At 45.8% G+C, this 132,360-nt stretch overlaps 1 protein-coding gene across 1 annotated transcript; it reads left to right on the top strand.

Moving 5' to 3' along the window:
• The first annotated feature begins 32,517 nt into the window (after positions 1-32,517).
• Positions 32,518-131,940, top strand: slc38a11 (solute carrier family 38 member 11). Its single transcript, XM_078552314.1, has 11 exons — positions 32,518-32,619; positions 58,498-58,572; positions 58,709-58,843; positions 60,714-60,779; positions 73,783-73,889; positions 77,255-77,334; positions 109,597-109,667; positions 118,551-118,712; positions 121,074-121,186; positions 128,323-128,454; positions 131,350-131,940. Exons 2-11 carry the CDS (start codon positions 58,512-58,514, stop codon positions 131,638-131,640), a joined length of 1,218 nt encoding a protein of 405 aa, XP_078408440.1. The 5' UTR covers positions 32,518-32,619; positions 58,498-58,511; the 3' UTR covers positions 131,641-131,940.
• Positions 131,941-132,360: the final 420 nt, after the last annotated feature.

Here is a 132,360-nt window from a genome sequence, read left to right as displayed (position 1 = left end):
TCCCTAAAGGCACATGATAGAAGTCATGTTTAAGGTAAAAAATAGGGAGAGGAATTTAATGCAGCCTGTAAGAGGGGAAAATGTGGGGAGCAGGGGGGATTTAATTAGATGAGACTCAAAATCTCCATTTCCCGATGGTGGGTTGAGATGTAGAGATTAAGTCAGCGATATTGCAGTGGTCATTTAAAGGTGGCGTTCACCAGTTGCATTTGCCTATTTCGATCTGAGGTGAGAGGTTGTTCAAGTGGAAATCTGCGGCACAGGAGATGGGATAGGCAGCTTGGATGGAGTGGCAGAAGGAGCAAAGGAAATTTGTGGGTGGTGGGGGGTTGCGTCAGGGGCACCTATAGTGACCAGAGGTCTTCAAGGAAGGGGGTGGTTGGGGTTAGGCCATGAAGGGGGAAAAAAGGGATTTGAGGAAGGGAGTGGGTGAGGTCAAGGTGTGGAAATGTGCAATAAAAAAGACTGTCATCTTGGGTGTGGTTGGGGGGAAGTAGTCAGGAAATGCCAAATGAAGAACCTAAAGGATGGATTCTGTACTGCCCAATGTTGTGTCCTGAGTGTTGAAATGAGGAAGCTGTCTATCATGGGGAAGGACCACAGATACAGGCAGGTGTTCAATGCAGTACGAGGGCAGGTCCAGTCAGTGGTAGGGATAATGCAAGGTCTCAGAGGGATAGTCAAGGGATTGTAATGACATGTCGGGGATCCAAGGTCAGAGGAGGAATGTCAACAGTGAAGTGGGGTAAGGTCAATGGGAGAGATGGCATGTCCACTGTCACTGTCACTGACTCAAGGAAGATGGTGAGAGGCTTGAGGGTGACAGACAGTAGGCACACAGTGTGTTCGGAGGGCCAATGAGGATGGGCTCAAACTCGAAATTGACAGAGGGAGGGTGGATAGTGATGAGTTCCAATAGTGGGGGTGATTCTGGTTCTGTTGTTGGTCTTTTCTCCAAATTCACTTTCAGCTGCAAGGGGTCCAGGCCTAAGTGGGAGGAGGCCAATGGAGGAGGGGGAGGACAGTGGGAGGAGTTTTGGCTATGGCCCGTGGAAGGATTAGAAAGAAAACAAAAAACTGCGGATGCTGGAAATCCAAAACAAAAACAGAAATACCTGGAAAAACTCAGCAGGTCTGGCAGCATCGGCGGAGAAGAGCAAAGTTGACGTTTCGAGTCCTCATGACCCTTCAACAGAACTAAGTAGATATAGGAAAGGGGTGAAATATAAGCTGGTTTAAGGGGGGTGGGAAGAAGAGTGGGGGGGGTGCGTTCAGAGTGTGGTGTGTCTGACCACAGGGTGCTTCTTAGTTTATATGGACTGTGTATTTACTGTGAACGTTAAAGTATAAGATAGCTTTTGTAACTTGTGTTATCCTTACAAATCTAAAAGTATAGGTGTGGGGAAAGGATTATTGTAATATATTTAATCTTTTCTTGTTGAATAAGTGTTTTATTCTTTTGATAAAAGTTCATTAGCTGACTCTGATGACTCTGTTCAGTGGCCACTCTCCACGTATTTAGACAATAAAATAATAGTTAGGATCCATCAAGCTGGGTTCCACTCTGGGATCAGGCTTGTCCAGGGGTAACCTCTGCTGGGGATTGTAACACAGGAGCCAGCAGAAAGAGGAGAGGCCAGAAGATGACTTGTCCAGCAGTACCTCCAGCCCAAAGAAGACTGAGAACATTGAGGAGGAAGAAGATGCACCTATAGAGCCATCACAGCAATCACCTGTACCCTCCAACGGCTCAGAGACACACACCTTAGTGGCTATTGAATCTAGTTTAGGCAGGGTCTCGCATTCTGGTGGTCACTGCACAGGCACATGTCCACAGTAGTAAGAGGCAGGTCAGCCAAACCTACCAGCACTCGGAGGACTGCTGGGAAAGAGGCATCTGCGACGAGCGAGTTGGAAGATGAGGCTCTGGGATCGGCCCTGCACAAGATGCTGGAGGTGCAGCCAGAGGCGGGGGAACATCAGGCGGAGGTGGTGGAGACCCTCAACAGAGTGGCACATGTGGTGGAGGAGTCCGTCCACCTGCTCTCTGATAAAGTGGCACTGACATATGTGTGCATTGAGGTCTCCATGGGGAGGGTGGCGAATGCCATGGAGAACCCTGCTCAGCAGAATACCAAGTTTCTGTCGGAGATGTGCGCAGACCTGCACACCATTATGCGCCATAGATGAGACCTTGCTGTGACTAAGCGAGTGGGGGACAGGTCATCTCGACCTCTCTCCTGGTACCCCTTCTCCTCAAGGAGTCAGGCAGGGACCCTTGGACACCCAAAGCGGGGAGGAGCAGCTTTTGGGCACCCCTGGGACCTCCAATAAGGACTTTCTGAGGGTGTCTGACCCTTCGGAAACCCCCTCACCTATGACCCCTTCAGCTTCATCCTCTGTGACCATAAAGGGAGCAGCTGCCCCACAGCAGGACAGCCAAAGTAAGCCAGGACCCTCCAAGCCTCGGTCTCTAGATGATGCCCGCCAAGGTCATCCAAGACAACAGAGCAAACTGGTCAGCAAGCTTCCTCCACCCTGCTGCTGATGTCAGGGGAGCACATAGGAGAAGTGGCAGGAAATGAACGATTAAGAAATTATGATTTCACATGTAGTCGCACAGGGGCACTATAATTGTTAATGTTCTTACAATTATGTAAATAGACTACTCTTGCATTTTAATGAGGTTTGATGAGGTTTAATTGTGATTTGGAGTCATTAAGCCTGTGCGCAACCTGTCCTCCCGTCCTTGCCCCCCCATCTTCAGAGGGACACCCCAGGCTGGTACTATGTCCCCCTGCATCAGGCATATGCAGGGAGGCAAGGATTTTTGCCAAGTCCCTTATGAGCCATGTGCAAGAAGCCTCCCATGCACACTGAGCCTTTGCCCTTCATGCGCGCATCTGTTGAAATGCCTTAGTATTGTGAGTACAATGTGCTGGGGTTCCCCTTCACTTGTCTAGTTGAGTTGACCTGCCGATTCACCCGATGACCCAACTCCCATTTAGCACCTCGAGATCTCCACCTCGAGGTCTAGATAGTTGTAAGCGGCCATGACTTTAGAGGTAGAGTCCACAACCTTCCAACCTCTCCCCGTGGCCCACACCCTCCCCCACAACCAATGACCCTCTTGGTCTGACCTTTGACCTCCCCACAGTAATCCTACAACCCTCCCAGATCAACCTCCATCTGTGCAGGTGAATGTCGAAGTCCTCTACCTTCCTGAGGAGCAACCCCCTCATCATCCTGCCAAACCCCGGAATTTTACTTCCATGTCCCCTCCAACAACCCTCAGCGTCCCTTCAACCATCATCACAGGATACACACCCTCCCACCCTACCAGCTCCCACTGCCCCCTTTAACCCCCACCATCCATTAGGAGCAACAATTACCCCAGTATGCCCCCAGGGCTCATCAGTTGACGCAAAGTACCCATCCCTCTGAGCCCCTTTCCCCTCTTCGCCCCAGGCATGTTCACACATGCACACTCCACCATGCCCATTCATACTTGCACATCCCCCCACGCCCGTTCACACATGCACACCCTCCCCATGCCCATTCATAACTGAACACTCCCCCCACACCCGTTCACAACTGCTCACTCCCCCCACAGCCTGTCACACCTGCACACTCCCCCCATGCCTGTTCACACATGCACACTCCCCCGTGCCCGTTCACACATACACACCCTCCCCATGCCCAGTCATAACTGAACACTCCCCCCACAGCCTGTCACACCTGCTCACTCCCCCCACAGCCTGTCACACCTGCACACTCCCCCCACAGCTGTTCACACCTGCACACCCCCCACACCTGTTCACACCTGCACACTCCCCCTGCGCCTGTTCACACCTGCACACCCCCCCACACTTGTTCACACCTTCACACTCCCCCCACGCCTGTTCACACATGCACACTCCCCCGTTCCTGTTCACACCTGCACACTCCCTCGTGCCTGCTCACACCTGCACACTCCCCCACTCCCGTTCACACCTGCACACCCCCCCTTGCTTGTTCACACCTGCCACACTCCCCCCACGCCCGTTCATACCTGCACAGTCCCCCACTCCTGTTCACACCTGCACACACCCCCACGCCCGTTCAAAACTGCACACTCCCCCCATGCCCGTTAACACCTGCACACTCCCCCATGCCCGGTTCATACCTGCACACAACTCCCACACCCGTTCACACCTGCACACATCCCCGTGCCTATTCACACCTGCACACGCCCCCATGCCTGTTCACACCCGCACACTCCCCCCACACCTGTTCACAACTGCTCACTCCCCCGCGCCCATTCACACCTGCACACTCCCCCCATGCCCGTTCACACCTGCACACTCCCCCCATGCCCATTCACACCTGCTCATTCCCCCCACACCTGTTCACACTTGCACACTCCCCTGTGCTTGTTCACACCTGCACACTCCACTGTGCCTGTTCACACCTGCATACTCCCCCCCACTCACGTTCATACCTGCACACTCCCCCCACTCCCATTCACACCTGCACACTCCCCTGTGCCTCTTCACACCTGCACACACATTCACTCACATTCACAACTGCACACTCCCCACACCCGTTAACACCTGCACACACCCCCAACGCCCATTCACACCTGCACACACCCCCACGACCTTTCATAGCTGCACACACCCCCCACGCCCGTTCACACCTGCACACTCCCCCTTGCTCGTTCATACATACACACTCCCCCACTCCCGTTCACACCTGCACACTCCCCTGTGCATGTTCACGCCTGCACACACCCCCATGCCTGTTCACACTTGCAAACACCCCCCATGCCTGTTCACACCTGCACACTCCCCCTTGCTTGTTCATACATGCACACTCCCCCACTGCCGTTCATACCTGCACACTCCCCTGTGCATGTTCACACATGCACACATCCCCACTCACGTTCACACCTGCACACTCCCCCATACCTGTTAACACCTGCACACTCCCCCACGCCCGTTCACACCTGCACACTCCCCGCACACCTGTTCACACCCACACACTCCCCCCGTGCCTGTTCACACCTGGACACTCCACCGTGCCTGTTCACACCTGGATACTCCCCCCACTCCCATTCACACCTGCACACTCCCCCTTGCTCATTCACACCTGCACATTCCCCCCACACCCGTTCATACCTGCACACTCCCCTGTGCCTCTTCACACCTGCACACACATTCACTCACATTCACAACTGCACACTCCCCACACCCGTTAACACCTGCATACACCCCCAACGCCCATTCACACCTGCACACACCCCCACGACCGTTCATAGCTGCACACACCCCCCACGCCCGTTCACACCTGCACACTCCCCCTTGCTCATTCATACATACACACTCCCCCACTCCCGTTCACACCTGCACACTCCCCTGTGCATGTTCACAACTGCACACTCCCGCATACCTGTTAACACCTGCACACTCCCCCTTGCTCGTTCATAAATACACACTCCCCCCATGCCCGTTAACACCTGCACACTCCCCCATGCCCGTTCACACCTGTACACACCTCCGTGCCTGTTCACACCTGCACACCCCCATGCCTGTTCACACTTGCAAACACCCCCCATGCCTGTTCACACCTGCACACTCCCCCTTGCTTGTTCATACATGCACACTCCCCCACTCCCGTTCATACCTGCACACTCCCCTGTGCATGTTCACACCTGCACACATCCCCACTCACGTTCACACCTGCACACTCCCCCATGCCCGTTAACATCTGCACACTCCCCCACGCCCGTTCACACCTGCACACACCCACCCATGCCCATTCACACCTGCACACTCCCCCCACACCTGTTCACACCCGCACACTCCCCCCGTGCCTGTTCACACCTGGACACTCCACCGTGCCTGTTCACACCTGGATACTCCCCCCACTCCCGTTCACACCTGCACACTCCCCCTTGCTCATTCACACCTGCACATTCCCCCCACACCCGTTCATACCTGCACACTCCCCTGTGCCTATTCACACCTGCACACACCCCCCGTGCCTGTTCACACCAGCACACTCCACCGTGCCCGAACACACCTGCGTACTCCCCCCACTCCTGATCACACCTACACACTCCCCCTTGCTCATTCACACCTGCACACACCCCCACTCACGTTCACACCTGCACACTCCCCCACGCCCGTTCATAACTGCACAATCCCCACATGCCTGTTAATACCTGCACATTCCCCAACGCCCATTCATACCTACACACATGCCCCACGCCCGTTCACACCTGCACACTGCCCCTTGCTCATTCATACATGCACACTTCCCCAATCAGATTCACACCTGAACACTCCCCTGTGCCTGTTCACACATGCACACACCCCCACACACGATCACACGTGCACATTCCCCCACTCCTGTTCACACCTGCATACTCACCCACTCCCGTTCACACCTGCACACTCCCCTGTGCCTGTTCACACCTGCATACCAGCACACTTCCCCCACACCCGTTCACAACTGTTCACTCCCCCCCATGCCCGTTCACACCTGCATACCACCCGACACCTGTTCACACCTGCACCCTCCCCTCACGCCTGTTCATGCATGCACACTCCCCCATGCCTGTTCACACATGTACACTCCACCGTGCCTGTTCACACCTGCATGCTCTCCCACTCCCATTCACACCTGCACATTCCCCCTTGCTGATTCACACCTGCACCTTCTCCCCACGCCTGTTCATATCTGCACACGCCCCTGTGCATGTTCACACCTGCACACACCCACACTCACGTTCACACCTGCACACTGCCCCACGTCCGTTCATACCTGCACACTCCGTTCACACCTGCACACAGCACTGCGCCTGTTCACACCTGCACACACCTCCACTCACATTCACACCTGCATACACCCCCACGCCCGTTCATAACTGCACACTCCCCCCATGCCCATTAACACCTGCACACACACCCCGCGCCCATTCACTCCTGCACACACCCCCGTGCCTGTTTACACCTGCACAAACACCCATGCCCGTTCACACTTTCACACACCCCTGTGCCTGTATAAACCTGCGCACTCCCCCATGCCCGTTCACACCTGCACACTCCCCGACTCCCATTCACACCTGCACACTCACCACACGCCCGTTCATACCTGCACACTCCCTCACTCCTGTTCACACCTGCACACTCCCCCTTGCTCATTCACACCTGCACATTTCCCCCATGCCTGTTCATACCTGCACACTCCCCCATGCCTGTTCATACCTGCACACTCCCCCGTGCCTGTTCACACCTGCATACTCCCCCACTCCCGTACACACCTGCACACTCCCCCATGCCCGTTCATACCTGCACACACCCCCATAGCTGTTCACACCTGCACACATCCCCATAGCTGTTCACACCTGCACATGCCCCCATGCCTGTTCACACCTGCACACTCCGCCACACCCGTTCACACCTGCACAGTCCCCCACTCCCGTTCACTCCTGCACACTCCCCACAGGCCCCTTCATACCTGCACACTCCCCCCTGCTCATTCACATCTGCACATTCCCCAATGCCCATTCATACCTACACACACGCCCCACGCCCGTTCACACCTGCACACTTCCCCTTGCTCATTCATACATGCACACTTCCCCAATCCTGTTCACACCTGCACACTCCCCTGTGCCTGTTCACACATACACACACCCCCACACACGATCACATGTGCACATTCCCCCACTCCTGTTCACACCTGCACACTCCACCGTGCCTGTTCACACCTGCATACTCCCCCACTCCCGTTCACACCTGCACACTCCCCTGTGCCTGTTCACACTTGCACACACCTCCACTCACGTTCACACCTGCACACTCCCCCATGCCCGTTCATACCTGCACACACCCCCCACACCCGTTCACACCTGTACACACCCCCGTGTCTGTTCAAACCTGCACACACCGCCATGCCTGTTCACACCTGCACACACCCCCGTGCCCGTTCATACCTGCACACTTCCTCCACACCCGTTCACAACTGCTCACCCCCCCACGCTCGTTCACACCTGCACACTCCCCCCACGCCCGTTCACAGCTGCACACGCCCCCCTATGCCAATTCACACCTGCACACTCCCCCCACACCTGCACACTCCCCCCAAACCTGTTCACACCTGCACACTCCCCCATGCCTGGTTCACACCTGCACACTCCACCGTGCCTGTTCACACCTGCATACTCCACCCACTCCCGTTCACACCTGCACACTCCCCCTTGCTCACTCACGCCTGCACCATCCCTCCACGCCTGTGCATTCCTGCACAAGCCCCTGGGCCTGTTCACACCTACACACACCCACACTCACGGTCATACCTGCACACTCCCCCATGCCCGTTCATACCTGCAGACTCCCGTTCACACCTGCGCACTCCCCGCGCCTGTTCACACCTGCACACACCTCCACTCACGTTCACACCTGCACACTCCCCCACGCCCGTTCATAACTGCACACACCCCACATGCCCATTAACGCCTGCACACACACCCCACGCCCATTCACACCTGCACACACCCCCGTATCTGCTTACACCTGCACAAATCCCCGTGCCCGTTCACTCCTGCACCCAGCCCTGTGCGTGTTTAAACCTACACACTCCCCCATGCCCGTTTATACCTGCACATACCCCCTACACTCGTTCACACCTTCACACACCCCCATACCTGTTCACACCTGCACACGCCCCCATGCCAGTTCACACCTGCACACTTCCCCCACGCCTGTTCACACTTGCACACTCCCCCATGCCTGTTCACACCTGCACACTACATCGTGCCTGTTCACACCTGCACAACCCCACTCATGTTCACACCTGCACACTCCCCCAGACCCGTTCACAACTGCACACTCCCCGACTCCCGTTCACGCCTGCACAATCCCCACACGCCCGTTCATACCTGCACACTCCCTCACTCCTGTTCACACCTGCACACTCCCCCTTGCTCATTCACACCAGCACATTCCCCCATGCCTGTTCATACCTGCACACTCCCCCGTGCCTGTTCACACTTGCACACTCCCCCACAACTGTCCACACCTGCACACTCCCCCCACACCTGTTCATACTTGCACACTCCCCCGTGCCTGTTCACAGCTGCATACTCCCCCCACTCCTGTACACACCTGCACACTCCCCCTTGCTCATTCACACCTGCACATTCCCCCTATGGCCGTTCATACCTGCATACTCACCTGTGCCTGTTCACACCTGCACACTCCCCCCGTGCCTGTTCACACCTGCATACACCCCCCACTCCCGTTCACACTTACACACTCCCCCTTGCTCATTCACACCTGCACATTCCCCCTATGGCCGTTCATACCTCCATACTCACCTGTGCCTGTTCACACCTGCACACTCCCCCCCTGCCTGTTCACACCTGCATACACCCCCCACTCCCGTTCACACTTACACACTCCCCCTTGCTCATTCACACCTGCGCATTCCCACCACACCCGTTCACACTTGCACACTCACCTGTGCCTGTTCACACCTGCACACTCCCCCCATGCCTGTTCACACCGGCACACTCCACCGTGCCTGTTCACACCTGCACACTCCCCCCATGCCTGTTCACACCTGCACACTCACCTGTGCCTGTTCACACCTGCACACTCCCCCCATGCCTGTTCACCCCTGTATACACCCCCGTGCCTGTTCACACCTGCACACGCCCCCATGCCTCTTCACACCTGCAGGCACCCCCGTGCCTGTACATACCAGCACACTTCCCCCACACCCGTTCACAACTGTTCACTCCCCCCATGCCCGTTCACACCTGCATACCACCCGACACCTGTTCACACCTGCACCCTCCCCTCACGCCTGTTCATGCATACACACTCCCCCGTGCCTGTTCACACCTGTACACTCCACCGTGCCTGTTCACACCTGCATGCTCTCCCACTCCCGTTCACACCTGCACATTCCCCCTTGCTGATTCACACCTGCACCTTCTCCCCACGCCTGTTCATATCTGCACACGCCCCTGTGCATGTTCACACCTGCACACACCCACACTCACGTTCACACCTGCACACTGCCCCACGCCCGTTCATACCTGCACACTCCATTCACACCTGCACACAGCCCTGCGCCTGTTCACACCTGCACACACCTCCACTCACATTCACACCTGCATACACCCCCACGCCCGTTCATAACTGCACACTCCCCCCATGCCCGTTAACACCTGCACACACACCCCGCGCCCATTCACTCCTGCACACACCCCCGTGCCTGTTTACACCTGCACAAACACCCATGCCCGTTCACACCTTCACACACCCCTGTGCCTGTATAAACTTGCACACTCCCCCATGCCCGTTCATACTTGCACACTCCCCCATAGCCGTTCACACCTGCACATGCCCCCATGCCTGTTCACACCTGCACACTCCCCCCATGTCTGTTCACACTTGCACACTCCCCCATGCCTGTTCACACCTGCACACTACATCGTGCCTGTTCACACCTGCACAACCCCACTCACGTTCACGCCTGCACACTTCCCCAGACCCGTTCACACCTGCACACTCCCCGACTCCCGTTCATACCTGCACACTCCCTCACTCCTGTTCACACCTGCACATTCCCCCTTGCTCATTCACACCTGCAAATTCCCCCATGCCTGTTCATACCTGCACACTCCCCCGTGCCTGTTCACACCTGCACACTCCCCCCACGCCTGTTCATACTTGCACACTCCCCCATGCCTGTTCACACCTGCACACTACATCGTTCCTGTTCACACCTGCACAATCCCACTCACGTTCACACCTGCACACTCCCCACACGCCCCTTCATACCTGCACACTCCCCCTTGCTCATTCACATCTGCACATTCCCCAATGCCCATTCATACCTACACAAATGCCCCACGCCCGTTCACACCTGCACACTGCCCCTTGCTCATTCATACATGCACACTTCCCCAAACCCGTTCACACCTGCACACTCCCCTGTGCCTGTTCACACATGCACACCCCCACACACGATCACACGTGCACATTCCCCCACTCCTGTTCACACCTGCACACTCCACCACGCCTGTTCACACCTGCATACTCCCCCACTCCCGTTCACACCTGCACACTACCCTGTGCCTGTTCACACCTGCACACACCTCCACTCACGTTCACACCTACACACTCCCCTATGCCCGTTCATACCTGCACACACCCCCCACACCCGTTCACACCTGTACACACCGCCATTCCTGTTCACACCTGAACACACCCCCGTGCCCGTTCATACCTGCACACTTCCCCCACACCCGTTCACAACTGCTCACCCCCCCACGCCCGTTCACACCTGCACACTCCCCCCACACCCGTTCACAGCTGCACACGCACCCCTATGCCAATTCACATCTGCACACTCCCCCCACACCTGTTAACACCTGCACATTCACCCCAAACCTGTTCACACCTGCACACTCCCCCCATGCCTGTTCACACATGCACACTCCCCCATGCCTGGTTCACACCTGCACACTCCACCGTGCCTGTTCACACCTACATACTCCACCCACTCCCGTTCACACCTGCACACTCCCCCTTGCTCATTCACGCCTGAACCTTCCCCCCACGCCTGTTCATATCGGCACAAGCCCCTGTGACTGTTCACACCTGCACACACCCACACTCACATTTACACCTGCACACTCCCCCACGCCCGTTCATACCTGCAGACTCCCGTTCATACCTGCGCACTCCCCTGCGCCTGTTCACACCTGCACACACCTCCACTCATGTTCACACCTGCACACTCCCCCACGCCCGTTCATAACTGCACACTCCCCACATGCCCATTAACGCCTGCACACAAACCCCACGCCCATTCACACCTGCACACACCCCCATATCTGTTTACACCTGCACAAATCCCCATGCCCGTTCATACTTGCACATACCCGCCATGCTCGTTCACACCTTCACACACCCCCATACCTGTTCACACCTGCACACGCCCCCATGCCTGTTGACACCTGCACACTCCCCTCACGCCTGTTCACACTTGCACACTCCCCCATGCCTGTTCACACCTGCACACTACATCGTGCCTGTTCACACCTGCACAACCCCACTCACGTTCACACCTGCAAACTCCCCCAGACCCGTTCACACCTGCACACTCCCCACACGCCCGTTCACACCTGCACACTCCCCCTTGTTCATTCACACCTGCACATTCCCCCATGCCTGTTCATACCTGCACACTCCCCCGTGCCTGTTCACACCTGCACACTCCCCCCACACCTGTTCACACCTGCAGACTCCCCCCACGCCTGTTCATACTTGCAAACTCCCCCGTGCCTGTTCACACCTGCATACTCCCACCACTCCCGTACACACCTGCACACTCCCCCTTGCTCATTCACACCTGCACATTCCCCCTATGCCTGTTCATACCTGCATACTCACCTGTGCCTGTTCACACCTGCACACTCCCCCCGTGCCTGTTCACACCTGCATACTCCCACCACTCCCGTACACACCTGCACACTCCCCCTTGCTCATTCACACCTGCACATTCCCCCTATGCCTGTTCATACCTGCATACTCACCTGTGCCTGTTCACACCTGCACACTCCCCCCGTGCCTGTTCACACCTGCATACTCCCCCACTCCCGTACACACCTGCACACTCCCCCTTGCTCATTCACACCTGCACATTCCCCCTACGCCTGTTCATACCTGCATACTCACCTGTGCCTGTTCACACCTGCACACTCCCCCCCGTGCCTGTTCACACCTGCATACTCCCCCCACTCCCGTACACACCTGCACAATCCCCCTTGCTCATTCACACCTGCGCATTCCCACCACACCCATTCACACCTGCACACTCACCTGTGCCTGTTCACACCTGCACATTCCCCCCATGCCTGTTCACACCGGCACACTCCACCGTGCCTGATCACACCGGCACACTCCACCGTGCCTGATCACACCTGCACACTCCCCCAACTCCTGTTTGCACCTGCACACTCCCCTGTGCCTGTTCACACCTGCATACTCCCCCCACTCCCGTTCACACCTGCACACACACCCCGTGCCCATTCACTCCTGCACACACCCCCGTGCCTGTTTACACCTGCACAAATACCGATGACCGTTCACACCTGCACACACCCCAGTGCCTGTATAAACCTGCACACTCCCCCATGCCTGTTCATACCTGCACACTCCCCCATAGCTGTTCACACCTGCACACGCCCCCATGCCTGTTCACACCTGCACACTCCCCCATGCCTGTTCACACCTGCACACTCCCCCACTCCCGTTCACTCCTGCACACTCCCCTCACGCCCCATCATACCTGCACACTCCCTCACTCCCGTTCACAACTGCTCACTACCCCCACGCCCATTCACACCTGCACACTCCCCCCAATCCTGTTCACAGCTGCACACGCCCCCCTATGCCCCTTCACACCTGCACACAACCCCCTCACGTGTTCACACCTGCACCCTCACCCCACGCCTGTTCACGCATGCACACTCCACCGTGCATGTTCACACCTGCATACTCACCCCACTTCTGTTCACGCCTGCACACACCTCCACTCACGTTCACACCTGCATACTCCGCCACGCCCGTTCATAACTGCACACTCCCCCCATGCCCGTTAACACCTGCACACACACCCCGCGCCCATTCACACCTGCACACACCCCCGTGCCTGTTTACACCTGCACACACCCGTGTGCCCGTTCACACCTGCACACACCCGCGTGCTGTTTACACCTGCACACACCCGTGTGCCCGTTCACAGCTGCACACACCCGTGTGCCCGTTTACACCTGCACACTCCCCCATCTCCATTCACACCTGCACACTCCCCCCATGCCTGTTAACACCTGCAGACACACCCCGTGCCCACTCATACCTGCACACACCCCCGTGCCTGTTTACACCTGCACACACCCGCGTGCCCGTTTACACCTGCACACTCTCCCATGCCCATTCACACCTGCACACACCCCCATAGCTGTTCACACCTACACACTCCCCCGTGCCCATTCACACCTGCACACTCCACCGTGCCTGTTCACACCTGCACACACTCCCACTCACGTGCACACCTGCACACTCCCCACACCCGTTCACACCCGCACACTCCCCCACACCCATTCACACCTGCACACTCCCCACACGCCCGTTCATACCTGCACACCCTCTCACTCCCATTCACACCTGCACACTCCCCCGTGCCTGTTCACACCTGCACACTCCCCCCACACCTGTTCACACCTGCACACTCCCCCCACGCCTGTTCATACTTGCACACTCCCCCGTGCCTGTTCACACCTGCATACTCCCCCCACTCCCGTACACATCTGCACACTCCCCCTTGCTCATTCACACCTGCACATTCCCACCACACCCGTTCACACCTGCACACTCACCTGTGCCTGTTCACACCTGCAAACTCCCCCCACTCCCGTTCACACCTACACACTCCCCCTTGCTCATTCACACCTGCGCATTCCCACCACACCCGTTCACACATGCACACTCACCTGTGCCTGTTCACACCTGCACACTCCCCCCATGCATGGTCACACCGGCACACTCCACCATGCCTGTCCACACCTGCATACTCCCCCGACGCCTGTTCACACCTGCATACTCCCCCAACTCCCGTACACATCTGCACACTCCCCCTTGCTCATTCACACCTGCACATTCCCACCACACCCGTTCACACCTGCACACTCACCTGTGCCTGTTCACACCTGCACACTCCCCCATGTCTGTTCACACCTGCATACTCCCCGCACTCCCGTTCACACCTACACACTCCCCCTTGCTCATTCACACCTGCGCATTCCCACTACAACTGTTCACACCTGCACACTCACCTGTGCCTGTTCACACCTGCACACTCCCCCCATGCCTGTTCACACCGGCACACTCCACCGTGCCTGTTCACACCTGCATACTCCCCCCATGCCTGTTCACACCTGCATACTCCCCCCAACTCCCGTACATACCTGCACACTCCCCCTTGCTCATTCACACCTGCACATTCCCCCTACGCCTGTTCATACCTGCATACTGACCTGTGCCTGTTCACACCTGCACACTCCCCCCTGTGCCTGTTCACACCTGCATACTCCCCCCACTCCCGTACACACCTGCACACTCCCCCTTGCTCATTCACACCTGCGCATTCCAACCACACCCATTCACACCTGCACACTCACCTGTGCCTGTTCACACCTGCACATTCCCCCCATGCCTGTTCACACCGGCACACTCCACCGTGCCTGATCACACCTGCACACTCCCCCCACTCCTGTTCGCACCTGCACACTCCCCTGTGCCTGTTCACACCTGCATACTCCCCCCACTCCCATTCACACCTGCACACACACCCCGTGCCCATTCACTCCTGCACACACCCCCGTGCCTGTTTACACCTGCACAAATACCGATGCCCGTTCACACCTGCACACATCCCGTGCCTGTATAAACCTGCACACTCCCCCATGCCCGTTCATACCTGCACACTCCCCCTTAGCTGTTCACACCTGCACACGCCCCCATGCCTGTTCACACCTGCACACTCCCCCATGCCTGTTCACACCTGCACACTCTCCCAGACCCGTTCACACCTGCACACTCCCCACACGCCCGTTCATACCTGCACACTCCCCCTTGTTCATTCACACCTGCACATTCCCGCATGCCTGTTCATACCTGCACACTCCCCCGTGCCTGTTCACACCTGCACACTCCCCCCACACCTGTTCACACCTGCACACTCCCCCCACGCCTGTTAATACTTGCACACTCCCCCGTGCCTGTTCACACCTGCATACTGCCCCCACCCCCGTACACACCTGCACACTCCCCCTTGCTCATTCACACCTGCACATTCCCCCTACGCCCGTTCATACCTGCATACTCACCTGTGCCTGTTCACACCTGCACACTCCCCCCGTGCCTGTTCACACCTGCATACTCCCCCCACACCCGTTCACATCTACACACTCCCCCTTGCTCATTCACACCTGCGCATTCCCACCACACCCGTTCACACATGCACACTCACCTGTGCCTGTTCACACCTGCACACTCCCCCCATGCCTGTTCACACCGGCACACTCCACCATGCCTGTTCACACCTGCATACTCCCCCCACGCCTGTTCACACCTGCATACTCCCCCCACTCCCGTACACACCTGCACACTCCCCCTTGCTCATTCACACCTGCACATTCCCCCTACGCCTGTTCATACCTGCATACTCACCTGTGCCTGTTCGCACCTGCACACTCCCCCCTGTGCCTGTTCACACCTGCATACTCCCCCCACACCCGTACACACCTGCACTCTCCCCCTTGCTCATTCACACCTGCGCATTCCCACCACACCCATTCACACCTGCACACTCACCTGTGCTTGTTCACACCTGCACATTCCCCCCATGCCTGTTCACACCGGCACACTCCACCGTGCCTGATCACACCTGCACACTCCCCTGTGCCTGTTCACACCTGCATACTCCCCCCACTCCCGTTCACACCTGCACACACACCCCGTGCCCATTCACTCCTGCACACACCCCCGTGCCTGTTTACACCTGCACAAATACCGATGACCGTTCACACCTGCACACACCCCAGTGCCTGTATAAACCTGCACACTCCCCCATGCCTGTTCATACCTGCACACTCCCCCATAGCTGTTCACACCTGCACACGCCCCCATGCCTGTTCACACCTGCACACTCCCCCATGCCTGTTCACACCTGCACAATCCCCCACTCCCGTTCACTCGTGCACACTCCCCTCACGCCCCATCATACCTGCACACTCCCTCACTCCTGCTCACTCCCCCCACGCCCATTCACACCTGCACACTCCCCCCAATCCTGTTCACAGCTGCACACGCCCCCCTATGCCCCTTCACACCTGCACACAACCCCCTCACGTGTTCACACCTGCACCCTCACCCCACGCCTGTTCACGCATGCACACTCCACCGTGCAGGTTCACACCTGCATACTCACCTCACTTCTGTTCACACCTGCACACACCTCCACTCACGTTCACACCTGCATACTCCCCCACGCCCGTTCATAACTGCACACTCCCCCCATGCCCGTTAACACCTGCACACACACCCCGCGCCCATTCACACCTGCACACACCACCGTGCCTGTTTACACCTGCACACACCCGTGTGCCCGTTCACAGCTGCACACACCCGTGTGCCCGTTTACACCTGCACACTCCCCCATGCCCATTCACACCAGCACACTCTCCCCATGCCTGTTAACACCTGCAGACACACCCCGCGCCCACTCACACCTGCACACACCCCCGTGCCTGTTTACACCTGCACACACCCGCGTGCCCGTTCACAGCTGCACACACCCGCGTGCCTGTTTACACCTGCACACTCCCCCATGCCCATTCATACCTGCACATACCCCCATGCCCATTCACACCTGCACACACCCCCGTAGCTGTTCACACCTACACACTCCCCCGTGCCCATTCACACCTGCACACTCCACCGTGCCTGTTCACACCTGCACACACCCCCACTCACATGCACACCTGCACACTCCCCACACCCGTTCACACCTGCACACCCCCCCACACCCGTTCACACCTGCACACTCCCCCACCCCCGTTCACACCTGCACACTCCCCACACGCCCGTTCATACCTGCACACTCCCTCACTCCCATTCACACCTGCACACTCTCCCTTGCTCATTCACACCTGCACATTCCCCCCACGCCTGTTCATACCTGAACACTCCCCCATGCCTGTTCACACCTGCACACTCCCCCCACACCTGTTCACACCTGCACAGTCCCACGCCTGTTCATACTTGCACACTCCCCCGTGCCTGTTCACACCTGCATACTCCCCCCACTCCCGTACACATCTGCACACTCCCCCTTGCTCATTCACACCTGCACATTCCCCCTATGCCCGTTCATACCTGCATACTCACCTGTGCCTGTTCACACCTGCACACTCCCCCCGTGCCTGTTCACAACTGCATACTCCCCCCACTCCCGTTCACACCTACACACTCCCCCTTGCTCATTCACACCTGCGCATTCCCACCACACCCGTTCACACCTGCACACTCACCTGTGCCTGTTCACAACTGCACACTCCCCCCATGCGTGGTCACACCGGCACACGCCACTGTGCCTGTTCACACCTGCATACTCCCCCCACGCCTGTTCACACCTGCATACTCCCCCAACTCCCTTACACATCTGCACACTCCCCCTTGCTCATTCACACCTGCACATTCCCACCACACCCGTTCACACCTGCACACTCACCTGTGCCTGTTCACACCTGCACACTCCCCCCATGCCTGTTCACACCGGCACACTCCACCGTGCCTGATCACACCTGCACACTCCCCCCACTCCTGTTCGCACCTGCACACTCCCGTGCCTGTTCACACCTGCATACTCCCCCCACTCCCGTTCACACCTGCACACACCCTCATGCCCGTTCATACCTACACACACCCCCCACACCGATTCACACCTGCACACACCCCCATGCCCATTCATACCTGCACACTCCCCCCACTCCCGTTCACACCTGCACACACCCCCATGCCCGTTCATACCTGCACACACCCCCCACACCCATTCACACCTGTATACACCCCCGTGCCTGTTCACACCTGCACACGCCCCCATGCCTGTTCACACCTGCAGGTACCCCCATGCCCGTACATACCAGCACACTTCCCCCACACCCGTTCACTACTGTTCACTCCCCCAACGCCCGTTCACACCTGCACACTCCCCCCAACGCCCGTTCACACCTGCACCCTCCCCCCACGCCTGTTCATGCATGCACATTCCCTCATGCCTGTTCACACCTGTACACTCCACCGTCCCTGTTCACACCTGCATGCTCCCCCAACTCCCGTTCACACCTGCACACTCCCCCTTGCTGATTCACACCTGCACCTTCCTCCCACGCCTGTTCATATCTGCACACGTCCCTGTGCCTGTTCACACCTGCACACACCCACACTCACGCTCACACCTGCACACTGTCCCACGCCCGTTCATACCTGCACACTCCGTTCACACCTGCACACACCCCTGCGCCTGTTCACACCTGCATACACCCCCACGCCTGTTCATAACTGCACACTCCCCCAATGCCTGTTAACACCTGCACACACACCCCGTGCCCATTCACTCCTGCACACACACCCCACGCCCATTCACTCCTGCACACACCCCCGTGCCTGTTTACACCTGCACACTCCCCCATGCCCTTTCATACCTGCACACTCCCCCATAGCTGTTCACACCTGCACACCCCCATGCCTGTTCACACCTGCACACTCCTCCATAGCTGTTCACACCTGCACACGCCCCCATGCCTGTTCATACCTGCACACTCCCTCACTCCCGTTCACAACTGCTCACTCCCCCCACGCCCATTCACACCTGCACACTCCCCCCAATCCTGTTCACAGCTGCACACGCCCCCCTATGCCCCTTCACACCTGCACACAACCCCCTCACCTGTTCACACCTGCACCCTCACCCCACACCTGTTCACGCATGCACACTCCACCGTGCATGTTCACACCTGCATACTCACCCCACTTCTGTTCACACCTGCACACACCTCCTCTCACGTTCACACCTGCATACTCCCCCACGCCCGTTCATAACTGAACACTCCCCCCATGCCCGTTAACACCTGCACACACACCCCGCGCCCATTCACACCTGCACTCACCCCCGTGCCTGTTTACACCTGCACACACCCCCGTACCCGTTTACACCTGCACACACCCCCATGCCCATTCATACCTGCACACTCCCCCATGCCCATTCACACCTGCACACTCCCCCATGCCCATTCATACCTGCACATACCCCCATGCCCGTTCACACCTGCACAAACCCCTGTAGCTGTTCACACCTACACACTCCCCCGTGCCCATTCACACCTGCACACTCCACCGTGCCTGTTCACACCTGCACATACCCCCATTCACGTGCACACCTGCACACTCCCCACACCCGTTCACACCCGCACACTCCCCCACACCCGTTCACACCTGCACACTCCCCCACTCCCGTTCACACCTGCACACTCCCCACACGCCTGTTCATACCTGCACACTCCCTCACTCCCATTCACACGTGCACACTCCCCCTTGCTTATTCACACCTGCACATTCCCCCCACGCCTGTTCATACCTGCACACTCCCCCGTGCCTGTTCACACCTGCACACTCCCCCCACACCTGTTCACACCTGCACACATCCCCGTGCCCATTCACACCTGCACACACCCCCCACAATTGTTCACAACTGTTCACTCCCCCCACGCCCGTTCACACCTGCACACTCCCCCCACGCCTGTTCACACCTGCACATGCCCTCCTTGCCCGTTCACACCTGCACACTCCCCCATGTCTGTTCACACTTGCACACTCCGCCGTGCCTGTTCACACCTGCATACTCCCCCCACTCCCATTCACACCTGCACACTCCCCCTTGCTCATTCACACCAGCACATTCCCCCCTCACCCGTTCATGCCTGCACACTCACCTGTGCCTGTTCACACCTGCACACTCCTCCCACTCCCGTTCACACCTGCACACTCCCCCCACTCCCGTTCACACCTGCACACTCCCCCACGCCCATTCACACCTGCACACTCCCCTGTGCCTGTTCACACCTGCACACTCCCCCCACTCCCGTTCACACCTGCACACTCCCCCCACTCCCGTTCACACCTGCACACTCCCCCACGCCCGTTCACACCTGCACACTCCCCTGTGCCTGTTCACACCTACACACTCCCCTGTGCATCTTCACACCTTCACACACCTCCACTCATGTTCATACCTGCACACTCTCCCACGCCCGTTCACACCTGCACACTCCCCCACGCCCATTCACACCTGCACACTCCCCCACGCCCGTTCACACCTGCATGCTCCCCCACGCCCATTCATAACTGCACACTACCCCCACCCCTGTTAACACCTGTACACTCCCCCATGCCCATTCACACCAGCACATTCCCCCCACGCCTGTTCATATCTGCACATGCCCCTGTGCCTATTCACACCTGCGCACACCTCCACTCACGTTCATACCTGCACACTCCCCCCACGCCCATTCACACCTGCACACTCCCCCCACACCCGTTAACACCTGCACACTCCCCCACGCCTATTCACACCTGCACTCACCCCCGGGCTTGTTCACACCTTCCCACACACCCGTGCCTGTTCACACTTGCACACTCCCCTGTGCCCGTTCATACCTGCACACTTCACAATGCCCATTCACACCTGCACACTACCCCACGCCCGTTTACACCTGTACATCCCCCATGCCCGTTCACACCTGCACACTCCCCCGTGCCTGTTCACACCTGCACACTCCTCCATGCCAGTTCACACCTGCACACTCCCCCGACTCGCATTCACACCTGCACACTCCCCCTTGCTCGTTCACACCTGCACACTGCCCCCCCGCCCGTTCATACCTACACACTCCCCCACTCCCGTTCACACCTGCACACTCCCCTGAGCCTGTTCACACCTGCACACACCCTCACTCACATTCACACCTGCACACACCCCCGTAGCTGTTCACACCTGCACACGCCCCCATGCCTGTTCACACCTGCACACACCCCCGTGCCCATTCATACCTGCACACACCCCCGTGCTCGTTCAAACCTGCACACTCCCCCACACCCATTCACAACTGCTCACTCCCCCCATGCCCGTTCACACCTGCACACTCCCCCCACACCCGTTCACAACTGCACACGCCCCCTTGCCCGTTCACACCTGCACACTCCCCCCATGCCTGTTCACACTTGCACACTCCCCTGTGCCTGTTCACACCTGCACTTTCCACCGTGCCTGTTCACACGTGCACACTCCCCCACTCCTGTTCACACCTGCACACTCCCCCCTGCTCATTCATACCTGCACATTCCCCCCACGCCCGTTCATACCTGCTCACTCCCCGGTGCCTGTTTACACCTGCTCACACCCCCACTCACGTTCACACCTGCACACTCCCCCACATCCGTTCACACCTGCACACTCCCCCACACCCGTTCACACCTGCACACTCCCCGTGCCCGTTCACACCTGCACACTCCCCTTTGTCCGTTCACGCCTGCACACTCCCCCACACCCGTTCACACCTGTACACTCCCCCACGCCCATTCACACCTGCACACACCCCTGTGCCCGTTCACACCTACAGCCTCCCCTGTGCCCATTCACACTTGCACATTCCCACCACGCCCGTTCATACCTGCTCACTCCCCTGTGCCTGTTCACACCAGCACACACCCCCACTCAGTTCACAACTGCACACTCCCCCACACCTGTTCACACCTGCACACTCCCCCATTCCTGTTCACACCTGCACACTCCCCGTGCCCGTTCACACCTGCACACTCCCCTGTGCCCGTTCACAGCTGCACACTCCCCCGCACCCGTTCACACCTGTACACTCCCCCACGCCCATTCACACTTGCACACACCCCCGTGCCCATTCACACCCACACACTCCCCTGTGCCCATTCACACCTACACACACCCTCGTGCCCATTCACACCTGCACACTCCCCTGTGCCTGTTTACACCTGCACACCACCCCCTCATCCTGCCTACATTCCATCATGGCCCTTTCCACCCTCCTGCTCCATAAACCACCTCACCCATTCCACACACCCCAGCAACATCTCTCTCTTGCCCCAGCCACCCCTGCCTCCTGCAAGGCCTTCACACCCACCCCAACTCTTCATTCCTCTCCTCCCTGTCTAATCCCTCCCAAGCACAGACCATCACTGCCAAACATTTCTTCATTCAGCTGACCATCTGCAGTGTGAAGACCTACATCCTGGAATCTCCTGCAGGGCGAAGATCCAACTGGTTGATTCTCTTGATTCTCCATCAATTCTGCTGCACGAGGTGCTCTAGGGTCCATGGTCATTGGAGGCCTCCATCTTCCAGTCTCCGCATGTTACCACACTGGTCTGGACTTGTTCCGGACCCGATGTGTTATTCTGCCGATGGCACGGACGGTTGGGGGTGGGTGGGGGGGGTGGGGGGTGTGGTGGGAGACAATTCCGGTTGGGGCTTCATCTGCATCCCATAAAGGGAGGCAAAATGGCTTCACGCTGGCCCCTGGTGGGAATGGCGACCTGCCATGAGAGGTGGGGGTGCACATTCCTGCCAGCATTTCACGCTGATGGGAAACTGATTTTTCAGCTCCTGCCACACTGCCCCCATACCTGCCATTACACCCACTGCTGTTGGAACTGGAAAATCCCAGCCAGTATTCCTACTGAGAGTAATCTCAGACAATCTCCTTGACAATGCATATATGGGGTGGGTGGGGGGTGGCAAATGAGCCTGCATGTTCAACGTGCCCCATAGACTGGCGAGAATTATCAAGGATTGGCTGTTTTTTCTCCCCACGGGTGCTGCCGGGCCTGCTGAATTTTTCCAGCACTGTTTATATTTCAAGTTTCTTCATTTGGACTTTATTGGACCTGAAAAATAAAATGTGTATGTTGTTACAGTTAAAAAAAAAATAGACTGGCGAGTATGACACTGGCCACTAATATGCATATCCAATAAAGAAAGACTGGATGCAAACACATATCATTTCCTCCACAATAAAGGAAATGTCCTTAACTCCCCTGTAGGCATCAGTGCGATGCCAATCAGGGCCAGTGCAACCACTAAGTGAACTGGGCAGACGCCGGACGTGGCAAGATTTGGGGTTTTGTGGGGGGAGGGGGGTGACTGACAAAAAACTGCCGGCTTTTAAACAGTCAGAAGAGAAAGCCGACCGGAAGCCCATGAAGCTCAGTCCCATAACTCATCATCAGCAACCAAGGGGGAAAAAAACAACTCCCATTAACACGAGGCATTGCCATGCGGTGACATCACATCCAGCGCAGCGCCGCCCAATGCAATTCAAACCTCCTTAAACCAAAAGGAAGCCAGGAGGACTCCGGTTAACTGGGATCTTGGCAGGCTGTGATGGGATTGGTGGGGTGTGAATTGAATTGAGGGATCAGCAGCCGGCAGCAAGTGTTAGTCCGACTGCGATGGGTGTGAGTGGGGGATTCAGACCACAACTTCTGACCGGGTCAATGATTTGTTTTTAAGGTTCACTGCAAATGTTCTCGCATTATTTCTATTAACGTTGTGACTGAAAGTTAAACAGCAGAGCTTTAACCCCCAGCCGGCTGCCTGCTTGTGCTTGTTCACACAGCAGGGAGTTGGAGTTCCTAACGTGAAGTCAGCCGTCTATTACTTATTTAAATAATTTAAATCCCAGAGGATCAATTTCACTTCACAACCAGAATTTTCCGAAGTGTTGAAAGTTGATATTTCTCCAGTACAAAGTTTATCTGTGCCATGTTGTAATATTGCTTATATATTTTACAGTTAATCTCAGTGAGGACACAGCCAAAACCTCCCGGTAGGCTTTCGGAAACAAAACATCTATTTCGGTGAGATGGGGTGCAGTAAAGGGAACAAACTCGTGCTTAATTATGTGCTTTAACATTTGCCTGCCAAACCAGTAAATGCGTTTTCCCACCTGTTCGTATGAAATTCATGTACTGCTGTGTGTAATCTATTCGTCACAATGTCTGCTTTCTCGCACATGAGTATTTAGAATCATAGAAAGTTTACAGCACAGAAAGAGGCCACTTGGCCCATTGTGCCTGTGCCAGCAGAAAAACAAGCCAGCCAGCCTAATTTCACTTTCCAGCATTTGGGCCATAGCCCTGCAGGTTACAGCACTTGAGGTGCATAATCCGGGCACCTTTTAAATGAGTTGAGGGTTTCTGCCTCGATTACCCTTTCAGGCAGTCAGTTCCAGACCCCTACCACCCTCTGGGTGAAAACATTTTTCCTCATCTGCCCTCTAATCTTTCTACCAATCACTTTAAATCTATGTCCTGTCACTGATCTATCTGCTGAAGTAAATAGGCTCTTCCTATCCACTCTATCCAGGCCCCTAACAATTTTGTACATCTCAATTAAATCTCCCCTCAGCCTCCTCTGTTCAAAGAAGAAGAATAACCCCAGCCTATCCAATCTTTCCTCATTGCTGCAATTTTGCAATCCTGGCAGCATCTTTGTGAACCTCCTCTATGTTGTCTCTAATGCAATTACATCATTTCTGTAATGAGGTGACCAGGACTGCACACAGTACTCAAGTACTAATATTTTATATAGTTCCAGCATTACCTCCTTGCTCTTATAGTCTATGTATTGGCTAATAAAGGAAACCTTCTTAACCATCTTATCGACCTGTCCTGTTACCTTCAGATATCTGTGGACATTCACCCCAATGTCTCTCATTTCCTCCATACCTCTCAGTATCCCCCCATTTATTATGTAATCCTTTCCCTTGTTTCACCTCCCCAAATGCATCACCTCACAGTTCTCTAGGTTGAATTTCATTTGCCAGTTTTCTGCCCACCTAAAGAATCCATCAATGTCTTCCTGCGGTCTACAGCAATCCTCCTTGCTATTTACAGCACAGCCAATTTTTGTGTCTCTGCAAACTATGTATATATAAAAACAACTCAATAAAATGACTGGATATTTGGTCTATGTGCAATTACATAATTAAAAATTTGATGTGTAAGTTTATATAACTGATTGCAAAAGGTTGAGTGCTAGGGCTGCCATGCTGCCAACATCATTCACAAACATTACATGAGACACTGGACTAGAAGGCATGTTGGTGCAAGGTACTGATAAAAGCAGTGTTCAGTGTTATTCAGTGTAGGCAGTTTGTTTCTTTGGGTGGTTTTCTGGTAACATTTAACTTTGCAATATGTATAATACTTGTTATCATTTCAATTTTATTTAAATGGCTTGAATAAGGTTAGAAGTGGGGATGTTTGCTGATGATTGCACAATGTTCAGCACCATTTGCAACTCCTCAGATACTGAAGCAGTCCATGTCCAAATGCAGCAAGACCTGGACAAAATCCAGGCTTGGGCTGACAAGTGGCAAGTAACATTCGCGCCACACAAGTGTCAGGCAATGACAATCTCCAACAAGTGAGAATCCAAACATCGCCCCTTGATGTTCAATGGCATTACCATCACTGAATTCCCCACTATCAACATCCTGGAGGTTAGCATTGACCAGAAACTGAACTGGACTAGCCATATAAACATTGTGGCTACAAGAGCAGGTCAGAGGCTAGGAATCGTGTGACGAGTAACTCACCTCCTGACTCCCCAAAGCCTGTCCACTATCTACAAGGCACAAGTCAGGAGTGTGATGGAATACTCCCCACTTGCCTGGATGAGTGCAGCTCCCATAACACTTGAGAAGCTTGACACCATCCAGGACAAACCAGCCCACTTGATTGGCATGACATCCACAAACATTCACTCCCTTCACCACAGACACACAGTAGCAGCAGTGTGTACCATCTACAAGATGCACTGCAGAAATTCACCCAAGGCTCCTTCGACAGCACTTTCCAAACCCATGACCACTGCCATCTAGGAGGACAAGGGCAGCAGATAGATGGGAACACCACCACCTGGAAGTTCCCCTCCAAGTCACTCCCCATCCTGACTTGGAAATATATCGCTGTTCCTTCACTATCACTGGATCAAAATCCTGGAACTCCCTCCCTAACAGCACTGTGGGTGTACCTACACCACATAGGCTGCAGCGGTTCAAGAAGGCAGCTTACCACCACCTTCTCAAGGGCAACTAGGGATGGGCAATAAATGCTGGCCCAGCCAGTGAAGCCCACATCCTGTGAATGAATTAAAAACTATGTTCAAATCCTTTTGCCTTTTAAAACTATTATTCTATTTCCATCCTTCCTTTCCTGTCCTAAGGCCTTGAATGTGTGGTTGAGCTCCAGATCCATGCCCTTCACTTCCAAACTCCCCATTAGAGCCTCATGAATCACGATCCTGCCTCAAATGTCCCTAACTAAAATCACGACCAACATTCTCTATGACAAAGTGCATTACCTCTCTTCATTACAGCCTTTGACATGATTGACCACATTATCCTTCTCCAACATCCTCTCCTCCATTGTGCAACGAAGTGAGACTGCCTTGCTTTGTTCTACACTTACCTGCATAGACCATCAATGATTTGTTTTCCCAGCCCAGCACCAGCATCTTGGAAGTCTCGCAAGGATCTGCCTTTAGCCCATCCTCTTACTCATCTACTTGCTGCCCCTTTGCAATATTGTCTGAAGACATGGGATCAGCTTTCAGATGAACAGTGATGACACCCAACCCTACATCAAGACCATTTATCTTAAAATCTCCAATGCCCCTGTGCTGCCAAGTTGCTTATCTGATACTCAGTCTTGGGTGAGCCACAATTTCTTGCGTTGAACACTGGGGAGCCCAAAGCCATTATCTTTATAAACTCCATATCCTTGACGTGACTTGATTCCCTGTCCCTGGCCAATGTCTTGTTCAGCCCTAAACTCGATTTTGAACCTATACTCTGCCAGTAACAAATACTCAGCAAATGGGCACTAATGTCAGCAGTATAGTATACCCATTACACATTTGCTTTCTTAAGAGTTTTTTGTGCAAGTACTAATATATTCAAGACATTTGCCAGCCCATTAATCTTATTAAAATGAACAAATTAGGTAGATATGAGGGGCATACTAACATCATTCATTCAATGCATTAATTTCACTCAAAAGGAATAAGCAAAAGGAATAAAGGCACCTGTCTGAATGCCAGAAATTTAATTTTAAATCTATTGCTTTCCATTTTATTTTCAGATGCTAGGTTTTGTTGTTCTGAGGTAGCATTCAGTGCTCATAGCCCGCTGGTTTGATATCAGAGACCCAGTAAGAGAAAGAGACAGTTGTCCAGCAGCTTAGGTTGTATACAAGATATACCATCAAGTTCCATTGGTACATTACACAGTAGGTCTAATATATTAGGCGTAACTGCCCAGTGATTATAATGGAAATGTGCCTAATGAGGCTGAGGTGTAGCAATAACTCACAATCTGCTCCCCCACTATTGCCCAGGAACACATCAATACTCTCTCGAACCAAAATCAGCATTCACAGTAATGACCCAGATTGAATAGTTCCACATCCCAACATTCCACCTGGCTTTCACTCTCCCAATGTGATGTTCCCAAAGTCTGCAATTTGCCTCCACTACTTTGAAAACCAAGGCAGACCCTCCCCAATACTGCTACACTATACTACTCCACTGCTCCTGTCCCCCAAAACTCATGTTCTCCTCCAATTGCTGTCACACCACTGGATCACCCTCCCAACATGTGCAAACCATAACACTCCTCCGTCCCCACAACATCTTGCAATGTCTTTCTTACCAACTTCCTTCAGATCCTGGACTTTAAAAAAGGTAAGACCTAAAATTGATTACATATCTAAACAAATTAATATTTACAATTGCTACAAAATGTGGACTTAATTACATAGTTTGTGTCAAAAATACTACATAATACTAGCAATAAAATATAAATATATTACTATCCAATCACCATAAATAAGTCATGTTGATGATACATTGTATATCACATTGACCAAAACTAAATCCTCTAACTAACTATGCAGAAGACCAGGAGAGAGCTAAATAAAATTCAAAAAATTCCTTTGCATTACTTGCAGTTAAATAGCAACTAATGTTTATATAACCAGAATTTCTTCATAACATGTGCTTTATTGTATTTTGCAATATCCTAAAAATTTGTGTCTATATTAAGGTTAAAGTTGTTGGCAAATGTACAGTAATAGGCACTCATGTCAGATGTATAGCACATCCATTACAAAATTCCTATCTAAAGATTTTTACTACCAATACATATAAACATATGTAGGAGTAAGATTGGTCATGTGGCCACTCAAGCCTGCTCCACTTTCAGTCATATTGTGGCTCATCTTCTACATAAACGCTACAACTGATCTTATCTCACATTCCTTGATACTTTTAGTGCCCCAAAATTGATTAATTTCATTCCTGAATGTACTCAATGGCTGAACATCCACAGTAATCTGAGGAAGAGAATTCCAAAGATTCACAATCCTCATGTCAGTCCTAAGTGGCTGAACCCTTATTGTGTGACTCATAGTTCAAGATGTTCCACCTAGGAGAAACAGCCTCTCAGCATTTACTGGCACACTCAAAACATCTGACAGCCATTAATCTCACTGAAACTGACAAATTAGGTAGGCATGGGTATCATGCTAATGCATTGTTTATTCCATGTATTAATTTCACTCAAATGAAGTAAACATCACTGGAGGACACCTGTCTGAATGCAGGAAATTTCATTTAAAAATGAGTGACTGCTAATTTTATTTCCATATTTTAGGTTTTGCTGCACTATGGGGAAATATTTGGTTCTCCACTTCCAGTGCCTTGACATCAGATACCCAGCATGTATAAGATGCGGTTGCCCAGGAAGTAAGGGGGTATGCAAGATTTGCTGCCAAGTTTCACTGGCATGGTATACCAGTGGGTCTACCTTTTCAGACACTGCTGCCTGATAATAATCATGGAGATGTGCCTAAGGAGCTGGAGGTACAGCAGGTAGGTACAGATGTACCATCTCTTTTAGGATGCGCTCCAGATAACAAAATACATCCATATGGCACTTTCGAGAACCATCAAAGCCCATGTGGTATTCAGTTTTTCTAGGTCTTGCCTTTTCTAGGACAGAACTGGGGATATTTGCACAGTCAGGCATATTTCTGTGGAAGATGCATTAAAGGTATGTTCTTCATCTGGGGTATTAAATTCAGTTCTTTTGCCACTGACCAATGACTGCAATGTGAGAAGATATCACAATTCTATAAAACTGCTGGTTTTCCTAGATTCTATAGTGATCATTGACTGCGTCCATGTTACCATTCCAGCTCCAAACTGAAGAATCCTAATGTTCACAACCCCAGTGTAGAATGATCAAATCAATATCTATTTCCTTGAAAGTTCTCATGAGGTTTTCCTTTTAAGGTGATCTGTACCATCCCTATTTGATGGGGGTGGGGGGAATAAAGAATGGAAGCATAGCATCAGGGAGGCCAATGTTATTCCATGGAGCCACAACAATCATGCATACACACAGCAAATGTTGGGAATACACAGCAGGTCTGGCAGCATCTGTGGAGAGAGAAACAAGTTTCAGATCATGAATTATGCATATAGCATGACCTGAAAAAGGCATATGCACAAGAAAACTGCTGCTACGATGATAATTATGAAACATGCTATTCAGATTTTGAAGCAACATCTCAGATGTAGATCAATTGGGAACATCTTGCCTTATACAGCAATCCCAAAATACACTGTCATCTGCTGCAAGATCCCTAACTTTACACAACGAAAGACCTCAGCATGCAGGTGGTGTAGGGAGTCAGAGATGAAGGATTAGCATCATTAACAGCAATGCAAGAAGAAAAGAAGGTGCACCAGGTATTAATTCTAGATGTTCTGATGAAGAGTCATGTTAAACTTGAAACGTTAACTCTGTTTCTCTCTCCACAGATGCTGCCAGATTTGCTGAGTTCTTCCCGCAATTTCTGTTTTTACTTTACATTAATTCTAGACATCTTTCAAATAGCGCCACATTTAATCACATCTGCCGGAAACTAGGAGCAATCATTTTGCCCCTTTCTTCAAGTTCTTCAAATTCTGGTTATTGCAGCCTTATCCTGGGTGCCAGTTATATTGTAACCAATAATAAATAAGCTTTCGGCACAAATTTCAAATTAAATGCAGTGTAAGTAGCTGTCTAGTGTGAATGCTGGCAGTTTTTCACTTGGCGCTTGTGTTTAGCTTCAGATATATGACACTAAACCTATCACTCAATCTAACTGATTTCTAGGTGAAAAGATCAAGTGTGGTTGATGGGGTTCACTGGCAGATTGCTGATATTCAGGTGGCTTTAAATCTCTTGGAGCTGGGCATTAATGGGAAGTCCTGCCATGCCAGTCAGCACATTGTAGTTTAAAAACAAAAAGCTAAAAGCTACTGCGGATGCTGGAAATCCAAAACAAAAACAGAATTACCTGGAAAAACTCAGCAGGTCTGGCAGCATCAGCGGAGAAGAAATCAGTTAACGTTTCGAGCCTTCATGCCCTTCGGCAGAACTGAAGCATAGTTAGAAGAAGGGAGAAATATAAATTGGTTTAAGGTGGGTGGGGGTGGGGGGTGGGGGAGAGAGAGACATTGAGGGTGTGGTGATTGTGGAGATGAGCAGATAATCAAAAGATGTCACAGACAAAAGGGTCAAAGAGGTGTCGAAGGTGGTGACATTTGTCTGAGAAAAGTGCTAATTAAGAATGGAAGACAGGATATTCAAAGTACAGCTCTAGTGGGGGTGGGGTGGAAAGACTAACAAGATTTTAGTTTAGATTTAAAAATAATGGATAATTGTAGTTTATATGTAGCTTCCAATTCTGACCGAAACCGTTAAGAAATAATAACGCCATGAACAGAAATATAACTCCGTTTTCACATTGATAATTTGGAAACGGCTCCTGATACTAGAAATTGTCCAACTCCAAAGCATAGATACGTCTAGCGCTGTTAACCGAAAAGTAAATTTGGATGGAAAAATACGACAATGTTTCTAGCAGAGTTCACAAGTGAGGGAGGTGGGGTTAACTTCATTATCAGTGTTCTTATATTGTAGTGGAGTTAACCTCTGTGTTTAAAAGAAACATTGTTCCCACAGTATAAGTTTGGACGCTACTTTGTGAAAGAGAAAAATTGTACTGCTCGCTCTCTTGGAATAATGAAGTTAATAATTTTACATTGTATCCCTCACTTGGATCCGGGTGGCAGGGTCCGTTTAGAGGGGGCGGGTAAGGGAGGAGCTAAATTTCCTTATAAGGCTTTCATCCCGGCGTCCGTAAAACGCCTCGAACACAGCGGTATAGCACGGCAGCTTCAACCACACAACCTTTTAAAGTAAAAAAACTCCAAGTATTCTTTCTTATCTTCATGAAGGCACTCAACATGGAAGATGGAAACCAAGAGATGCAAGAAACCTACGGCGAGGTAAGGGGAAAATTGTCATTTTAAACACCCAATATTTGCATCTGCTATAAATACCACATAATACTGCTATGTTGATCAGTGGTGCTGGATTGAAACAAACATTTACGGAGAAAAACTTAATCTGTTAGCGCAGAATCGAACGCTTTCGCAACTATTAATCCACAATTCAGAGACAAGTAAAATGTGAAGCATTGAGTAAAATGTGAAATGCAATATTGAATAGCCTCAACCAATTGAAATGCCAGTGTTCTGGAAAGTGTAATTCTGGTTTGTTTGCTAAAACATGAAAATGGGTGTGTAGAAACTGAAATGATTGGAATTCATGAATTCATCTTTTTGGTTATTAATGAATTTTGCGCACCGGCTTTTCGTAGGTGGTCGATGTGGATGATAAAAGAACGTTGGTTTTCAAGGAGAACGCGACAGAAGGGGAGAAAAGCAACCTTTCATCAGCCAGCTTCAATTTCATAAACTCTATCATAGGCTCGGGGATCATTGGTAAACACGCCTGTTATTTATTTTAGTTCTACATTCATTAAAAGCCATTCATCCAAACAGCTAACAGAGAACAGAGTATATACCTTTAGCCTGGAGTCGTCATCGGCGCCAGGAGTTTGATGCTGAGCAAACAATGCTCGAAAATTCCAAAATCAATAATTTATACCTTGTTTTTGTAAAAAAAAATCCAAGCGCTTTGAAGTGAGTGTTGAAAAGGTTTCAGTGGATTGATGCGCAGAGACAGAATGAGAAGTTGTCTAAGAGATCTAAAAACCTACGTCATATGAATATTCAGTGAGACAGCAATTTTGCCATAGTTTCCCTAATGAAGGCATACATTAACAGTAGACAGCGGAGGGTTGTCGAAGTATAAACACTTGTTAGCAAAATTAAAACCCATGGGAGCAAGAGGGCAGTGACTAGCATGGATACAAAATTGGCTAAGGGACAGAAATGAGAAAGTTGTGGTTAACGGTTGTTTTTCCCACTGGTGCTCAGCTTACACTACTTATGATAATGAACAGACCTTGCTAAGGTCTGACAACAGGGCCTGGCATCCAATTGTCTTGGAACCCATTGGATCAAGTCCCTGCTCTGCTGAGACCCTGTAGTCCTCTGTGTGCAACGCCCACCCATCATAAAAAAAAGTCATTTTCCACTCTCTTCTAAGAAAAAACATACAATGATGTTCCCCAGAGGCCAGTATTAAGACCATTGTTCTTTTGATATATAATGACGACCTGGATTTGGGTATACAGGATAAATCCAAAGTTTGCCATTGTTATGAAAATTCAGAAATGTAATAAACAATGAGGAAGATTGTAACAGACCTCAGGAAGTCATAGGCAGACTGGTAAAATGGGTCGATGCATGGCAGATCAAATTTAATGCAGAGAAATGTAAAGTGATACATTTTGGTAAGAATAACAGAATATTGAGGAATATATTAACTAAATGATGCAATTTCAAAAAGGGTGTGGGAGCTTAGAAACCAAGGGGTGTATGTACACAAATCTTTAAAGGTGGAAGAACAAGTTGAGAATGATGTTTAAAAAAGGCAGATGGGCTCCTTGGCTCCTTGACTGAAGTGTGACCTCAACAGAGCACTGGGAGTTTGGTAAGTTGAGCGAACCTTAAATCTGTTTCTAAATATCTAATATTGTTTAGCATTTAACATTTAACTGCAAGTACTGTTTAAATTATAAATCTCATCCAGGGGTCCAAGCAGAGAGATAGAAGCTATCCATTGGGGTGCAGCTGAAGACAGTTAATTAAGGAAGCTAGCTTGAACTATTTTTTCTGTACCTGGGCTCAGCTAGTGCCTTTATTTTCAGTGCATCTAAATATTTCTGAATGCAACCGAGCACTGGACTGTGACCTCAACTTAGCGCTGGGAGTTTGGTGAATTGAGGGAGGTGCTCTTTTGCTTTTTCTAACTTGTTCACCCTGTAGGAACTAGTTCTTGCTCGACTACAGGGAAAGAAGCTAGCTATTTGGTGAGTATCTAGTAAGCATCTGGTGAGTGGTTAAAGTCAATTCTATTCCTAACGTTTAAAATTTTAAGATTAATAGAATAAAATAAATAATTGAATAAAATAATTAAGTAGTTGATTAAAACACATAAAGATGGCAGGACAGGTGATGTGTCATGGCATAACAGTGTGATCCAGGGAAAACTCATCTGCAGTAAGTGTCTGCAGCTTGAGCTCAGAGTCATTGAGTCATTACCAGACCAGGTAAGGACAGCATATTTCCTTCCCTAAAGGACATTAGTGAACCAGATGGGTTTTTATAACAATCAACAATGGTTTTCATCAGGCTTCCAATTCCAGATTTTTATTGAATTCAAATTTTACCATCTGCCATGGTGAGATTTGAACCCAGTTCCCCAAGGCATTACCCTGGGTTACTAGAATACCAGTCTAGTGACAATACCACTATGCCACTGCCTCTCCAGCACAGGATTAGAGATAGGATTAGAAATTAGTGCTTGGCTCAGAGACAGGTGTGGGAGAAGTAGGTTCCGGTTTGTGGGGCACTGGCATCAGTACTGGGGAAAGTGGGAACTGTACCGTTGGGACTGTTTACACCTGAACCATGCTGTGATCAGCGTTCTAAAGAGCTGCATAACTAGGGAAGTAGAGAGAACTTTAAACTAAACAAGGTAGGGTGGGGGCGGTGAGGGATCAAGCTTGGGTAGATGAACCAAGTCAAGGCAGGAGAGTAAAATAGTAATCTGGGAAACGAGGTTCAGAGAATGGCAGGAAGGAACAGAGAGAAAAATCATAAGAATACACCAACAGTCAAGGCTAAATATTACAAAGAGAACAAGAAGACAAAATTAAAGGCTCTGTACTTGTGCATAGCATTCATAACAAAGTAAATGAGTTGAAAGCACATATTGAAGTAAATAAATGTGACCTAATAGCCATTATGGAGATATGTTTGCAGGATGAGAAGGATTGGGTCCTGAATATTTTCAGGGGTAAATGACATTCAAGAAGAATAGGAAGCTAGGTAAAGGTGGAGGAGTAACATTGTTAATCAAGAATGGCATTGGCGCAACAGTTAGAGATGGCCTTGGTTCAGGAGATCAGGATGTAGAATTAGTTTGGGTGGAGATGAGGAATAGTAGGGGAAAGAAGTCACTAATGGGAGTGGTCTACAGGCCCCCTAACAGCAACCACAATGTAGGACAAAGTATGCAAGAAGAAATATTAGGGCTTGTAATAAAGGGATGGCAATAATAATGGCTGATTTTAATCTACATATAAATTGGAAAAATCAGATTGGCAGTAGTAGCCTAGATGAGGAGTTCATAGAATACTTTCAAGATAGTTTCTTAGAGCAGCACATCCTGGAACCAACCAGAAAGCAGATTATATTAGACTTAGTATTGTGTAATGTGACAGGGTTAATTAATGACCTCAGACTGAAGGCACCCCTAGGTAGCAGTGACCACAATATGATTGAATTTTACATCCTGTTTGAAAGGGAGAAGAGTGGGTCTAGGACTAATATTTTAACCTAAATAAGGGCAACCAAGTGGGCATGAAAGCTGAGCTAGCTCAAGTGAACTGAGATACTCGGCTAGAGGATAGATCAATAGAGAAGCTGTGGCAGGCATTTAAGGGGATATTTCAGAATATTCAGAACAAGTACATTCCTACTATAAAGAAAAATTCTAAGGAGAGGACCAACCATCTGTGGTTAACTAAAGAAGTTAAGGAAAGCATCAAACTTAAGGAAAGAGTATATAACTGCGCAAAGATGAGTGGCAGGTCAGATGAATGGTCAGAATATAAAGAACGGCAGAGAATGGCTAAAAGGTTAATCAGGAGAAAGAAATTAGAGTATGAGAGGAAGCTAGTTAGAAATGTAAAAAACGAGAGCAAGAGTTCCTACAGGTATTTAAAAAGGAAAAGAGTAAGTAAAGTGAGTGTTGGTCCTCTAGAGAGTGACAATGGGGTTTTAATAGTAGATAATAAGGAAATGGCGGATGAAATGAGCAAATATTTTGCTTTTGTCTTCACTGTGGAAGATATAAAAAAACATTCCAGTAATACCTGTAAATCAGGAGGTGGAAGAGACAGAGGAACTTGGTGAAATTACAATCATTAGGGAAGTGGTTCTGAGCAAACCGATGGAGCTGCGGGCTGACAACTCTTCAGGTCCTTATGGACTTCATCCTAGGGTCTTAAAAAAGATGGCAGATGAGGTAGTAGATGCATTGGTGTTATTTTTCCAAAATTCGCTAGTTTCTGGAAAGGTTCCATCTGACTGTTAAGTAGCAAATATAACCTTTCTATTCAAGAACGAAAGGAGGCAGAAAATAGGAAACTATAGGCCATTTAGCTTTACATTTGTCATGGGGAAGGTGTTAGAATTGATCATTAAGGAGATTATAGCTGTGTGCTTGGAAAAACTCAAGGTAATCAAGAAGAGTCAACATGGTTTTGTGAAAGAGAAATCATGTTTAACCAATTTATTGGTGTTCTTTGAAGGAGTACCATGCGTTGTGGAGAAAGGGGAACCTGTAAACATACTGTACTTGGATTTGCAGAACTTATTTGATAAGGTGCCACATCAAAGGTCATTGCGGAAAGTAAAAGCTCATGGTGTAGCGGGTAACATATATAAAAGATTGGTTGGCTGACAGGAAACAGAGTGCGCATAAATGGGTCTTTTTCTGATTAGTAGGATGTGATGAGTGGAGTTCCGCAGGCGTCTTGTGCTGGGGCCTTAACTTTTTACAGTTTATATCAATGACTTAGATAAGGGAAGTGAAGGCATGGTAGCTAAATTTGCAGATGACACAAAGGTAGTTAGGAAAGTATGTTGTGAAGAGGACATAAGGAGGTTGCAGGCGGATAAAGATAGGTTGAGTGAGTGGGCAAAAATCTAACACATGGCGTATAATGTAGGAAAATGTAAAGTTGTTCACTTTGGCAGGAAGAATATAAAAGCAGAGTATTACTTAAATGGAGAACAGCTGCAGAATTCCAAGATGCAGAGAGATCAATGTGTCCTAGTGCATGAGTCACAAGAAGTTAATATGCAGTACAGTAAGTAATTAAGAAGGCTAATGGAATGCTATCCTTTATTAGGAGAGGAATTGAACATTAAAGTAAGGATATTATGCTTCAGTTATACAGGGCATTGGTGAGACCACATCTCGAGTACTGTGTGCAGTTTTGATCTTCTTATTTAAGGAAGGATGTAAATGTGCTGGAGGTGGTTCAGAGGAGGTTTACTAGATTGATTCCTGGAATGAGCAGGGTGTCTTATGAGGAAGGGTTGTACAGACTGGCTTGTTTCCACTGAAGTTTAGAAGAGTGAGGCGTAACTTGGTTGAAGTATATAAGATCCTGAATGCTCTCAACAAGGTGGGCGTGGGAAGGATGTTTCCGCTTGTGGGTGAGTCCAGAACTTGGGGGCATTGGTTTAAAATTAGGGGTCGCTCTTTTAGGGCAGAGTTGAGGTGATTTTTTTTTCTCACAGAGGGTTGTGCAACTCTGGAATTCTATGCCTCCAGAAGGCAGTGGAGGCGGGGTCATTGAATATTTTTAAGGCAGAGGTAGATTGATTCTTGTTATGCAAGGGAATCAAAAGTTATTGGGGGTAGATGGGAATGTGAAATTTGAAACACAAATCAGATGCTCATAAGGAGAACTTTGCAGGGTCGACAGGACTGGGTTTGCTGTTGTTGTTTCCAGTGCCTAGTTCAATGCCAGGTGGTCCGTCCAGTTTCATTCCTTTTTGTGGACTTTGTAGCTGTTTTGATACACCTGTGTGGCTTGCTATGCCCTTTCAGAGGGCAGTTAAGAGTCAACCACATTGCTGTGCATCTGGAGTCACATGGAGGCCAGACCAGGTAAGGACCTAAAGGGCATTCCTTCCTTAAAGTGAACCAGATAGTTTTTTGCAACAATGACATTGGTTTTATGGTAACTATTCCTTAAACTAGCTTTTTAATTCCAGATTTAACTGAATTTAAATTCTACCAGCCGCAGTGGTGGGATTCAAACCCGTGTCCTCAGAGCATTAGCCTGGGCCCCTGGATTACTAGTCTGGTGATGTTAGCACTATGCCATCAACTCGCCCTGTTGGAAGGAATAAATATTTGAACTTCTGCATGGGATGCCAATCAAGCAGACTGATTTTTACATTGCAGGCAGTAGAGTGGTTTTTGAAAGTCAAGAAGTAAGTCACACATTACAAAATACCCTGCCTCTGAACTGCTCTAGTAGCCATGGTATTTATATGGCTGGTCCAGTTGAATTTTTGATCAATAGTGACAGCCAGGATGTTGATGGTGGGGGATTCAATGGTGGTAATACCATTGAATGTCAAAGGGTAGTTGTTAGGCTCTTTCTTTTTGGAGATGCTTATTGCCTAGCAGTTCTGTGGCGTGAATGTTAGTTGTCACCTTTCAGCCCAATTCTGAATGCTCATCAGGTCTTACTGCATATGGGCATAGACTGCTTCAGTGCCTGAAGAATTTTGAATGGAAATCATCAGTGAACAGCCTCACCACTGTCCTTATGGTGGAGAGAACATTATTGAAGCAGCAGAAGGTTGTTGGGCCTAGGATGCTGCCCTGAGGAAATCCTGCAGTGATGTCTTGGGGCTAAGATGTTTGGTATCTAGCAACAACACCCATCTTCCTTTGTGTCAGGTATGAGTCCAGTCAGTGGAAAGTTTTTCCTTGGTCCTCAACTACTTTTACAGAGGTCACTGGTGTCACATTTGGTTGAATTGTGCCTTGATGTTAATTGCAGTCCTCCTAAATGCATCTCTAGAATTCAGCTCTTGTGTTAATATTTGGACCAAAGCCTTAATGAGGCCTGGTACTGCATGAACTTGGTGGAACCTAAGCTGAGAATCAATGACTGAGATGAGGAGAAATTTCTTTACCCAGAGAATGGTGAGCCTGTGGAATTCGCTACCACAGAAAGTAGTTGAGGCCAAAACATTGTATGTTTTCAAGAAGGAGTTAGATATAGCTCTTGGGGCGATAGGGATCAAAGGATATAGGAAGAAAGCGGGAGCAGGCTATTGAGTTGGATGATCAGCCATGATCATAATGAATGGCGGAGCAGGCTCGAAGGGCCGAATGGACTACTGCTCCTATTTTCTGTGTTTCTATGATTCTAGGTTATTGGTAAGTGCTTAATAACACTGTTGATAACCCCTTCCATTACTTTGTTGATGATTGAGACTGTAACCCAGAAGGAAATTCCAGTAATACTTGTACCAGTTAGATCCAGTACTGAACTGGAGAATGGAAAACAGTTCTGAACTAGTGTTCCACTAGAAAGTGCCAGTAATACTGGTTATGGTGTCAGTAAAAATGATCATGGTGTCAGTAATACTGGTTATGGCACCAGTAATACTGGTAGACCAGTAGGAACTGCCAGTATTACTGGTGATATTACTAATGCCGGTCCAAACTGATTATGTTTCCAGTTTATCTGGTGGCCTTCATTGCTGGTGCAATTATAAGTGTTGCGTATATGTTTATTCATTATATTTATTGCTGGTACAGGCTCGAGTGAGCTTAAACTGATATCAAAAACTGGAAATACGCAGTTCCTTTCCAATGTGTATTTGTGTGGATGGAGGTGCTCAAGATTAATAAGTGTGATTCTGCAGATTTGGGGTTCCAGACAAAAAACTAGGAGTAAAAGTTTGCATAAAAACTGTGCTAATTTTATAGTGAAAAATGTTAACCATACAAAATTGAAATTCGGAATTGACCCCGGGCAAAATAACTCTGAATAAAGGCTTCAGTCAAAGCTGCATGAATTTTATTGCTGAAAAAAAGGGAACAAATATAAATAACTGCACATCACCACTACACTACACTGATTTCAGGCTGTGATACTGCAGATGGGGAAGGAAGAGGAAAAACATAAGCGTCGGCTCATTGAAGTCGTTAAAGTCACAACTGAAGTCACAATTAAAATAGCAGCAACATCTATCGCAGGGAGAGATGAGACGTTGAAACAGAAGTAGATCAGAAATGTGGACATCTGCCTTTGACAGTGCTCATCTTCCTGGGTGAGAGCAGGGGTTTTGCTGCGTGATGTGTGCCAGTGTTTATGAAGCGTGGACACACGCGACCATATATACAGCTGCCTCTGAGCACGTCAGACCCCCATACAGCAGTAGCAGGGACTTAACAAATGAGGAGTTTGTCCTCTGGCCTGTGACGTTTGCCCACTGCTGCTCTCTGATCTTCAAAGCACCCTGCAAGGGAAAAAAATGAACATATCAGTAGCCAGCGTGCAAGATCTGTAAATATAGACTAAATTACTGTACATATACAGACTCTGAATGAATGCAGATGATGATATATATCATTACCTGTGACATCCATCACTTTTAAAGGTGTGAACCGGCACTGATTTTACCTGGAGTATTGAAATAATCATTCATTACCTTCCCATCCATTGGAGTGTAATGCCCTCCGTACGTGCACGCCTCCCCGACTGTCAAAATCGATGCGGGTGGGGCTTCAATCTGCGAAGGTCTGGGTGGGGTTCTCACTCCGAGACGCATGGTCCCAGACTGCAAAGTCTTCACATGAGACTGCTATGGTCCTTGTGCTGCAACAGAAAGCAAGAAAAATAGTTAATCTTATTTGATTCATCTGCATTAAGATAGCTGTGCCATGTGACATATGGGTTGCCATTAAATAAACAAATATATTACTCTGCATGAAGGTAGTGAGGAAATTGATCCTGAAGTCTGCGATTGAACCTCAATAGTTCCTCCAACATCTCCTGGAGGCCTCGATTAATCACAGAAACCTCCTTCACCTTCTGCTGGAGGGCTGCCTTCTCTGCCTCCAGCTACTGAATGGTCAGCAGCTCCTCCTGGTGCTGGGTGCATTCAGTGACAGCCTCCAGCTGCATTGGGGCCTGGGAAGTGCTAGCTTTTTTTGTCCTTACCGCTAGCTGCTGATGCATCAAGCTCCTCAGCCGCTTGCGTTGGGCGGCATCCATTTGGGCATTCTTATCCTTCTGTCAGGAGAAAGAAATTACATGTTAACAAGGCTGTTGGTATTTTCGACATGAGCAGGCATCCAAGTTCCAAGCATCATTCTCACATAATTGTCCATGCAGGTCTGTGAGAATACAATATTAACCAACACGATGAAAAACAATGAGTAGACAGCTGGTGGAGAACATGTACCCTAGCAACAATAGATTTTCCAATGCCCACTTCACTTGAATGGTCGTGAGGGGAACATTGTCGGCACTGCTGTCAGTCTCAACAGCAGTGTCCCAAGCCTTTGCGATTCAGAGGCGCGATGATGCCGTCTGCTCCTTAATGCCTTTGCGGGACTCTGCAGACAGAGAAAGAATGCCTCAGTGTGTTTCAAAAATACATTTAATTTGCAATGGCTGAGAGCACAAATTGTCAGCTTTTTCATTGAGATTTACCGGCAAGCAAAAGGATCTGCATCTTAAAAAATACATCACCCTGTTTCCTGTCTTCCTTCCCCGAATCATAGTCGATGGAGCCACCCACACTTACATGGAGAGATGGATTGAATTGATTTAAGAAATCGACGTCAAAAAACAGCTCCCCACACCCCCCCTCCCCCGCCACCAGTTGCAAAAAACACATCTTCATTATCCCCAGTCCACATCTCCCCTCAACCGCCCACCACCCCCAACTCCCGGCTTCACAGGCCATCTCCCAGCTTTTAAAATCTATTACCGTGGCTCTTAAAATATCTCCCCATGCAGTTGTGAAAATTGAACAACCAGATCATTGTTAAATTCTCTTTCCCCCACCCACCCCAACATTCAAGGCTATGGCCCAAGTGCTGGTAAATGGGATTAGGTAGGTAGGTCAAGTGTTTCTCACATGTTGGTGCAGACTCGATGGGCCAAAGGGCCTCTTCCGCAGTGTGTGATTCTGTGATTCTTTCCATATGACCCTTTTAAAATATCTCCTCCCCCCGGATTTTGCTTTTTCTTTGGCGCCAAGGTGACTTACCTGCGCCACTCTGTACCTTTACTTTACGAGGGAATAACTCCAAGTGTGCTCACCCTTGCTCACGGCCTTATTTTTAAACCCCGGTGACTGAAATGCAGGGTAACCAATCAGTGAGCAGCATTGGGACAGCTACCAGCCAATTGGCTTCTAAGTAGGACAGAACTTGTGATTTTCACACATGGGGATGAAATAGATACCAAAAAATGGGGATGAAATCTGTGCCAAAAAAGTGAAAAGCAATTAACTACCTGGTGCCGTCTTGTAACTCGTGCTGGTAAAACTAGGAGTTCCACATTTGTGAAACTTCCACCTTGCTGCAATTAAGTTTAGCATTGCTGTTAATACTGATAGCATTTATTAAATGTAAACTTTTAAATTTAATTAAATGTCAACATTTGAAATTTAATTAAATGTAGACTTTTTAAATTTAATTAAATGTAAACTTTTAAAATCTAATTGCATGTGGACCTTTTGCCCCGACTTCATTCCGGGAGACACCATCTCCTGGCCAGGCCTGTAGTGGGGATCCCCCGCCGGAGAGATTTCCCCAGTGTCAACCCGCTGAGACATGGGGATCCCCCAGCAGAGAAAGCAGTGGAGGGATTCCCTTCCAGCCACAGTTTCTCTCACCAGCCTGGGTATGCGGGGGTTCCACTCCAAGATGGAATTGGCATTAAAGGTAGATTAAGATTAAAATGGAAATTTGCTGATGTGCATTATTTTCCATATCCCACTTCAAATTTCGACATGGTTTATAGTGATAACCAAACATGTCTTTACATCATTGTATTTTGTGACATGTATTTTAAATTAGGTTTTTCACGGAAAATAAGCATTAAGGCAGGTTTTCTGCACAGGCGTCAGGATCAAAAGGGCATCCCAAAGCCACACTTGCTGGAAGCCAGCCTGGCTATTTCCAGTGGGATGGCTCCCAAATGGCCACCTTCGAGCTCGATGTCCAATTAAGGACATCAGGCAGGCTCCCAATACTGCTGTCCCAGCTACAGGGCTGGCGGCTCTGAACCCGCGGCATCAGCCGCCCAACCGAGCGAAGCGAGTGCTGCTTGCGGCAGAGGTGTCTTCAAAAGCAATATAAAAATTAAATTGTTTACAGGGACCTGGGAGACAGGCCCTGCTGATCCAGTGGCAGCACTTGGGGTTGGTGAATGCTTCTTTATGGACTGGAGCTTCTGGCTCTGACGACCCTCGCACCCATCCCAGACTACCATAAGGAGGCCTTTTCCATTAAGTGGGAAAATGCTGGCTGGCTCTAAATTCCCTCAACAGAAATGTTCTTGTTTGAATCCAGAGAAATTTGCCAAACTCAATAGCCTTGCACTGCCGCTTCTTCAAACCACACATCACCCATCTGCCAGTTCCAGCGAGACTGAATTTGACCAGCCATGGAGCTAACGAGAAGACAAATTTGTACGTAAAGACAAAACGTTATCTTGAGCCAGGTGGCAACACGCACAATTCCAGAATCGACTCTCTGGAGGTGGAAAGTGGCATGCCTGAAGGAAGAGCACATGCATAATGGTTATGGCCAGCCTGAACAGCAACATGGTGCGGCACAGCAGGGTCTTGAAGAGGTAGACATCCTTTCGCAGCAGCAGCAGGATGAGGTTCTGGATGATGATGCGCCAGACAGGGTGCATGGTGTCTCAGTGATATTGTCTCTTAAAGCAATGGGGATACAATCAGAGCGACAGCAGGATGAGGTTCTGGATGACGATGTGCCAGGCAGGGTACAAGGTGTCTCAGTGATATCCTCTCCTGAAGTGATGCAATCAGATCAACAGCGGGATGAGGTTCAGGATGGCAACATAGCACACAGGGTGCATGGAGCTTCAGAGACATCCTCCATAGATCTGGTAAGGCTTGAATCTCTGACACCAAGAATGACCATAGTAGCCTTGGAAGCTAAGTTAGCCATGGCTATTACATGCTAATTATTCTTTTGAAAGGACCCCGAGGAGGAGGTGCACTGCATCACCAAGACGCTGTTGATGATCATGCAGCTTGTGAAGGGTCGGTCACAGAGGATCCAGGTACAGCTGTATGACTTCTAGCGTGAATTAATCTCAGTTAAAATCTAAACACAGCCCCACCGTTCGCAATGATGCATGCTATTGCCAAAACTGCCTGACCTCACCATTCATGACGTTGTGGCCAAGATATGCCCAGGATGGTGTGCAAGAGTTTCCATCTTGCAACTTTCTGCAACAAAATCTCCATCTAGGTTCCTGAATTTGTGAATGTATCCTGAATTGTGCAGTGAGAAGCTTCACACTGCTCTGAATGGTGAGTGTCTCCTCTTGGACCCAGCTTCAAAGAAGTATTTAAAAAGCACTGGTACCGCAATGTGTGATGGCAATTAGCCTTTAAGAGAAACTAAGGCAGCACCATTTTCTTGTCCTCAGGAAACCATCTCCAACCCTGCTGTTTCACCTTCACCCACTGTTTTCCTTTGCAGGTACTGAATATACACACGGCTGTGAAGCCAAAGAGAGTCATCAAGATGAGGACAGCCAGGGGCCAGCAGGGCATTTATTCCATGAATCATTCAGTGGGCTACTCTTTCCCGAATGTTAATGTATGAAGGCAGAAGCAATGTTGTTGGTTTTAATGTTCACCATGTTTATCATCTGCTGCAGTGATGCATCTCTTGGAACTTGTAAATATGTGGGAGGTTGATATTTCACTCCACAAAGTCAATTCTCAAAAGAATCTTTTCCAGCAATGCAGTCAGCTCACAATTCCATTTCTATTGCCTATGTTGCTATAGTTACGTCAGCTCTTTTGGAGCTCTTGAAGAAGAAGAGATACCATGCCCCAGTTGTGAGCAACCACGTGTTGTTCAAAGCCTAACCAGTCGCAATTTTCTCGCCACTTCAGATCTCACCTCACAAGTGCAGACACTCTTCCAGAGAGATGAAATAAGAGAGAATCTGAAATATAGAGTAAACTGTAGAAATTTGGTAGAGGGAAATATTGAGGACATATGATGGAGCCTGTTACAGAAACATGTCTGAGGAAGACCAATCACTTAGTGATTGAAATAATTCCTCATACATAATCAACTCAGATGGGCTTCCAGTATTTAACTCTTTCAAATGCTCATTATGGCCTATGTATTTAATCATCAACGAGCTCCCCACAAAATTCAGAACCAGTAATCTTATTCTAGCCGGATTAAGGTTGTGAAAATGCGAATCCAAAATGGAATTATTCCTGGATAAAGTTGTCAATGAAGTGAGGTGACTGTGGGAAGAAGGAGTTGAATGGAGTTGAGGGGTGGAAGTGATAATCAGCAGATTTTTCCACATTGCCGCTGCATGGATTCTCCCACAGAATATAGTCAAAATTAATGGATACCATGGATGTGGCTTGTGCTGCCATCCTGGGAAGACAGTAGACTGGGTTGTGAAATACCTAATAGATGACTGTGAGTTTGAAGACAGGGCGGATAATGAAATACTTCATGACATGTCAAGGGCACTGGAAGAGGCAAGGGCAGTTTGAGATGTTAAGGGGCCTCGTGACTTTGTGAACTTGCCACATTTTCCATTATCTTGGTGATTTCCCCCAGACTTCATGAACTGCTGGGGGTTGTCAGACAGTTAAATGAACCCTGAAGTATAGCTGTGCTGAATGAGTGTCTGCATTTCAATAGACTGCCAAGTTTTGTAACAAGGTCCTAGCTGAAAAGAAATACTGGAAGGCCTCTGAATGATATATGTGGCTGTTGTTCTACAGCTTGCCATGTTTAAGCGGGATACTTTCAGATATTGATTTAAATAACTGGGTGTTGCTCGTACAGGCTTCTTTCCTCCTGTTAACAAAAATCAATTGCTTCTGATAAGGTAAGCAAATATGATGTGTTCATTTGTCGGCAGGAAGCAAATTCTGTGTGGTGATGCTGCCACGAACTTTAATATTCACTTGTTGACACATTTTCCAAAAAACATGGAGTTTTGGGGGCCCTTGCTTCATGCTTCCCCTTTGAGGCCAGCAATTGGCGGTTGAAGCAACAACGCAAAGGGTATAGGGGAATTATCTCTCAAGTGGTGCATAAGTTTCTCCTCATGCAAGATCTGCCACTCATGTTAGGTGAGTTTGCAAGCTCACTATTAGTTAGAAGATTCTGTTGTGCAAAACTAAGCCCAAAAGAGGGAGAGGAGGGTGTCCATGAAACCCTCGGAGAGGTAGACCATTTTGGCAAAGGTGACATGCAAGCCTTCAATCCTCAAGAAGTAACAGCTTTATCTAGAAGCTATACTGTTGCTAGGGATGAAATGGCTCCTAAATAACACAGAATGCACAAGGGTAGGATGTTATCTTGTACACCACAGTGCAGAGCTGAAACTATGCAAAGAAATAACTTGCTTGGCTTTTTTGGCAACCAACAAATTGGACAGTTGCAAATCATCTTGGCATTTCAAGGTGATGATCAAAGAACTATTGATACAAGACACTGCCCCATTCCAGCATCCAGGAACAGGGTGTATCGCACATCTGAGGAGCTGTACAGGCATTTCTCCTGACATCCAGTCAGTGCCAGCAGAAGCAGCTGTGGCCATCTGTGTTAAAATGGAGTTCAGTGATATATGCCACATTGCATATTTTCCAAATTACGTGGCTCTGAACTAGACCTCTGTTCGTTTGAACATTTTGGAACAGAGACCTAGTTGCTCTGTGCTGTGGGGTCCCGTGTTCACATTTATGATCACGGTGGAGAAATGTGTTAATTAGGACAGCCAAGTTATACAATGAAAGGTGTACAAAAAACCTGGCGGGTGCAAGGGTTAATGCAATCCCAAGGAATTCTAATGGAGTAAAAACAAAGTACATGATTGATGTTATGAAGTGGTCTACTTATTGTCTTTGTTATGGTATGTTGCCAATAAAAACAATAATACATCACTTCACAGGCGGTCAGGGGTTTGGTCAGTGGGGGTGGGGGAGGTCAGGGTCAGGTGGTAAGTGGGGGTTTCAGGTGGTCGGAGGTTGTTCAGTGGGGGGGGGTGCTGGTGGTCAGGGTGGGTGGTCATAGTGGGTGGTCACTGGGGGGGTCGGGTGGTCAGGGTGGGGTGGGAGGGTCAGGTGGTCAGTGGGGGATCAGGTGGTTAGGAGGTTGGTCAGTGGATTAGTGGTTCGTGAGGGTTCGGGTGATCAATGGGGAGGAACAGGTGGTCAGTAGCGGGTTGGGTGTCAGGTAGTTAGTGGGGGGTGGGGTTAGGATGGTCAGTGGGGGGGGCTAGGTAGTCAGAAAGGGTGGTCATTGGGGGGTTGGATGGTCAGTGAGGGGGGTTTAGGTGGTTGGGGGTGTGATGTGTTTGGGGGATGATGATTTTGGGGGGTTGGGGGTCAAAAGAGGGTGGAAGTCAGGTCAGTGGGAGTTCAGGGGGGTGGTCAGTGGGGTCATCAGTGGGAGGGCCGGATAGTCTTGGGGTGGGGTCTGGTGGTGAGTGGGTGGTTCAGGTGGTCAGGGTAGGTGGTCAGTGGGGGGGGGTCAGGTGGTCAAGAAAGTGGTCAGTGGTGGGGGGGGGGCACATGGTACAGGGGTCAGCTGGTCAGTGGGGGCTCAGGTGGTAGTGGGGATGGGGGTTGGTGGGGTGGCTTGGGTGGTCAATGGAGGTTGGCGGTCAGTGCATCTTTGGGGTACCTCTCAGTTACAATGTTCCGGAGCTCGGAAGTTACGGGCCAGAATATTTTGGATTCTGTTGAAGGGTAATTGATCTTGCCTGACCGACAGAGCAATTGCACCTTTTTCTGATTTAATTCCAGATTTCTAGCATCTGCAGTTTTTAACATTCGTTCTGAACAAATAACAACACCATTCTAATGTTTCCTTTCTAAAATGGAAACCTACAATAACCAAATGAACTAATGTTCAATCTTATGTCCTGACATGCAGCCATAAATTTCTGGCGTACTCGGAAGGCTTTCTAAGTCATAATTATATTGGATATTCTCAAATGCCTTCTTTATTTGTGAGCAGTCCTTCATGCCCACTTCAGAATTCTTTTGCAAGGCAAAAATGCTCTCCCAATCTGCAATGCAGGCAATTTTGCTAAGTAGGTCAACTAAGTAAGTTATATTGGCCGCTATGGAAAATGCTATTTGTAAGTCAAATGAAAGGAGTTTTATGGATTTTTAAAATTCAACATTGCAGGGTGTGTCAGCCATTGCTCAATGGGGAGCCCCCTCACCTCTAAATCATATGGTTCTGGGTCCCTGGTCCCTGTCCAGGGCTGACACTCCAGTGCGGTACTGAGGGCGCATTGCACTGTTGGAGGTGCTGCTTTTTTGGATGAGATGTTAAACCGTAGCCCCATCTGCCTGCTTAGGTAGATTTTAAAGGACCCTGTGGCACTATTTGAAGAACAGGGAAGTAATCCCTCATGTCCTGATCAAAATTTATCCCTCAATCAACATCACAAAGAAACACATTTTTTGGTCATTATCACATTGCTTGTGGGAGTTTACGGAGCACATGTCAGCTGCCACATTTCCTACATTACAACAATGACTACACTTCAAAAATATCTCATTGGCGCTTTGAGACATCCAATATATGAAAAGTGCTATATAAACGCAAGTTTTTTTCTTTTTTCTTAAATTGAAATATCTGTGTTTGAACTAAAAGCCTACAAAACATTCTGTGTTATATTGCAATTGCCTTGTTCAAAATACTGAAAAATTCACATTTTTTTCTAGAAAACAATTGAATTGGCGGACTGTAAAAACAAAATTCAGTACCATAGGAGGGCTGTGTTGCCTCTCATTCACCATGGCTGCATTAGAACCAACTTCATAAGGGGGCATAGAAAGCTGGTCAGAGGTTGGTGAGGGTGGAAGGTGAGGGGAATGGGGAGCATTATTAAGGGTGTTCAAAAATCTCCAGAAATTTTGATTTTTTTTTTGGTAATCAGCCAACTCCACCTTTTGAAAGAATGTGTCTGACATCACTTGATGGAACACAGAAACAATGGGCTGGCTTTTATGGAGGCAAATTTGGCTGGTGTTTCCCTCGCACCTTCGTAAAATATGATGCAATTGGTCATCATCAAACAGAAGGTGAAGGGCTTCTGATGTTGGAGGCCCACCTTTGGAATTCAATTAATTTAAATATACTTAACTTTGTTATGAGCGTAATTCACTGCAATGTTACAAGGCTGTTCCATTTTACTGAGGTTGCATGAGCAAAACAGTTTTGGGGAGAGGGAGGCTTTCCCAGCAGCATTACATGAGTAGCCTTGCGGCGGATAAAAAAAGGCTCAAATTGTTTGAACGGTGAGATGTTGGAATGCAGTAGGTGAATTTGCTACTGAAGGTGAAAGTGGTGAGCTGTTATTTTCTTTGACAACTTAGTGCTTTTCAACAGGCAGAAAAACCATAAACAGGAGACTGGGAGGCAAGGGTGAAGGCTCAAACAGGAGTCCAGAGGTGACTGTCCCCATGAGGATTGTACATTCTGGAGACGGCTCCTCCAGTGATGAGAAGGATAGGGGAAGGAGGCCCAGGAGGGCAGATGGTCAGGGCAGGTGGGCCCAGTGGAACATGAGAAATGGATTCTTGATGACAGGGGCTATCCGCTGAAGAGATACCGAACTGCATTACAATGAGAGTTGTGCATCGACCAGGGCCATCATTGAGCAAACCATTGGTCTACTCAGAATCAATTCAGATACCTGGACCATGCAGGTATAACTCTACAATATGCCCCAGCTCAGGGCTCACAAACTGTCATGGTATGCTGCGCCCTACATAACCCGCCGTGCCAGAGAGGAGAGGCCCTGGAAATGGAGGATTTACTTGATTGGGCCACATCCTCTGATGACAAGTCAGGGAATATTCTGAGGATGAGCAATGGGAGCCAGGCCAGCCAGTGGCAAAAGTCAAGGGGCAATGGGCGTTGGGTGTCAGAAAGACATGGGAGTCTCTCATTCCCTGATGCTTCACTTGAGAATGTGGAAGACGTCCGTCAAAATGATGATCTTACAGACCTCTGCAATGTCACTGCAAGCTGTCACCACTACCAGGACCTTTGTGCATATGTCAAATGCGAGGCAGACACTGAGGAAGGTCGCTGGGGCACATATGACCTCAACTACCTGGTTAGCAGTCCCTCAAGCTAGGTTAACTCCAGGGGCTCTTCATTTAGCTGCCCTCTGAGACTCTTCCAACTGTCAGGAGCCTGGAATCAATCAGCCTCTGCGAGCTGGTCCAGAGCCTGTGATATGCTCACACCAGTATGTGCTTCCCTCTCTGCAGACGCGTGCAAACCCACCGAGGTGCCACTATCTGAGCTCGTGCTTTATGCTGCGCAAGGATGGGATACCTCACCCTGTGAGGTTGCCAAGGTCAATGCCAGTCCCTCAGGGTTGGTGGTTGCAGGTGCCAATGGTTGACCTGTTGGAGAAAAAACAAAGATTAGCACACATCTTCATATGCGGTCGCTTAACAGAATGCCACTTCTCCGATGCAAACCCTCACCATGGAACCCATTGAACAGGATTACACCCTCCCTTTTAGAGAAGGTACACCAGCATTCCTCCCTCTGCAGTGCTCAAGCTGCAAGAATAACACTCCTTCACCCCTGCCCCCACCCAGCCCGTCTCTGTACCTTCTTCCCAGAGCGAGCTTGTGCCCCTCTGAATGAACATGTAAATCCTTCCAATATGCCTGTGCTAGGTGGTAAGAGCGGGAGTGTTTCCTGGTCAGCCAAAACTGTGTGGTAGCTGTAGCGCAACAGCCTCCCCATGTTAAAAGATTCCACGTACAAGCTCTTGCCACAGGCTCCATGGCAAGAATCCTTCTTGCTTTGAGGGAATAATAGAGAGAGGAATAAAAACAGAAAATGCAGGAGCAGGAAGCGGCACCGATACAGTCATCGGTGTATTGGAAAAAGAGTTGTGGGAGGGGGCGTGAGTATGACTGGAACAGGAAATGATCCACATACCCCACAAAGACAGGCATAACTGGGGCACATGCAGGTACCCAGAGCCACAGCTTGTATTTGAAGGAAGTGAGACAAGTTAAAGGAGAAATTGTTCAATGAGAGAACCAGTTCAGCCAGGCAGAGGAGATTGGTGGTGGATGTGGATTTTATGGGCCTCTGTTCAAGGAACAAACGGAGAGCCCTCAGACTATCCTGGTGGGGGATGGATATGCAAAGGGCTTGGACATCCCCTAGTGAAGAGGAGGTGGTTAGGGCTAGGAAACTGGAAATTGCTGAAATGGTATAGGGAGAGAATCATGAATATAAGTGGGAAGAGACTGGACAAGGGGAAAGAAAATAGAGTCAAGTTAAGAATGAATAAGTTTAGTGGGGTATGAGTACGCTAAAACGATGGGTCTACCAGGACAGTCCTGTTTGTGGATTTTGGGAAGGAGGTAGAAGCGGGCTGTATGGGGTTGAGGGGCTATGAGTTTGGAGGCTGTGGATGGAAGATCTCCAGAGGAGATGAGATCAGTGATGGTCCTGGAAACAATGGCTTGATGTTAGGTGGTGGGGCCTGATGCTCAGCCTCTGCAAATTAAAGGTCCTGCATGAGAGAGAGTGATTTAAGTCAGAGTAGCACATGGTTCCAGGAGACTTTGGCCTTGGAAAGGCAGAAGCAAAAGTGTTGTAATTGTTTTCTCAGGGTTCTGAAATGAGCTTAATACCATCATTATAAAGTTAATCATTCCCTCTGGAGCCAATTATTATGCTTCCTACTTTGTCCTGAGCTCACACCTGTAATGCACCATTGAGAATTCCGTTGCACCCTACAACAGCATTATTTGAGAAATTACCCAGTTAGTCTGGAAACTACCTCAGATCTATCGACCCCTTAACATAGAGGAGGGGATGCTTTTACAAGGGGATGCAGTTTTTCCCTTCCACCACGAGAATTTTTAGTGCTTCTTACACAGATTGGAAACCAGGTGAATCCAGTATTCACCCCTTCCCCTCCCCCGCCTCCGTGAAAGGCTTTCCTGAGCCCTTGGAATTTAAGGGTCTCTGCTTCTGTCTGTAAATTCCTCAATTACTTTAATTAAATTAGTCAAGTATTATGGCCAGAAGCTTTGGGTAGGCATGCGGGGGTGGGCCCCGCTCGCCGATGTGTAATATGACACGCGGTGACATCGGGCATGCATCCCGACATCACCGCACATCATTCAGATCTTCAGTTCGGCGGGCGCGCAATGGAGTTGGCTGAGCACCCACTGAACTATCAAAGGCCTATTAAGGCCATTTAAATATCAATTTAAATAATTAACATAGCTGCCCATCCAGCCTTAAGGCGGCCTTCGCGTTTATCATGAAAGCTCATCCATGAGTGGGATAAGGTTTCATGAAGGTTTTTAAACTTCAATAAAAAATTTGAATAAAATTCATAGACATGTCCCAGCTCATGTGACACTGTCACATGAGGGGACATGTCTGAAATTTGTTTTTCTCTTTATTTAAATTTTTCAAATTAAACTCACGAAAGGGCGCAAGCCCCGACTCAGCCTACTCCCCCACCCCCCCGCCCGCACAGGGGCACTCAATGCTTCCGGGTGTTCATCACGCTGGGTGGGCCTTAATTGGCCCTCCCATGTAAAATGGCGGCGCGCAGCCAATCGCGGGTGGTGATCAGCTGCACGCCTGCCCACGCCTGCTCCTGCTCAGCCCCCCCTGACGGGGAGAAAATTCTCCCCTATTAATCCCTTCAAAGACCCTTTATCCTTCTTCTGTGCTTCTGGTATTTCTTCCTTAATATTCTCATATGCCTTTTTTAACTTTATTTTGGACATAATCTATTTTTCTGCCAAACTCTGGCTATTGCTTCAACCTCTTTTACTGCTGGTTAGGATGTATTTTATCTGTACCCTGCTCACCTCATTTGTCAGTATTCATAGCATCACAGAATAATACAACTCAGAACAAGGCCATTCGGTCTATCGTGCCTGTGCTGGCTCCTTGAAGGAGCTTTGGTCCCACTCCCCTATTCTTTCCCCATTGCACTCCAAATTTGTTCCTTCTAGTACTTAACCAATTCCTTTCTGAAAGTTGTTATTGTATCTGTTTCCATCATCCTTTTAGGCAGTGTTTTCCAGTTCAGAATAACTACATAACTTTTTATTCCTTATGTTCTTTTACCAATTACCTTAAATTTGTTTCCTCTGGTTGTTTAATGGTGCACTTTTTAATTCATTGGTGGGATTGGAGCACCAATGACTAGGCCAGCATTTATTGCCCATCCCTGATTTCCCTTGAGAAAGTGATGGTGAGCAACCTTCTTGAACCGCTGCAGTTCATATGGTGTTTGTACTCCCACAGTTCATTAGGGAGGGAGTCCAAGGTTTTTCACCCATCGACAATGAAAGAGTAATAGTATAATTCCACGTCAAGGTGGTGTGACTTGGAAGTGGACTTGCAGGTGGCGATGTTTGCAAGCGTCTGCTGCCTTTGTTCTTCTAGGTGGTAGAGGTTGCTGGTTTGGAAGGTGCTTTGGAATGAGTATTGGCAAGTTGCTGCGGTTCATCTCATAGATGGTTCATGCTGCAGCCTTATGTGCTGGTGGTGAAAGGAGTGAATGTCAAAAGTAGTGGATGGTGTGCCAAACAAACAAGTTGCTTTGTCTTGGCTGGTGTTGAGCTTCTCGAGTGTTGTTGGAGCTGCACTCAACAAGGAAAGTGGAGAGCATTCTATCAGACTCCCAACTTGTGCCTTGTAAATGGTGGACAGGCTTTCGGGAGTTAGGAGGTGAGTTACTCGCTGCAGATTTCCCAGCCTCTGACCTGCTCTTGTAGCTTTTGTATTTCTATCACTGGTCCAGTTAAGTCCCTGGTTAATGGTATTCCCCAGGATGTCAATGGTGGGAGAGTCAGTGATCATAACATCATAGTACAATGTCATGGTTAGATTGGATCCTGTTGGAAATAATCATTGCCTGGCATTTATCCAGCATGAATGTTACTTGCCATTTATCAGTCCAAGCCTGAATGTTGTCCAGGTCTTGTTGCACGTGGGCACAGTCTGCTTCAGTCGTTGGAAACAGTTTCTCCTTATTTACTCTGTCAGAGTCTTTCATCATTTTGAATAAAATGGTCTAATTTCTTCTTAACCTTCCCTGTTAAGGAGAATAATCACAGGTTCTGCAGTCTCTCCATGTTACCAGTCTTTCATCCCTGGTACCGTTCTACACCCTCACTAAGATCTTGACATCTTCCTAAAGTGTTGTGGCCAGGATTAGCCACAATACTCCAACTAAGGCCTAAACAGTGTTTTAGCACATTGGTTCACCATAACTTCTTTGATTTTTTACTTTATGGTTCTATTAATAGAGCCAAGGTTCCTGTGTGCCTTAGCAACCTTCTGAATTTGTTCTCCCACCTTCAAAAACTTCTGAATGTGCACCTCAGGTTCTCTGTTTCTGCATGCCTTTTAAAATTGTACCAGTTTGCTTATATTGCCTATCCATCTTCCTCCAACAAATACATCACTTCACATTTGCCTGTATTAAAATTTTATCAGCTGTCTGTAACCATTTCCCAATCTGTCCTCCTGAAGTCTACCCCCTCACTGATTACTGTATTTTCAAGTTTTGTATCACCTGCAAACTTTGAAATATTGTCTTGTATACCTAAGTCCAGGTCATTAATATACATCAAAAAGATCAGTGGTCCCAACACTGATCCCTGGGGGACACCATTGACACTTGCCTCCAGTCTGAAAAATAACTGTTGACCACTGCTCAATGCTTCCTGTTCCTTAGCCAATTACATATCCACAGAACCATAGTCTCTTTAATCCAATGGGCTTCAATTTTTATGTGATACTTTATCATTTATTGCCTTTTGAAAGGCTATATCTACTGCCCTCATCAATCCTCTCAGAATCTCATCAAAAAACTCAATCAAGTTAGTATTTTCTACTATTACTTTTTTTTTGACAGCTGATCCTTCTGATTAGTTTGGTTGAGGTGCCCTATTTTTTTTTGCCCTTGAGAAGGTGGTGGTGAGCTGCCTTCTTCAGCCATGCATTCCATGTGTAGGTACGCCCACAGTGCTGTTAGGGAGGGAATTCCAGGATTTTGACCTAGCGACAGTGAAAGAACGGCAATATATTTCCAAGTCAGGTTGGTGAATGGCTTGAAGGGGAATTTCCAGGTGGTGGTGTTCCCATGCATCTGCTGCCCATGTCCTTCTAGATGGTAGCAGTCATGGCTTTTGAAGGTGCTGTCTAAAGGGCCTTGGTGAGTTCCTGCAGTGCATCTTGTAGATGATACACACTATTGTCACCGTGTACCATCTACAAATTGCACTGGTGATGGAGGGAGTGAATGTTTATAGAGGGGGTGCCAATCAAACTTTGTCCTGGATATCTCTATCCCTCTAAAATAACTAATATAGTTCTTTTTCTTTATCCTTCATGTCACAAGTTCATGATCATTGAGCCAACTATCTGGTCCTCTCTTGAGATAAACTCCATTGTCCACTTTTGCATCATATTGATCAATCCCTTCTCAACACTGAATTGCTTCTTGAGCCAACTTATGTTGTTCATTTCATTTGGTATTGTATATTGTAACTCTAATAACCTGCTGCTTTAATCTGCATCACAATCTCCATTTCGTCAATACAGATTCCATATGTGTAGTATTATTACACCTCTAGGTTATGCTGTCATATCATTAGACATTGGGCAGTTACATAAGATGGTCAGACTGCTTAAGGGAATGGCGGACATGCTATCTAAAGCAGATCTAACTTGAAACAGTCTCCCCCACTCAGAGCTAGTCTATGAAGATGCCTGCAAGGAACCATAGTGAGTGGAATATAGCATACGAAGAAGAGGGGCAGAATTTTGCCGTAGGCGAGCAGGGGGCGGGGCCCGCTTGCCGATGCGTAAAATGATGTGGGATGACGTTGGGGGGATCCCCCTACATCATCCCGCTCCATTTAAATTTTCAGGAAGGCGGGAGCACAGCAAAATCAGCTGTGCACCCACCGACCTGTTAATGGCCAATTGAGGCCATTGACAGGTTCATTTAAATAATGAAAGGACCTGCCCGTCCAACCTTAAGGTTGGCGGGTCGGCCAGGAGCCCCGGCGGCAAATAGAAAAAACATGAAACCTCATCCACCGGTGGGATGGGGTTTCATGCAGGGTTTTAAAAAGCTTAATAAAGTTTTACGGTAATTTATGAACATGTCCCATCTCATGTGACAGTGTCACATGAAGGGGACATGTTACGGATTTTTTTTTCTATTTTTTATCTTTTTAAAAGTGTCAGCGATCTCCCTGAGGCTGCACTTAGCCTCAGGGAGATGTGCGCTTTTTCGTGCGCATGCGCGAAAGAGCGCACTCTCGCTTTTGGGGAATCCCTCCCCCCCCCTGCCCGCATAGGAAGCGCATAGCGCTTCCCGCCAGACGTCACGCTGGGCGGGCCTTAATTGGCCCGCCCGCTTAAAATGGTGGCGGGGCCCACTTCTCTGGCGGGGATCGGCTCCCCGCTCGCCGGAGATTGGGTCAGGCCTGCCTGCCCGACAGGCAGAAAATTCTGCCCGAGGAAAAGGAGCAGGAGCAGGCATTTAAACATTAAATCCTGCTTCACCATTCAGCAGGATTATGGCTGATTTTCTACCTCAGCTCCATCTTCCCACACTCTCCCCATACCTCTTAATTACCTTAGTACCCAAAAATCTATCGACATCTGTTTTGAATATACTCAACAACTGAGGCATCCACAACTCTCTGGGGTACAGAATTCCAAAGATACATTACACACAGTCCCTGATCTAAATTATTAACATAGATCACAAATAACTGAGGCCCAAGCACTGATCCTTGTGGTGCACCACTAATTACAGCTAACCAACCAGAACATTTCCCATTTATTTCTACTCTCTGTTTTCTGCCCATTAACCAATCCTCAATCCATGCTAATATATTATTCTATTCAGTCAAGATGGGGCTCAGGGGCTAGGGCCAAGATTGGGGCCAGGAATCGAGGTCAGGCCTAGGAAATGGAATCAGGGATTGGTTCTGGGAATCATGGGTCTAGGGAATTGTGTGTTATTTGACCATGGGGCATCACAGCCAAGTCCAAAGCAGTGCTCTCTTTTTCTCTCAACATCCAGATACATTGGGCTAGGTTTTTGCCTTCGCAGTCTGACTGGTGATTTGGCAGGGTGGATCAGACACATTTAGTAAAATCCAACTTATTTTCATTCAACTTGAAATCAGACCGTGAAGGCGAAATTGCACCCTCAAGTTTCCAGCATGCAATGCTAGATAGAAATCAGGAGCCAATTTTACCCTTTCTAACCTTTTTATATAATTTGTTCAGGGGATGTGGATGTTGTTGGCTGGGCCAGCATTTATTGCTATCCCTAATTGCCCTTGAGAAGGTGGTGGTGAGCTGCCTACTTGAACCGCTGTAGTCCAGTGTTGTTAGGGATGGAGTTCCAGGATTTTGACCCAGTGACAGTGAAGGAACGGCGATATATTTCCAAGTCAGGATGGTGAGTGGCTTGGACGGGAACTTGCAGGCTCCACCTGAGAGCACTAAGGCTGATTGCCCAACTGCTGACCCAGTTGCGAGCCAACTCAGTAAAGACTGGGGTATTTGGTGTGGGGGGGAATTGTGGGTCAAAACCTTGAGCTTTCTCAGTTAATGTGACTCAGTTATTCAATGTATTAACCAATTGAAGCCTCAAGAGAGATTTAGAATTGATTTTAAGATAGAATCAATCAAGATTTTGAGGAACGTATATTTTTTCACAATGAAGTCGGGAAATGCATTGATCACTAAAGTATTCCCCATAGATTCTACAACATTGTTCCTATATCCTTATTATATGTGTTATAACTATATAATGGTTAAGGACATATTAGATGAGTATTGAAATAGTATCTTTGTAAATTTGGTAATGTATGAATAATGTAGAATACACCATCAACATGTTATAATGTAATGATCCAATTTCTAGCATGACAGTCATTTATCCTAATGTTTAAATCTAAATTGCTGGACTGAAAAAAAGATAGTCCTAAACTTTTAAAGTATTGGATTGCATTATAATGCTTTTCCATAGAATAACATGAATGTAAATTGCTTTGGAAGTAATACAGGTTAATGATGCTATTCTTGAATATGCTTATTTTATATGCTCAGAACAGTTACAGTGAGTGATTAGCAAGGGAAAATGGATTTTAGAGTAGAAGAAAAAGTTGTTCACAGTGGAGATAAATTGTGGTTCGTCCTTTATTTGCTATTTTTAAATATAGACTAAAACACCAGTTTTATTTTCAAAAACAGCTCTTCGATGTATTAATTTCCTAGTGCAAAATTAATTCACTACATTTTACGTATGTTGTCAGGATTACCTTACTCGATGAAACAAGCAGGTTTCCCTTTAGGAATATTGCTCCTGGTTCTGGTTGCATATGTAACAGGTAATCTATTCTATGAATTATATTTTGAACCAATGTATTAATATTTAAAATATATTCCAAATATAAATGATAACTGTTGAAGTTTAATGTGACAAATATTTTAGATAGATGATAAATGTTCCATTCTTTTTAATAGATTATTCTATTATACTGCTGATTAAAGGAGGGAGTATGGCTGGAACAAGCACTTATCAATCTCTGGTGAACAAAGCTTTTGGTATAACAGGTTATGTGATCCTTTCATTCCTGCAGTTTCTGTATCCTTTCATTGGTAAGAATTTAATTTCGACATTATTTAACCCTTGAATTCCCTTCAAAGCCAGTAAAGATAACAACTGTATATATTTCCTGAAACATTCAACTGCGGAATATTAAATAAGTAATTTTCTCTAACAAAATAGCTATAAATCAAAGTTTTGATTACACTACATTAATTATAAAGTATTGAATCATTACAACAAAGAAAGTTAAGAGTTCAAATAGATATATTCAAAATTCTGAAAGGTTTCGAGAAGGTAATTGAGGAAAAGATATTTTCATAAGTAACAAAGTTTAGACCGTGTCATGCTGTACCTGAAGCAATCTTGGAAGCTTTTAAAAGGGAAGTGGATAAATATTCAAAAAAAGAAAACATTAAGATGTATGTGAAAAGTTTACGAGTAAGGGGACTAAGTGGATGGCTCTTTCAGAAAAGCAGCACAGGTACGAGTGGCTGAATGACCCTCTTCTGCGATGTAGAATTCTATGATTCTAACATTAGATATAGAGTCCTATGTGAACTATTTGAGCACTCCAATGGATGACTCCCACTCTGGCCAAAGGAATTGTTTTAATAAAAAATTCTGCAGAAATCAGACAACTTCCTAATTGGCCTTTATAATTGGTCTTTATAATTGTTTTAAAAGTAAAAAATCTGAAAACAGATGAATAATTCTGCTGACTCATCCCCTCTTTCCCTGCTCAGAGGGACAGGTGTAGGCACCCCTTCCATAAACATTTACTCCCTCCACCACCAATGAACAGTGGCAGCAGTGTTACGATCAGCAAATTTCTCACCATCAATATCCTAGAGAGCACCATTAACCAGAAACTAAACTGTGGCTGGGTGTTCTGCAATGAATGACTCATCTCCTGACTTTCCCAAGCCTTTCCACTAGTTGCATAGCACAAGTCAGAAGTGTGACGGAATATTCTCCACTTACCTGGATGATTGCAGCTCTAACAGCACTCAAGAAGCTCAACGTCATCCAGGGCAAACCAGCCTGTTTGATCAGCACCCCATCTACTACCTTAAACATTCCCTTCATCCACCACCAGCACATCATGGCTGCAAGTGTGCACTATCTACAAGATACACTGCAGCAACTCAGCAAAGTTTCTTCAACAGTATCTTTACCACCTAGAGGGACAAGGGCAGGAGTCGCATTGAAGCATCACTTCTTCTAAGTTCCCCTCTAAGTCACACACCAAATTGATTTGGAACCATATCATCATTCCTTTATCGTCACTGGGTAAAAATCTTAGAACTCCCTACCTGAGCACTGTGGGAATATCTTCAGTACAAGGACTAGTGGTCCTGGTGGGAACCAAAATGAGTCAAACCCAAGCATCCAGCACACAATCCACAAATATGACCAAGACTTTCCTATCACTATTTTTCACTAATAATGTTGGTGAAAACCACTAGAACACGTCTAACTCTAAGAAAAATAGGACTGTACAGCACTGGAGAAGACCGTACCCATAGCGGCTCATCTTTTCAGTCCCAATGTCCAGGAAATATTGATCCATTGATCCCATTGTACATGGTACTCCTCTGTCAAAAGTTTTGACAGGTATTTATCCAACTCTGTTGAATCAGCCTCTTTCACTCCTCTGAAATTGGTTCCAAAGTTGATTTTGGGGAAAACTGTAGACTTAATTTGACATTACATTTGGTCTTGACCACCCCTAACCTAAGCTTTTGACTTCGCATACAGGTACAAAATAGAAAAAAATAATTGCTAATATAATATGCATAGTGTACAAAAATGTTCAACAGAGATTTAATTTTTCAAATGTGCCATCATAGGTCTTGTTCTGTGCTGCAGCTGTTGTATGGATACTAATTCATTTTGTAAAATGCCATATTTAATTTTCAGCCATGGTAAGCTATAACATAATATCAGGAGATACATTAACAAAAGTGTTCCAAAGAATTCCTGGAGGTAAGTGATTGTTTTCTGCTTGTTTCATGAAGTACAGTAACACTGAGCTTAAGAACCAGGTTAATTCTGAAGTGAAGTTTTAAGGGGTGAATTGAATAAAAATAAATCTGAACCCTTGCACTTCTTGCCAATTTGGTGAAAATGGCGACATTTTCATTCTTCTCAAACAGAAAAAAAGCTCATAGTTGCATTCTCATGAACAAAACAGACATTTGAATAATTTTTAATATATTGGATGTTTTTCACCTTGTTTTGCTAGTGCTCATCATGTGCACAATTGCACAGTTAGGAGAACAGAGACAGACAACCTACTCCTAGCTCTCTTGCCAGTGTTGCTTAGAAACCCGCTGTTGGGAGTTGCATGAGCATGCAGGGTGGCTTATTTCCTGTAGGAAAATAAGTAGCCTCTGCTCAGACACCCGTTCACACCCCTCTCCTAGCATGACACATCTTTTTGGAACAGTAACATGCTATTCATTTTTTTTTATATAAACACTAGATTATGTTAAATGTGAACACAAAGGTAATTTTCTGTCTTAAAATATGTGGCTGTAATTTGAAATAAATGCATTCAGAATGTAGGTTTGTGTGTATGCTATATATTATATATGCTTTGTCCTCGGTACATTTTAGCGTTTGAGACAAGTGTAAATATTACTGATCACCATAGTTCAATTACAAAAAGCTATGGTCTGAATTTTACAGTTGGTGTGCGGGGACGGGCAAGACACGCATGTGTCCCGATGTCACTGCACGCCATTGCGATGTTTCAGAAGTCGGGTGCGCTATGAGTTTGGAGGCGCACCCGCCATTAATTAACGAGCCAATTAAGGCCATTGAGGCAACAATTGAAATCAATTTTGCGCAGCCCGTGTGATTTTCAGGGCATCGCACGGGCACAACGGACAGGCGGGCAGGCCACATTTTCAAAAGCCTCATCCACGGGCGGGAGAAGAGGGGTGAGTGGGCTCGCTAATGCGAGCTGTTAGAACTTTAGTTTATTACTTATTGCTACTGGCTTGTGTGAACAGGACAACTTCATTTCGCTTCAGAGCTGCTTTGACAGTAAGAACAGGCTTCAGTTCAGGACTCCAGAGGAGTCATAACACTTGGGGCCTTCCAGGTATCAAACAGCCTTCCCTTACCCTGGGAATGGGGATTGTGGTCTCCGCTGGGGGCACCTCCTCTGAGGAGGAAGAGAGGGCCAGAAGGGGGAGGAGGACAGGTGTCCCTATTCAGCTTCACAGGGGAGCCACCTGTGGTAGGACAGACGCAGGCACAAGGGACGCAGGGCCAACAGGAAGTCCAAGGCGGAAGGGGCCACAGAAGACGTCACTATCCTGCTGCCAGGGTTTACAGGCAGCGAAGCAGCTACCTCAATATATCTCCGTCTGTCAGATAATTGGCCCTGAGATCAGCTCCAACTGTGTGGGTGCACACCCCATGCCAGTGGCGCTGAAGGTCTTCAACTTCTATGCCTCCAGCTCTTTCCAAGGGTCGGTGGGTGACCTTTGTGGAGTCTCCCAATTAGCTATCCACAGTTGAGTCAAGTTGGTGACAGATGCTCTGTTCCCTGTGGCACCCCAACCTCACCATGGCCGGTTGATCTAGGCACATGGCGCCTCTTCAGCTCCAGTGCCCTCTGCTCGTATCTGGTAAGGAGTAGAAGGTGGGGCGGCCCTCCGCCAGTCCACAGCCTCTCTGCATTGTGAGAGAGAAAGGAGAGAGGAGCATTGATCTGTCTACCCTGTACCTTCATTGCCGTTACAGCCTTGCCATCCTCACCTGAGGAAAACCTTGCCGGGTACATCCGATTTGTGACCCTGGAGCCGCAAAACACTCACTCCAAGCAGCGAGGGCTCACCCTCTTACCCAGATGCTGCTTCCATGACATTTGCCATTCACATTCTAAGAACTCTGAGGTGCGGTGGGTAAGGGGGCCACCTAACTGCCGTGCTGAATGAGCCACGCTAACACGGTACTCACCCTTCCTAATCGCAGGAGGTCATTAAACCACTTGCGATACTGCACCCATGTGCGCCTCACCACATCGTGGTAGCTGACCCGTGATGCCACCTCCTCCCAGGCATGTTGGTTGTGGGGGGGTCTTCCTCCTCCCGTCCCTTGGGACAAGGCTATCCCGGTATGCTGCCGCCACCTCAAGAAGGGCAGCAAGGCACTCATCGGAAAACCTTGATGCTGGCTTCCCCGCTGACCTGCCCTCCTGCCTGCACTGCTCGCCGACAACGTTCTCCATTACTGATGTGTGAAGTCAATGGCAGCCTTAGGACTGCTCCCTGCGTCGTTTTTGAATAGGCCGCCGGGTCGCCGTTGGTCCCGGCGCACATTACCTCCAGCCCCTTCCTGCTGATCTTGGGAGCCGCGCTTTATGCTGGGTTGGCCTTAATTGGCCCACACCCGCAATAAATTGCGGAGCGCACCCGATTGCGGGCAGTGGTTGGGTTCCTGTCGAGCCTGCCCACCGACTGAAATATGTGTTTCTTGTTTAGAAAAAAAACATAAAAAGTGTAAATGTTCCTTGAATGCTGATCTTGTCAGTGTGTGCAACACAAAAAAAAAATAATGAACACTACATCTTAAAGTTGCTGCTATGCCTCTTCACACGATATCTAAACCAATGAGGAAAATAAATGATTTCCTCCAGAGTTAGCTGAAGTAATGGGCCTTGACTCACAGCATGACATTGGAGGAGACAATGGTGAACAGAACATTATTGGGAAAAAGAAAACTGACAAGACATGATCCAGATTTTATTTTAAATGGATAATCTAGGTGTTGCAGAATTGAATGACTTGGTATAAAATTAACCACCCTCAAGCAAGATTTCAGATTGGTTTGTTTTTTTTCCCTTCAGAGTACCAGGGCCTGAATTTTTCAGTCGGCAGGTGGGCTCGGCGGGAGCGGGCGGGGGTGGTCGTGGAGCCGAATGCCACCCACAATTGGCTCTGCGCCGCCATTTTATGCGGGTGGTCCAATTAAGCCCCGCCCAGCGTAAGACGCGAGCGGTAGCTCAGCGCCACCTGTGCGGGTGGAGGGAGGAGGGAGAGTCGGGGCCAGCGCTCTTCTGTGCATGTGCGCGAAAGAGCGCTTCAATCTCCCTGAGGAACAGAGCTGCCTTGGAGATTGAATCGCTATTGAAATAATTTAAATAAATGGGGAAAAAACAATTAAACATGTCCTCTCATGTGACAGTGTCACATGAGATGGGACATGTTTTTATATTTCAGACAACTTTTTTATTTGATTCATAAAAGTTTTAGGGAACCTCATCCCGCTCGTGGATGAGGTTTCCTAAAATCGTAAAGGCTGCATGGCTTTTTTGCCTGCCCGCCAACTTTAAGGTTGGATGGGCAGCATTAACAATGGCACTAATTAATTCGTTAATGGCCTTAATAGGCCTATCAGTTTTCGGTGGGCACGCAGCTGACTCTGGTGCGTGCCCACCAAACGAAACATCGCGAGACAGTACAATGGCATTGGGGTGCATGCCCGACCTCATCGCATGTCATTTTACGTGCTGGTGTGTTGGGCCTGACCCCGCAGGCCGACTGAAAAATTCAGGCCTGCGTGGAATAGGTTTCTAAGTAAAAGTAATTAATGCTATGGTTGTTGCACCTATTGTTCTCTGCTAAGTGGGTCCCCAATCTTAGCTGTACCCAGTGGCAGATGGCAGGCGGGGGTCAGGAATTTCTCTACCACTAATGGGGCTGAGATAACAATGCTTTGGGCCGCCCTTATACGACTCCTGAAAGAATGGGGTAAATCATCATTGGAGACCACCTCATGTTTATCTTCTCATCCACAGTATGATCAATGGCTCATTGTGCCCCTAAGGAGTAAAGGAGACAGGAGGACCCGGAGACAGATAGCAGCACCTAAAACAGGGGGAGAGAGGAGGACCCGGAGACAGACAGCAGCATCTACAAAAGTGGGAGAGAGGAGGGCCTGGAGACAGACAGTAGCATCTACAAGAGCGGGAGAGAGGAGGGCCCGGAGACAGACAGCAGCACCTAAAACAGGGGGAGAGAGGAGGACCCGGAGACAGACAGCAGCACCTAAAACAGGGGGAGAGAGGAGGGCCCGGAGACAGACAGCAGCACCTAAAACAGGGGGAGAGAGGAGGACCCGGAGACAGACAGCAGCACCTAAAACAGGGGGAGAGAGGAGGACCCGGAGACAGACAGCAGCATCTACAAAAGCGGGAGAGAGGAGGGCCCGGAGACAGACAGCAGCATCTACAAGAGCGGGAGAGAGGAGAACCCGGAGACAGACAGCAGCATCTACAAAAGTGGGAGAGAGGAGGGCCTGGAGACAGACAGCAGCATCTACAAGAGCGGGAGAGAGGAGGGCCCGGAGACAGACAGCAGCACCTAAAACAGGGGGAGAGAGGTGGACCCGGAGACAGACAGCAGCACCTAAAACAGGGGGAGAGAGGAGGGCCCGGAGACAGACAGCAGCACCTAAAACAGGGGGAGAGAGGAGGACCCGGAGACAGACAGCAGCACCTAAAACAGGGGGAGAGAGGAGGACCCGGAGACAGACAGCAGCATCTACAAAAGCGGGAGAGAGGAGGGCCCGGAGACAGACAGCAGCATCTACAAGAGCGGGAGAGAGGAGAACCCGGAGACAGACAGCAGCATCTACAAGGGGGTATCCAATCTGTGGCCCTAGAGCAGACCGAGCGTGCTAAATCAAAGTGTGACCTCATAGGAAAGCAGGTAGCTGATTGGTTGGTGAGTATTTTTCTCATTTATCTTTTGAAACTCAGATAATTTTAGTGATTGTAAAGTTTTAGTAACTTAACTAAGGATTACGAATGGTAGTAAAGCTTATTAGATTGGCTGGTAAGTATTTGCTATTATCTTAACCAGGGAATTTTGAACAGGGTAAGTAGAATATTATTGAAATAATTGAGACATTAATTAAAATTTAATCAGTAAAGTAATTAATTAAACACTATAAAGGTGGCAAGGCAGGTGATGTGTGGCACCTGCAGAATGTGGGAGCTCGTGGACACCTGTGTAATCCAGGCAAACACGTCTGCAGCAAGTGTCTGCGGCTGGAGGAACTTTGGCCTAGAGTCATTGAGCTGGAGACCGAGCTGCAGATGCTGTGACACATCAGAGACGGGGAAAGTTACGAGGGCATTTTGTTCCAGGAGGCGTTCACACCCCTTAGGATAGATTCATCTGATTTGGCCCATGGTCAAGGACAGGAGAGTGTGACTGCAAGCGAGGCAGGTATGGGGATTGGGAAGGTAGAAGTGGAGAAGCCTCAGCCTTTGCAAATGCCTAACTGGTTTGAGGTTCTTGCAGCCTGTCTGGGCGAAAGTGGGGGTTGCAGGCTGGATGAGTGAACTGACCATGGCACAGTGGTACAGGAAAGCAGTCAAACAGGGCAGTTAATAGGAATGTAGTGGTAATAGGGGATAGTTATAGTCAAGGGGATAGATACAGCCCTCTGCAGCTGAGAGCAAAAGTCCAGGCTGTATTGCCCGCCTGGTGCCAGAGTTTAGGACATCTCTCTTGGCTGAATAGGGACTTGCAGTGGGAGGGGCAGGATCCAGTTGTAACGGGCAGGGTGTGGGGGTTTAATTTAAACAATCCTGATTTCTTCTCTTACCACCAGTCCATAAATAGAAAGGTATTTGGTTTGCTTCCCCCTTGATAAGCAATGGCGTGTTTCCCTACCCCTCAGTTTTGGTGTGATCCAATTTTCTATTAGCAAACTTGGGATAAGGTAAACTCAGAGGGTTAGTTTGTTTACACACACTCAAAACACAGTAGGGGGGGCACTACGTAGCCCCCTGTTTACTCGTACAAAAAAAAATGATAGAGAAAGAAAGATTTACAGGGCAGAGACCACAGAGAAAATAATTATTGTTAATAATTATTTCCTTTGAAAACATAAATATAAATTATGACCTGAATTTTTCGCTTGTTGGGCGTACGCAATCGGTGGGCCCAGGAACAGACGGGAAACGGGCCCCCGACCCCGATCAGCCCCCAACTGCTATCGACCCCCAACTGCAAATTCATGCTGGCTGGCCAATTAATGCGCTGAGAAAGGCTCAGGACTGCTGTTGAGGGTGGGAAGAGGATGGGCGCTGATGTCATCGCGGGTGCTGGTGAGCGCTTCCAGTGAGCTCCCTGGAGGCAGACAGCTGCCTCAGGGAACTGCAGACCTCCACAGAATAAACGAAACAACAAAAATGCTGCAAAATATGTCCATGCAGCCACAATTAAGCACCTGAAAGCATACCTCATTAAAAGAAAGTTCCCAGATATCTCTTTTCATTTTATTTCCCCATGGAGATTTCATCCCGCCCTGGATTGAGGTTTGAGCAAAAACGTAAAGGCGCCTGACCGATTGGCCCATCCGCCAACCATAAAAGTGGATAGGCCACGAGAAATCACTTTCAATTGCCTCCTTAATGAGCTTAATTACCCACTTAATTGTCAGCGGACACATTTCTCACTGCTGCGTGCGGCAGCCGAACAATATATCACACAAGTGCATGATGACGTCGGGACGGACACCCGACCTCATCTCACACTATTTCGTGGCCGGATGGGTCGGACACGCGCCCACCCGTAGGACGTAAAACTCTGGCCTATATATAGAAAGAACCTTTTTGTTCTAACAATGGGCCAGCTGTGGGAAAGGTTTCGGCTGACCTCAAGGAGGTTATATAAGTGAAGAAAGGCTATGTTCAGCTAAGTAATTTTCAAAGATCATCTGAAATTCACTTGCTTATGGTGTGGTATATTTCCACAGTCAAGATGGTAAATGTTTGCAGATTTTTCTGCAACTGAGTCTAATCCTATTTCTTGCACAATTTTCAGCAGGTGATTATTTTCTCCTTACTCCCTCAATGCCCAGGGACTCTGAGACCCATTGTGGTATTCCTGCTGCTGTGTCAGACCAGACATTAAATATGAGGCTTGTTGGCTCAATAAAAACATAAGATATGAGAGCAGAAGTAGGTTATTTGTCGGCTGAAGTCTGCTGCGCCATTCAATAAGATCACGACTGATCTGATCATGGCCTCAACTCCTGCTGCCCATAAACAAAGAACAAAGAACAAAGAACAAAGAAAAGTACAGCACAGGAACAGGCCCTTCGGCCCTCCAAGCCTGCGCCAATCATATTGCTCGTCAACTAAAACATTTTGCACTTCCGGGGTCCGTATCCCTCTATTCCCATCCTATTAATGTATTTGTCAAGCTGCCTCTTAAACACCACTATCGTACCTGTATCCACCACCTCCTCTGGCAGCGAATTCCAGACACTCACTACCCTCTGCGTAAAAAACTTGCCCCGCACATTTCCTCTATAGTTTTCTCCTCTCACCTTCAATCTATGTCCCCCAGTAATTGATTCTTCCATCCTGGGAAAAAGCTTCTGACTATCTACTTTGTCCATGCCACTCATAATTTTGTAAACTTCTATCAAGTCGCCCCTCAATCTCCGTCACTCTAATGAGAACATTCCGAGTTTCTCCAACCTCTCCTCATAGCTAATAACCTCCAGACCAGGCAGCATCCTGGTAAACCACCTCTGCACCCTCTCCAATGCCTCCATATCCTTCTGGTAATGTGGTGACCAGAATTGCACGCAATATTCCAAGTGTGGCCTAACCAAGGTTCTATACAGCTGCAGCATGACTTCCCAGCTTTTATACTCAATACCCCTGCCAATGAAGGCAAGCATGCCATATGCCTTCCTGACTACCTTATCCACCTGCGTTGCCACTTTCAGTGACCTGTGGACCAGTACACCCAGATCCCTCTGCCTGTCGATGCACTTAAGGGTTCTGCCATTTACCGTGTAATTCCTACCTGTATTAGACCTTCCAAAATGCATTACCTCGCGTTTGTCCGGATTAAACTCCATCTGACATTTCTTCGCCCAAGTCTCCAACTGATCTATATCCCGTTGTATCCTTTGATAATCCTCTTCACTATCTACAACTCCTCCAACCTTGGTGTCGTCTGCAAACTTACTAATTAGCCCAGTTACATTTTCCTCCAAATCATTTATGTATACCACAAACAGCAAAGGTCCCAGCACTGATCCCTGCGGAACTCCACTAGTCATAGCTCTCCATTCAGAAAAGCACCCTTCCACTGCTACCCTCTGTCTTCTATGACCAAGCCAATTCTGTATCCATCCTGCCAGCTCACCCCTGATCCCGTGCGACTTTACCTTCTGTACCAGTCTGCCATGAGGGACCTTGTCAAACGTTTGACTCCCTTGTAGACCAACAGTCTATCTAGCTCAGCCTCAAATATATTCAATGACCCAGCCTCCAATACTTCCTGCAGTGGAGGATTCCAAAGATTAACAACCCTCTGAGAGAAGTGATTCCTCTTTCCTAATTGGGAGACCCCTTATTTTGAAACTGCTCCTCCTAGTTCTAGATTTCCCCCACAAGGAGAAACATCCTCTCAGCAACTACCCTGTCAAGCCCCCTCAGAATCTTATATTCAATAAGATCACCTCTCATGAATTCCAATGAGTATAAGTCCAACCTGCTTGGTTGATGCTAGACTTGTAACTAGTCAATGCTAGATTCTTTAATAGTAATCCATCTAGGAATTACAAAATTGTTTCTAATCAGTTTTGTGTACTGCAGGCTATACTAGTGCAGTATAAGTCATTTGCAAATTTTCATTGGGTGAGGATCTGCTTATGATTACTATCAAAATTGCGTATAAGGGTCATGAACTTGTTAAAAACCTTGCTGAGTTTCGACCAGCCTTCCATTAAAATCCTAATAGAAATGACATAAGCAGCCAATGGTTCCCAAAGGAACCCTGCAAATGTTTTACCAGAGTTACAGTTGGAAATCAGTGAAATCCCAATATGATTTTAAGGTTCAAGTTGTTTTGACTGGTGACTGGTTATAATAGTTTTCTTCCTTAGCCTAAAGCAATATGTATACCTGGCATTCTGAGCCATGTGAAAATAACCAACTGGTAGCACTACATTTCCCATCACCTAGAGGGCACCGTTTTGCTACCTTAACAATTGCATGCTGACTTCATTGTAAAGAGATTCCCATTAAAAATGGCTACAGCTAGGATGCACTTTCCAGATAATTGGTTTGCAGAATAATGTTAGAATTTAGGTCTGGAAATAATGGGGCAATTTTGGAACCTTGTGAGATTTCCCAGATTCAATCTCAGAGCTTACCAAGAAAGAGGGTAACAAATTGTAAGAGTGATCAGCATTTGGCAGCAGCCAACATTTAAATGATATGACCACTTAAAGATAAGTGACTGTGTATGGAAACAATAATTGTTTCAATATTTCCAAAGGCGGCAAACAGAAATACAGTTTTCAGCCTTAACAAAAATTGTTTTGGATGAGAACTATTTGCCAAAACAGTCACGCCAAAGAAATGTTGAGGCACAAAACTGAGCATCTGAAACCATTGCTTCATGCTGGCAAAGTGGAGATGCGACTATATGAGCTGTTTGCAGGAAGTGTTATTTTGTTTGCTACTCCAAGGCACTCTTCATGGAGACAAGAGTGCAGTAGGCCTGGCAGAAGGTAGTTTCCAGGCTCAGTGCAAGTTGTAAGCAGATGCAAGGAGGATGCACATCCCAAGAAAGCTACTGAGGTAAAATTACCTAAAATAACAGTTACCATATGAATAGTCCAAATAAGCATGCCACCAGTGAAGTTCATCAATCTGTTCCACATTAATGATAACCTTTCCACAACTTTAAAGCTCTTCAGTTGCTGACCATACTCCAGCCACAATTTATAATTGAAAGACACAAGGTGCCCACCTCTTAAAAGATTTTAATCCAGAATTATTGCAACACAACTTGGATGATACTTTCTGACACACAGGTTGTAGGTTCAGCTTATATCAGGAGGCTTTTGCTAGCACATGGCGTAAGTCAACAGAGTCAAGATCCACAGAATACTGTTCTAGAGAGTACTAAACTTGGGGAATTTTGTGAGTGAGGGAATTTTAAGGGTTGTAACAGTTGATCTTAGAATAATATGTTCTGGAACCAACCAGGGAACAGTAATGTGTAATGTGACAAGATTAATTAATGACTTCATAGTAAAGGATCCTCTTGGTAAGAGTGATCCAAACATGATGGAATTTCACATTCAGTTTGAGGGTAAGAAATGTGAATCTGAAACTAGAGTGTTAAACTTAAAGGCTTTAAATAAATTAAACAAGAGTATGAAGATAGGGTTATCTAAAGTGGACTGGGGAAATAAGTTAAAAGGAAAGCTGGTAGAGAAGCAGTGGCAGACATTTAAGGAGATATTTTATAACTCTCAACAAAGCTATGAGAAGAATGCACCATCTGTGGCTAACTAAGGAAGTTAAGGGTTGTGTCAAATTGAAAAAAAATGTATGCTGCTGAAAAGATTAGTGCTAGACCAGAAAATTGGGAGAATTTTAGAAACAGCAAAGAATAACTTAAAAATAATAAAAAGGAAGAAATTGGAATATGAGAGAAAATTATCAAGAAATATAAAAACAGATAGCAAAAGCTTCTACCAGTCTATAAAAAGAAGAGTAACTAAAGTGAGTGCTCATCTCTTAGAAGATGAGACTAGGGAATTGAGAATGGGAAACAAAGAAACAGAGAGACTTTGAACAAGTATTTTGTACCTTTCTTCACAGTAGAAGACACAAAAAGTATCCCAAGAATAGTAAGAAAGCAGGGTTAGAAGGGAAGGAGGACGTTAAAACAATCACAATCATTAGAGAAAAAGTATGAGGAAAACTAATGGGACTAAAGGCTGACAAGTGCCCTGGACCTGATGGCCTACATCCTAAACTGTTAAAAGAAATGGCTGCAAAGATAGTGGACACATTGGTTGTAACCTTCCAAAATTCCCCAGATTATGGAAAAGTTCCAGCAGATTGGAAAATCTCAAACATAACACTTCTATTCAACAAAGGAGGGAGACAGAAAGCAGGAAACTATAGGTGAATTAGCCTAACCTCTGTCATTGGTAAAATGCTGAAATCCATTATTAAGGAGTAAGTAGCAGGATATATAGAAAACCATAATGCAATAAAGTAGAGCTAACATGGTTTTGTGAAAGAGAAATCGTGTTTGACAAATTTATTAGAATTCTTTGAGGATGTAACAAACAGAGTGGATAAAGGGGAAACCAGTTGATGTGTATTTGGATTTCCAAAAAGCTTTCGATAAGGTGCCACATAAAAGGTTACAGCACAAGATAAGAGCCCATGGTGTTTGGGGTGATGTATTAGCATGGATAGACTATTGGCTAACTAACAGAAAACAGCAAATTGAACAAGCCCAAATATTCTTGTGGTGTAGGGTTCACCATGGTGCCCCAAGTATATTGTTTGCATTTGTTTTAAAACCAAATTTGAGGGGCCAACTAGCGTTGCATCTTAACTTGTTGTCCTTGGCTCTTCCCACTGCATTTGGCCTTCTGGAGGTCAAGGAGTTGCCTGGTCTATCCAGCAAGGCAGTGGCAGCTTCCAACATGTCTGCTGTCTGCCCTTGCTGCTGGTGTCAAGCAGGAAGCTCCAGCCTCCTGGAGGTGCTTGGCCGCACTAATTGAGCCTCCTGCCCAATTAGGGTATTAGCATTTTAAAAAGCTCTGAAAGAGCAATGCAGCTGAGGCATGGGGTCGGGAGAACATTTTAGACCAGCCCAAATGATTTGGCTGGAAGATTACACATGACATAGGGAGTTCTGAATGAACTTCTGGCTCTAGATTACATATTCAACCAGCTGGCATTACTGGCCATGATGGTTAGAAAATTGTTCTTTGGCCACTTTGACTTTGACATGAAAAAACAGTTGAAGTTACCAGGTTGGAAGAAAGGTGAATCATTGTTGTTGTTCATGTATTGAAAAATGGTTTATTAAAGTTGCATTTCTCCACAATATTGGGCCGAATCTTCCGAGGAGTGGCAGTCATTGTTGGATTGACACTGCACTCCTATTCACTTACCATGCACTGGAGCACTACATTTCTCACTCGGACTTCTGAACTTGGCCTTCTCAGAAATGTGGAGCGTAGAGTCCATCTTTGTAGTGCTGGAGGCTCAGGGGAAGCCAAGCCATACTCCTTTTTTATGGCACTAGCTGTTGTATTCCAGTAAGTTCAAATGTCCCAAAGGCACTTTGACAAGCTCCAGAGAAAAGGTAAGTGAGTGAAGGGATAGGGTGGCAGGTGAGTGGTTGGGGGTGGGGTGGGGGTGGGGTAGGGTGGGTTGGAGAGGTGGGGAGATAGTGGGGTGTGGTGGTTGGTAGGTAGTCAGGGTTTGGGAGGATAGTTGGGGGTGGGGAGGGGGTTGGGGTGTGGGGATATTTGAGTGGTCAGGGTGATCTGGGAGGGTAGCTGGGGGATGTGGAGGTAGTTGGGGTGGGGGGGGCTAGTCAGGGTTGGGAGTTAGTTGGATGGTCGTGGGGTAATCAGGGTGTCGGAGGTAATCGGGATGTGGGGGGGATAGTTGGATGGTCAGGGGGCTGTTGGGTCGAGAGGGGGTAGTCAGGTGGTCGGGAGTTAGCTGGGGACTTGGGGTAATCAAGGAGTCCAGTGGAGAGTTGGGTTGTCAGTAGTATTTGTAACCCAGGAGTTAGAACCTTAATCCTTCTAACTTTTCCTGGGTAACTATTCTGCCAAGTGAGTCAGAAACATCCAAAGTCTTTGACTCTAACTCAGAGTTTCAGAGGGTTCCCATAGAAGGATAATCGCCCATGAGAAGTTGAAACTTCCTGGGCAATTCCTGTGGAGTCCTTGCTTTGGGACTTCCGAGTAGTCCCCCAGTACATCTTCCGGGGTAACTATGGGGTACGACCACCCAGAGACCGAAGATCTAGGTCATTATTCCGCACAGTTCGGAACGTTAAGCAAATAGCTGTAGTTGTGTAAATGAGTTCATTATTTTGGTTCTTAATATTGGAAACTGCTTTGTAAAAATTAAATTCTAACATTTCATCTGTTTTTTTTTCAGTCGCTCCTGAAAGCATATTAGCCGAGAGACGTTTTGTAATTATGCTCACAACCATTCTGCTTATGCTTCCATTGTCCCTGTATCGTAACATTGCTAATTTAGGAAAGGTGACTATGGCTTTAGTTTTAATTAATTAGGGAATGTTAAAGTTCAAAGGATTTTGATGTAAATAATCTATTCACTGCTGTAATCTGTAATTTGACTAAAAGAAAACCTAGAGCCTCAATTTTAAATACAATGTGCCATTATATGTTATCCCCCTCTGGTGGCTGGGAGCCCTGTTTCCATATGGGTTTGGCCATTTTAGAATGGCTGTTGTGCTGCTCGATTCCGTGGTTGCATTAAAGCTCAAAGTTTTCACCTGATCACTGTTGATGTTGTGATCCAGTTTGTGTGCCAACTTGAAGGTAAACATAGCCTACTGGCACGGTGATACCTGTTGGAACATTTTCACACCTCACCAAAGGAAAAAGGGTGATCTTATGTGGTACATATCGATGGATATTCACCTCTACTTAGTGCACAGTATTGTGATACAGTAACAGCGGAAACTATGGCAGCCACGCATCGGGTACTGAAGCAGTCGTGTTTAGGGAAGATTGAGACAGTCAATTGATTTGATCATTGGTGTCAAAACCTAATCTACACTTTGACACTTGATCCTAACTTTGCCCTCTTCCTCGTTGGTGGTTTCATCAGAAAGAAGAGAACCAAGACTAAAACTCTTCATGGATTTAGAGACATAGGAGGTGTTGGGACACACTGCTGAACAAAAGACAAACTTATAGGACCTGATGCTAGGGCAGATAGTGAATTACTGCCCCATTATATCACACAACTCTATAGCTAAAGCATCAATGACACTTTCTTTGATCTGACAAACCATCCGCCTGCATTATTGTTTCTAGACCATAGGTTACCAACTCTTAGACCTGACTAATTTCAGAATGCAGTCAGATGAAAGGTATAAAGATCTGTATCAATGTCTGATGTCCTTCTTTAAGGATAACTTCTTGCTGAAAGGTGGGTTCAGTCATCACAGTCTACCTCATGTTGACGATGAAGAGATGTCACCCTCACTGGAGAATATAGTGGTCCTATGTTGGCTAAAACTCATTCACCCTAGCTTACTATGTCTGGTGAAGCAGAAGCATGGCACCAAGCTCACTCATGCACCCTGGTATCTGCCAAGCCAGAGATCTCCCAAGCCTTGTATTTGCTGTTGGATGAGATTCATGCATCTGCTGATGCTAAGGCTCTCTGTACTGCTGCTTCCTCCTGACAGAAATGTAAGACAGTTTCACCCTTGTTGAACAAGACCAGACCCAGTAACTCCCTTCCTTCATACACAGGGTCATGGCCATTATGAATTCACTGTCTCGATCTGGGTCAACTAGATAAACATTTCCTCAGCAAGTATTATTTTCTGCCAGATCAAGACCGCCAATGTATGGCTAAAGCTCGTAAGATTGTTGCTATCCTGGAAAACGATAATGATGATGTCATCACAGTTGGTTGTTGCAATGAAGGGGATGCGGAACCTGCTGATGTTTTGTTGGAATCAGCTTCACTCCATGTACAGATTCATTAGTCACCTTACTTCGACACATCCTTCGAGCACCATACTACTTGAGTGACCATTGACAGTGGAGCCACTGGCAACATGATCCATGCTTCCACAGATATGAGGCTCGGTGTGCCAGTCAAAAGTTCATCCCAATCTGATCACCAGGTTGATGGCTCATCACTAATACATGTTGTTGGTGAGGCAAACTTCTTTTTGTCCAGGGATCATCACAACTTTGCCTTTGAAGGCCTGGTCATGGAGAACCTTGATGTTGATTGACTTGCAGGCACTCTATTCACAATGCAAAGGTCACCTTCCCCAGTATGCCAGAGATAAACTTGTTGATTTGCAACAAAAAACTGATGAACGTGGCAGCCTTGGAGTCTTTGCTCGACCTGAAGATGTGCAGGTATGACTCCAACCAGCGGAGAGTTTGCCCCCTGATTCCAATTGTCCCCAATTTTGCTAGGGCTCCTTGATGCCACATTCAGTCAAATGCTGCCTTGATGTCAAGGCCATTGCCCAATTCCATCCAGGCCTGAACTCATCTGCTGCTGAGTTCTATGTCTTTGTCACCTCTTGACTTGACTATTCCAATACACTTATGGCTGGTCTCCCATATTTTACCCTCCACAAACATGACGCGTTCAAAACTCTACTGTTCATATCATAACTCACACCAAATTCCATTCACCCATCAACCCTGAGCTTACTGAGCTACACTGGCTGCTGGTCAAACAACGCCTTGATCTTAAAATTCTTATCCCTGTTTTCAATTCACTTCATATTCTCAACCCTCCCATATCTCCTCCAGCCTCACTATCCTCTGAGATTTCTGCGATCCTCTAATTTTGATGTCATGTGTATCCCTGATTTTAATTGCACCATTAGTGAATGTGCCTTCAACTACTAAGTCCCTAAGCTCTGGAATTTCCTCACTAAACCTTCCAGTCTCTCTACCTCTGTCCATCTTCAAGGCACTCCTAAAAACCTTACTCTTTGATCATGCTTTTAATCATCAGGCTTAATATCTTCTTAGGTGGCTCAGTTTCATATCTTTTTTGACAGCACCCCTGTGAAGCGACTTGGGATACTTTATTCCATTGAAAGCCCTATATAAATACAAGTTGTTATTGTTGTTATACATTTCTAAGAGCCTTTTGTTTTTCTTTTATGTTAACCACTAACATATTTTCATACTTTCTTTGTCCCTGTTAATCTCTTTTTTAGATTTGCTCAATACTTTCTAAATTCAGCTTGGTAATTTATCTCATTACTACCTATGGAACCTTATTATGTGGAAATTTACTGCTGCATTTCCCTATATGATAACTGTGACTGCACTTAAAGCATTGCTTTGGAATATTCTGAGGCCATGAAAGACACTATATAAATGCAAATACTTTCTTTCAGACAAATCAATGATCTTGAATTAGCTTCACCTTGTAATTAAGTCACAGAAAAATTCATGATGTACTGAAATTAATCAGTCTCCAGGAAGTTCAGCAGATGTGAAGGACATTATAAGGCACAAATTCTTTTGGAGCATCAACTAAGCTCTAGCAAACTGCGAAAAAAGGTGGACCAAATATTCGAACTGTTTTCTTGCATTATGGACTCTGCTAAACACCCTGGCACCCTTGCCATTTTCCCAGGGCTTTTATTTTTGTAACTGAGTTGCTTTCTGAGCTATTTTTTTCTCTTTGCACCATGCTGACAGATTCCAGGCCAGATCATTTTAACCCCTCAGTGGAAATTTGTGATACTAAAGGGTTAAGCTTTGGATTAAAAGTCCTCTTCTAGTGCTAATTTTCTTATGTTCTGACATATTGTGGAGATTCGTTTGATAGTTTGACAGAAGATTTTGAACAAATGAAAATTCACTTCCTCTTTTTCTCTTTCTAGGTTTCATTGTTCTCACTTGTTTTAACCATTGCCATCTTGGTAATTGTTGTTATGAGAGCTGCAACACTTGGACCACACATGTAAGTGTTCTCATTTTAACATGGAGCAATACCAATCCTAAATAAAAGCCACAATACTGCAGTGGAAAAGCTATTGTTCAAGGCTTAAGTGTTTTTGAATTATGTCCTGATTCTATTGATGATATTTATTCACAAGAGGCAAAATTTTAGATCGGAGTTATCTAGACTGAATTTGATTCAGCACCACTAGTCCCTCCTGTAAGTGGATGCCATGTCTCTTACAGTCAGGTGTTTGCTATTTTACTGCCCAATGCTATTCCTATAATAGCATGGAAGGTTTCAGCTGGATACTGAAATCCCCAATGTGCAACGTGTCAGAAGGTGTATTATTTAACAAATGTTAGTCAACAGGCGGATTTATTTTACCAATATCAAATGAAAGAACAAAGTAGTGATTCACATTGAATCATAACATATTTTATAATGATCTTTGTAGCATTGCAGATTGTCAAACAAGTTACATTCCTTGTTAGTGGACTAAGTGTAACTTCTCTAACCCGTAATTCCTTTGAACGTGATTAATACTTCATTAAGGGGAGTACTATCACCCACTATGTGTCTCTCCCTTATCAGTTCTTCCCTACAAATTCAGATTGTGTGCTTGTGTCTTCCTTGTTAGTAAAGTAATTTGCTAATATGAATGAACAAACTTACATTTACATTTATGTAACGCCTTTCACATCCTCAAGATGTCACAAGCTACTTCACCTATTTCAATGGTGTACTTTTGCTGTGTGATCACTATTGTCATGTTTCTGACTGTGCCAACTAAATTATGGACAGCAAGGCCGCACAAACAGTGATAAGGTGAGTAGCCAGTTAATCTGTGTTTGGTGATGTTGGTTAAAGGATAATTTTTGATTAAGACCCTGGGAGAATAATGCCAAGGCATCTTTTTCAAGATGTGAACAGGCAGATGTGACTTCAGTTTACTGTTATTGAAAATATGTCATCTCCATCATTGGACATGTTGCCATCTCCCAAATCTGTGACCATCTCTCCCAGAGCTCCAAGCTTGAATCCCTCCAGTCAAGTCTCTGCTCTTGTCACAGTACCAAAATGGTTCTTATCAATGTCATAAATGACACACTTTGTGACTGTGAATGCAGTAAAATATCCCTCTTTATCTTTCTTGACCTATCTGCACCCTTGACATGTTTGACATTATTTTATTTCAACAAGTCTTCGCTGTCATCGACTGGGCGGGACTGTGCTCACCTGGTTACATTATTATCTATCTATTAGTCATAGCTAAATAATCACTTGCAATGGCTTAACTTTCTACTCCCGTCCCATTACCTCTGTATCCACCAAGGATCGAAGTCTCAATTATGTACTGCCCCTCGACAAAATCATCCAAAAACACAGCTTTAGTTTTCATATATACACTGATGACATCCAGCTCTATCTCACCACCACCTCTCTCCACTCCTCCACTGTTACTAAATTATCAAACTGCTTGTCTGACTTCCAGCAGTGTATGTGCAGAAATTTTCTCCAATTAAATATTAGGAGGGCCTTTGTCATTGAATTCATTGTCTTGAATCTCTGTTACAGTTCAAACAGGTGGAAACTCAAAAAACTCAGAACTTCCAGATGTCAGATGAACAGGGTTGTTGGTGTCATGTGATATTATTTGCATAGATAGGCAAGCAAGGTTCAGTACCCAAAAACCAAATGTTTTCAACTTCCAAAGTTTTGTCTAGGAAGCATAGTAAATTGTTTATCTAACTTGGTTATAATACATAAATAAGCAAATATGAATCGTTTTATTTATTCATGGGATAAGGGCATCGCAGGATAGGCCAGCATTTATTGTCCATCCCTAATTGCCCTTGTGGTAGCTGCCTACTTGAACTGCTACATTCTGTGTGGTGTAGGTACACCCATAGTGTTGTTAGGGAGGGAGTTCCAGGATTTTGACCCAGTTACAGTGAAGGAACGGCGATATATTTCCAAGTCAGGATGGTGAGTGGCTTGGAAGGGAACTTCCAGGTAGTGTTCCCATGTGTCTGCTGCCTTTGACCTTCTAGATGGTAGCTGTCATGTGTTTGGAAGGTGCTGCCTAGGGAGCCTTGGTGAGTTCCTGCAGTGCATCCTGTAAATGTTACATAATACTGCTATTGTGCATTGGTGGTGGTGGGAGTGAATGTTTGTGGATGGAGTGCCAGTCAAGCAGGCTGATTTGTCCTGGATGGTATTGTGCTTCTTGAGTGTTGTTGGAGCTGCACTCATCCAAGTGGAGACTATTCCATCACACTCCTGACTTGTGCTTTGTAGATGGTGGAAAGGCTTTGAGGAGTCAGGAGGTGAGTTACTTGCCACAGGATTCCGAGCCTCTGACCTGCCCTTGTAGCCACAATATTTATATGGATATTGTCGAGGACTTATTGCATTTAGACATGGACTGCTTTAGTATCTGACAAGTCTCATCAGCAAACATCCCCACATCTGACCTTATGATAGAGGGAAGATCATTGATGAAGCAGCTGAAGATGGTTGGGCCTAGGACACTACTCTGAGAAACTCCTGCAGTGATGTCCTGGAACTGAGATGATTGACCTCCAACAACCACAGCCATCTTCCTTTGTGCTAGGTATGGCTCCAACCAGTGGAGAGTGTTCCCCTGATTCCCATTGACTCCAGTTTTACTAGGGCTCCTTGATGTCACACTGGGTCAGATGCTGACTTGGCAGTCACTATCACCTCAACTCTGGAGTGCAGCTGTTTTGTCCATGTTTGGATCAAGGCTGTAATGAGGTCAGGAACTGGGTGACCCTGGCAGAACCCAAATTTAGCATCAGTGAGCAGGTTATTACCAAGCAAGTGCTGCTTGATAGCATTGTTAATAACCCTTTCCAAGACATACTGATGATCGAAAGTAGACTGATGGGGTGGTAGTTGGCCGGATTGAATTTGTCCTGCTTTTTGTGTACAGGACATACTGGAACAATTTTCCATGTTGCTGGGTAGATGCCAGTGTTGTATCTGTACTTGAACAGCTTGGCTAGGGACATGATAAGTTTTGGAGCACAGGTCTTGTGCACTATTGTTGGAATGTTGTCAGGGCCCGTGGCCTTTGCAACACCCAGTGCCTTCACATTTCTTGATATCATGTGAAATGGATCAAACTACTAATGTTGAAAACAATTTCCTGTAAATCTCACCTTCTGTAGTCACTGGGGGCAGAATTTTCCCCCCGTTGGAGGGAAAGTTTAGGAGCGGGCGCGTGGAGGTGAGCTTCCAATCGGTGACCCCGATTGGGGGTGCACCACCATTTTACGTGGGCAGGTCAATTAAAGCCCACCCAGCGTGATGTCTGCAAGGAAGCGTTATGCGCTCCCTGTGCAGGCGGCGGGGGGGGGGAGGGGGAATTCCCTGAGCCGAGAGTGCGCTAGCGCACTGATCTCCCTGAGGCTAAGTGCTGCCTCAGGGAGATCGGCTCCCATCCGGAAAAATTTTAAAAACATAACAGATAAATTTCCCTGACATGTCCCCTCATATGACACTGTCACATGTGTTGCAATATATCCATCACTTTCATTGACACTTTTATTAAAAATTTTAAAACCTACATGAAACCTCATCCCGCCAGTGGATGAGGTTTCATGCTTTTTCTGAAGCCCGCCAGGGCTCCTGGCCTGCCCGCCAAACTTAAGGTTGGACGGGCAGGTCCATTAATTACATTAACGACTTTGTCAATGGCCTCAATTGGTCATTGACAGGTTGGCGGGCGCACAACTGTTTCTGCTGAGCCCCTGCCGACCTGAAAATTGAAATGAGGCGGGGTGACATAGGGAACTCCGCCCAACGTCATTCTGCGCCATTTTACACGTTGGCGAGGGAGCCCCGCCCCCCCAATCACCGACCGGGAAATCCTGGCTTGGGTATTTTGTTCTCCCCATTTATTCAAAAAAAATTAAAACCATCTATGAAAGTAACATGTCACATATATGTTTATGTGCACATGCACCTGTTTCTCTGTCTATCTCCTGTGGTATTACAAATGGGGAGTTAACACTGTGGCCATGATTTTCCAGTCCCGTCCGCTGCAGGAATTGACACAGGAAGGACAGAAAATTTAACTGAGAAACCAAAGGTCCGTTGACTTCGGGCAGGAATTTCTGGTCTCATGGCAGGTGGGACCAGAAAATGCCGACCCAAATGTCAACTTCAGTTGAAGTGGGGTTAGTGAATGTAGGATTATTGGATCAATGGACAGAGGTGTAATTCAGTTCCTATTTTTAAAGCCATACAATCTGTCCTTACTTTAATATTTCCATGAAAAATTCCTGCATACATTTTTAATAATGGAAATTGTCTGTGTTGCAATTATTGCCTCCTGCTGGTGAAGGGGTAGGAGGAAGGGAGGAAGAAAGATAAGAATGCAGAGAGCATAAACAGGGAGAGAATTGTCTCTAATATCAAGTTTTCATATAACTGTAAGAAATTAGGGGGAAAACTAGTTAAAAGATAAACTAACACCAAACACATTCAGATTCTCTTTTAGTTTTTCCACACATTGCTATTGTTACAAATGCTGAACTTATAGTTTTGTTTTAAACTGTCTCCTTTAATTCAAGGTAAAATGGAATAGTTGGGGGAGGTGATGGGACCTCCTACGGGTTCTGCTCGGAGAAAAGCCCATGTGGCACCCTACTAAATCGGTCCAGAAACAAACTTATGAGAGCTGCTTGTTGAGTGGGCAAGTTGGTCATTGTTCTTCGAGATACTTAGACAATTGCTGATGTTGGCAGGCGATGGGAATTTCCGTCCAGAAAATTTGCTAAATAAAAATGTATTTCTATGGGGTATTGATGGAAGTTGTTTATCTGCTCTGTTGTATAGAGTTAATTTAAAATTTGGTTTAATTTCTGGTCTTTTAATTGTGGGGATTGTGCCTAAGTTACCTATTAAAGGTGTCAATTTTCTATTAGGAAATAACCTAGCTGTTGATAAGGTGTTGTCACCTCCAGTGATTTCAGACACGCATGGTGAAGCTGTTAAAACTGAAAATGTACAAGAGAAATCAAGTGATGTACAAAAATCCATGACTGTCTGTAATCTTGCTGTGAAAATTACTGTTCCAACTAAAGCTGTGTCCAAAGAGTCATAAGTTCAAAATACTAATGTTAAGAGGACAATAGAACAGCAGACTGAAGGCAAACGGTTGGTGGCAGCTGAAAACAAATTAAATCTGTCTGAATTAAAAATGCAGGCAAAGCCTGAGCAAAAGGTGACAAAGCAGATAGCAAACGCACTTAAAGCTGGTGATAAAACAAAGGAAAGAAGTGGCTTGAGACCAAATGGCTCTGCTGCAACCAATTCTGACACCATAGAGCTGCGATGAAGGATACGTATTCTTGAACATAAATTCAAACTTTCGAATGATGAGAATATTGCTCTTGCTGGAAAAGAACTAGACAAGGCTTGTGCTAAATGCGAAGATGGAAAGAAAAACAATTTTTTTTTAAATTGTGAACTGACTAGAAAAGAGTATCAAGATTTTTTTGTCTGATCACTGATATAGCCTAAACAAAATTCTTAAAACAGTTAAACAGGATTTTACTCAACAGAAGAATGAACTGCTTTCACAAAAGGAGACAGTGTTAAACCTGTACTTCCTAGAATAGAACATGGAAGGTTTAAAACATGGACACAAACTTAAAGATAAAAGTGATCCTGAATGATGAGGATGAGGACAATTCAGATGTGTGGCTGGTTGAGAGTTTCTTTACAAACTTGGAGGTTAAAAAAAAACAGGAGACATGGAAGAAAATGGAAAGCAGGGACAACAATTCCCCCCCCCCCCCCCCCCCCCCCCCCCCCCACTACCATTGGCCGCCGCCATTTTACGTAGGTGGGCCAATTAAGGCCCACCCAGCATGACGTGTGCCAGGAAGCACTATGTGCTCCCTGTGCAGGCGGGTGGGGATTCCGTCAGCCAGGAGTGCACTCTTTCACGCATGCACACAAAAGAGCGCACAGATCTCCCTGAGGCAAAGTGCTGCCTCAGGGAGATTGGCTCCAATTTAAAATTTTGAATAAAAATTAGAAAAAAATTCCCTGCCATGTCCCCTCATGTGACACTGAGCTGCGACATGTCCATAACATTTATTGTAAAATATTCTGCATTTTTATAATCACTCATGAAACCTCATCCCACCCATGGATGAGGTTTAATGCTTTTTCACAAGCCCGCCCAGGCTCCCGGCCTGCCCGCCAACCTTAAGGTTGGATGGGCAGGTCCATTAATGAGTTCAACTGGCTTTTTAGTAGGCCATTGACAGGTCGGTGGGTGCGCATCTGAGTCGGATGCGCACCCGCCGAAATGACAATCTAAATGACGCAGGGTGGCGTCGGGACGCACACCCGATGTCACTCCGCATCATTTTATGCGTTGGCAAGCGGGCCCCACTCCCCGCTCGCCGACCAGAAGATGCTGTTCCAGGAGTAACAACATGAACAGGGTGGCTCAAAGACTGTGTTGAAAGGTCAACACCCTGATAATAATGTTGTTCTTGACAAAGTTAACCAGACCAAACCAAGCATACAATTTTCTAACTGAGTACATGGAAAAGTTATAAAGACTGCGCAAAATGAGAAAAGAGATCTGCGACAAGTGATGGACAGCAAAGCCACCAGTAGTAAAGTGAATTCTCATTTGCAAGAGAGTTGGAACTCTAAGAACCCACACAATCTGCACTTTAAATTATAATTATCACATGCAGTTGGTTGTTACTGGTTAAGCCAAAACAAAATGTTGCTGGTGAAGTGTGATAGAGGGGGAAAGAATCTTCCTTGTACTGTATGTAGTAAGTTGGTTGTTAAAGTGTTTACAATACTTATTTTTATAATGTTATAGAAAACTAATTACTGAAATAATTTTTCATTTTTTATGGGGGGGAGATGTTATGAATGCTAGACTTTATGGGCTGAATCTTTGGCGTGGGAAGCTTAAAAAGCCGAGCTGGCTGCGTGCCCGCTGAACTGTCAAGGGCCTGTTAAGGCCATTAATTAACTAATTAACCCTATTGAGAAAGCTGCCCATCCAACCTTAAAGTTGGCGGGCAGGCGAAGAGCCCAGGCGGCCTTCGCATTTTTCATAGAACCTCATCCACGGGCGGGATGAGGGTTCATGAAAGGTTTATAAATTAAATAAATGTTTTTATTAAAGATCATTGACATGTCCCAGCTCATGTGACACTGTCACATGAGGGGACAAGTCTTAATTTTTTTTCCTTTATTAAAATTTTTAAAACTTAAAACTTTTCTCCCTCTGTGCCTCAGGGAGATTTCTGCACTCTTTCGTGTACATGCACGAAAGAACGCACTCCCGACTCAGGGAACCCCCCCACCCACCTGCACAGGGAACGCACAGCGCTTCTGGTTGCACGTCATGCTGGGTGGGCCTTAATTGGCCCGCCCAATTAAAATGGCATCACGGACCCGATCGGTTCCGTGCCCGCCTCCGCACAACCCCTCCCGATGGGGGGAAAATTCTCTCCTATAAGATGGTCTCATTTAATTCAAGGCAAAGTGGAGTAGTTGGGAGAAGGGGATCAGACATCCTATTAAACTAAATCTGCCCAGAGACAAAGCCATGTGACCTGCTTGTTACGGAGATAGCAATTCAAATTGAAACTTATTTAAAGTCACGTACGATTTTTAACACCTTGACACAAGGAAGCAGCCAGCTGGTTGTGCTGCTTCCCAGCCTCAGTGACTCTCAGGGTCAGTCAGATTAAGAGATTTGGGGGGAGGACACCAAAGCCAGGTGCAGCTATGCCAGGCAGAAGTAAAGGGCTGCTTTTGAGTTCATCACTGCTGGTGAGGATGGGACCCCTGTTCAAGGAAACAAGGATTGTCAAGGGTTAAAAACCAAGGAATTGCAAGAGGGTACCTTGCTACAGCAAGTCTATTCAGTTATGCTTCGAAGATTAAACGAATGGGACTTTGTTTAAAAGAACAATGGAAACTTCACTCTGGTGGGACAGGGAGAAAAGATCATGATAACGCTGGGATGAGCTTTTAAGCACAAGACTACATTTCTGCTGAGGTAGTGGCATAACATATAGACATGGTGGATGATTTTTGGCTGTGTTAAGAAGTTAAGGGAAATACCTTTTCTGTAGTTTAATCTGTTAGTTTGCTACTAAATAATGCTTAATATATGTTGATTTTAGTGTGTTTGTTGCGGTAAAAATCTTAAAATGTGAAACTTTGGCCTGAATCTTCCATAGAGCGGAAATCATTGTCAGATTACCACTCTGCTCAAACTTTTCCATAACTCAAAGCTGCTCCGCATTTCTTGCTGGGTCTTCTGAGCCCGGCTTTTCCAGAATTGCAGAGGGCAGGGTCTTTGGAGAGCTCCATCACAGCACTGTAACACTGGGGGGAAGACAATACATGCCTCTTTTTTACAACACTAGCTGTTTAAGTTTAAATGTCCAGTGTGAGTGTTAGTGAATGAATGAATGGCTGAATAGGTGAGTAGATGAATGACTGAATGGATAGGGTGGTATGATTGGTAGATGGGTGAGGTAAGTGTGTAAGGTGGCAGGTGGGTGAGGTGGTGGGTGGGTAGGGTGGCAGGTTGGTAGGGTGGCAGGTGGGAAGGCTGACATGGGGAATGGCTAGCAGGTGGTTAAGGTGGCAGGTTGGTGAGCTGGTAGGTGGGTAGGTTGGTAAGTGAATAGGATGGCAGGTGGGTAGGGTGGCAAGTGGGTGAGGTGGCAGGTGGGTAGGGTGGAAAGTGGGTGAGGTGGCAGGTGGGTACGATGACAAGTGGGTGAGGTGGCAGGTGAGTGAGGTAGTCGGTGGTTAGGATGGTAAGTGGCATGGCAGGTGGGTGAGGTGGTAAATGGGTAGGATAGCAGGTGGGTAGGATGACAAGTGGGTGAGGTGGCAGGTGGGTGAGGTGATAGGTAGGTAGGGTAGGGGACGGGTTGGGATGCAGGAGTTAGGGTGGCAGGTGGGTCAGGTGGCTGGTGGGTTAGGTGGTAGGTGGGTATAGTGGCAGGTGGCTCGGGGGGGTATAGTCGGGTTGAGTCAGAAGCAGTAGTAAGGTCAGGGGTTCAGGAGGTAGCAGTCAGGTGGTCAAGGGGTGTGGTCAGTGGTTCAGGGTGGTCGGGGGTGTAGTTGCAGGGTAAGACAAGGGGGTCAGTGTGAGTAAAAGGGAGTCAGTTTTGTCGTTACTCAGGTCATTAGACCAGGATTTTTCTGTCTAACATTTCCTGGGTAACTATTAAGGTAAGTAAGTCAGAACAGTCTGAAGTTTTCAACTTCAACTTTTGCTGAGGGTCCCAGGGAGCAGGCGAATTGCCCAGAATTGCCCAAAGGAGCGTGTATTGTCTTCCCCCCAATGCTTCAGTGCTGTGATGGAGCTCTCTGAGGATGTTACCCTCTGCAATTCTGGAAAAACCGGGCTCAGTAGACCCAGCAAAAAATGCTGAGCAGCTTTGAGTTGTGGAAAAGTTTGAGCGGATTGGCAATCTGACAATGATTTCCACTCAGAAGTTCAGATTTCCCGGTCAATTTCCAAGGATTTCAGCATGTCGGGATTTCCACGGGGTCCCATTATGCATCTTGGATCGTATATCTGGCCTGCGACAATCGGATCAGAAGATCCGGGCCCTTGTTGTGGGATCCTTGAGTCAGTGACTGGGAAATTCTTATCCCTTTTAAAAAGTTTTCAGTCTCTATAATGATCGTATTTCAGTTGTACCAATTCTGAATTAACAGTACTATTTTACAAGGGGACAAAATAGTTGTTATTCGGAAATAAAGTTACAATGGTGGAAGAAAATATGTTGCTATTTGAATGATCTCAAATTCTGAACACAGCAGAAAAAGCACTTCTAGTGTTTTCTTGATTTTATCTCTGGCTTAACAAGTAGAAGTGGGCTCTGTTTTGCTAAAAAGCAACGAGTTTATTACTAATGGAAAACATGTTGCCTTCCAATTCCATTTTCTTCCATTAGTCATTTCAGCAAATCTATTTACAGAGCAATCATTAATCATAGCAAAAGCTATCTGGGATGCAAGAACCCTATATCATTAGCAGCAAAGTCTAACCCACTCTTTGTTGGTAGAAGTAAGCATATTTATAGAGGTGTTGTTTAGCAAGCATTCTTTAGTTGGCAAGGGCAAAGAGCCAAAAGATCTTTGCATTCACTTCACTGTGATTTAATGTATCATGTAGCTCAATTAAATAAAAGGTTCTCCACATGCCTTTTCATGAAGACAGTGCCACTTTAAAAGAATAATGGTTCTTGGGGATAAATGTATAAAATTATACTGTCAAACTGTAGATTTGTCAAACAGGTTTTGATATATATGTGTGGTCATATTGCAAACTAGCCATTGGTATAACTGTTTTTCACTGCTTGTGCCTTTAAAGATTGTCATATAAAGGGGTGAAAAACTCAGAGCAAAAGTATTAGCTGTGTCAGCTGGCAGCTTTTGTGTTATTTAAGGTTTCCTCCCCTGTGAAAACTTAATTTGTTAGCACAATATTCTCCCTTTGTTTTAATATCCACTACTTATTAATGCAATTAAGGTTTATTTTGGATGCAATAAATTTTCCACTGGTTCCCACTATTCCATAAATATCACAGACTCAGTGATGAGTGGCACTTGATACAAGTGCAAGCCAGAGAATCATCACTGCAGTGTTGTTGTGTTATCTCCAACCTACTTCCTGTTCAATGGTAGTTTCCTACGTGGAGCATAAGATTACTGAATTTACCCTTGTATTTCCAGGAAAAGTAAACATTCTGCAGTGAACATCACAGTTGAAATATGTAATGTTCTCTACCACTGCAAGAGGCAGAGAATAAAGCATAGGATTCAGAAAACTCAGGACCACCCAAAACTCCTAATGAATGTAAATAGGATAAGGAACACCTACCTGTCACCAACAAATCAACGATGCATTCAAAACCTAAAATATTTCGGGGGATGCTTATTGAACTATGCCAGTTCCTGAACAGGGAGTTGCTGATACAGATTTCAGTTACTTTTGCTCTTCCAGTGGCAGATAAACTAATGATAAATCTCATTTCTGTGTCACTAGTGGCTTCTAGGTCTCAATTGAAAAATACAATGGGTGTGCTATCATTTAGTTCATAGAACGTAAAAGCCATGTACACTAGTACAAGAGCTATGGAACAAACCAGCAACTGGAATCTCAAAAGCTGTAGAGTGTTAAATTATAAGGAGAGATTATGCAAACTAGGGTTGTCTTCCCTGGAATTTAGACTGTTAAGAATGATTTGATCAAAGTTTTCAAGATACTGTATTAAAGAGAAATAATAGGGTAGGTACAGAGAAATTACTTCTGTCTGTTGGTAAGTCTAGAACTAGGGGGCATAGTCTAAAAATTAGAGCTAAACTTTTCAGGAATAAAATTAGGAAACTTCTACAGACAAAGGGTGGTAGATGTCTGGAACTCTGTTCTGCAGGTAGCCTTTGATGCTAGATCAGATGTTCATTTTAAATCAGAGACTGATAGGTTTTGTTAATGAAAGGTATTAGGAGATATGGGGCAAATGTAGATTGTGGAATTAGGTTGCAGGTCAGCCATAATCACTGAATGGTAGAACAGGCCAGAGGGGCTAAATGGCTTAATCCTGTTCCCATGTTCCTATTCACATGCGTAGTTCCTTAGGGATCCCTGAAATGCTGGCTTAACATTGCTGCTCACAATACAACAAGAATAACAGCAATAATAATTTACAATGATATTGCATGCTGAATTCTCCTTCAGCTGGTTCACCAGAAAGATTTTTCACAGGGATACAGTTTTTGATAGGTTTACCACTGCTCCAAAGGAAGGGAAGTTCAATTCTTATGCAGCCTTTAAAATGCTTCAGCCAAAGGGCAGAATCATTTTCTGAACATCAGGAAGAAGAGAGACATCAGCAATATCTGAAGCATATGCAGGAGTATCCAGAGTGGGGAAGGGGGAGGTGTCGGAGTGGCTGCAGCTGCAAAAGCCCCCAGATTCTCAGGTGTGTCTCGGGAGATCTAACTGGCTAAAATAATGTTGCTGGCCAGAAGAGACAGACCGCTGGACATTGGAAATAGGAAGGCCCATAAGATGGTGATAAAGGCTGTCTGCCTCTTCCAGTCGGTGAATCTGCACCACCCTGAGAGCTGCTACACTGGAAGAAGTTCAATTACTCCTGTGACCAAGGTAAGTCAAGGCACCAATGCCAGTAAACATGCAGCCGTCACTCAAATCCTCATGTATACTCTTTCTCTCTCAGAATCTTTTTTTCCTTTATTCTCTCATTGGATGTGAGTGTCACTGGCAAGGCCAGTATTTGTTGCCCTTGAACTGAGTGGCTTGCTAGGCCATTTCAGAGGTCAGTTAAGAGTCAGCCACATTACTGTGGATCTGTGGTCACATGTAAAGACCAGGCCAGGTAAAGATGGCAGATTTCCTTCCCTAAAGAACATTAGTGAACCAGATGGATTTTGACTACAATTGATGGTTTCATGGTCAGCATTACTGAGACCAGGGGTGGAATTTTCTGGTCCATTGTCATGGGTGGAACAGGAAAAATCCCAGCCCAGCTTTCAATTCCATATTTTCATTAATTGAGTTTAAATTCCAACAGCTACCATGGCAGGATTTGAACCCATGTCCCCAGAGCATTATCCTGGGCCTACTGGATTACCAGTCCAGTGGCATTACCACTATGCCACCATCTCCCCATCTGGATGTTAGGGAAATTCAGTTCTGCAAAGGGAAACTTCTGCAACCTGTCAAGCACCTTCCTTACACAAAACTACTCCAGCAACTCATATAGCTGTTACAATGGCCACAAAGGCACATAATTGAAGTCACAAGTCACCTCTATATTTCACCTTCATGGAATGAATGCAGTCATAAGAGGGTATATGTTAATGCTGCTTATATGCACTTAATATTATTTTATTTTTGTTCCAGGAAGTAGGTGGCCTATAATCAGAACTTCAGAAATATAAACAAGGCAGAAGTAACAGCAATGAAAATCTTGAGTCCACGTGAAGAGGAAGCATTGAAAATTGTAAGCAGGCAGGCATGAAAACATATGTGAAAAGGCGAGGTTGAAGGCACCGTGCCAACAGAAAGTTATTAAAAGCTGGGAGATGCTGCCTGTAGTCTCTGGTTTATGTGCTTTCTTAAAGTATTGAAATGCCCTTACACGTGGCCACTATTCCTTCAAGGGAATGTTACGATGTGCACAGCTAAACAAACTCTTCTGTGTTTCACATTATAGAAAGAATCTGACCATGATGCTAACCATCTTGATACTACCACTGGGGGATTTGCTGCCTGGTATAAAGCCTCAACTGCTGCTACTTCCTCACCAATTACATCATGTCATATTGTGCAAACACTAGCACAGAGACACCCGCACAGGAGGAAGTAGCCAATAAGAAGACATCATTGAGTGAGGCATTAACCACTATGAGCATGAAGTGCAGGGGATGGTTTCTCATGTGAGTCAAACAACTAGCTGACTAAGCAATACGTAATGAAAGATTGTTTCTAGTGGAAAGCATATTTTAGATGGAAGAATGTTCATATTATTAAAAAACTTCAAAATAGGTATTAACATTCCTGGCACCAAATCAGAAAAAATAGTCAAACGCAACATAGGTCACAACTTGCAGTGACTTTGACTTTTGTTCTCACCTCAAAACTTCTTTCTCATCAGGTAAGTTAAATCAGTGGGATCTTTTCACAACATGTACCATAGTTGATAACATGCCATTCTCATTGCCTCTCCTCCACTGTCTAGCCATGTGAGACTACACTTGTGGTGATACCACTCCTATTTATCCAGAAGCAGCCAGGCATCTCCAAAACAGATTTCTCTTCTTTACACCAGAAACCCTCAACTCTTATTGGTCCCCTTGTTTCCTTCATTGTTATGCTATCCTTCATTAATATCTACATGCAGAAATAATGTAAACTTACAAATATATGAATTAATTAATTAACTTTCTTCCTTCTTCTTTCCCTCCCTTCCTTCCTCTATTATGGATGAATCATAACTTCCTTAAGCTGAACATCAGGAAGACTGAAGCTATTGTCCTTCAAGCCAACCTTAGTTAAACTCAGTCCCATTCCGCATGATCAGAGACACATATTCCAGATCAACACAGACTTTGATGAGCACGTACTTTGGACATTCCTCATTGCATCTATCTGTACAGTGCATTATTTATAAACCCATGTTAATTAAAAAGCTGTTTTAACTTTGAAGTTTAACCGAGTGTGCACTGGTCTTACAGGCAAAATAGGGGAGAGGTACTCGGGTAGCGTGGACTCTTGTTCCCACATCACTCACTGAAATTTCACAAAATCATGCAAAATCTTGACACCCTTGGTGAGCATGAGAAGCTGGTGATGGTGTTTCATGTAAGTCAAACAGTCAGATGACTAAGCAAAAAGTGGTAGGGAAATTGTATTTTAGATGAAAGAATGTTCATATTATTAACAAACTTATCCTGAGCATCAGACCCACATCCTCTCTATCACCAAGACTAGTTAACTCCATCTCCCTTCAACTTTGCCCAGTTCTTCCCCACCATCGTCACTCTGGTGCTGTCCTTTCATCCTACAATTAGTGGCAGAGTTTTCAGCCAACCAGGCCCTGTACTTTGAAACTGCCTCCCTAACTCTTTCACATTACTGCTTTGCACTAGTCTTCTAATGACTTTCTCAAAATATTTTTTACCCTAGCCTTCTATCGCTCCTTCTAAAGTTTCTCCCCTGCTTCAGCATTCCATTCCCCTTTCTGAACCTTTCTGTGTTATAAAAATGTAAGTTGTTGCACAAGCCTGTGAAAGATATAACATTCTCATGGATAGCGGGTGGATATGCGCCATTCATAGTTAAACAAAAGACAAACATTGTCAGAGCTGCCAGAAATCAAACATAATTTATATTGAAAGAAAATTGACAAATTGTACTTTCCTTTGGTTTTACAGTTCATTCTGACATGCAGCTACTTGCCTGGTACCCAAGTGCTTAGATTGGAACTAAACCCAGGTACAAAATAGAATAAATTAAAGTGGTTTAGTAAAACACCAGTGCTGCATTTCTAGGCCATGGGCAGAAAAAATAATTAAAAATACATGTGGGAGAAAACATTGCTTACAATAATACTCATAGGCCCAGCAAAACTGAGGAAGCAAAACCTTCAGGGAGGAGGCACTAATTTAAGCCATGCAAAGATGACTAAGAATTTGAAATGTTACATGTCAGCAGCTCAATTGAGTGGGAGGATGGAGAATGTCAATCTTTTCATGTTTAAAAGCTTTACAATTGCAATAACTTTTCAGAAATGATTCAGTAGTCTTTTCGATCTTTGCATTTTCTGAATAGCATTAATTATGAAGGACTATTAGTTGTAAGTTCTGACATTTATACAGTCAGCTTTGTTTTCTGTGGTTTTGCTCTAGATAACATCAGCTTAGCTAACTAGTGGATAAATGCTGTTCCATAATAGATGTTCTTTGTTGTCTTTTGAAAATCATAAAGCATTTAGGAAAACTGAAATTTATAAAATAAAGCTACAGCAAAAAGTTTAGCTAACATGGTATTCAGAGAAATTAAATAGCACGCACAAGTTTTAAATTATGTTTTTTTTTCTTTCGAGTGTAATGCAATAAATAAATCATCTTTGCTTCCTGACGCATTTTAGTACCTCCCTGTCAAAATCTCTGGAATTAATATGTGGAAAATAGAGCTTCATCATTGTGATCTTGTAACCATAGCAACTGTATCTAGCCAACAGTTTTGTGTGGAGTGCAATGTAGGATGCAGGTTTGAAGAATCAGTTGCAGGCAACATTTCTTCATAAGAAGTGAAAAATTTGGTCTAGTTTTGAAGATAAAATGGAACTCCATTTCGAGGTTTAAATCTTGCCAGATCAGTAATATAGCTGAGAATGTCTGGAAGAATTATTTGTTAATATTTAATATTGGTATTTGTATGAGTGCTGTGCTCACTTAAGTCACAGGTGCCATGATTTGATTTTTTTTTATTAAAAGGCACAGAGGTCAACAGCAATTCCCTGGTTTCTTCCAATTGGCTGAATACATATCAGTCACATATCCCAAACTGCACACATTTGGTTTTCTCCTGAACCCTGTTTTTCCTTCAATCACACAGGAGAGATTGCAATGGGGAAAAAGAAAATGGCAGAGACATTAACCAAACATTTTGCGCCTGTTTTCACAATAGAAAACACAAAGAAGAAACTGGAAATTGTGGGGAACCAAGTGTCGAAGAAGAGTGAGGAACTGAAAGTCATTAATATTAGTAAGAACAAAGTGATGGAGAAAGTAAATGGACTGAAAACTATTAATTTCCCTGGGCCTGATAGCCTACACCCTTTTAAAAGAGATGGCTGCAGAGATAGTGGATGGACTGGTTATAATCTTCCTGATTTCCCTAGATTCTACAATATTCCCCCTGTGCCGGAAGGTAGCAAATATAACCCAGCTGTTTAAGAAAGGTGGGAAAGAGAAAACAGTAAACCTGACATCAGTAGTGGGGAAAATACTGGAATTTATTATTGAGGACATGGTGACCGGGCATTTGGAAAGTTACACTATGATAAGGCAGAATCAACATGGTTTTATGAAAAGGGATTTGTTTTTTGACCAATCTGTTAGAGTTTTTTGGGGGCATAGCTATCAGGGTAGATAAGGGAGAACCAATGGACTTAATGGGCAGAATCTTCTGGTTGGCGTGCACCAGAATCAGCTGCGTGCCCGCCAAACTGTGAAAGGCCTATTAAGGCCACTAATCGACTAATTGAAGTAGTGGTCAGGGCTGCCTGTCCAACCTTAAGATTGGCGGGCAGGCAAAGAGCCCAGGCGGCCTTCGCATTTTTCATGGAGCCTCATCCACAGGTGGGATGAGGTTTCATGAAGGGTTTATAACTTTAATAAAAATTTTTGTTAAAATTCATTGACATGTCCCAGCTGATGTGACACTGTCTCACGAGGGGACATGTCTGAATAATTTTTTTTATTCGTTTTTTTCAAGTTTTCGTTATCAAATTATCTCCCTGAGGCAGCTCCGTGTCGCAGGGAGATTTCTGCGCGCTGAGTGCAGGCCCCGATTCTCCCTCCTCCTCCCGCCTGCACGGTAGCGCTGAGTGCTTCCGGGTGCACATCACGCTGGGTGGGCCTTAATTGGCCCATCCACGTAAAATGGTGGCGCACAGCTGATCGCGGGCGGCAATCGGCTGCACGCCTGCCCGCGCCTGCTCCCACCCAGCCCGCCCAACGGGGAGAAAACACTCCCCAATATATTTGGATTTTTAGAAGGCATTTGATAAGGTGCCACAGAAGAAGTTGTTGCACAAGATTAGGGCTCTCAGGATTCAGGGTAATATATTAGCACGAATTGAGGGTTGGTTAATGAACAGAAAACTGAGGGTAGGAATAAATGAGTCATTTTCAGGATGGCAGAGTGTAACTAATGGGGTGCTGCAATTAGAATCAGGGCTTGAGCTTCAGCTATTTACAATCCATACCAATGACTTAGATGAAGGAATTGAGTGGAATATATCCAGGTTCACTGACGACACAAAGCTAGGAGGAGGATGCAAACAGGATATATGCCATAAAATGGGGCTCCATGGTGCAAGGGTGCCATTTTGGTATCAAAATGGCATCTGTGAAACACATGCCCACTTCTGGTGCAGCATGAGGTGGATGCCACCTTGGTGAGAATATGAGCGCGGTGAGGAATGTGCACCAAAAGTATGCAGAGTAAGCAGTTCATGACATCAGTCAGTGTGAACCCACTGATTTGACACCAGAGCTGTCAGTTTTGACTTGCTGCTCTAGCTAACAGCTTAAGTTTAATCAGGGACAGCTGAACATGCATTGATTAGTAGGAAGGATCCCACCCCACCACCACCCACCTCCCCCCCCAACTCCACCCATCCCAAAATCACGGCGCGGTTTAAAACCAGCTGTGTCTGAATTTCTGGAAATGCTGGTAATTTCCAATCTTGGTTAAAGCTGGAGCGGTTGTCAGGGGGTGGTGTTACATTGGGAGAAGGCCTTGATTCTGACTTCTGGTCAAGCCACTTCCTCTCAGTCAGGGCGGCTGTAGTTGACATTCTGCTTGATCTGCAGCATGGGAGGGAGTTGGAGCAGAGGCAGAACAGTAAAGGACAAGCTGCTCGCAGAGGCAGGAGGAGAAGGGGAAAGAAGGGCTCTAAGCAGGAGAGCATTTCAAGGAATATTTAGCTGACCCAAGCAGGTGCAGGATATGAATCACCTACTTTTTAGAAAGGAGGTGCTCACAGAATTCCTCCACTTCCTGCAGCCAGACCTACAGCCTCAGAGTGAGGGTAAGGGTGGTGCTGGCAGTGAAGATGAATGTAGCCATTAATTTTATTTTGCATCGAGATCCTTCCAGTTTGCCATCCACTGCTGCATAAACGAGATGACCGATGCTCTTTATGGCGGGAGTGGGGTTCATTGTGCTCTCTCTGACCAGAGAGAAGCAGGCAGAACATGCTCGTGGCTTTGCCAGGATAGCAGGTTTCCCCATGTTGCTTTGTATGACTGTGCGGGTGCTGCATCTAAATGCAAAATGCAACTGCAAAGGCTACCACTCATTGAATGTGCAGTTGCTGGGCGACCGTGCTCAGCATATCGGATATGGTTGAGGAGGGTCCTCAACTACAGTGGTGGCGGTGTGGGGTGTTGGTGGTGGGTGGGGGGGAGGGTGGGGGGGGTGGGGGTGGGAGTCGGTGCAAGGGGACAGAATTTTCCACTGAGAAAAAGGGAAAACATCCGAAGCACTGGTATGGAAGATGGCATTGTCAGAAAGATGATTGAGATGGAGAAACTGGATGAAGTGGGTCATTACTTGCCGTAATATTCTGCGCATTTCCACGAAACACACAGCAAATCTTTTTCCTAGCCCACCCCTGGGAAATTCCCCAGAGATAGGAATGAGTCTGGACTCACCCCTACTTTCCCAGCTCCCCCCTCCACCTCCCCACCCGCCAACCTCACCTCTGGGGATGGGGAAATTCAGCCCACCTTCTCAGAGCATGGGATTTGCCATTTAGTACGGAGATAAAGAGGAACTTTCTTCCATCAGAAGGTTGTGATTCTTTGGAATACACAATTGATGCATATATTTACCTGCACCACTGAAGGTGGGCGGAGATAATGTTTTTTCCCATACTAATAGTCATAGAGTCATAGAGGTCTGCAGCACAGATAAAGGCCCTTCGGCCCATCAAGTCTGCACCGGTCAAACAAGTACCTAACTATTCTAATCCCATTTTCCAGCACTAGGCCCATAGCCTTGTATGCCATGGCATCGCAAATGCACATCCAAATACTTCTTAAATGTTATGAGGGTTTCTGCCTCTACCACCCTTTCAGGCAGTGAGTGCCAGATTCCCACCACCCTCTGGGTGAAAAAATTCTTCCTCACATCTCATCTAAACCTCCTGCCCCTTATCTTAAATCTATGCCCCTTGGTTATTGATCCCTCCACCAAGGGGAAAATTCCTTCCTGTCTACCCTATCTGTGCCCCTCATAATTTTATATACCTCAATCATGTCCCCCCTCAATCTCCTCTGCTCCAGGGAAAATAACCCCACTCTATCCAATCTCTCATCCTTCCTATAATGTGGATTCCAGATCTGCACGCAATACTCCAGCTGTGGCCTAACCAGCGTTTTATACAGTTCCAGCATAACCTCCCTGCTCTTATATTCTGTGCCTCGGCTAAAAAAGGCAAGTATTCCATATGCCTTCTTAACCACCTTATCTACCTGTCCCACTACCTTAAGGGACTAGTGGACATGCACACCAAGGTCCCTCTGATCCTCGGTACATCGGAATGGGTCCTACCATTCATCGTGTATTCCCGTGCCTTGTTTATCCTGCCCAAGTGCATCACCTCACACTTATGTGGATTAAATTCCATTTGGCACTGATCAGCCCACCTGACCAGCCCGTCTATATTTTCCTGTAATCTAAGGCTATCCTCCTTACAATTTACCACCCCACCAATTTTCGTGTCATCCACGAACTTACTGAATCAACCCTCCTACATTCAAGTCTAAATCGTTTATATATACCACAAACACAAGGGACCCAACACCGATCCCTGTGGAACCCCACTGGACACAGGCATCCAGTCACAAAAACACCCCTTGACCATCACCCTCTGCTTCCTGCCACTCAGCCAATTCTGGATCTAATTTGCCATGGATCCCATGGGCTCTTACCTTTGTTATCAGTCTCCCATGTGAGACCTTATCAAAAGCCTTGCTGAAGTCCAAGTAGACTACGTCAAATGCAGCTCTTCAAAAAATCCAATCAAATTGGTCAGACATGACCTCCCCTTAACAAAACCATGCTGACTGTCCTTGATTAATCCCTGCTTCTCCAAGTGTAGACTAATTCTGTCCCTCAGAATTGCTTCCAATAGTTTCCCCACCACTGAGGTTAGACTGACTGGCCTGTAGTTCCCTGGTTTATCCCTTCCTCCCTTCTTGAATAACGGTACCACATTGGCTGTCCTCCAGTCCTCTGGCACCTCTCCTGTGGCCAGAGAGGTATTGAAAATTATTGCCAGCGCCCCTGCTATCTCCTCCTTTGCCTCCCTCAACAGCCTGGGATACATTTCATCCGGGCCTGGAGATTTATCTACTTTTAAGCCTGCCAGACCACTTAGAACCTCCTCCCTTTCTATGCTAATTTCTTTAATTATATCACAGTCCTTCTGCCTGATTTCCATACCCACGTCATCCCTCTCACTTGTGAACACTGACACAAAGTATTCATTTAGAACCCTACCTATGCCTTCTGGCTCCACACACAAATTACCACTATGGTCCTTAATGGGCCCTACTCTTTCCCTAGTTATCCTCTTACTCTTAATGTACTAGTAAAATAACTTTGGCAAAATCCAATGTTTTTTCATGCCCCCTTTTTGCTCTCCTAATTTCCTTTTTAAGTTCCCCCCTACACATTCTATACTCCTCTAGGGCTTCCACTATTTTGAGCCCTTGGTATCTGCCATAAGCCTCCCTTTTTCTCTTTATCCAATGCTGTATATCCCTCGACATCCAGGGTTCCATGGATTTGTTGGTCCCACCTTTTATCTTTCCTGGAATATGTTGGCCCTGTACTCTCCCTATTTCCTTCTTGAATGAGTCCCACTGCTCTGACGCAGATTTACCTAAAAGTAGCTGCTCCCAGTCCACTCTGGCCAAATCATATCTGATCATATTAAAATCGGCCTTCCCCCAATTTAGAACTCTGATTTCTGGCCCATCCTTGTCCTTTTCCATAACAACCTTGAATCTAATGGAGTTATGATCACTGTCTGCAAAATGCTCCCCCACTGATACCTCTACCACTTGCCCGCCTTCATTCCCTAAAATTAAGTCCAGGCCCACCCCCCCCCTCTTGTAGGACCTTCTACGTACTGGCTTAAAATGCTCTCCTGGATGCATTTTAAGAATTCCACTCCCTCTAAGCCTAACACACTATGACTTACCCAATTAATGTTGGGGAAGTTGAAATCCCCCACTATTGCTACCCTATTATTTTTACACTTCTCTGAAATTTACCTACATATCTGCTCTTCTATTTCTCTCTGACTGTTTGGGGGCCTATAGTACACTCCCAGCAATGTGATTGCTCCTTTTTTGTTTTTAAGTTCTACCCATATGGCTTCATTTGAGGAGCCTTCTAAGGTGCCATCCCTCCATACTGCTGTAATTGATTCCTTGATCAATATTGCGATACCCCTCCTCTTTTACCTCCTTCCCTGTCTTGCCTGAAGACCCTATATCCTGGAATATTGAGCTGCCAATCCTGCTCCTCTCTCAACCATGTCTCTGTGACAGCAATGACATTATACTTCCATGTGTTAATTTGTGTCCTCAACTCATCTGCCTTATTTGTCATACTCCTTGCATTAAAATAAATATCATCCAACCTTGCCAAACTCCCTTGTGCCTTAACTAGCCTATAATTTCTATGACTTCCAGACTCACTTGCTCTCTCTTCTAATTTTGGCTGTACATCTCCCCCTGCTGAACCTCCCCTCAGGATCCCATCCCCCTGCCAGTATGTAAACAATATATCTCAAAAACTAATGTATGGATTTCAACAAAACTTGGTACACAGATAAGATATGGTCCAAGGAAGGACTGATTAATTTTTGGCAAGGATGTAGATCCGAATCTGGATCCTGGAATTTTTTAAGGATTCAGGTGAATATAGGGTGGATTGACTTTTTTTAAAAGAATGGTATGAGTTATTTGATTTAGAATGCTGTTGATTGTTTTCGAATGTTGTGGATTGTCTCAGCTGCTGTGGTGGAATTTGTCACAGCTGTCAAAAATGTGAGCAGAGTTTTCAGAGCTGGTTGTTGGATGTGGATTGGTCTGAAACGTCCTCAAAGAGATGGAAGCTCTTAATAAAAAGATTTCTTTTTTCAGCTTTGTAGCTACAGAGCATCAACCAGGCAGAGAAAAGACTCAAAAAGAGCTGAGTAATTGTAATAACGTTGAGTTAACCCAGTGTGGTATACACTCTACTGAGTGTCCTCTTCACTTATCAAGACTGAGATTGACCGATTTTTAGGCACTAAGGGAATCAGTGGATATGGGGATAAGGCAAAAAAATGGAAGTAATGTAGAAATTCAACCACGATCGTATTGAATGGCAGAGCAGGCTTAGGGCACCATATGGCTGACTTCTGTTCCTTTTTCTTATATTCTTATGGAATGGAGTATGGATAGAGAGAAGCTGAAGTGAAGGAGGAAAGATCCATAAATGTGATTCAGTTAGCACAGAACATGCACTGGACTGCTCATGATTTTATTTTAATTTCTTTTGATATTTTTTATTATTGATCAGTGATTCAACCTAACTTTGACCAGAAAAGTTTGAGCTGGATATTATGAGGTGGCACAGTCCCTGCCCCCTGGCTATAAAGTCAGTAGTGGGGGGAGTGTGTCCACGATCCCAAAAGCTGCCCCATAGCAATTTAACACTGGAAACTGTGTTAGTTGATTTCAAGGGACACCTCCATCCGCTATCCCAGAAGGAGGTCCTGTAGAAACCTGCCAGCCAATTGTTTTGGCCACTTAAGGGACTCAATATTCTCAAGGGAAGGTGGGCTATCCAATGCCTCACCCAACCCCCGAACAATTTCAGACAGGTCAGGAGTGGCAGGAAGGCTACCTGCTGGATTTTACATGTCCCCCTCTACCCCCACCCCCACTACTATCTATCCTTCAGACCTGCTGGCAGGAGAACATAAAATCCACTCCTATAGGCTTAGTTATTGCTAATGAAATAAAACGTCATGTTATACAAAATATTGAAATCAGAAAATTCAAAATTTACCTCATCAAGTGGTGATTTATGATTCGTGGAATAATTTTCTTTATAATTTTTAACTGTTTCTGAACTGAAATATCAAATAAGTTCTGTTCTCATCACATTCACATCAGAGAGTCATAGGCCTGAATTTTTCAGTCGTTGGGTGGGCTCGGCAGGAGCGGCCTTGGAGCCAGCTGCTGCCTGCGATCGGCCCCGTGCTGCCATTTTACGCGGGTGGGCCAATTAAGGCCCGCCCAGCGTAAGACGTGAGCCAGTGCGCGGGCGGGGGGTGGGAGAAAGGAGAGTTGGGGCCAATGAATCTCCCTGAGGCAACTCCGTGCCTCAGGGACATTGAAGGGCTTTTGAAATTATTAAATGAATGGATTTAAAATTTAATTAAACATGTCCCCTCTTGCGATTGTGTCACATGAGATGGGACATGTTTTGATATTTTGGAAAAAATATTTATTTAATTAATAAAAGCTTTAGGAAACCTCATCCCACTCGTGGATGAGATTTCCTAAAAAACTTGAAAGTCGCTTGGCCTTTTCGTTTGCCCGCCAACATTAAGGCTGAACGGGCAGTGTTAACAATTACATTAATTGCTTCCTTAATGGCCTTAATAGGTCGTTTAAATATTGCCGGGTACGCAGCCGACTCAGGCGCGCACCCGCCGAACGAAATATCACGAGACAGTGCGATGACGGGACGCACGCCCAACGTCATCGCTCGCCATTTTATGTACCGGCGTGTCGGGCCTGCCCCTGCACACCGACTGAAAAGTCCTGCCCATAGAGTCAGATTTTACGTGGGCTGGCAGTTTTCATCATTGTTGATGGTGTACTCCTTTTACAATACCATGCATTGAAAATCGATTTGACATTGCAAAGTAAAAATTACCATTAACAAATTAATTTGCAGCAGCTAAATTAAATACATTTTGTTGAATTTTTATTTTGCTAAGTATTGTTTTGGGGAAAATTGCCAAAAATAATATATGGTATTAAAGTAGCTATATCCTAATTAATCAGGGGCCCCTGAAATATGGTCTCTGCCTCCATCAATAATGGCACAGAATCAACTTTTCCATTAAGAAGTTATATTATTTCTAATGCTGATCTAATGTTTAATTTATTGCAAGATTCTATAATTGTATTGCCAGTACAATAAAGAAAATTTGATTGTCACTGCAGACCATTCTCATTTGAAATCCTGTATTGTCCATTAGAAAATCAGCATTGCAGTTTGCAATCAATTTAGATAACTACACCATGCGCAGAATCTTATGTTCCCCACCCTTGTCGGCAGGTTTGAAAGTGAGGGGTGGGGTCTCATAAAATACAGCACATGGGTTGTCTGCTGCCTACTTGCCTGCCCTGACCTGTCCCCATTTTATAGGGGGCAGTGGAGGCAACAGGTGGCTGCCTGCCCTTGAGTCTATAAAGGCCTTGAAGTGGCCAATTAATGACCACTTAAGTGCCTCATTCTGCCCTCGCTGCCATTTTACTCATGGCAGGAGGAGATCCACAACAGGTGGGTATCCCGGCAGCTTTTACTGGGTGAGCTGGTGTCAGGCAAAGGTGGGGGAGACCTCCTTTGGGTGTTCCCTATGCCCATTGGGAGCATCCCCCCATAAGGCGAACACCCCCTTTAACCTTGCCCTGGTCTCTCAAACCCGGCCCCCACCCCGCTCACTGGGGTGAGAGCCAGGCCCTGCTGATACAGAAGACTTAATTGAAGTCTGGCCTCCATGAGCTCTTCTTCTCCTTTGGGAACTTTCTGTAGTCCAAGCACTGGCCAGCACTCGAACCTGGGGCTGCTGAGACTACAGACGGGACTTTTTCCGCAGATGAGGACAGAAGTCTCGCCCTTAGCCAATTAACACCCCACCGAGTGTTAAAAAGTTGTGGGGCAGCCAGTATCGGTGGGGTGTATTCCCTGTTGACCCTTTGGGTGGCAGGGTGGAAAACCCCACCATCTGAAAAATCCAGCCCCTTGTCATTCAGAATAGGATATTCTGTGAATAGCTGCAGTGAAGCCTGCCATAAGTATACATTTTGCATGACCACATTTGGTGCAGAGCACCCCCGCACCGAGGAACATACATTTTAAAATCAAGAGGCTTACCACCTGATGGAGAGTTCTGTGTCTTGCATTGAGGCAATTTGCCCATTTTATGAAGCATGTATAAATGTCCTTAAATCTTTAAAAGTAATGTGTTACGATCTCTGAAGAGACCGATAACTTTTAAAAAGAGATGAATTCCCCAGTGACCAACAAAAATGACCGAAAGACACAATTTCACTTTTTAAAAATTTTACAGTAACAAACAAAAATCAACAAAGAATAAACACTACTTAACAGGCAACTAGTACACCAAACTAAAGAAAAGCTACTTCCTCATTAACTAACTAATACAACCGAAATATTCTTTATGACATGTTTTCATGCTTGCAGCAGACATGTAGCCTTAAAGATTAAGTTCCAAGCCCCTCCCTGCCTTTCAAGAGACTCCATTCTCCCTGCCACACCAGGTCAAGTCTTCTAGTGTCATTCAAAAATCACTGCACTCGATGTTCTGAATATCCCCAAACCAACGTCCACCAACAAGGCCTACTTCAGTGACTCCTTATTCCTTAAATCCACAAAAGTCCCTTCTCCTCAAACAGAGAACCAGTTCTCATTAGCATCTTGCTTGATTGCCAAGGCAGAAGCAATCTTTTCCTATGCTGTTCACAGCTGTTTCTGTCTCTCTCTTGCTGCCTCTATGTACAGAAAAAACACCTGTTCCTCTTTTACATCAAGATGTGAAACTTATCATTTAACTTTCAATAGGTTTTGGTCACAGATCACATGGGCCTGTCTCAGGGCAGAGTTTAGCGTGATCACCATCTCCCCTTCACCTCAAAGGAAACATTTTTAAACATAACTGTCTTGTAAAGTCTTGTATTTGTAACACCACCCCCCTCTAAAAATGGAAAAAAGATTGCTGTAATAATGATTTTTCCATAATGCTTTTTCCATAGCACTATCAAAAACTACAAATTACAACACAGTAAACATTTTAACAACTTGCTTATTATACACAGAACAGATAACATTCTTTCTTCTTTTGTCACATTTAATCATTAAACATATCATTTTGGCAACACCGTATAAGACTTAACCCATAACAATCAATTGCGTATGACAATTAAGATTTAAAGTACAGCTTGCATGAGTTTCTGGAGTCCCAAATCTTCTGTAAACAAGAGTTTCTTTTACTACTAATATAAAAGCAAAATACTGCATATGCTAGAAATTTGAAACAAACAAAAAATGCTGGAAAAGCTCAGCAGGTCTGACAGCATCTGTGGAAAGAGAAACAAAATTGACGTTTCGAGTCTGTATGACTTTTCTTGAAGACTCTTCTTGAAGAAGAGTCATACAGACTCAAAACATCAACTCTGTTTCTCTCTCCACAGATGCTGTCAGACCTGCTGCGTTTTTCCAGCGTTTTCTGTCTTTGTTTCTTTTACTACTTGTTGATTCACGTTCTTTCCGTCTCTGCAAAGGATTTCCTTTTTAATTTTGTGTAATCTGTATGGTGTTTCCATGTTATTGGTTAAAAGTTTGTTTTGTGGTTTTGCAGTCCTTGTGTTACTTTTTAAAATCTGTATTGGATTTTACACACTCTGGACCCTGGGATAGTATTATTGTTGGGTACAAAGATTTGGCATTTTGTTTGGTCCAGTTAACTTTGACAAAAATAACATTGCTGGCAAATCATTTGGCATCAGCAATTTCATTTGTTCTTCTTTAAAGTCAGACACTAAATTATCACCAGGGTTTTCACTTTTTGAAACAGACTCTAAACCAATCTGTTCAGGTTTCAACTCCTAATTTCCATTTTCTCTCATGTCTGCATATTTTTTTGATGTCCAAATCTGTGAAGAAAGTATCAACTAGCTACACGTCCAAATTGCCCTGCATAAAAATTGAATTTATCTCATCCTGTTTAAATTCAGGATCACCTTTATTTTTAAACATGTTTCCATGATTTAAATTGTTGGGGTTCTTTTTCAGGAGATGCCAATTTAATGCTGCCACATTTTGTGTAAACAGTTGCTTTTTCTGTTGAGTAAAATCCTTTTTAGCTGTTTAAATAACTTTGTTAATGTGACATTGATGCCCAGCCATAAAAGTTTGATACTCTTTATTAGTTAGTTCACAATATTTTTAAATTTCATTTGTTTTTTTGTCCTCTTCCGCAGTTCATTTTGGTGAAGCTAATGGTGTAGCATCACAAATCACAAGTTTGCAGGGCATCTCTTCCTTGTCATAGACTGATGGCCAATTTGTGCATTAATAAAGCCATGTGTCATTGAGACAATTTTGTAGAATTCTATGGGTTGCCAGGCTGGCAGTCAGGGGAGCCGTAAAATCGATTGTAATGGCAGCAGGCACCATGTCCATCACCTCCACTCGTATTTTACCAGAAGCAGGGTAGGCATCAGGCAGCCCACTTGTCATTGTGCCAATTGAGGCCCTTAAGTGGCCATTTAAGGGTCTCCTCTTGCTGCTACTGATATTTTACTAGTGGTGGGAGGTGTCCATGCCATGTGGCACCTGGCAGCCTTTTTGTGACATGAGCGGGCCCCACCTGTTTGGACAGCCTGTGCCCAGTGGAGCCTTCCCCCCCACAGTACTCCCCCTCGCATGTTCCCTGCCTCTGCCCACCCATATCTAGTCCTCCACCCACCTCGTTGGGCCTGCCAGACTGACCCCGACAGAAGAGCCCAACAGGCCTTCCAATCCGGCTCCATTGACGAACATTGTCCCAGCCCCAGCAGTGGTGGCCGCTTCCATTGGCTGTAAAAGCAGCTTGGGGCGATGCTGCCAAATGGAAGCGGGATCGCCCCCGACTTTTCAGCCGGGGGCAGGGCCTCCACATCCACGTAAAAATCTGGCCACTGTTAATTGTCAGCAAAATCTTGGCTATAATCTGTTGCAAAGTTTTTTTAAAAAATTTACTATTTAGCTTCGAATATACCTCTTGTACATTAATGCCTACTGTAATTTATGCTAAATTGTATGACCACATTAATGCAAGACTTTTAGTTACCATTCTTTTATCTACAACAGTCTAGCTTGCAGCTGAAATTCATTTTGCAGTAAACAAGGTTTTCAGTGTTCCAAGATTTGGAGGCAAAAATTCAGAGGACAAGAAAAACAGGAGTCGTTACAGTCCGAGCTTTAGTTACGCACCTGTTCTTCCCTAAGAGCCTACATTTACAGATCAAGAAAGACTAACCTGGGTATCTTAGAAGACTTATCCATTACTTTAGAAGAGAAGCTGTCACAGAGCTATACTATCTTCTTCAGGTTTGCAGAAACCTTTGACAACAGGAGCAGCTGATCTCAGCTGTGAAGGTTGCCGTTACATTAAACCTCTATGTAGCCTTCTAAGGCTGAATAAACATTTGGAAATCAATAAATTCTTAGGGCAGCATATTTAGGATGGCGGGGTTTCCCGTCCCACCATCTGCAGAGTCAGCACTGTCTGCCCCGCAGTCATTTAACACTCCAATGAGTACTAATTGGCTGGAGGTGGGACTTCTGCCCTTCAGCCAATGCAGCTCTCTAGTCCTGCCAGCGCCAGATGCTGCAGTGGACAGGGCTTGTGGGGGGTGGGGTTTGGGCTGTTGGGGGAGAAGCCAGGGTGGGAGGGAGGGATGTCCGGCAGTTACCCAAAGTTAAAAGGGGACTTCTGATGGAGGTGCTCCTCCCTTCCCGCCTGAGGCCTAAACCTTCATTATTTTCGAGCTTCCCCCTACCCAGGAATTCTTCCCCCCAGTTTAAAAATTGAGGCTGGGTGGGAAATGGCCCTTAAGTGGTCAATAATTGGCCATTTAAAGGCCTCAATTGAGGCAAGGACAGGTGACCTGTCCGAGGTCTCACCCTCCCAGCGTAAAATTGCTGAGAGGTCAGGGTGAATGGGAATCCAGCGGGAAGCCGATCCATGCTATTTCACAGTCACCACCCGGCCTACAACCCCGCCAGCGGGAGAGCATAAAATTCAGGCCTTGAAATAGAAACAATTGCACAACAATGGAGAAAGAGCAGAGGAGTGGGTCTATTTGGATAGCTCTTTCAAAAAGCCAGAGTACACACATGAGCCAAATGGTTTCCATCTGTGCTGTTCCATTTTATGATTCTGTGATGCAATGAAGTCCTTGTATGGGACATTTGTATTTATATAATGCCATTAAAATAGAAAAAAAATCCCAACTACAGTATTCTACCTGCAGATGAATCAAACAAGTAGCAAGTATTTGCAAGGGCCAACACCTTCCCTGTGGAAATGTACCAATAGCTGGACAGGAGAAAAACATGCTTGCAGTATTCTCTTCATTCCCACTATTAAAAATCTATGCAGGCTATTATTAATTTATTCATATATTTTACAATACTTATTATTTTATGTTTAATAAACATTGGATTTTCCAAGGAATCACAGCAGCAAGGGTTTTGTTTCATGGTCTTTCCATCCTGGATACAACAGTTTGTCTCTGAATGGTGTTTTTTTTAAATTAATTCATGGGATGTGGGTGTCACTAGCTAAGCCAGCATTTATTGCCCATCCCTAATTGCCCTTGAGAAGGTGGTCGTGAACTGCCTTCTTGATCCGCTGCAGTCCATGTGCTGTAGGTACACTGACAGGGTGGGTGGGAACCCAGAGGGAAGCCGGTCCATGCTGTTTCACGCTCACCACCCTGTTAGGGAGGGAGTTCCGGGATTTTGACCCAGCGACAGTGAAGTAACAATGATATATTTCCAAGTCAGGATGGTGAGTGGCTTCGAGGAGAACTTCCAGGTGGTGGTGTTCCCTTGCTGCCCTTGTCCTAGATGGTAATGGTCATGGGTTTGGAAAGTGCTGTCTAAAGGGGCTTGGTGAGTTGATGCAGTGCATCTTGTAGATAGTACATACTGCTGACATTGTGTGTAGGTGGTGGAGGGGATGAATGTTTGTGGATGGGGTGCCAATCAAGCGAGCTGCTTTGTCCTGGATGGTGTCAAGCTTCTTGAGTGTTTTCGGAGTTGCACTCATCCAGGCAAGGGGGAATATTCCATCACACTCCTGATTTGTGTCTTGTAGATGGCGTACACACTTTGGGGTGACTGAAGGTGATTGGGGAGTCACCACAGGATTCCAAGCCTCTGATCTGCTCTTGTAGCCACAGTATTTATATGGCTAGTCCAGTTCAGTTCTGGTCAATGGTAACCCCCAGGATGTTGGCAGTGGGGGATTCAGCAATGGTAATGCCATTGAATGTCAAGGGGTGATGGTTAGATTCTCTCTTGTTGGAAATGGTCACTGCCTGGCACTTGTGTGGCATGAATGTCACTTTCCACTTGTCAGCCCAAGCCTGGATATTGTCCAGGTCTTGCTGCATTTGGACATGGGCTGCTTCAGTATCGGAGGAGTCGGAAACAGTGCTGAACATTGTGCAATCATCAGTGACCATACCCCACCTCTGATCTTACAATGGAAGGAAGATCATTGATGAAGCAACTGAAGATGTTTGGGCCTAGGACACTAGCCTAAGGAACTCCTGCAGTGATGTCCTGAAACTGAGATGATTGACCTCCAACAAGCACAACCATCTTCCTTTGTGCTAGGTATGAGTCCAACCAGCGGAGAGTTTTCTCCCTGATTCCAATTGACTCCAGTTTTGCCAGGGTTCCTTGGTGCCACAAAAACAGAATTACCTGGAAAAACTCAGCAAGTCTGGCAGCATCGGTGGAGAAGAGAAGAGCTGACGTTTCGAGTCCAATGACCCTTCAACAGAACTGATGATGTCAAAGGCAGTCACTCTCACTTTACTTCTGGAGTTCAACTCTTTTGTCCATGTTTGAACCAAGGTTGTAATGAGGTCAGGAGATCAGTGGCCCTGGCAGAACCCAAATTGAGCATCAGGGAGCAGGTTATTGCTAAGTAAGTGCTGCTCGCTAACACTATTGATGACCCCTTCCATCACTTTACTATTGACTGATGGGGCAGTAATTGGCTGGGTTAGATTTGTACTGCTTTTTGTGTACAGAACATAGCTGGGCAATTTTACGCATAGCCAGGTAGATGTCAGTGTTGTAGCTGTACTGAAACAGCTTGGCTAGGGGTGCAGCTAGTTCTGGAGCACAACTGTTCAGTACTATTGCCAGAATATTGTCAGTGCCCATAGCCTTTGCAGTATTCAGTGCTTTCAGCCATTTCTTGATATCACGTGGAGTGAATTGAATTTGCTGAAGACTGGCATCTGTGATGCTGGGGACCTCCAGAGGAGGCTGAGACACATCATCCACTCAGCATTTCTGGCTGAAGATTGTCGCAAATGCTTCAGCCTTATCTTTTGTGCTGATGTACTGGGTTCCCCCATCACTGAGGATGGGGATATTTGTGGAGCCTCCTCCTCCAGTGGGTTGTTTAAATACCCACCACCATTACACAGTCTGCCAGCTCGCAAAAATAGCTGGCAAAACTGACTGAGAAGCTTGCTGTAGTAGTCATTTGGTCTCATTGCTTTAAAGCTTTCAGAGGAAATGTCTGCACTGTTATTCAATAGCACAGGACTGTCACTGTGATTCATGACTAGTTGCTTCTGTGCTTCTCCATGTATACATTGCCAGAGCTTCTCCTCATGATGTCCACTGATCTGTCTGAATTGAATACCATGAGTTTTCTGAATACAGGCAAATAGTCTACTACTGCTTTATATATACCCCGTATATTGAATGACTATTTGTGATTCTCGATTTTCACTGAAACTAATAAAGAAAGAAAACCATAGACTACTATTATCTGACTCTTATTTATCTTCCAGTCCATCCACAGAAAACGCCTGGGTTTTTGCACAGCCAAATGCAATACAAGCAGTGGGAGTTATGACATTTGGTAAGTCTTACATATTTAGCACAGATCAATATAGATTCATTCTGTTGTTTATTTATCTACATTTCAACTTGTTATTGATTAATGACAATAGCTTTCGAAAATAATATAAACCGAAAGATAATGTTAATTATGTAGGGTTTGAAGAAGTAATTTATGTGTTTTTTCCTCAAATTTTGCGTTTCGCCAGTAGTAGTGCAAGGAAATGGAAAATTTTGCACTTGAAACACTCAGGGTTAGATTTTCCTGGACCCATCAACAACATGAGGGTAGGGATTTTCATCAACCCACGCATTACCACAGCATCTTCTTTGTCAGAAGAACTAATTTAATATGCTGGACATGTTTAAAATGGTAACCATGCACCTGACTAGTGCTCCACCACTGAGGAAGGTGGTTATCTGTAGTTGCTAAAGAGCTGCTGCATGGCCTAGAAACTCAGACAAATATCTGGGGAAGAGAAAGTGAGAGCATAGCGGAGAATTCAAATGGCAGAAGAAGGAGCAGTATAAGGTGCAGCATGTCAGCTGTGGCCAAAAATTTAAAGAAGCGTCCATGATCGTAAAGTTCACAGGGGTATGGGCTAGAACGACCCTTCTCAGTCACAAAAGACAGGAATCCCTCAAAAAGGGCGGTTCAGATATTTTGGAGAAAGTTGTCTCAGACAGTCCATGCCAAATCACCTGCACCACAAATAGCATTAAAGCGCTAGAAACATTCAATTGAAGCCTCTATTTTGCACAAGGTAAGTGAATGCATAATTACTGGTGCAGATCTTGAAATCTTGAAGCATAATGCACTGCCAAACAAAAAGTGAAGTCTCCTGCATAGCCTGCACCTGAAATAATTATCAGATTGTAATGTCTGCAGATAGAAGTAAATTTTGAAATTAATAGTAGCCTACTGAAATCATTTTCTTCAAATAATTGGAAATCCATGTCATTCATAAGTAAGCACTGGAGGAAGCTCTGCAACTCCTTGATAGACGCACCAAGGAGAGTATGGATTTTGGTTTGGTGTCATGTGTAGACCAGACTCGATAGGGGTTGCTGGCTCCCTTTCCTGAAACAGATTAATGAACTAGTTGAACTTCTATGACAACCCAGAAGCTTTCATTGTTATTTTCTTTGTTATAGCCCACTAATTATCAGATTTATCAGATTCAGTTTTCAAAACTTATCATGGTCAGATTTAAACTCATAGGGTGGAATTTTCTGCTCTGGAGACCTGGTGGGGAGGCGGGCCAGATTGGTGGCACGTTTCCCGCTGATTGGTGGGCCAGGAAATTGTTCTCAATCTTATGCTTGGAAGTTCATTAATTATGCATTGGCAAGCAACTCTCCAAATCACATGTGGAGCAGACAATGATTTGTCCGCCCCGCTGTCACCTCGTGGGGGTTGAAGGTCCAGGCGCCATTTATAAACGCCAGCCGAATACAGACATTACTCTCTGCAACCCAGCTGCATGGATGACCAAGGCTGAGATTGCTGCTAGCAAAAAGAAGGCAGCGCAAAGGTTCAGCAATGAATCACTTGAGGCCCTTAATCATAGTGTGCACCAGCACAATGATGTCCTCTACCCAAAGGATGGTTCCAGAAGGTGCAGCAACCTCATATCGCCAGCCTGGGAAGTGGTTGCAAGGGTGGTCAGCTTCACAGGCACAGAGAAATGCCATCCAGTGCAGGAAGAAGATGAATGATCTCACCCATACCACCAGGGTAAGTCAACCTTCAGCTCACCCAAAATGCACACTCTCAAAATGGCATTATGCACACAAAGTGTCACTCAGCTTAGGGATCTCACAAAATATTAGCAGGGCAGATATCAGCATTGTATTCACCTGCATCTCATTGATCATCTTTCCTGTTCATGAACTAACTCTATCTTCTCTCTGTTACAGGCAGCAGCAGGTCCAGACAGACCAGCACAGGCAACAAAAGCCCCAGCCTCCAGGCCACCTGAGAGGAGGATGCTGAGGGTCCATTTGAAGAAGACCCGTCGCTGTGTTTGTCTGCACCCTCCACCAGCGCAGAGACACACCCCAGCCTGTGCTGGTGTGTCTGGACCTGCTGCTGCCTGTAACAGAGAGAAGATAAAGTTAGTTCACGAACAGGCTGAATACAATATTGCATGTCACTCACTGTGAATGTCAGAATGTGATCAGCTCATTGAGGGCTCATCCATACTGGCTTGCTGGGAGAGGCCAATCTCACCTTCCCACAGGAGCGATCTTTGTCTTTGTCCGCCAACTCGGTTGCATCCTCCTCAAACATGGAAAGATCCTGGATGTCCGCCATTCCTCTCCCAGTCTGGGATCTGTCCCTCTTGTTGTGTGCAGGCTTGGTCTGGAGTTCTAGATCAGGCTCAGGGGTCACATTCTAGGGAACGCCTCACTGACTCATCTCCACAACATGCAAAGGTAGTAAGAGCCCAGGTATCTGGCACTCGGAGGACTGGAGAACAGCCACCTGTTAAGTCCGAGTCAGATGATGAGCCTCTGTAAGCGGCCTTTGCTAACATGTTGGAGATGCAAAAACAGGCAGCGGAACATCTGGCAGAGTTGCAAGAGGCAGTCAATGGATTAGAGGAGTCCATCTGAATTCTGTCTGATGGCATGGCTCTGCCATGCAAGCGCCTCAAGGTCTCCATGGGAAGGGTGGCAGCCACCTTGGAGACCTTGGTCCAGTAAGTTCTGCTGGATTTGCGCTCGGACCATCACTCCATCGCTGTAGGCATTGGTGAGATCCATCAGTGGCTAGGCGAGAGCAGGCCTGGGCACCTTGACCTCCCTCCAGGCACCCCTTCTCTTCAAGGAGTCACACAGGGGCCCTCAGGTACCTTCAGGGAGGACGACCAGCAGCTGGACACCCCGAGGCCATCCACTCAGGTAACTCCATGAGTGTTCAGCTGAACCCAATCCCCTATGCCTGTGACCTCATCACCTCCACCTGCCATTGGCCGAGGATGGTGCACCTGCCTCAAGGCAGGAGACCAAAGCAGGCCTCCAGAGGACGCCTGTCAAGGTCATCAAAGATAACAGGGCGTAGCAGTTAGCAGGTTGCCTGCACCTCTGCTGCAGATATTGGAGATGCACCAAGATGTAGTGGTAGGGTTTGAAAGATTGTGAAACCTTGATAACACTTTTGGGTCATGGGTGTTCACTCACTGTATATATCATGCACCTTTGTAAATACATTTGCTCTTCGTGACAATGGTCTCATCATTTGAATGCGTCATGCATGTGTGTCTATGTGACCTCTTATTGCAAGGGTGACCCAAGCTCTCACTCTGCGATCGCCTCCCTTTGTGAGACTCACATTCATGTGATGTCGTTATTTACTCACCCCTTGTCTAATGTCAGGAAGATGTGTCAATCTCTTTTTTGAAAGTGACTGCAAATTGCATTCGGGAGTGATATTCATTACGCCATGGAGTTATGTGTGCTCAATTGCACTGGAGGGTTACCACTCATGTTGTCTCATCATTAATTAGCTGTCTTCAATGTTAATGCCAAAGCACAAGACCTGCAGCCATGATGGTCTCTCCAGCCATGTGCACATCTCTGTGGCAGCAACAAGTGTCTCATTCAAGAGGCCATAACTGCATCGAGTCCACTTGATGCAGGCTTTATGCTGGTGCGCTGCCTTTCACTTCCCAGAGCGGCTACATACAGCTTTGGCTGCTGACCTTTCCAAAGATTAGGGCCTGGTCAAACATGAAGGTGGAGATCCAAGGCCCAATGCTGACATTGCTCTCGATGTTAGTGTTTATAAAGGCCTTTCAAATCACTGGCGTGCCACTAATGGACAGGAGAAATGACTTTGAGTACCCTTGCCTGCACTTTACTCCTCCTGGAACCTTGTGGCTATGCATATCTCACGTGTCTTGTGGCTTCAATCACATCTTCACGAGGAAGCTCCCCATCATCACCCTCTTCAGGTTCCTGTACCTTCCAGGTCTTCATCATCTGAGGAGTTCTCAGCCTCCTCCATGTCTCCCTCTGGCAAGCGATCTCCCCTTTGAAACGCCAGTTTGTGAAGGGCTCAACAGAACACGATTATGTGGGACACCCGCTCCGTAGAGTACTGCAGAGACCCACCTGAGTGGTCCAAGCAGCGGAAGTGCACCTTCAGGATGCCAATGGTCTGCTCTATGATGGATCTTGTGATGCACCGTGTTGTATCTCTCCTCTGAGGCACTTTGAACGTGATGCACGGGTGTCATGAGCCATCGTTTCAGCCTTATCACCCAGCAGCCAGCCCTGTACGTGCTATGGCCCTTCAAATACCTGAGGCACCTGAGAGTGCCTCAGGATGTATGAGTCATAGGAACCCCCAGGGTGCCTGGCACAAACGTGCATGATATGCTCCTGATGGTTGCACACCAGCTGAATGTTTATTGAGTGAAACCATTTCCTGTTAATGCACATCAGAGCTGCTGCCATGGAGCTCTCAAAGCCACATGTGCGCAATCGATCATACCCTGTACTCTAGGGAAGCCAGAGATTGCAGCGAAACCCAGGAATCTAGCAGCCTGGCTAGCTTCATCCAGTGTGCATGTCACATAATGATTAAAAGCAAAATACTGTGGATGCTGGAAATCGAAAACAAAAACAAAAATACCTGGAAAAACTCAGCAGGTCTGGCAGCATCTGTGGAAGGGAGCACAGTTAACGTTTCGAGTCTGCATGACGCTTCAACAAAACTAAGGAAAAACTGTGCTCCCTTCCACAGATGCTGCCAGACCTGCTGAGCTTTTCCAGGTATTTTTGTTTTCGTTTTCACATAATGATTAGCCTTACTGTAGAGGGCATCTGTCACATCCTTTTTTCACTTTTCTGTGTTGAGGACTGAGAGATACCACATAGGTCCCTGTGGATCCCTGGAACGGACCGCTGGCAAAAATTCAGTGCGGCACCGACCTTCAGGAGCACTGGCAGGGGATGTCCTCCCAGCCCACGTGGCATTAGCTCCTTCCGCAGATGAACCACCACATCTGTTGACAAGAGTAGATGTGCGTGGCATTGTCTCTCACCCATTTCCAGGTAGGAACGGTGTCTTCAGTAGACCCTTGGGTCGTGCAAAACACCTCCGTGGGATGGGTCTGAACCCCTCATCCCCTGGCTGTTGGTGGGGCTCCCTGGACCATGGTCCTCAGGCTGGACCTCTTCTCAAAGCTGTCCTCGGCAGCGCAGGGCCTTCTTCTCCTCCTCAATCAGATGACTGCTGTCAAGAAAACAGCATTGAGCGCAGGCTCCATTATTCAACCCAGCTTCTCCCTGTGGACAGATAGGTCCAACAGATTAATGAGTAATGGGCAACTATAATATATCTCCCAATTGCTGCCAGAAAGCCACTGTCATGCCCTGGAGCTGCATCTGTGCTCCTAGCCTTCCCCTGATCCAGTGTTCCAGCTGAGGCACCACCTCACAGATTTAGGTGACCAAGATGTCACCCCAGCTACTTGACATCTTAATCCCAGAGAGGTTGGAAGAGGCTTGAGCACATCCTGGATATGTTAAACCTTACCTAATGCACTCCTACTATGTCTGATCTGGTTGCTGATTATGCCTAACCTGCACTTTTGGAATGACTGGATGTCCTTTGGCCCGATAGCCATGCCAATTGCCGAAAGCACCTTAGAGACTTTCATTGGTCATCTTGCAGATACGCAGTAGCTGCGCTCCCTTCATGATTGGCCGCATCTCCCATTCTCACATTCCTCCCAGTTAATGCTCAAATTGATCAACTTTATTGTGAACCCAATGACTGCTGCAGTCTACGTTAAAGCGCTTCAACTATCGGTGGCTCCAATTGCACCTTCTCAATAAACTCTTCCTGAGTTCTGTCAGCTCAGACTCCATTTTCATGTTGTTACTCTAAGCAGTGCGAGGGTGCCCCCTGTTAGGGTCCCTGAGTCCAGCCGTAGGCTCCTCCTACACTGCTCAGCCCCCTCCCGTGAAGATTGTTTTCCAGTTTCAATTTTAAACTGCGCCATAACTTTGGGGTCTCAAGATGATGGTCCTGCATTTCTACTTTGACACTGGTTTTGACCCTCCCCCTGTCAGAGTTTGGGTCCCCCCCGATGTTCCTGGAACCTCACAATGTGCAGGTCAAACTCCCTCTGGTGACTCTCCAACCTCCCCGATAACCCTGGATCCCATTGTCATTGTAGTTGACATTCCAGCCCTCCCCACTGAACCCATCGCTGTTCATGTCCCCATGCCCCATGTGGACCTCAGCCCTCCCCAACTTGAGGCTATGTGCATGGTCAGATACAGAGGTAACCCAACCGCCTTCCGCCAGGAGAACTTCAAATAACCCTCCCTGACCATAACTATTTCATTATTCTATCTCCAGCCCAATACTGAGCCAGACAACCCCATTACCACCGACTGTGAGACTATGACCACGCCCTGCACGGCAAGCTATGCCTGATTTGCATTGAACACACAGGCATTGTCCCTCCTGAGTGTCAACACAACCTGCATGCCATGCATAGCCCTATTGCATGGCCCACAGAGCCCCAGGGTTCCCTTAGTCTCTCACCCTGACTACAAGGTCCACAGAGCCCCAGGACTGCCTTTAATTTCTCACCCCAACCTCTTGGCATCAGTCCAGGGACTGTGACTGTCTTTCACTCAGCTCCCCGGCACCTTAATGAATGACCACAAGGCCATTTCCCTTCCCTCATGCCCCCACGAGTCTCTGTGCAACAAGTCCCTCTTGTGCCACACTGACCCCCCAGCCTGCATCCCCTCCCATTCATGCAAATAGAATCCCATCCCCCCACTTCTGTGTCTGCATTCTACTGTTCTATGTCAGGCTCCACATTCAAATCTTCCCTCTGCCTACCATCGCCCACGCCCCTCCCACCCTACCAAGCCCCATTCACCCTCATATCTCTGCCATCTCCCGCCTCCAACCCTATCAAAGCCCCTTCATCCTCGTGGCCAGAATATTGCTGTCGGCGTGCCCGACACACCGACGTGCAAAATGACACGCGGTGACGTCAGGCGTGTGTCCCGATGTCACCGCGCATCATTTAGGCCTTTTGTTCGGTGGGCACGTGCTGGAGTCGGCTGCACGCCCGCCGAACTATCAAAGGCCTATCAAGGCCATTAATAAACCAATTAAAGCTGTTTGCAACACTGCCCGTCCAACCTTAAGGTTGGCAGGCAAGCGAAGAGCCCAAGTGGCTTTCGAGTGGGATGAGGTTTCCTAAAGCTTTTATTAATGAAATGATAACATTTTCCTAAATATAAAAACATTTCCCAGCTCAATTGACACTGTCACATGAGGGGACATGTTTAAATAATTTTTAACTTTAAGTACATAATAAAAGTTTTTATATAATAATCTCCCTGAGGCAGCTCCGTGTCTCAGGGAGATTGCTGGGCTTATTTGCGCGCATGCGCAAAAGACCACAGGCCCTGACTCTTCCTCTTCCACCCGCCCGCACAGGTAGTGCTGAGCGCCACCGGCGGTAAGTCACGCTGGACGGGCCTTAATTGGCCCGCCCACGTAAAATGGCGGCACGCAACTGATCGCAGACGGAGGTCGGCTCTGCGCCCGCCCGACATAGGTAAGTTTCTGGCCCATATCTCTGCCATCTCCACCCTCGCACCCTCACCCTCAGTTGCCATGCAGGTCTGTTTTAGAATGCAGCCTTGCCTGAGACTCGCAGCACACCTCAAAGTCATGAGTGATGGAAGGATGAATCGCTGCAAGCCACTTATATTTAGTCGTAATTTAGACCGGTCTAATTTCCCACTGGCATGGCATGTAATTGGGAGGGGGAGCATGATTCTGACAAGTTGCGTTTTTAATGAATATTCATTACATGCCAATGCATGCAAATGGCATTCCCGACTTGGATTAGCGAGGAAGCCAACCCGCCATCATCCTGACTTGTTTTTCCACTGCCATTAATCCGACTTTTGGCCTCACTCCGAATTTTCTGCTCCCGCCCGCCATGAATCACGCCGTTGGCGGGACCGGAAAATTCCGCCCATAGCCATGACCACTTGATGACCATATTTTGAGTATCTTTGGTAGAGAGGTCAAGGGTAAATTTCAAAGTTATATTTGAGAAAGTTGATTATTGTTGCCATCCCTTGGGACATCAAATAACAATGGAAGTTTCCATGTCAGTGCAGATTGTATTTGATTTATTGGAAAGAGCAGCCTTGATAAGCCAAGCAGTCCTTTTTATATATTTTATTATTTTCTTGAAAATAATTATCATTGAGGAGAATATTTTCAACTGGAAATTTTCTGTGTATTCAACATTTTTAATTTTCCTGATTTCTGTACGCTCAGAAAGTGCTATTCGTTCTCAGAAATAAAGTATCCTATATTGTTTTCATACTGCATTTCGTTTCCTTCACATTAAGTGTGATTTGAAGCTTTCTTCCACCAAAGTGTGCAGTTGCCTTTGATTTATATAAATCGATAGCCAAAGTCCATCAGATGTTAATAAAATTGGAGTTCCTCTGACCGTGTTGTCTCCATCATACTGCTGACTTCTAAATGGAGGGAATAAAATATTCTACTATTTCAGTAAGACACTAAATTGTATTCATTCTTAATGGACATCAGATGAGTCGGAAAATAATAAATAGAATTTTGAAGCTTAAGTAAAGTAAAACTTTCTTAGTGTGGTGGGTTTTCCACCCATTCATAGCCAATTGGCAAAAAAAATCTAACCCAAAGCAATAAAGATCTATTTTACTGCATTACCTCTGGAAAATAACATTCTTCTAGCAACTTCCCATCGGAAAAAGCAAAGTTAAATGCCTCTTACAAGCGACTAAAAAAAAATGTTTGTTTGTCCATAATAAGAAACTGCATAATATTAATTGACATCTTATCCTGTACTTTCAGCTTTTGTTTGTCACCACAACAGTTTTTTAATTTATGGATCGCTGGAACAGCCAACAATAAACAACTGGTCTCGTATCACTCATGTGTCAGTGTTATTTGCCCTGTTTATCAGTATGAGCTTTGCTGTATGTGGATATGCAACATTCACAGGGTATACACAAGGTAAGGAAGCAAGTTAACTTAAGTAAAAGTACGAGGGGCAGAATTTCTGCAGAAGTTTCCCGCTCTATTGCCATAAGTTCAACAGAACACTGGCTAAAGAAACCCTGGAGAAAGAGTATAAATGGCCATTTACACTCACTTCTCTTGGGTTTCCACCAATTTTCCACGGAAGTTGCCAAGGGAGATTATGGGAGCCCCTGCAGGAATTACTGGTGCAAAAGTTGAAAATGATCTTCATTTTTTTTTCCTTTATGAGTCTGGGTTAATGTTCAGATATTGATAATGACCCAGTGGTCCAGCAGTCTAAATTAATATTTATTTCAACTATCTGTACACACTGTAAGTGGAGAAAAAAACTGTCAGACTAATAATTTTAAAAAAGAGGAAATGGAAGAAGTGAGTCAAGTGGTTAACCAAAGGGGATGAAAGGACATATGCAGCTAATGAATTAGTCAATGGCTCAAAAACCACTCAAAATGCTGAAAAAGCTGTAAAAAGTTGGTAGACACAAAAAAATAGTAGTGGCAAAGGCAAGACAGCTCAAATTAGAATAAAATGGGTGGGAAGGGGGACATGATTGAGAGATAAATTTTCCCAAAAAGTGTTTACAGAAGAAAAGATAATGGGCAGACTCTTGTCCTTGTCGGGCGGGCTCGGCAGGGGCGGGCGGGGCTTGTCTGGAAGCCAATTGCCGCCCGCAATCGGGGCTGGACCGCGATTTCACACTGGCGGGCCAATAAAGGCCAGCCCAGCATGAACCGCGAGCAGCAGCGCTCGGTGCTGCCTGTGCGGGAGGGGTGGGGGGAGGGGCGGGGGTAATGGTGAAGAGGGCGAGCGGGAGTGTGTGCTTGAAAATCTCCCTGAGGCACAGATCTGCCTCGGGGAGATGAGGAGTTTAAAAAAAAAAGATTTTAATAATGTTATAAAACATGTCCCCTCATGTGACTCATGTCACATGAGTAGGGATATGTTATAAATGAAATTTTAAAAATGTTATTTCATTTTGATGTTGAAAACCTCACCCCGCCCTTGGATGAGGTTTCCAATAAAGTGCAAAGGCCGTTTGGCCTTTTCTCCTGTCCGCCAACCGTGAGGTTGGGCGGGCAGCGAAAAGTTTGTTTCAATTACCTTGTTAATGGCGTTAACAGGCCTTTTAATTGTTGGTGGGCTAGCTGCCAATTCTCACGCGCACGCACCTGCCCACCGAAATATCACGCGGCTGCGCATTGACGTTGGGACGCTCACCTGACATCAACATGCGTCATTTTACGCTTGAGCACCTGCCCGCTGAGGTAAAAATTCTGCCCAATAGGAAGAAGGGATTAGGAAGGGTGAGGGAGATCAAAAAAAAACTTTGGCAACCATTGTTAGCCCTGCATTATTTATTTGTTCATATTTGAGAGCCTGGTGCAACCATGACTAGTTAACTCCTAGAATGCTAGCATGTACAGGGGTATTTCTTTCATTTTGGGCCAAACAGTTCTGCAAGTCTTCACATCGCAAACTGTGATTCTGAAACAAATCTAATTGAGCCACGGTTAAAGTATTCAGATGAACTTCTTTCAAGCTTCTTCTTTGGTGGAGCCACAGTTAAAGGCCAGGATTTTCCAGTCCTGCCTGTGGTGGGAGTCGTCGAGGGTGGGACGGAAAATTTGACAGACCAGCCAAAGGTCCGTTGATTTCAGCCGGAAATTTCCGGTCCCACAGCAGGCAGGACCGGAAAGTCCTAGCTAAAGTATCTGTTGTGTGTTCTAATATGGCTATGGAGCCTGGTTGCATACATACCTGGCTTTCTACAGTGTGGGCAAGGATGAATTTATTATTTTGCTGGTCTTTTAGCTTGCCTTTTGTCCTTAGTTGCCTGTATTTGCTGTTTGAAGGAAACAATGCCACTACTTGAGATTGCTCCCTTAGGTAGTTCTTTCTAGTGTGTGCTAATATTGCTAATTAACATATGTTAAATGGCAATCCGCCTCTCCCCATGCATGCAGCCTAACGTGCTTGAGTTGAATGCAGAAGTTGGCAGGTTGGAGCTGGCTCCTTGACACGTCGATATTTTTCCCAGTTTTAATCCCCCATCTGCAACCAAACCCAGATGCTCGTCAAAATGTTTCTCTATACTATATCAAGGTAATTTTATAACATTGTGAATTCTGTAAGTCCAGAGATGATTGGAAATTATAAAGAGAATTTAATACAGAAATCTGCATAATCTTATTTCTTTCCATGAAAATATTTTTTTTAATACAATGAGTTACTTCAGAGTGAGAGCATATATTTTGTGAGGGAAAGTGTTGGTGCTTTTAATATTTTTAATAGCATGAAAATCAACCTAGAATTTTTTGGTGTCTTTTTAACCAGGAGATCTATTTGAAAATTATTGCAAAGATGATAATTGGGTTACTGCTGGAAGGTTTCTATATGGAATAACCATTATTTTGACTTTTCCAATTGAATGCTTTGTTACTCGTGAGGTAAGTTAATTTTTGAGTAAATGTAATTGTAAAACTACTTTGGGAATGTTTGATTTTACTGTGCACCTTGGTGTTGATAAACTTTTCAAAGTTAACTTAGTAATATACAATGCTTTTCCTTTTACCTCATTATAATGAGAAACAGAATTTGAATTTATACATAGGGTAGAAAATTGGAGACATATGGTTATCCTCCTGCAGCATAAAATATAGTTATATTCTTACTTAATGTAGAACTTAAACTGTATCTAATTGTCATTAATGCTGTCCTCAAAATATCTAATTTTGTTCATGCCATTTTATACATTTTTAAGATAACAAAAAAAAGTGTTGATGTAGTTAAAAGGCCATAATCAATGCTGCCATGAAATACAAGGCCACATACTTCCACCTCCATAATATCACCTGACTCCACCCATACTTTTGTGCATTCGTTACTGAAACTTTCATTCATGTTTTGTTACTTTTTGACTTGACTATTCCTGACCAAGTTCCATTCATCTATTACCCTTGTGCTTGCTGACCGACATTGGCTCTTGGTCAAGCAGTGCTTTGATTTTAAAATTATCATTCTTATTTTTAAATCCCTCCATGACCTCATCTTTCCGTCCCTCCATAAGCTTCCCTGATCTTTAAATTCCGCCTTGCTGTGCCTCCCCAATTTTTATCGCTCCACCATGTGCCTTCAGCTGCCTAGTCCCCAGACTCAAATTTCCACAATTTAGGCCTCTCTCTTTTCCTTTATATCCCCACAAAGCCTACCTCTTTGGCCCTGACATTTTTGGCTATAGTACTGAAGCTACATCCCTAGCCAAACTGCCTCAGTACAGTTACAACATTGGCATCTACCAAACAAATGGAACATTGTCTAAGTATATCCTGTCTGCAAAAAGCAGGACAAATCTAACCTAGCCAACTTCAGTCCAATCAATCTACTCTCAATCATCAGCAAAGTAATAGAAGGTGTCTTTTACAATGTTACAAAGTTGCATTTATGCAGGAATAACCTTTTCACCAATGCTCAGTTTGGGCTCCACCAGGGCCACTTGGCTCCAGATCTCATTACAACCTTGATTCAAATATGGACAAAAGAACTGAATTCAAGAAGTGAGGAGAGAGTTGACATCAAGGCAGCATTTGTCCGAGTGTGATGTTATGTTCTTCTCTATTTGATGTAAACATACCAATCACGATAAGGATTGGTGAAATAGTGATATGGCTTCTTGATTTTAAGATAAGACTACATACAGATAGAGTTAACTAGAGGTTAAGTATATGCATCTGACTCCTAATGCTGCTGCTTGCAGACTGAATACAAGACATGGTTCTAACATATCACATCCTGTTGAGGTGGTATTGATTGACAGCAATTTAAGGTACGCTCTCTTAAAGGTACATGCACCTCACATCACAACATCATCAAGGTAGCACTTGACTGTGTGGCATCAAGGAGCCTTAACAAACCTGAAGTCAATGGGAATCATGAAGAAAACTCTCCCCGGGTTGGAATCATACCTAGCAGAAAATAAATTGGTTATGGTTATTGGAGGCCAATCATCTCATCTCCAAGACATCAATGCAAGCATTCCTCAGGGCAGTGTCCTAGGTCCAACCATCAACAGCTGCTTCACCAATGACCTTCCCTTGAAGATAAGATCATTAATGTGGTTGTTTGCTGATGATTGTACAGTGTTCAATGCCATTTGGAATTCCTCAGATGCTGAAGTATTCTGTGCCTGCATGTAGCAAGACTGGACAACATCCAGGGCTGCACTGACAAGTGGGAAGTAACATTCAGCCCACAGAAGTGCCAGTCAATGTCAGTCTCCAACAAGAGAGAATCTAACACTCTCTCCTTGATATTCAATGGCATTACCATCAATAAATTCCCCACCATCAACACTATTGACCAGAAACTTAACCGCCATATAAATGTTGTGACTATAAGAGCAGGGAACTCACTTCCTGACTCTGCAAAGCCTGTCTACTGTCTACAAGGCACAAGTCAGGAGTATGATGGGATACTTTCCACTTGTCTGGATGAGTGCAGTTCCAACAAAACTCAAGAAGCTCGACACCATCCAAGACAGAGCAGCCTGCTTGATTGGCACTCCATCCACTGCCTTAACATTCACGACCTCTAACACTTGTGCACAGTGATTGCAATGTGTGTACCATCTACACGATTCACTACAGCAACTTGCGAAGGATCATTCAACAGCACTTTCCAAACCTATGACCCCTACCATCTAGAAGAACAAGAATGGCATGGGAATACCACCGCCTAGAAGTTCACCTCCAAATCATATACCTTTCTGACTTGGAACCATATCATCATTTCTTCACCATTGCTAGGTCATAATCTTGGAATTCCCTAACAGCATTATGGGTGTACATGCACCATATCCACTGCAGCAGTTCAAGAAGGCAGCTCACTCACAGCTTCTCAAGGGCAGTTAGGGATGGGCAATAAATGCTGGACTTGCCATTGATGCTGACATCCCACAAATGAATTTTAGAAATCTCCTGATGTGGCTCAGTGTTATGTATTGTTTCATAACACTCCTGTGAAATGTTTTACTATGTTAAAGGTGCTGTATCAGTGCAAGTTGTTGTTTAATCACACTGTGATTGGGTTTATGAAAAAAATCAAAACTCTCTGATTGAATTATGTGAAACTAATTTCATTGCTTTCATTCTTCTGTTTCTGATATCTTTATATATCAAACAAACTCAACAATAAGTGCACAACACATAAGTGATGACTCAGGCAAATTAACGTTTTATTTAGAATGTCACAGCAGAGAAAGTCTAAACCCATGCACTCTTGGTGTACAGTCTTCGATAGAATTTTGTACCCTGTATTCAGTTCCTGCTATTTGAGTGTTTGAAAATAATCTCATTAACTGGATTCCCTACCATAAAAAACGTAATAAATACAGCAAAAGTTTCCATAGTTCTTGAATACTAACAGTAAAGAGGCTAGTGAATACGAAACTGTATGCTCCCATGCTGTAATATGACTTGTGTTGCAGTTTATGTGACATCAACTGTTTGAGCTTACTTCTCTTGCTTTTTGGGTATTTTTTTGTGGACACAGTCCTAGTCCCTTATTTGTGTTATTCCCTGATTCCACTAGCAGTTATCTCAGTGCTCAAAACACCAACCCAAAGTTTAGTGACTGCAAGCAAATAAGGTAGTTGTGGTGGTTTCACATGTCATCAGTTCTCTCCTTTCACAGCTTACCACGTGGTGTTGGGGATGCAAAGAATTTGTTTAAAGGGGACTGCAGGAAACTGAAACTGAATTCTTACTTCATATCCCTTATAGCCAACAGATGGAGGCTGTGTGCCCTGACAGGAATTTTAACCCAGAACTTTATGTAACCTTTATAGTTCACAATGCAAGCTAGACTTCTAGAAACACAATTTTATAATCAATCAGTACATATATAATGGAGATCCAGATGGTCTATGCCTTTTTGATTAAGGATTTTGAGCTTGAAGATGTCTGCCATTCTTCTGACCTGCAGCTCACAAGCTAAGGTTATTCATTCGATGATTGAAGAATCCTTCTTTGGGCACCATGAAGAAGGCTTCATAGTCTAGAGTATGTTAATAGCAAATCTTTATTAATGCCTCATTACTATGTACATATTTACAGTAAAGGGTGCAAGTATGGATTGACTCCAGTCTAGGCCTTTACCCAACTCTATCCATCTCTAGACTGACCATGGCTCTGGGTTATGTGCCTTCTTACATCACTGTAATATTGTACTCAGTACCACATTAACCCTTTATGTACCAGACTCTACTCCTACATCTCCCAATTCTTTATCTCATAGATAGTGTTACTTTAGTTTACTTCAAGTCTTACATTGTTATAAGTCTTGTGCATTAACATTATTGTTACAACCTTGATGCTATTCTAACATTATTGCTATTACAGTATTAACATTAACAACATTAGCATCCTCACTACTCCATGTCCTCCCTTGAGGTCCTTGAAGTCAGAGGTTCAATCGGTCTGGAGTCCTTATAATCCTTCCACATCTCGTTCGCTGTCCTTTCGGGAGAGTAGTATGCTCTGGTGTTGCTTGTTCTGGTCGTTGGCTTGGAGGTTGGACTGGCATTTGGATATGGTTTCATCTGTTTCTTCCATTGCTTGATGTTAAACGAGGCCTGGTTTGTCAGGCTGGTTTTGCAGTGCATGGTTGTTGTTACTCTAGACCATTTCATGTGAGGTAGTCAAAAATGGCATTCGTTTGCTTGGCAGTATTTTTTCTTCTTCCTTCTCCGTTTAGGCCGTCTGGAAGCTCGGAGGTTGAGGAAGAGTGATCCTGTAGCAAGAAGGTTGAGTAGCATGCTCACCTCTGATTTTTGTTGTTGATGATGCGCAACTGCTACCAGCATGCCTTGTGGTTTGGGCACGCTGGCTGGAAGTTGGTGTGTGTGCACAGTAGTTGGTGTGTCTACTGACTGTAATCTTAATTGGAGGTAGGGGTTTCTTAGACTGTTGATCCTTCTCTGGTACCAGTTACACTGGAGGTGCTATGGTAATCTCATTTGTGGTAACATTGTCTGACCACTGGGGACTTTCCAGGACCTGGAATGATGGACAAACCTGCTCCGCAAAAAGAGAAGCAAGATCACAGGTGAAATCAGAGTCTGAATACTCTTTAGTGTCTGAGGACTCAGCACCATGCTGTTCTAGCCCACTAATGACTGCGGTAGTCTTGGCATCTTCCGCAGGCTGGAGAAGATCGAGGGCTACGCAGGCACCTCTGCTCAGAAGCGAGAAAGGCTGATTGCGGATGACATACATCAGCTCAAAGATTTGTTTGTCACCATACCTCAGGGGTTTAAGGATCATGCTGAGGACCAGGAGTCGGACTCACCCAGCTCCATAACGTGGAGTATGTCTGTCGTTAGAATCCAAAGGCCTTGGAACCATCGTTCCTTGTCTGACAGGGCTGTCATGCTGGCACCTGAATCTAATTAAAACTTGCTAGATGACCATTTACCAGGCTGTCCACATTCCAAAATGAAGAACTGCATTTTCTGATGTTCCCAAAGAAGAATGGCTGTGTGTCTTCTGGGCCTTTGGTCTCACCTCGTGGATGATGTTTGGGATGTTTGTGCAGTGCTGGGGTTTGACTTGCACAGTTTACCAAAATGTCCTTATCGCTTGCAGTGGAAGCATTGGGCAGTACTCGCAGGACACATCTTCCCTGTGAGGGCGCTTCACACTGCAGCACTGGCAAAGTTGCTCTGCTGGGCGGTTCAGTAGTTGTTTTTCCTGACTTGGGTGGTCCCTGAATTTTTGTGATTTGATGTAGTGGACTGAGGGTTGGTTTTAGCCCTATGAAGTGTTCTCTCCCCTTAGGATGGTCCTATGTTGTTTATGTAGCTCAGACAGCCTAGCTAGCTGGATAGCCTCGTCGAAAGTAAATTATCTTTATTTTGTAGGTGGTCAGAGAGCGATTGTCTGCAAGACCCACCATGATTCTGTCTCGGATGAGCTCAGACTTTAAATCGCCATATTCACATCCTTATGCCATCCTATAGAGGTCGTTAATGAAGGAAACAACAGGTTGCCCAGGAGGCTGGACTCTTATTAAATTAGCTCTCTCCAGTATTTTATTGGATCTCAAGTTGAAAGATTTGAAAACATCATCAATTTTGGCAGATGAATCATCAAAAGCTTGTCATGCAACGGTGTCATCTGCTATTGGCCCAATCAAGTAAAGAAGTGTAATAACTTGTTCTGCCTCTGATATTTTACTCAGACCTACAGCAACGCTGTGTCTTAAAAATCTTCTCCTCCAAAGTTCCTGTTGTGTGACTGTACTGGGCCAAAGCTATGGAATTGCAATCCATTTTTGATGATTTTAAAAATGCGGGCACAGCTTTGAGAGATTACAGGCTTCCAAGATGACGTTGCCAGTTACTGCTGAACAAAGGATCCTCCCACACTTACTGGTTTTTGGTGGGCTTTTCAAAATGGCGACGGAGTGCTTCGGCCTGAAGAAGAAGGGACTGCAATGGCGCTGTAAGTTGGCTGGCTGCTGACTTAATTCATTCAGTGGTATCACATTATGAGTCGGGACTCTTGGAAAAGAACAGTGGGCTTGTTTCCGATTCGGAATTTGGGAGTGGGTTTAGCGGCGAGTTGCTTTCAAACAGCGATTCTGACAGAATGACTTAAAACAGGTGTCTCGGGACTAGCTGGTCTGGAAGTTACAAATTTTATCACATGCATGCAGGCTGTGAGCTCTGCTTGCTGAAGCTGGAGTTTTCTGTTTGAGTAAAACTTCTACCTTCTCTTGTTTGCTTCCGTCTCTGGAGCTTTTTCTGGTGAGTTTTTTCAGCGTCTGTAGCTTCAGTTGGGAGTCAGGTTGAGTGCAGAATCTGTTGAAGGTGTCCTATTCCTTAGTTTCTCTGCATTCTTGTGAGGATGAGGGTTTTGACCCTGATGCTGACACCACAAAGAATCCTGCTTCGGACACCATGAAGTAGGCTTCGTGGTCTAGAGTATGTTGACAGCAAGTTTTTATTAACAACTCATAACTATGTACATATTTACACTGGAGGGTACAGGTACAGAGCTGACTCTAGTCTAGGTCTTTACCCATCTCTGTCCATCTCTACGCCGACCCTGGCTCTGGATCATGTGTCTTCTTACATCACTGTGTGGGCAGTACTGTACTCATTCCCGTATTAACCCTTTATGTACCAGACCCTACCACTAGAATCATGTGTATCCATATTGTAATGTGAATACTTAAGCATTTGCTTTTGACTTTGTATAATATGAAACTTTATGATTGAAAATTATAAATTAAGAATGATTAGCATATGTGAAGGTTCCCTACAGTCTGCAGCAGAGTTTAAACCTCATTAATCATTAAATTAAAAAATGTTTTGGAGGAATCTGAAATAGTAACAATTAAAATTAATTGGATATTTTGACTGCCAAAGAATCAGATAAACTTTTAAATATTTTCTCATTAGATTTGATGTAACATGTTGTGTACATATCTGGACCTTTTAAAAAAAATGCATTTTTGTAAAAATCAGAACAAAAATGCTTTTAATCATTTAGTCAGGGGTCACAGAATTGTCTTTCGTCTACAGGTTATTGGAAACTTATTTTTCGGTGGGACCCTGTCAACAATTTTTCATATTATTGTGACAGTCTGCATTGTTGCCGCAGCCACAGGCATTTCATTAGCATTTGAATGCCTTGGAATAGTTTTGGAATTAAATGTAAGTAATAGTATTCCTTTTTTTTGTCATTCATTCTTGGGATATGGAGGTCACTGTCAAGATTGGGATTTATTACATATTCCTGAGAAGGTCTTGTTCTTCAACTGCTTTAGTCCATATGTTGAACGTGCTCTTACAATGTTGTGTTACGATCAGGTGAGGAAGGGTGCAAGGACTTGCCCTTTCTTCCCACTCCTTGGTTGATCATAACAAGGTTTTAAAAAATTTATAAGGATGGATGTGCCAATTCAGTATTTACTTAACAGCTTATCTGCTGATTGCAAGAACTCAGTCAGACAGGCTTTCTTGAGTTTAAACAAGTAAGGAGTTTGTTTTTATTGTTCTAAAAAACAGCCAGGTAAAGGTATTCAAATATTTAAAAAAGGTAAACATACATTGTAACTATCGCAAAACAAACACACACACACATACAAGTTACAAAATAGAGGTGGTTAACTTGTGGCCAAATTAAGATTCAACAAGAAAAAGGCAAAGGTGCGACTGGAATCGTATATAGGAGAGACAAGAAAATGATGGCAAATTTCCTTCCCTAATCAGTTTGATTTTTCTGTCAACCTAACAACTTCATGATTGCTTTTCCTGATCTCAACTTTTTATTTAAACTGAACATAAATTCTAAAACACTATGATTGAATTTGAACTAATTTCTTTGAATTACTAGTCCAGCTCTCTGGATCACTATTCTAGTAATATAACTTCTGTACTTGCATACTTTACTGCTAAATGATTTCAAACAAAATGCCAACTTCTGCTCTTGTCCATTTCTAACTCTGAACTGAACCATTGCTCTTTGCTTTAGTTCTTTCCCTGACCTTCTCTCCACACTGCCTCCTGCCTGGAGGTTTCCTTCTCGAAACAGATCCTCAGTTATCTTTTCTCAGAGCAGCCTCAATCCTGGGCAGATCAGCCACTGGTCCATGTAATCTAAGGTCACACACTGCCCCAATCCTGTGCATTCCAAGCCTAAAACTTCCAGTTCCATTTTTTCTTTTTGGTCAGCCTTGCTCAGCTTCACTTAATTGCATCCGGCCATTTTCCTTCCCCAAACATAAATCCAGTCACCCTATACTACTACTTAGCTTAACTGTTCTCCAGCTGCCATTCAGATTGGAGTCTAGCCTTCCTTTCTGCTTCCAGCAACCTATCCTTCATTTTTAAGATCCTCTCACCCACTCTTTTGGCCTTTGAACTGCCACAGCATGTCAGTCATGTGGACCTGCTCAATTGCTTCTTCATCTATATGTTCAATATCCTTATTGTTGTCATAGTTACTGCTATGTACTGCTACCCTGACCTGTGGACTGTTGGCGTGGTCTTGGTTACAGGTATGCATGACCTATCTCCCCTAGACAGACTGGTACTTGATTCAAACTGGTTTATTAACACCATATATAAGGCAGTTTACAGAGTAGGTATGTCTCTCCTGAGCACAGTGTGTTCTTTCCTCTCTTCCAAGAGTCTAGCACATGACTACTGATGTCAGTGATATATCATAATCTACATCACTCATTTGCATATCTATTCTATTAACGCATTACAGTACAGTCAGTATATGGGAGCTCTAAGATCATGCAGTTTGAGTCATCAAATCAATTTCTGTCACTACAATCAGCTTAGCCACTTCATCTGCACCCAGCTTTCCCCACAACATCATGTCTGAATCCCTCCAATCAGGTTTCCACCTTGCCACAGCACTGAAACAGCTATTATCAAAGTCACAAATAAAGTGACGGGACTGTGAGCATGATAAACTTACCCCACCTCATCCTTCTCAACTTGATTTTAGGCTTTGAAAAGGTTGGCCATGCCAGCGTCCTCCAGTGCCTCTCCTCCTCCAACTGGCTGGGATTGCTGTTATCAACTTCCATTCCTATTTATTCAGTCATGGCCAGAAAATCCCCAGAAATGACTCCTTTTCTCTTACACCATTAACTCTGAAGCTGTCAAGAATCTATCCTCGATCGCCTCCTGTTTCTTCTGCGAATGCTGCCCCTCAGCAATATCATTCAGAAACACTTCAGGTTTCAGACAGATGATAACCAGCTCTACCTCACCACCACCTCTCCTGACCGCTCCACTACCTAGGATTTGTCACATTGTTTGTCTGACAGCCGATGGATGAGCAAAAATTTCCTCCAGTTGAATATTAGGATGACCAAAGCCATTGTCTATCCTCTTAGATATAAAGCCTAGCGCTTGGTTTTGTTTTTTTATGGCCTTGGTAAACTGTGGCACAACTTTTAAAGATTGATATATTGGTGCTCCAAGATCCCTTTGTTCCTCTATCCCACCTAGACTTGCATCTTCCAAAAGTAGCCTCCCTATTCTTCCTACAAAAATTCCTACCTCACATTTATCTGTGTTGAACTTTATTTGCCAATTATTTGCCCATCCTACAAGTTTATTAATGTCATCCTGTAAGTTGTTGCAGTCCTTCTCAGTATTAACTGTTGCCCCCCTCCATCCTCCAATTTGGTGTCATCCGCAAATTTAGAAATTGTATTTTTGATTCCAAAATCCAAATTGTTAATGTAAATAGATAACAGGGGATAACACATGGAGGCACAGGGGTAGAAATTAATCTTGGACTATTATACAAAACGATCAATGGCAAATGGGTTGCCCATTTTGCATTCCACTGATTTCAATGAGAAAGAAATTTGGACAGAGTGAAAAACGGTCATGGTTGCCTATTTTGCACTAAAATCCCAAAATGAACTAAAACCCCAGAAATATTAATTATTGGAAAAAGGGAGTGATACTGAAAATGGAATATAAATAAAATAATTAAAAACCACCACTCTGATGTTACAAGAGCTTTGACTATAAAAACTCAGTAAAAAGTCCTTCAATGTTATCATTTTATTTTCACAGGGTGTGCTTGCTGCTACTCCGTTGGTTTTCATCATTCCAGCAGCATGCTATCTAAAACTCTCCGAAGAGTCATGGTGTCATTGGAACAGCATTCAACCTTGTATGATCCTTATCACTGGTATATTGGTGATGATTGTTGGGTTTGTGATGGCTGTCATGTTTCCCCAAGAATGCAGTCATGGAAAGGAGATGTTTTACTGCATGCCTTCAAATTCATCTATATACAATATTACAGACTCTGTCAATGAGTTGAACAGTCGATCTCCAGTGTTCATTCCAAACATCTTGTAAAATATAAGAGTCTGTGCAGTGGTTTGATTGGCATATGTTGATTTCTGTTGCATTATAACAAATTTGCTGTTACTTTTGAGCAAGTGTAAAATTATGTCCCATACTTCATTCCAAAGTTTGCAACCCATTTATTTGTGGCTGAATGCATTTATTTATTGTTAATATTTAAAGCAAGAAAACACTGGCTTCTCCATTTATAAGAGAAGCAAATTGAACTTATACAATTTTGATTAATCTGTAAATGTTTGATCGTTTCAAAAAATGATACTGCTTTGGATGCATCAATAAATGATTATAACTAATGTACTTCACTATTAATTAGCTAGACCAGTGACTCAATGGGCTTACTTCATGAGTAACTGAGTGGTACATACCAGAAAGGTTCCTCGTTTGATCCCTGATCTGCATTGAACTACCTGATCTCAGCTCAGAAATAGGAGAAGCATTACAATGAAACTGTGTCCCGGCAGTAGGGAGAGGATAATCAACCACTAACTATCCAGTAACCCCTGCCTTTAAGGGTTTCCATGCAGGTAATACAGTATTGTCTGATAACGTAGCATTGAGCACAAAAAAATCCAGCGGCATAAGATTGAATGTGTTGATCAATCCTGTGGACTTTTGTGAAACTGTTTATCCCATAAGGGAGAAAAACTTGATTAGACAATAATCAACATACTGTTGCTTTATTGCTATACACTAAACATTTACAAACTAACA

The sequence above is a fragment of the Cetorhinus maximus genome, chromosome 11 (assembly GCF_964194155.1).
Source record: "Cetorhinus maximus chromosome 11, sCetMax3.hap1.1, whole genome shotgun sequence".
NCBI classification, from domain to species: domain Eukaryota; kingdom Metazoa; phylum Chordata; class Chondrichthyes; order Lamniformes; family Cetorhinidae; genus Cetorhinus; species Cetorhinus maximus.
Note: the sequence above shows the minus strand (reverse complement) of the source record. Positions and strands in the feature narration are given on the sequence as shown.

What these genes read in the sequence shown, in the direction of transcription:
- slc38a11 (XM_078552314.1), top strand. Translation starts at nt 58,512, where the DNA reads ATGAAACAAGCAGGTTTCCCTTTAGGAATATTGCTCCTGGTTCTGGTT. An exon ending in GTTTCTGTATCCTTTCATTG is followed by an intron (nt 58,844 to 60,713) that starts GTAAGAATTTAA and finishes TTTAATTTTCAG; the next exon opens with CCATGGTAAGCTATAACATA. An exon ending in ACATTGCTAATTTAGGAAAG is followed by an intron (nt 73,890 to 77,254) that starts GTGACTATGGCT and finishes TTCTCTTTCTAG; the next exon opens with GTTTCATTGTTCTCACTTGT.